This window comes from Solea solea, chromosome 18 (genome assembly GCF_958295425.1).
Source record: "Solea solea chromosome 18, fSolSol10.1, whole genome shotgun sequence".
NCBI classification, from domain to species: domain Eukaryota; kingdom Metazoa; phylum Chordata; class Actinopteri; order Pleuronectiformes; family Soleidae; genus Solea; species Solea solea.
The window spans coordinates 10656163-10800341 of NC_081151.1; the positions used below are offsets into that span (position 1 = coordinate 10656163).

General features: G+C 40.4%; 6 protein-coding genes across 12 annotated transcripts in view; 2 read left to right on the forward strand and 4 right to left on the reverse strand.

The window, feature by feature from the left end:
• Positions 1–1986: 1986 nt before the first annotated feature.
• On the reverse strand, positions 1987–25093 carry gphna (gephyrin a). Of its 2 annotated transcripts, XM_058616227.1 has the most exons (24): positions 24985–25093; positions 20491–20569; positions 20335–20392; positions 19845–19937; positions 19580–19674; positions 19399–19465; positions 17454–17825; positions 16926–17027; positions 14482–14619; positions 14301–14343; positions 12854–12991; positions 12265–12357; positions 11330–11385; positions 8647–8766; positions 7962–8020; positions 7725–7878; positions 7478–7599; positions 5965–6052; positions 5722–5795; positions 5163–5227; positions 3284–3387; positions 2917–3013; positions 2160–2298; positions 1987–2058 (listed from the first exon to the last, which is right to left on the reverse strand). In XM_058616227.1, exons 1-23 carry the CDS (start codon positions 25046–25048, stop codon positions 2165–2167), a joined length of 2415 nt encoding a protein of 804 aa, XP_058472210.1. In that variant the 5' UTR covers positions 25049–25093; the 3' UTR covers positions 1987–2058; positions 2160–2164. The 2 variants fall into 2 exon arrangements, with proteins under 2 accessions (XP_058472210.1, XP_058472211.1); XM_058616228.1 differs by lacking the exon at positions 16926–17027 and having other exon boundaries at positions 1998–2298.
• A 4788-nt stretch (positions 25094–29881) lies between these two features.
• Positions 29882–84427, reverse strand: ppp1r13ba (protein phosphatase 1, regulatory subunit 13Ba). 3 transcript variants are annotated; one of them, XM_058615364.1, is made up of 23 exons: positions 84211–84427; positions 67284–67431; positions 64356–64463; positions 61187–61248; positions 49653–49748; positions 46504–46560; positions 46288–46408; positions 45480–45559; positions 45139–45282; positions 44926–45066; positions 44635–44830; positions 40414–40460; positions 39462–39669; positions 39002–39229; positions 38682–38891; positions 37394–37544; positions 37262–37299; positions 36279–36625; positions 35676–35813; positions 33965–34098; positions 32916–33082; positions 32285–32484; positions 29882–31546 (listed from the first exon to the last, which is right to left on the reverse strand). In XM_058615364.1, the coding sequence occupies exons 1-23, from the start codon at positions 84217–84219 to the stop codon at positions 31505–31507; spliced, it is 3072 nt and encodes a 1023-aa protein (XP_058471347.1). In that variant the 5' UTR covers positions 84220–84427; the 3' UTR covers positions 29882–31504. The 3 variants fall into 3 exon arrangements, with proteins under 3 accessions (XP_058471347.1, XP_058471346.1, XP_058471348.1); XM_058615363.1 differs by lacking the exon at positions 84211–84427 and adding an exon at positions 76239–76475; XM_058615365.1 differs by lacking the exons at positions 61187–61248; positions 64356–64463; positions 67284–67431; positions 84211–84427 and adding an exon at positions 53700–53942.
• Positions 84428–89271: 4844 nt separating this feature from the next.
• Positions 89272–93643, reverse strand: ptp4a2a (protein tyrosine phosphatase 4A2a). Its single transcript, XM_058616155.1, has 8 exons — positions 93518–93643; positions 92134–92278; positions 91925–92048; positions 91142–91772; positions 90956–91048; positions 90636–90766; positions 90356–90430; positions 89272–90270 (listed from the first exon to the last, which is right to left on the reverse strand). Exons 4-8 carry the CDS (start codon positions 91235–91237, stop codon positions 90159–90161), a joined length of 507 nt encoding a protein of 168 aa, XP_058472138.1. The 5' UTR covers positions 91238–91772; positions 91925–92048; positions 92134–92278; positions 93518–93643; the 3' UTR covers positions 89272–90158.
• A 2592-nt stretch (positions 93644–96235) lies between these two features.
• Positions 96236–103226, forward strand: gjb9a (gap junction protein beta 9a). Its single transcript, XM_058616142.1, has 4 exons — positions 96236–96392; positions 100178–100392; positions 101241–101542; positions 101627–103226. The coding sequence occupies exons 2-4, from the start codon at positions 100222–100224 to the stop codon at positions 101964–101966; spliced, it is 813 nt and encodes a 270-aa protein (XP_058472125.1). The 5' UTR covers positions 96236–96392; positions 100178–100221; the 3' UTR covers positions 101967–103226.
• A 17336-nt stretch (positions 103227–120562) lies between these two features.
• Positions 120563–139470, reverse strand: LOC131444921 (uncharacterized). 3 transcript variants are annotated; one of them, XM_058615628.1, is made up of 5 exons: positions 139322–139470; positions 125462–129433; positions 123959–124079; positions 122358–123167; positions 120563–121346 (listed from the first exon to the last, which is right to left on the reverse strand). In XM_058615628.1, exons 2-5 carry the CDS (start codon positions 128796–128798, stop codon positions 120758–120760), a joined length of 4857 nt encoding a protein of 1618 aa, XP_058471611.1. In that variant the 5' UTR covers positions 128799–129433; positions 139322–139470; the 3' UTR covers positions 120563–120757. The 3 variants fall into 3 exon arrangements, with proteins under 3 accessions (XP_058471611.1, XP_058471610.1, XP_058471612.1); XM_058615627.1 differs by lacking the exon at positions 139322–139470 and adding an exon at positions 131107–131293; XM_058615629.1 differs by lacking the exon at positions 139322–139470 and adding an exon at positions 131232–131281.
• Positions 139471–141186: 1716 nt separating this feature from the next.
• Positions 141187–144179, forward strand: part of rin3 (Ras and Rab interactor 3) — a 13457-nt gene continuing 10464 nt past the window's right edge. The window contains exon 1 of one of the 2 annotated variants that reach the window (XM_058615076.1): positions 141187–141405. In XM_058615076.1, coding sequence (XP_058471059.1) covers positions 141371–141405 — 35 coding nt within the window. In that variant the 5' untranslated portion in view covers positions 141187–141370. The remainder of the gene's footprint in view (positions 141406–144179) is intronic. The other variant, XM_058615075.1, reaches the window with a different exon arrangement.

The window sequence follows — 144179 nt, forward strand, 5'->3', positions numbered from 1 at the left end:
CACAACACTGTCCAGCTGTCGTATGTAATTACTGAACCTTTTTTAAAAGTTGGAGCTATTATTTTTTTTAAAGAGCCACTGGGAAAAAAAAAAAAGCCGTTTGAGTGAGTGATGGTCGACGTGTTGGTAGATTTTGTTAAATTTGGACAGAGGCTGACTCGTTACCATCTCACCTCCAAATATTCATTTCAATGGAGGGTGTTGTTGTCGCGTCATATTTCACAGAAAGACACGAGGTGTCAATCTAGCTCACAGCGTTAAAGTAAATGTAAGTGTTCCCCTCCAGTAGGAGCCAGTTGGCTTGGGGTTGAGAGCCACAGACGGAGGAAAATGAGACGGCACAGAGAAAGCAAACATGCTGTTGGTTTTTCAGTGAGGTTTTTATGACCATATGAAAACTGTCAGCCTCATCTTTTAAAAAGGTACAGAAGGCAGGATTTTTTTTTTTTTGTATTAGTGATCAATAATTCCACAACTTTGGAAGTGTAATGTAAAATCTGTAGTGTTATCGGAGGATATGACCAATCACAGGGCAGTTCAGAGGGAGAGACACGGAGAGATTGACCGTTGCATTTGAAACTAATGTCTGACAGCTGGTGTTTTAAAGCTGCAGTGTGTAACTTCGGTTGCCAATATTGATAGTGCTCTCTTCCCCCTCAGAATTATTCCACTCCTCAGGTCAGTCTGCAGAGCTTTCTGAAAGAATGACTCCTGTTCCATTTTCCAACCGTTTCAACAGTCATTTCAGATTCTCACTACCTCACTCAGAGAATCAGTTAATTCCTTAACCTTAAGTTCAATTGTTTCTAAAATGTACTGCCATCCCACTTTAGTGGCATAGCTGGTCCACCCTCCCTCCATCAGTTGTGATAGAAAACACATCACTCTGTGTCTCCACAGACACGAGAAGAAGAAAAAACACCTTCTATACTAAGTTGTGTTGAGCAGGAAAACCCTTTATCGGCATCGTGTGAACTAATTCTACACTGGTTTGTTTAAATTACAGAAAAGTTACACACTACAGCTTTAATGACCTGAGCATCAAACTCAGCCCCGCTTATTGTACCTTTAAGAGTAGTAAAATGCAAAAAAAAAAAACACATTTATCAAGTTTTTTTATTTAGTGTAAAAGTAGTGTATTATATTATCATGATTTTTCAATGCCAGTGTTTAAATTTAAGTCCCGCCTCTCCCACATGACTTTTTAATGGCTTTCAGAGTCATAATGAGATTCAGCCTCTCAGTTATATCTGGACAAATAAAAGGAAATAAAAATGATCCATGTTTCTTCCCCCATTTTTTTTTTTACAAAAAGAGTTTAAATAATTACTGTACTCACACAAACTATATCAGCAGCTTGAATCGAAAGGTTTCATCATAAGCCTTTAGGTTGATATATCGGTATTAATATTAATGTCAGGGTCAGTGTTGTAGTTATACTGCAGGGATTGGGTTATCAGGGAGCTTAAATATCTGGATAGAGGGCGCCAGAGCAGAGACAGAAGTAGAAAAAGAAGAGGGGAGAAGTTGGAAAGGGTGAGAAGGGGGGAAGAAGGGGGTGAGGAAGTTAGGAAGGAAGGAAGGAAGGAAGGAAGGGGGATTCTACATGTTCACATTTACCAGGGAAACATGTCGAACGCACAAAGCAAATGAACAGGAAAGAAGAGGGTATGAATACTACTAAGATGATAATATTCAATCAATAATAAAGAGAATATTAATTAAGAATATTAATAATCATTATCATCAGGATAGTAATAATAATATTACAGAATAAATCTCATATTTTATATATTTCTTTTCACTTTTTCACTGTTTTTTTTGTTTGTTTTTTTCACCATTGAAATACAGTTCCTCAGAGCAGACCAATGAGGATTCAGCCTGCGCTGGCTCCAATTGGCTGTTGCATATGACATCACAGCTAATGGCGACCAGGTAGACATGCATCACTTCCTGCCCCCCCCCCTCCCCCCACCCACCCACCCATCCCACCCATTTCCTGTTCAGACAGGAAGTCCTGGCATTGCCATGGCAATCGGTAGTGAGTGACACTGAAGTCTGCGGATAAAAGCAGTGTGGCAGATTGTTAGTGAGGGCTTTATTTTACCACCGGCCTTTTTATGATAAAGTGAAAAGAAAGAGAGGAGAGAGTGATCAACCTGCATCATAGTCGTCCGATCACCATGACGTCCACCACCTCTCCCTTATGTAGCTCCACATACTGCTCTGTTTTAGGAGGCAACATCAGCAGGCCGTTGGCGCTACGCATCGACATTAGCCTACTGGACACCTGGTTGCCTGGAGGCAAGAATGATGAAATAGTCATTTATACAGTAAATGTGTGGGATTGTATGAGTGTTTGCTCCATGTATTACACACAATGTACGGTATACACAGTCACATTAACAGAAATAGTAACATTTACCTTTGTTCTTTAACCTTTTCTTCAACTCTTTCTTTTTCTTTTTAAATTTTTTATTTACTTATTTGTTTTAAATACTTTGAAGATTTGCCGTTTTAAATAACCCTTGCATTCATTTTATTGTACTTAGTACAAACCCATTTTTCCATGAAGCTTATTTTTTATCTATGTAATTTGTCTTGTAAGTTTAAGTGACAATATGCCTATTGTAGCTGATGTGCAGTTCTTGTCCTTTAGGCTCTTAAACAATCCAAAAAAAAAACCTCCAAAACAACCATGGAGACTTAACACTACACAAACATCAACCATACTACAATGACAATAACGATAAACCGACACTGGCTAACACAACAATGATTAAAACGATGATAAAAACAGTGATGGACAACTGAGGGAAAACTGAAATATTCAGTGTTCACAGGTTTGTCTCTGTTGATACCATAGTTTTGCTTTAGAGTCAAAAGTTTTAAAATAAGTTATAAATGTGAGTGTACCTGTGCTTTGTGCCCAGGGCAGTGGCTCCTGGTGATGCCAGGTGAGAATACAGCGGTGATACTCTGGTCTAGGATCCAGCTTAACATCACAGGAAAGCTGAAACACACACACACACACAGATTGAAACAATTTAAGCTGTAATATCTATTAGTTAAATGAGAAAGCGACATCTGCTGGATACCACAAACAATATTATTAATGTGTGAGTAAATCGCATAGAACAACTTGACTGGTTTTCAAACACCTTTGGGGTTGTAGAGGAAGGTTAAGGTGAAGGACTAGGTAATGCATGATGTAAATGAGTGTCTGGACATTTAAAATGCAAATGTTGAGTGTAGTGTGTATGTGTGTGTGTGTGGGTCTTACCCTAGCTTTAATAATAGTAGGTCTAGGGTCCAGAATGCCTTGCATCTTCCTCAGAGCAGGAATCACAAACAGGTTACATGTCACCACTGCAGACACTGGGTTACCTTCACAACAATAACACTGAGTTAATGAGGCGGGAAAAAATGCAGTATAAATATATAGTAGTAGGTTATACAGTAGGTACAAATATTTTAGTGCATTTACTTTTATAATTCAAAGTGTTTTATAGGATAAAACACAACTAAATAAAACAGTAATACAGTAAACAAAGTTAGGCTAATAAAAAAGGTGAAACTGAGGATGTAAAATGGACTTTAATATAAGAAGAGATAAATGAAGGAAAAACCTTTGATTATTAAAAGACAAACTAAGGGTTTTTGTGACAGAGGCCTCGTCACTGATTGACAGCAAAGCAGGCAATAATCTGTCAAACATACACGTCTACATACATTAGTCCCCTCTGTTGTGCGGAATGCACGCGCCACATGAATTCACTAAATATCTACAGTCACAACAAAACACTCACAGTCAAATGTTATTGTAGTTATTTTGTGTCTATTCACACTCGCACTACAAGCGCTTTACCATGTCGTGTCGTTCTCCATTAAGGTTCTAAGGTTGAAAAGGAGCCAATCATTCGTGTCTCCTTTAGTTAGCAAGTTTCTGAGAGTGGTCATTTTTCAGTTATGTGGTTATTGTCAATTATTGGCATAGAAACACTGATTGTGTGAGATATTAAGACAGTCAAGGGGAGAGTCACCAAGGGATGTGAATTTGGTTGCAAGCTGGCTGTACACAAAGTAATGTGGGAATTAGAAATTATGTTCAGTATATTTGAAGTATAAATATGTGACAAGATTTTGGAGTTATCCTGTACTTGCTGTTTGCACTGATAGTTTTGTTAGGGCTGCAATTGACGATTATTTTCAAAATCGATTTATTGTTGATTAATTGAAAAATGTTGATTATTTTCTTAATTCATTGAGTAATGGTCCTTTTGGTCCATAAAACGTCAGAAGATTGATCAGAGTTTCTCAAACCTGGAAATGATGATGTTCTCAAACGTCTTGTTAAGTCCACAAACAAACAAATATTCAGTTTCAATGATAACTGAGCAAAGAAACCACAAAATATTCACATTTAAGATGCCGGAAAATCTGAAAACGGTTTTAATAATGAAAAAAAACTTCAAACCGTTTAATTGATTACCAAAAGAGTTTAGTAATCAATAAATACTCACGTAATTGCTTCAGCCCTACACTGATTGCTTTATAATATACAAGGGGATTTTACAAATGTAACAAAGCTCATTTTGTAGGTTAACCAAGACAAAAAGGCCGTTTCCTCCACGATCTTGAACATTCCATTGTTTGTTCTAATTTGAGTTCAGTTAAGTGTATGTATTATGTTTTGGTTATATGTAATAAATAGGATATGAACACACTGAGGAGGTTAAGCCAAATAAATGCCGATCAGAGAGGCTCCAGGTGATTAAAGAGATACTTGCTTATTGACAACATAACAACACTGCAGACCTCCTCATACACTGTCTGAACTGCTGCGATTAGACAAAAGCTACAGGAGCATAAAGAACAGAGCCACCAGACTGTGGAAGAGCTTACACTGGTGAACTACTAATCCTGGAAATGCACTTTATTGCACCTTTTATATTTTTACATTTTCACACAGTACATTAACTTTAGGTATGTTTCCGATTCTTTCAATTGCTCTGAATGTTTGTCTTTAAACTCTCCTTGTTTTGCGTCTTTTAGCATTTATTACAGACCCACTCTCTCGGATTTTGTCTGCACTACTGATGTACAAACACCAAAATGACAATAACACTTATTTAAATTGGTTCAAGATATAAATATCGTACCTGGCAGAGCAAAGATGAGTTTCCGTGCTCCATCAATGTCGACTGTGGCAAAGGTAGTTGGAAGACTAAGAAACGGACAAGTGGGATTATTTACCTGTAATAAATACAGTGGTAGCAAACAGCAATAGCATTAATAATAATAATTGCCCCTCTAGCAATAGTATTGGGATTAATAAAAACAGTGGTATTAAAAGCAGTAACAACTGCAAATGGTCAAAAAGATTAAACAATCTACAAACTGATGTAACAGCAGGAGAATGCTTGTGATTAGGAGGAAGTGGTGGAGGAGCAGTGACAGCTATAGAAGTGATGGTGTAATGGACGCACTGTGGTAGAAACTGCACTAGCAGAAATAGTTGAAATACTAAAATAGTAGAACTAGAAACTGTTGTAGTAGTGGCAGCAGATGTAGGAGTAATAGTTAGTAGAATGTCGCAGTAGAATGAGAATGAACAAAAGCAAAGGTAGAAGTGAAATCATCAGTTAATATTGTCAGAAAGAAAATAAAGCTGAAAATAAAATCAAGTTTCCCACATTTTAAAGAATGGTAAACTCTTACCCTGGCTTCATAAAGACACGTCCAAAGTGGATCTGAGCATGAAGGTCAATATCCAGCACCTGCTTTAGGTAATCCTGAAAAACACACACACACACACGGACGACAACAATAATGTTAAACTGACCTTGAATCAGCTGGAATATTAGAACCAATACAACTTTAGCACCAAGGCTACACTTTTTTGGAAAAATGAGAATCACAATTTAGTTTTAATTAAACATTAAACGCTGGTAGTTTAGGTACCTTCTCTCCCATGGACACGCCTCCTGAGGTGATGATGACGTCAGCGCGGCTGATTCCCTCATGCAGAGCTGACAGCAGGTCATCAGGGCTGCAAAAACACGTGTGACACATTTAAACTCAGTGGGCTGATTCTGGAGCAAACAGCCGTTTTAATGTTTACTGTGGCAGTGGATGAGATTTGTTGATATCACAGTCGTCAAGAGCTTAAAACTACACACACACACACACACACACTTGTTTTTATATCTCAGTGAGGACACATCAATGACAAATACAACTGCTGGTGGAACAAACTGGGGTCTTGTAATATAACCTAAAGGGGTTTTGAGTTTCAGCCAAAAAGGTAATTATTACAGAACATTTTGACCGTAATCCTTGAATTTAAGGAAATGTTTGTCCCAAACTGGAAGCTGGAATGCTTAAAAGTAAAGGACGGGATGAACAGATGATAAGACGAGTGGATAGACAGACAGAGGAATGGAGAGACAGTTGAATCATAAAACAGAAAAAGGTTTAACACTTTTATGAGCTGCATGTCCTAAAATATATTAAGTGCACTGTCAAAAGAAAGTAAAGCAGTGTGGTTCCAGAAGCAAAAATGCTGTTCTTTTTCAAGGCAGAGAGTTTGATAATAAAAGCCCATAATAATTTAACCGTCCAAGGTCGACTCACCATGAGGCACAGGCCTGGGAAACAATGTTATACTGTACACTCCTGTAGAAGCCAAACGTCTGTATGATATCAACTCTGTTTTCAGAAAAAAATTGTTTTCCTTTGTTACAATAGACAGGAGAATTCCTCAACCTCACAATCCTTGGGCATAGTATCAACATCTGATTGGTGAAATTCAGCCCACAGCCAAGAGAATTTGTGACTAGAGGGTTGCTGGTTCGAGTCCCTGCCAGGTCAAGGGCTGGGGTTCCTAATCCCCATTGCTCATTGTTAAGTGGACCCTCTACTTTCTCCATTTTTAACAATACTTCATATAGAGCTATAATTATTATTCGATGAATCAATTAGTAGTTGCTAACTAAATTAATCAACTATTTTGATCATCGATTAATCAATTTGAGTGTTTTTTTTCAATAATTAAAACAATTTTTTGGCTTCTTAAATGTGAATATTTTCTTGTTTATTTGCTCCATCTTACAAAGAAATCATTAAAACTGAATAATTTTGGTTTGTGGACAAAATACCGTAAGACATTCGAGAACATCATCATTTCCAGGTTTGAGAAACACTGATCAACATTTTTCAACATTTCATGAACATTTCCTTGATTAATATTTTTAACGGATTAATCGATGATGAAAATAATAGTTGCAGTACTAATTTCATATGAAATGGTTTATGGTCAGGATTCCTCTCGTAGCTCGTTCAGGGCTTAAAACTGTTTCAATGGATTTGTTTTGAAGCGTCACTGGAGAAAACAAATATTTTCTTCTGAAGACAGAGTCAAGATTACGTTCTACATGAAGCTCTGACAACAACTGAGGTAGAGTAACAATCATACTTGTCTCCAACGATGCCCAGGTTGATGGTGGGGTACCCGTGCTCCTGGATAGTGGCCAGAAGAGTGGAGCGGTTAGAGTCTCTGATCTTTCCTGGGTGGAGGTCATCTTCTGGATTCAACAGCTACACACAATCACACACACACAAGTACAGGATTGAATGGGCATCTTGATTCACTGGGGGCAAAAACAGCTGCAAATATCAAAATAAAAGTCATCTTTTTCTTGCTTGTACTGATGTGTATGTACCTCATTCCCAGTGGACATGACAGCCACCACAGGAAACTTGTGCACGCTGACCTCGGTCACTCCCACTGTAGCCAGCAGGCCGATCTCTGACGGGCCCATATGTGTCCCTTTGGCCAACACACACTCTCCTCTCCTGATGTCATGACCTATTGGCCTGTGTGGACACACTCAGACATGTTACAAGCATAAACAACAGACGGTCTTCTAATGCTGACAGCAACTTGCTCCTGCTTTTACCTGATGTCCTGTCCGGGCCGGGCCTGAACCATAATCCTCACCTCCAACTCCTCTGTGCCCTGTAACACACGGATGATTAAAACGATAAATGATTGGACTAACATGTTTCTATACTTTATTTTTCAGATCTTTTAAGTGATGTTCAATGGGATTAAGATCAGGGCTCCTAAAGGATCTTTTCAGAAGAGTGTAATGTTTTCTTTTTTTTAGCCGAGTGTTTTGGGTCATTATCCTGTTGGAAGAGACATGACCAGAGACCGAGACTGAGCTTTCTGACACTGGGCAGTATTTTAGCTCCAGGATGCCTGGATAGTCATGAGATTTAACTTTTGTTCTGCACAGATTCGAGGTAACCCATGCCAGCCGTAGCAAAGCAACCCCAAAACACATGTTTTGTAGCAGGTATGGCGTGAGCTCTCAGACTATCAGGGAGACTAAATCTAAAGATAGTTCCATGCTACAAGGATACCAACAAATTTGTCCACATCTGCACAAACATGTGTAGAGAATGTTTGATGGATGGGCGTTGGAACCAGATCAGTTTTCTGTCAGAGCAGAACCAAATCTAGTGTACTTACAATTTGTTTGTGTCCAACAGTGTGTGGAATCTATGATCTGGCACAGTTGCAGTAAGCAAGCAGAAAAATGAATAGTAGACAGAGAAAACTCTTAATGGAGTATTTACATCCTCAGACTCCCTCAGCAGCTCTGTATCTTCTACTTGGACCACAGCATCAGCTCCACAAGGAATCGGAGCTCCGGTCGTCACCCTCATCACCTGACCTGGCATCACTGTATGGGTGGGCTGCAGAAACACACACACATACATTCATGGTTACTTCAGCAGCCACAGTATAGCGTAATATGTCACATTATTACCAGTGAAGAGGTACTAGTTTATGGTGTCTCTGTATCATAGCAGGAGGAACAATAGTTGTGGCCCCATTTAGACCTGCTATTAACTTGTGTTGTGTAACCACATGTGACTGAATCTCTCTTCCTCACTCTGTATGTAAAACACATGGATGACATGGCTGTTTGTGAGGTCAGATGAGTCTGTTGTTGTCAATGTGTTGGTGTGTATGTGTCAAGGTGTTTGTGCCCACGTGACAGGTAGAGAGAGAAAAAAGGGGGGAAGTTGAGTGAGTCAAAGCTCTACTCACGCTGATGTAGCATGAAAAAGATTCTGCTGATTAGAGAGAGAACAGTGTGGTATAAAATAAGCGTGAAACTACAGCTTGTCAGTGGCTTGGAGGGCTTTAAAGTGTCCTGGGAATGGATTATATATACTGTACGTGCATGCAAGTTAAAGTGTCCCTAAATCACTGCTAAATGTGGATGTTTTGATCACATCTGAGAACGAATTCAGTTGTGTTTTCAGTCTATTCGTGGTCATAACTGCACTTTCTATAGTTAATAAATACTGAACTCACTTTTTCCCCAACCTTTAAATTCACAACGGCGTTCAGTCTTATATGAATGATGTACTGGAGGGAGAAGAGGTGCCAACTCACCAAAGGCAGCACCTTCCATTTATGTTGAAGGGCTGAATAGCTTTAATTTTTTATTTTTTTTTTTAATTGAAACAAAAAATACATTTTCTTATTAGCATCTTTAGTTGCATTAGCAAAAACTGTAAGACATGAAAATTCAGTAGTCCAGTAGACATCCAGTAGACATCATCGACCTCTGTGACTTCATCCTTCAAATATGAAGTAGATCAATGGGGGAAGACACTATTTGAGACCTTAAGCGCATCAGTACAGTCCTGCAGAAATAATGAGAGCTAGTTGGGAATGGAAGATCGAGTTACTATCAAAACCAAGGTGGCCTCGTCTGCTGTTAGAGAAGTTAAACAACACATTACTGAAGCAGAGGAATAACAGCTCAGAGGCTCCGAGGCTGAAATGAATCAACTCCATACTTGTGCCAAGATGAATGTGATGAAGGCAGCGCTGTCAGGAAATGAGTCTATAAATGAAGGTGCAGCTGTTACCCACACCTGTACTGTCTAACAGCTCTCTCTCCTCTCATTCATTAAAACCCCGCAGCCACCTTGAAGGCAGCAGGACAGATATTTGTGATGAATGTGTGGCCCTGCAAGAAGAACTGCAGCCAAGTATAGTGCAATTATATTCAGCAGTCCATCCCTGATGTAATCATGTGCAAATGACAGCAGGCTGCCACAAAGGAAGCACACACTCGGTGAGAGGAACCACGGCGGCCAGATACGACTCAGTGTGCCCACAGTTTCTGTGGCAAAGGTCTGACTAACACTGCAAGTGGGGGGGGGACTTAAATGTATTATTGTATCTATTTAACAATGAGGAATCAATGCAGGAAAATCATTACATGGAAGGTTGAAAAATAAAACACATCATAGCTGTCTGTATCAATATGCCTCTGCTAGCTCACTCTGATGGAATAGTCTCACAGTTAAAGACCAGCTTATTTAAAGGAATGGTCAGAAATGTTTAAATTTTATGAATGATTTTCCCTCAAAATCGGCGTTTGACGTACTGCCGGAAAAGCCGCGTGATGACGCAACTGATAATTATCGACAATTACATTTGTCCACGATGTTACGATGTTATGTTACCATTATTTGCAGTTTCGCTCCTCCTGTGTGTCTGTGTGACTGTCAGTCTCTCAGGTGGATGTCAGCAACCAGGTGGCAAACAGTGAGGGGCTCAATGGAGCCTGGACTTTATACAGTAAACCCTCATTAACCTGCACACTGAGCTTCCTCCTCACCTCTGTCCAAACAAATCCTGTGTCCGTGTTATTGAAATGATGTTGAAAGTAGTATTATTAGTCGTAGTGACTTAAAGGTAAGCTAAGTAGGTGGCGTTTTGTGTTTAAGTTGAGGTTGAAATCCAAGTAGTTTTTTGCTCTTAAAGCCTTTAGTTAAGATAAATAATACTTGTGGTAATGCTGTAGTGCTTGGACAAAATTGATAATATTTAGGTTAAATTTAAAAGATAGCAGTCATTTATTTTCGGTTTATTAAGAGAAGTTTTTGTTAGTTATTTTGGCATTGCTCTTCTCTGAAGTGAATAAAACTGCTACACTTTTGCTAGACTTTGTTTGGAAAGAGGAGTTGGAAGAAACACACACACACACTCACAGCCCTTGTCTAAAATACAGCCCAGAGTATCACTAGTCTTTCATCATGGCATTACTACTCATGAAAGTAGCTTATTTATTTACTCACTGTAGTTCAAAAAGTGGAAGGACAACAACAACTACTGGTAGTGTTTATATTAGTAGAGATGTTGACAGTGCATATACTTGTGTTGTCAATGAGTAGGTAGAAGTTTCCATTCATGATTTCATGTCTACAGGAGTGTTAGTGTGTTAGCGCTGACCTGTTGTCCAGCCTGTGACTCTCCCATGATGAAGCGATCTCCGGGGCCATCAGCAGCTACACGCCAATGAAAATGATGTCGTTAATCACGTTAATTAGGAAAATTAGACCATGGCGATTGAAGTTTATTGATTTTAGGTGGCAGACACGAAGACAGGTTAATATTATGTTAACTTTATTTCAAGAGGTGAAACCTTCATATATTCTACATTCATTGCACTTTTAAGTGAAATATTTCAGAAATGTCTGTAAAGCATCTGATTTATGCACACTCGGCCTCCTTTTGCATGAATTACTACATCACTGTGGTGTGACAAGGAGGTGATGAGGCCGGGGCAATGCTGAGGCCAGGGCCTCCATGGGGGCCTTAAGCAAAATTTAATTTTGGGGGCCTTCATCAATGCCAATATTAAAGCAATAAATTGCTTTTGGGGGAATTCTGCACAGTTGTAGTCGTGTTGCTTCCATCATCCCAATGTCAGCCTGGCATGTTCTTACCCTTATATTAGCTTTAATCTTAAATGGCAGCAATCTCCGAAGAATGATTGTATGTTGATTTTCACTTCATATTCAAAATGGCACAACATTGAGGTGAATATGGTGTCAGCCTAATAAAAGGTAACAAAATAAAGTGCATTCATTGTAATTATGACTTAACTAAATATTTAAGTAAAAATAAAAAAATAACACTACAATGAAATGCAAATAGCACAAAAGAAGGTACTAAATGAAATAAATACTAAATAAAGAGATGGAACTCTAATAAGAGAACAAAATGGTTTAAGAACAAAATTTTTTTTAGCTGTAGGCTATATTTAAAAAAAATGCACCTGTAAAAAAAAAAACAAAAGCTAAGTGGCAGGTGTTAAACGATAATTTCATAGATCACAGTTTGTGTAAAATACGAGATGGTATTATTGGTATTAACGGTCTCACCTCGCACAGCGTAGCCATCTTTAACGGAGGCGGGGAACGGAGGAAGGTTATCTTTGGCATAGATGTCCTGAGCGAGCACTCGACCCAATCCGCCTGCAGAGAGCAGACCCATACACATGCACAGTCTACTAAGCACAATAAAACAATCAACTGACAATAATACAATTACAAGAGACATCGTGTCTGTGTGTGTACAGTTGTGTATCTACTGTCGTTGTTCAAATAAAATCAATGGATCTGATGTTGAAGTCATAAAGACTATTTACATTTCTAAAAATAGACAGAGAAATCAGCAACCCAACCCTACTTAACAGCTTCATAGTGTAAAAGCTCTAAAATGCATCATGATATTGGTATCAGTAGATACTCGAGTTTGTGATTTTGGTATCAGACAGGAAAAAGGGCTATTCCCTAATGTCAGTAAAGGGTTTCTAAGTACTTTTAAAAAAACACAAATTAATGAAATGTAAGACTGATGAAGGAGAGTCCCAGAATTACTTTCTAAATAAAATGACTTAACACCCCCCCCCCACACACACACTTTTGAACCCCCGTTTAAACCAAAATAAAATGTGCTGAGAAGACTCACTTCTGTAGTTAATGACTTCAATTCCCAAAATATGCGTCATCTCTAGAACAGTGATGAAGGCTTTGTCCATTGACGTCAATGGGAACGGGGACATGCGATGACGACGTGCCACTTTACTGATGTCCACTGCACTGTGGCCTACACACACACACACACAGAGAGAGATGGCATTAATCCCAGATATGGTACAGTTAGTAGCTTCTTGTTGACTTGATAATAAAATCACACTTAACTGTCTGATCTGTTTGTTTGTCTTTAATTTGCATATTCATATTCATATTCATATGATGTTAAATGCTAGCTAACACTAGACGAGATGGGCTTGCTGCTAAATAAATGTCAATGCAGCAACGCACAGGAGTAGAATACACATCAGTATTTATTGTTTAGAGGTGAATTTGAATGCAACACACATCCTTGTTTACCTCTTTTAACCACATGACACTTTGGATAAACAGTTGCAAGCTAAACAAACAGCATCAGATAGCACTGTAGTGATGGTAACTGATACTTGTAATTGCCGAGCTACAGTGGTGGGCCGTTGCATTTTCATGGCCTAACAGACACTTTAAGGAAAATGTCAGGACAACAGTACAGGTCTGAAAGCAGCTTTAGACCATTTCCACACGGACATGTTTCCAGTAACCACGGCATCGTTTCAGGAAGTCTCCATCCACACAAAACCCCCAAAAACGACTCAAAATGCTGCATACATATGGCAGGCCTGTAAGGGATGCTGTAACGCTACCACATCAAAAACGGAGAAGACGATGTTATGTAGTACAACAGACTGAAACAAGTCAGGGACCTAAAAGAAAAACGTTTTTCTTTTTTTATTCAGCTTTATAATGGTGCTTTTCCAGTGCTAGCACTACTCGACTCTACTTAACTCGACTCTACTCGGTTTGGTATCAGCCACGTTTTCTATTACTTCATAGTTCCTCAATGTGGGCGAGGTATTCAAAGCACGGTGGTGCAAAAGTGCCGTGATGTTGTTTCATGTGCGACACAAACACACAAACATCTGCACCTTGCCGCCAACGGACCACAGTGTATTTTTTTTGTGGACAGCAGCCAAGTACTCACTCAAACAAGAAACTGTTTGATTCTTGAGTTGGACACTCTCTGCCAACCAGTCTGCTGATGTTACATCTAAACTAAAACAGACTAAAAAAAAAAGCACAAGGTATAATGGAACAGTATAATGGAAAAGTACCAAAAGTTACTTTTCAAACCTCCTTCAAAAAAGTTACTTGCGACAAATCTAGCAACTTTCTGGCATAATCGTAACTACTTTCCCAGAAGGAAATGGTCAGTTCTGCCCATGGTTGTATTATTAAGCAGCAGTTGAATATGTGCAAGGATTTTGTGTCTTCTTGACGGCTGCATTGGGAAATTGACTTTTAAAGGACCGCTGAATAACAAACACACACACGCACAGACTTACTGGCTCTCAGAATGTTCTCATTACTGCCACATCGTGACTGAACCTGCAGAAGAGAGAGACAAACTGGTAAACATCTCTCCCAAATCTCTCCTACATGACGGGACAGATGCGCCGGTGTAGTATAGATACAGTAAATGTAAAAGTAAGATCAGTCAGTTTGTGTGTGTGTGTGCATGCGTACCTTGGGTGTTGGGCACGAGGCAGTTGAAAGGCGGGAGGTTGCCTGTGTTGCCCGCGGGGACTCGGAAGGGGTGGAGCTCAAAGAGGCAGAATCTCGAGGGAGCACCTGAACGCCTCGGGAAATGATCGAGTCCGGGATCTAAACACAAACACAGTAGGATTTTCATTTTAAAAAAAGTGATAATTTTATGCATAAACTTGCCTTGTGAGGGGTAGTCGACTCTGTATGACCATTTATTTATACTTGCATAATATATTCTGACTAATCACTGGTAACCAAATACATGCATCACTGAGCCTTATACTATTAAACTCCAGTTCAAGGCACTGTGACAATCATTTGAGACCATGTTATCACTTAAATATTCATGTATTCTGTTACCTTTTCAGAGGATAGTGGTGTTTACTGTGTCCTGGGACTGAGACCTTCATGTTATTTACTCAATCACATTCACATGAGGTAAACAAAGTGTGTGTCTCTCATATTTATTTTCTTCCTTTCTTTAAAGAAGTAATACAAGGTTAAATGAACTGGAAGTTTAGACACATACATGTACTGGAACCTCTGCAGGTAACAAAAATCACACCATGCCTCCAGGTACCTCTGATTCCTAGTGAACAAGGTTGGAGTATGTTCACTGTGATGGATTACCTACCTGCAGCAAGTTAAAAAAAAAGTCCCTGCAAATAGATTTTTCTCCTCAAACAACAGTGAAGTGACAGGAATATCTTAATGGAAAGTAGGAAAACCTTGGTTAAGCTTTGAAAGAAAAATGTAAGGTGAATATTTCTGTTGGTTTTTTTTTGGAGGAGCAACAGAGCTCAACAACCTCAGCGGTAAATCAATCTGATCAGGTATTGTCACAGAATAAGCAAACTGATCATCAGGACACCACTTTCCAACTGTAAACCAATTCTCTGACCAAAGCCTATATAGAAAATCAGCAATTTTTCATCACAGCACACAGTGAGTTGTTGATCCACTAGCAATTTCATCAGTAAGTTCAAATGTTTGTTTTCTTGTTACTTCTGTGTTTGATATCTTTTGTTTGGAATAACATTTAAGTGACACAAACTTGCCCAAACGAGGCAGAAGCAGACCAGCAGCTCCTGTGTTTCTGTCAGATAAAAATGCTGATTTTCCTCTATAGTTTTTGGCAGAAGAGATCACTTTACAAACCTTCCATTTGGCTGTTTAACAGCAAGATAAAGTGGCAAACACATTCTCAGTATATCACAGACTTAACTGGCATGAATTTTAGTACGTGAGGGATTATAATCTGCCACTGTGTCACTGCCTCGTGATGGCAGTGAGGGCAAGTGTCTCGGGCTGGTTCCTGGCAATGCACGATCAGCGAAGTCAGTGTCAGTACCTCATGCAACAACTTCAAAAAACCTGAACTATATATTTTTTTTTAAACTTTTTTTTAAAATGATAAGTTATGGCATCTTTTTTTGAAGGAATATCAGACAAATACCGACTATTCATGTAGCTCTGTTTTGTTCTCCATTGACTCCTAACAAAATTACGTGGCTTCTTCGCTGCTTGCTACCTGTTGTTGCTGGAAATGAGACTGATGATGAAAAACACTGACAATGTGAAAACAGAACAGTGACAGCTGACGGAAACAGAAAAGTTGGGTTTTAACTGTCTGTGGGTTCATCGCTATACTGTATGTACATGTACTCCTCCTCACTTATCACTCCTATGAGCTGCAAGTGTAGCTTTAAGTGCATTAAACATCATGTATAGTTTAACATATAACAGGTATCTAAAGCTGCAGTACATAACATTTGGTAAATTTTTGTTGTTGATGTTATTATTCTGCTTCTGTTTGGTCTTTATCAACAGAAATGATGTAACATTACATTGTATGTTGCATCTGAACACAGGTTCTGTCAAGCAATACTATCAGACCTGACTGAGGAAGTGTTTGTGTGTATACAATAAGTTATTGTCAATAACAGAGCAGGCGCAGGCGGGGGCAAAAAACAGTATTGCCATCAAACTGCTGAATGTCCGGATCTCACAGTCTCACTTTAAGAGCACAATGTTGCTGTTGCCTCCGTCAGTCTCGACATAAAACAAATCACTTCCTGTGTGCAGCGTGGGAATAAGATCTCAAAAGTGCTATACTGAGAAACAGAGAGAGTCATGTCTGCTAAACCCTTTGTTTATATTTTAAAGTTTTGACTGCAGTTTTAATGATTTTGTAAAAAAAAACAAAAAATAAAATATAGCGGTACTTGTTGTAATAACACCAATCTCATGTGGACTCATATTATAATATAAATTGCTATATTGCCCATGCTCTTGACCAAAGAAAATGGTGCCATGGTTGTTAAATACATTCATGTTGGTGGTAGTTCTTGGGGAAAACCTTTGTTGGCCCAAGAGTGTGTTACACACAGATGACATGATGAGTTTGTGCTCGAGTGTCTCACCTGCTGGTCATGACTACAGGAGCAGGTGTAATGAGTGGGTGGGGCGGGTGAGTTGCCGAGCAGATAGGGACCCCCTTTAGCCATGACTTCAGCATGGCTTGTCTGATGGACACACACAGATGCACATTGGTACAGACAGACAAATGAAATGAAATGAAATGGTGACAGTTTTTAAAATGTGTTGATAGTTTCATGAAACATCAGTGGCTCCCGAAAACTTAGATATATAAACTGGATACTTCTGAAGTAATGATCTACATCATCTAAATGAAATGAATGATACAGGTTTACAAATGGTGTAAAGGCCCCCATAAAATGAAATATACAGTTTCAGTGTAGCTACTGATGACAGCTATTACTGGGAAACTGTGTTTTCCATAACCTGCATCAGCCTATGGAATTTGAGCAGTATATAGATAGTGCTGCTGCTGCAATGACCCAATTTCCCCCCCGGGGTCATTAATGTTTCATCTATCAGGTTTTGAGCAGCAGCACAGAACTTTTTTTTTTGTCTTGACCACTCATTACCTTAGCAGCAATGGCAGCTGCGGTGATGTGGGAGGAGCCATGCTGGGGGTGGTGGTGGTGATGATGGTGGTGGTGGTTGTGGGCATGGTGACCTCTCCTCTGGTCTTCCTCCTCATCGTCCTCCTCCTCACACTGGGTCCCACGCTCCATGGTGTGCATGTTGCTGTGTGTGTTGGCGTGCATGTTGGTGTGTGTGTTGGCGTGCGTGTTGCCGTGTATGCTGCCGTGTATGTTGCTGTGTGTGTTGGCCAGCAGAGGGGAAGGAGAGGGCAGCTGCTCCAAGGCGGCGTGTGTGGATTTGACTCTGACCGTGGCCTCCCGCAGCAGGTCGATGGCGTGGGGCAGAGCGGGCAAGATGAACTGAAAGCACTCCTGCAGAGAACAACAGCATTTATTTAATCTTTTCTCCTGCAATGAAATCACTAACTTCAACATCTTCCGTAAAATTTGAACTACTAGGGCCAGCTAACTTTTCTGATATGACTTGGACTCGTCTCTCACTCTCCCTGTTTTGTCTGTGAGTCTTTGATTCGCTCTCATCCATTACATCTGTTAGTATTCCCCCCCTCGCCTTTTAACTGGACTTTTTGATGTTTTACCAGCTGATCATTCACTGATGTCTTACTTCATGGAACTAGCTGCCTTCCTCTGCCTTTTACCAAGATGTGTCATTCTGATATACTGGAAGAGTCTCCTGTAAAACTAATAAAAAGTTTAACATTCCCTTCATAGTTCCAATTTCGTTGTGATCTTTCTACGTGCTACAGTGAGAGATATAGTCACTGCATTTTGGCTTTTTTTTTTTCTTTCCTGGATCCACAAATTCCAAAAGATATGAAGAAATTTTCTAAAATGAGAACTTATCTATATTGGAATCACTGAACCTTCTTTTACCATTTCATTTAAACTGTTGACAGTGGTCCCTGTGTGCTCAGTTATGGTCCAGTTCCATTCCACTGGTAACTGAAGCAGGTAGGTATAAAAGGTATATATGAAGGGCAGCGTTTATGGGTTTTATGTGATCTGAATGTTGTTGAGGATTATTTAATTTTCTGCTCCACTGCCCTGTGTACACTGACTGAACAGAGAATTATTTACTTAAAATAAATTTCCAGGAGAAGAACCCTCATTTATTTTATCTGATTGTGATATGTTACATTGGCTCTTTAAGAGTGAGATCTATGCCATATTTACAGCTGATTGTCACTCCCAATGCGAGCTGCTGGACGTCCTCCACTGTCGTGTTCGATGACGTCACACCAGTAAGATCTAACACTACACAACCCTGGGCACAGCCCACACGCCGCCTACCAAGTAAAGGTCCCGTTCTCAGTCAAGCCTGACCCGGGGCGTTATTACCTGACTGTAATTCCAGACCCATGATGGAAACACAGCACATATAGCAACCACATAGCAACAGACACAGAGTCACCGGTGGCAGGGAGAAACTGGTTAGTAAAACTAAAAATGAACGACTTAATAACAATTGGGGAACAATCAGAAAAATGCGTTTAGTATGAGATTCACTGGTCCAAGTTTGTTCTCGCTTCTCTACACTCTCTCTCCCTCTCGTTGAGCAGAAGTAGTGTAAATTCGCAGTTTCAGTTACAAACATCTCAAGCACGAGTTTAATTCTCATTAGAATATATTGTTTTCTCTGAAGACACAAGCTGGATCTGTGCAGAGGTGGAGGGGGAGCCTAACAGTAAAATCCCTTGTTGTGATGAGAGAGTCGTGTAGAACTCCTGTGTGGGTGTTTTCATTTCTGCACAATTTTTTCTTGGACATGTTAATACGGTGTAGAGCTGTCTGTAATAAAAGTGCCTGTGTAACATTTGGCAACATGTGGCTTTTTGTCATTACTTAACTGAAAAAAACCACATATATATTAAAATATATACATATATATGTGTGTTTTAAGAATAAGCACAGATGAGGGTCATACCTGAGAGCCCTTCTTGCTCCCTGGCAGGTTGATGATCAAAGTTTTCCCACGAATACCACACACCGGCCTGAATATAAGAGCCACACCACACACATTCATGGGGTTAGAATTATAGAGATGAGTACTGCAGCTTTTACATATGTCAGCTAGTCTCACTGAAAAGTGTGAATGTTGCCTTTACCTGGACAGCATGCCCAGTGGTGTAACATTGAGTGATCCCATCAGCATGGCCAGAGCCATACCTGGAGCCTCTCGCTCGATCACCTCTCTGGTGGCCTACGACATAAAAACAAACATTTACTTCATTCAAACAACTAACACCGTCTGTTATTTCAGAGGAGAAAAACAAGTTGAATCACTATATTTCCAGTTTTTAAATCAGTATTAACTTTTATTCACTCCTTTATTCACTGAACTTCTGCAGGCGTGTTTGCAGTGCAGTTTACCTCCGGTGTAACATCACGTGGTGCAAAGCCAGTTCCTCCAGTAGTGAGAATGAGATTCAGCTCCTGCTCGTCACACCACTCCAAAAGAGTGTCCTGCTCACAGCAAGTGAACACAAAGTTAATAAAAACTAATAATACAAACTAAAGACCATACCATACCAGCTTCTTGTGTTGATTAGGATCAACTAAACCAAGTTTTCAGTGGCTAAGAGAGCAATGAACTAACAAATCACCGTTTCCGGACAGATTATCCACAAACTCTTTGGCTGATAATAGTAAACAATAATAATAAAGATGAACCACATGTGCCATATTTTCATAATAAAAAGACCAACTCAGTTTGGGGAGTGTATGACGTCTCACTCGCAGCAATGAACGCCACACTTTATGAAACACGTCCATACTGGGAGAGGGAAAGCGTGTTCGGACATGAATGATATCACTGAACGACTAGGTTGAGACTGAGAATGCTCAAAGCTAATTTACGCACCTTGATTTCATCGAGCTCATCTGGAACGATCTTGTAGGCTGCTATGACTCCTCCTAGCCTGCAAGGGGCGACAGAGACACGTTAACCGTGACGCAAACGCGCAACTTTTACACGTCAGTTACACCTGCGGGCCATGGGCTTTGAGTGGAGTCTCACAGTGAGGGATCGTGGACAAGGTCTTTCAGGTTGACACCACTTCTGTCCTCAGCCAGGTTCTTGAAACAGCTGTCACTGACTGAAGAGGAGAGAAGTTCAGGTTACACAAGACAACACCTGTGACATACATGATGTTTATCAATTACATATTAAAAGATACCAAGATCTTTGAGTGTTCATCTCTGGATCTTATTGTATTAGCATTTTACACTGATGAATACAACTTTTTTAACATCTGTGTTACATGAGAAGCACATGTGTGACAATGAGCCAGCCTGCACCCTCAGGGCTTCAGACTAACCTTTCCACAAAATGTAGCACAAAATTTATGTGCGCCAACATTTTTCCACATGCCACCTTCAATTTTAAGGGTTGCCTTTATGGCAGTTCCCATACACAAACATTCATACTTGGTACAAGGTGTAGGTAAATGTTTGTCTTCATTAGAAGCACAAACAGCTTGTGTATGCACAAACTCAAACACACACTGAACCTAAAACTGAGGAAGCTAAAAGGAACTTAGCCTTAAATAATATATTTTATTACACCTGTGCATTTTCCTTAATGTGGCCTGTCAACATGTCTGACATTAATTAAAAAAAACTGTGGGGTGGGGGGAAGAAATATTGACAACAGAAAATTAAGGATAAAAAGAAAAATCCTTATTATTCTTTTTTAAAAAAGAGAGTGAGATATTGATTATAGGGCTGAAACAATTACTCGATTCATCGATTTTTTCAGCTTCTTAAATGTGAAAACTTTCAGGTTTCTTTGCTCCACATAACAAAGAAATCATTCAAACGGAATAATTTTGGTTTGACATTAGAGAACATCATCATTTTCAGGTATAAAAAACACTGACTAACATTTTTCAACATTTTATGGACCAAACGATTACTCGATTAAACCAGAAAATAATCGACAGATACATCCATGTTGAAAATAATTGTTGCTTGCAGCCCTAGTTGACTAGTCACCAACTCACTTCAAGTAACTGACTTCAAGATCTGTGCTCTGAAAGACTGACGAACCTAAAAGTAAGCTGTAGAACCTACATAAAATAAAATTTGGGACATAGTTGTCATTTGTTTTTTTATTGTAAAAGGCAAAATTTTGCCCTTTGTCAGCTGGTTTTGGCACTAGCAGCTCCACGACCCTCCTGTGGAGGATAACCCATAAGTGTCATGTTAGGTGAATGGGTATCAGTCAGTATGGTGGAAAAGATTGCAACAGAGCTCTAGACATCACGTGACACGGTTTTTATGAACTGTCATGTTGTCAGCCTCAGATGCAGCAAAAATTAAAAGGACTAGTACTGGATTCAACCTGTCAGAGTTCACTGCGCACTTTAAATCCATGGAGATCAAACGATATATCACAAAACTTGACAAGAGTGAATATATCAGATCCTTATAATGCCCTGGTGTGCTTTTTATGAGTTTAGAAATAGCCGGAGAGGACATTATTCCAGAGCCGCAGTATCCTGATCTTCAACTTCTTGATGAACTTCCCCTCATCTTACTCCAGAGAGTCACTGAAAGTTTACAAGAGTCTGGAGGGAAACAAATGGACGCAATCTGGCTTTGTGACAAACATTCAATGCTGAAGCCTATAGTGTTGTTGTCACTGGACAGGTAAATGTTGCGCTAAAATAACATTAGCATTAGCAACAGAGCAACATTATTAACTGAGAGTTAACTACAAAATTCTTTGCTGGTGTTTGTTCCCATCACTCCGGTCTTCTTCTGCGTGCTGTGAGAGCGTTTCATGGCAGTGATTCACCTCCACCATCCCTCTAGATCTGTGGAGCTCGAAAATAAAATGCTCTCCCATTAGCTTATTAGGCACAACATCTATCCACCGTCTTCATTTCTATGATGAAAACAGTCGGCGAAGAGACAAGTTTTCTGATATATTGCTTGATTTATGTGCCGTCTACTGTATACGTCTATGAGCTTAACCACGTTGTTTCCTACCAGGGGGGCGTGTCTGAGGCGTTACTGTACTAATTACTAAAAAAATGTAGTGCAATGGAATCAGATTCCACGAATAAAAGGATGAGATTTGGAGCTCATGTGACTTAAACATCACTCCAGCCTCCATATTTCACTGCCGTGGACAAATGGCAGACAAGGTGAACATGGAAATGTGTAGACTGATGAAGGGAACCAACATTCCTCTACATAAATACATATGAACATTAGGGGGTTATTGGCAAAAATCAAATATACAACCCATGAACATGACTAAATAAGTTTGTTTGCTTTAAAGTAGAAATTGTTTTCTTTTTGTAACCAAAGTTTAAACCTCCATATGTGCTTGAAGCAAGGGCCTTGCTTTATAGAGGCCACCATCTTGCACCACCATGTCTCAGCAGCAGCCCAAAAGGACAAAGTGTACATTTTGGCTCTTGACACAGAAGCTCGCAACCACAGACTGTATATAGAGATATATGTATTTGGCTGAAAAATTAACACAGAAATTAACAGAATCGCGATTTGGAATGTCAGTTTTTGCATCCACAAGTTGACAAATGTCACCTGCAACAACACACTTATTGAACAAGGCCAGCTATCAATCACACTGGTGACCATGTTGTGTCTATTTTCCTCCAAATGGGAAAATAATGACATCATGTCCTACTGCAAAGCTGAAACTAGCTACTTCTCAAATGAGAAGTAGGCTTTTCCCATAGACTTCCATTCAAATAGAGTTATTTTTAATGCAACTAGTGCAGTCCAACCCCTGGTAGCAAACTGCTTCTTCCACCCTACTTCTTTCGATTTCAAACCAGAAAACTATGGTCATTTTTAAAGCAGAACTATGCAGGATTTTACCCTAATTTCCTGTAACAGCTTCAGAGTCACTGTGACGGTTAAATGTTTGGATGTGAGGATATTGGCGGCTGCCTCCACTCACTCTACTCTCTGTTAGCAGAAAGCCAGCCTTGCAAGATCAGGGCCCTTGACCCAGAGTCCTCAGAGTCATGAAGTCTTACAAGAAACATGAATTGCTTCACGGCACTGCACACACACACACACACTCAAGCCAGGTACCGGCTACAAGATCAATGTTCATCATGGCAGAGCCAGTGAAAAAAAGGGGCAGATAAAACCATTGTTGGAGAAAGCAAGGAAAAAAAAGCAACCAGACTTGCAAAGTTTGGCTTTACACAATTTATGCTCACTACGCAATCAAAGAAGATCAGTAGCCTTTCTGGTATGAGGCCACTCTAGTAGAAGAACTTGCTGAGGAATCCTCCATGTATGACAATCTGAAGTCTCACCATTAGAGGTCACTAATTCTTTAACACTGGCACCTTGAATTGCACAGTAGAATACACAGAAAATGCTGAGATTTTTTTTTTTTTTAAATCAGTATAAAATTTGCAAAATTGTGCTTTTTACCACATCATCGCCAAGTGCCGTAATTAGACATGTCAAACAAGACATAACACGGATTGGGGACGTGTTTAAACGTGACAGGAGTCAGTGGGTGTCAGGTGGATGTGTATCAGACATATTGTAGCTGCTGTGCTAGTGAAACCACGACAGTCTCCTCGGCCAGTTGTTGCTGCTGCTTCTGCTGCTGCTGTAGTTGATGCCTCTCATCCTCTTAGCATTACTCTCACGTCCCCCTCTGCCTGGGAAAGGAGACAGCAGGGATACTGGGGACTGTCACACGGCTCTATACTGGTCCCAGTCCACTGCACGACTCACAAACAGTCCACTACAGCGACAATTACAGAAGCGACTCCACCTGCACAGCAGAATATTTACCACCATCGCTTTATAACTAGCTTTTAATGGGCAACCGAACGCAGGCTACGTTATTTCATACATGTACTCCTCATTTATTTAAATAAAACCGCAGGCACTGCGTCCAAATATAACAGGGCTGTCAACGGAACCATAAGAGAAATGTTAATTAAAACAACGTATCGTATCTGCAACGGCACATGAATAATGCAGCTCATTCGGGCTCCATATGTACACTGCCAGAAAAATAAATGACACCAAGCTAGCAACATACAACACAAGGCAACCACGAAAAATGTTGGTTTGAATTTCAAAATAAAAGCGCAATTTTAAAGCAGTACGGTTCGTGGAGGCGAAACCGAATTTTGAAAGTCTTTGCCGGTTTTTCTTTTACCTTCTTGACGCTACATTACACGTGTCACTGTGGCTGTCGTGAAGCTAAAACACCGAACATGACAGCCACTCATGGCATGAACACGAACACGTTTTACACGCCAGCACACGACCGTAAATAACGCGGATTCAGAGCCGTGTGCACATGTGTGTGACCTGTCAAACGACAGGCAGCCGCCGCTCGAGCGAGGTTAGCGGTCCGGGCAAAACGCTAGCTAGCTCTGCAGCGAAGACTGCACGTATCATGATATCGACGTCCACGGATAATCCACGACAAAAAAAAAAACACACGAGTGCAACATAAAGAGGCGCTTTGACGCATTCACACGAGCTGTCCACCCACCTGTCAAAATCCCCACTCGGGTCTGATGGTCGTGGTTGGTGAGCACCATCCCGTCCGCCGCCATATTTACAACCTCTGTCTGCACTGTGACGGCACGTACATAGAAACTGTGTGTGTGTGTGTGTGCGTATGTGTGTGTGAGAGAGAGAGAAAGAGCGAGAGGTGGGGAAGGAAAGAGAGAGCGAGAGAGCCCATAGAAACAAACAGAGGACCAAAACACGTTTAAACCATAGCAAGCGAAGACATTTTGGATTGTCCACACAACTTTAAATGGCTTTTCGGGGTTAAAACTTGGTTTTAAGGTTAGGGTTAGGCGTTATAGGGGTAATACATAGGGTATAGGGAATACATTATGTTTACGAGGGTCCTCACTAAGGGTGCTGAACAAGAATGTGTGTGTATGTGTGAGAGAGAACCATCAGACATAGCTTCATCTACTTGTGACACTTTGTAAACCACTCACTCTCCTGAACCAAAGTCTACAGCAGGGTTCTCAAACTCTGATGATCTGAGGGCCACATGAACAAGAGGGGGCCGGTCAGTGTTTGATACGGAGCGATATAGTTCAAAAGAGAAGATGCAAATGTCAGGCTGCATAAAACTGTCCCACGGCAAGTTTGAGACCTCAGGTCTACAGGGAAAATAACCATTTTGCATCACGGCACGTACATCGGAAGCAGAAATGAATTGGCTTTGTAACATGAGGGTTGCCGGTTCAAAACCCATGATGGGTCAAGGGCTGGGGTGCATCTGAGCAAGGCCTCAAATATCCCACTGCTCCTGTTCACTACTGGTGTGGAGTAAGGATGGGTTAAATGCACTATCAATAATCAATAATTGGTTTGTGTGTACAAAAATAACTCATTCTTTTTTTCTTTTTACAGGTAGCTGCTCCATTGCAGGTCCAACACACGGAGATGAACAACCATTCACTCTCACACCTATGTGAAATTTAGAATGAGAAATCTGGGGAAAACATGCAAAGTCAATGCAAAAAGACCAGGTTGTGAACCCAAGTCTTTTTTCTGCAAGATAACAGCACTAACCACTTGGTCACCGTGTGGCCCTCAGTAGTTATTATGTGTTATGGGGGGGATAAACCAGTGTTACATGTCTCATAATGAAGGATGACAGAGTCATGAGGTGGAAGTGTGACTGGCAGTAAATCAGTCTGCTGACTGTGATGAACACAGCATACATTCACTCAGCAACACTGTAGAAAATGACCACGAGAAGGAGGTGCTGTTAAGTCTAAAATAGACGTGTAATGTCTGAATCACAAGTTTATTTTAAGGCCAGTTTGACGTTTCAACTGTGCTCAAGAACTTCTGTTACTGGATGAGGCAGATGTACTGTATGTCTTGTTTTGTATGTTCTGTCTTTTTTTTTTCTGACTGTGTTAGATGTCTTTGGTTCTCACTCACTCACACTCACTCACTCATCTTCTACCGCTTTGCTACACGAGGGTCGCTGGTGCCAATCTTAGCTGACATCGCAGGGCCACATATAGAGACAAACAACCATCCACTCTCACACTCATCCCCAAATCTGCATGTTTATTGGACTGTGGGAGGAAACCGGAGTACCTGGAGAACCGGGAGGAAACCCACACAGACACAGGAAACTCCATGCAGAAGGGCCCTTTTTCCAACTGGGCCACAAACCCAGGTCTTCTTGTTGCAAAGGCAAGAGTGCTAACCACTACACCAACCATGTGGCCTGTCTTTGCTGCTATATTTTTAAAATTGAAATCAATGACAGTGTTGTAAGGATACAATATGGTAAATAAACAGGTACAATAGATCTATAAGTCGATCTGACTTCATTTATACAAAGTAATGTAACCCAGAGTGCGTTCCATGACAGTTTCTAACACATACAGCAAATAAAACAAAAGGAACAAAACTAAGGAAACGGCACCATCATTCTCAACAATCCGCAATGAGGACACACCAGAGACTAAAAACACTAATGACTGAACCAAAAAACATCAGGAATAAAAGAAATGATAATGAAATAAATAGATAAATGAAACCAATAACACTAACGGATGTACTGATTTAGTAAAACTAACAAAAATGTAATAGACATACAAAGTAAATAGAAGTTCCATTAAAGAGTCAGACAAACTAAAATAACAATAAAATGTATGATCAGGTAAAAATTATGTTATAAGCAGTCTAAAGAGGTGGCAATAATAAAATAATATATAATTTGATTTGATTTATATTATCTGCTTCTTTACATTGAAAATGAAGTATTATCCAGCTCAGCTGTGCCTTTGTTCTTATCACAGTGTTATTTTAAGGCAGTAACACGTGTGCGTGCATGCGTTTCTATTCATTAGGACAGCCTAAACAAAGTCTTCTCTATAACATTTACCATAATGCCTGACCCTAACTTTAACCTAACCACAATTCAAATCCTAGCCCTAAACCTAACCAATTCCCCAGAAATGAGGTTCTGCCTCATTAGGACCAAGTTTTGGACTCTATGAGGACTAGTGGTGTTAAATAGTTCACACACGCAGGTAATTAAGCAGCAGCTTTGGTCTGTTTGCACATGCAGGCAGTTGTTTAGGGGAGCGCTTGAGTTTGAGGAGAACACATTTGTAACAGACAATCATGTTTGCAAGAAGCCAAAATGTGATCTTGATTAAAAGACGAGAAGAAGAATCCACTTGTAAAACTTTTCATGGCCGCTTCTTGGTGTGTTCAATAACAGAGCAGCTGTATGAAGCTGTCACTTGCTCAGTCGTGAGTATGCGTCACTCTGTGTGCAGTAAGGCTGCAACAATTAATCAATTATTAATTGAATTAATGCTAAAACAAACATCAGCAGTTCTGAAAATCGATTTATCGCTTGAGTTTGAGTTTTTTGTTTGTTTTTTAATAATTAAAACAAGTTCTCTGAGTTTTATGTGTCTGACATAGAATTATTTTTTGGTTTACAATATTTTTTTTATAGTAAAACACACAGCTCATAAAATAAAGTGATTACAAAACGCTTCAATACCCATTCATGTCCTGTCCAAAGAACAGGTGAGCAGGTGCCTGTGTATCTGTGCATCACAGATTAACTTCACCATGTCCTACACTATGAAATGGTGAGTCTTTCGGCAGCAAAATGGAGCCTTGTTATGTGTATCCTGTATAAAACAAGTCATAGAATTCAAGTTTTTCACAGAACTCTAAAATACTTGGCTGCCCCCTGTGACCTCAGGGAATTATTTACTTTACCTGGCCTGTTGCAACATCCCTGGAGGTCAGACAGCGGGTCATTGATCCAGATACTGCTCTACTTTCTGCTCTATGTGAACATGCAAACTGTTTTAAGCTGTTGAATATCATTAAAGATAAGGTGTATATATATATATATATATATATATATATACAGTACATATATATGTATATATGCATATATATGTATATATACATATATACAATTATAATTATACATATGTATATATACATATATATAATTACAGTGGACTTATCTTACTGGAAGTGCTCTGAATCATCAAACCAAAGCTATAATGAACAAAAATGACAAAAATGTTGATACATGTCAGAGCTAAGTGTACAAAAAAGTATATATACGTGTGTTGGGGTTATTGCTTGCACGCACACACACCTGCATTCATGATTCGTGAAGGTTCAAAGGGCAAATACCTGAAACTATTCTTCATGAAGAGTTCAATTAACCACTATTAAATCGCTGTATCGTCATCGTAATCACAGTTATTCTACGTTAAAAGGTCAGACATAGAATGTACACTTAGCAGCGAACACTGCTACGACTTAACTTCATATTTTGCTACGAAGAGGAGTCAACGTCTGCTTTGGCGACACTGCCCCCACGTGGCCAAACTGAGTACAGCACCAACATCGAGTCAAGTGTTGGGAACCAGAATCCAGTCCTTACTACACATCCATGGTGACGAAGAGAAATTATATTATAGACATGTGATTATTAGAACAAGATATTTAAAAAATATAATAATATAATATATTATAATCAAAAAATAAATAAATATCAAATTACTTCAATACAGTGAAGACAAGAGGCAGTATTATTATCCATATTATTCTATATGTCAAAATAAGCAAAAGATAAGTCCTGATATTAGTTACTCACCTGTGTGTGTCAGTGATGTGTCGTAACATCTGGTGTTAGAGGAATTCTTCTTCACACTTTCTCACACCATTGAATCACATGGTACTAACGTGACTGCAGGAATGAATGACTGCTTTGATGCTCAGAACATTTACTAAAGTTCTTTAAAGGTGTTTGAGTCCATGATGAAGTGGCAAACACATTCATGCATCAATGTCTATGAGCTTGAGGAACAAAAAGAGCTACAGTATAGTAGCTGCCAGTTCTGTTTATCAGTTTTTTCTCAACACAGGGTTTTGAAAAGACATTTTTGAGGTTGCATGGTGCAGCTGAATCCTTCCCTTCCAAGTGTGTAAACACTGGCTTCCTGTCCGATTCAGGATTTATTTCAAGATTTTATTGCTTGTTTTTCAGGTTTTAAATGTGCTAGCCCCAACTTATTTATGCGATTTGATACATGTCCACACTCCTGCCAGAGTAACGAGATCCTCCAACCAGTTGCTCCTGGATGTTTCTAGAACAAGGTGCAAAACCAACCAGGTGTTATGGAGTCTTTTCAGTGGCTGCTATCAGTTTACGGAATAGTTTAGACTTTAGAAAAGTCCCCTGTAGTGTATTTTTGGTTTGTTTCACCTGTTCCTGTCGTGTATTTGTTGTGCCTGTGCAGCACTTTGGGGTTGTTTTAAATGTGCTGTATAAATAAAGTTGGTTTATACATTTAAAGTTGCGTATACACAAAGCAATGGCTCACGTCCCTCAGAACAATGACACAACTCTCACATCAAACTTCACTTCAATTTATTGCTTCATATTTTACACTGCATGTGTCAACAGAAAGTGATGCTTTATTTTGTGTCAAAAATGTCAATGTACACTAGGTGGCAGCAGTGAGAGGTGCCAGCTCTAACAGGAAGAAACAAGTGTGTCCTAAAAATAATAATAATAATAATAACATAATAATATAAAAACAATGTATTGCTTGAGATAAAACAAACAGAAAAAAATATAATACATTTAATACAACTTTGGAAACATGGAAATAGGAAAGAAATAAAAAATAAAATCAGGTGACACTTGGAGAGTCTTCATTCACTTTAGGTTAGTTGTGATTTGAACATAGTTAGTCCAGTATAATTCATTTTGATAATTTATTTTTTAAAAGACATTCAGATCTAAGAGAACGCAGAGAAACTGATCTAACAGAGCTTTGATCAGTCATTTTAACAGCAGGCATGACTGGATTCTTAAACATTGAGCTGGCTGTTAGTTTGAAGTGTGAATGTGGTTCTACGTTTCGGTTGAAAATGTATAAATACTGGCAAACGTTATCATACCAAGAGAAAAACTGTCCATTCAACTCCTGAACAATTTGTTTTGTAAAAACAGTTTGGGCTTTCAAACAACATTTGTATTTCCTACACATTCTTCCTTTTCCTTCCTTCCTTCCTTCCCTGTTTTTCCAGCAGCAGCCATTTCACATGTGAACAGATGTTGATATGCCAGCGCTCACCAGTGCTGAGTCAAGACAAATGCAAAATACACAAAGGCTGAGGTCAGCGGTAATGTCTGACAGATGCTTTTTCACATCAGTTTGCAAAAACAGAACTACATCATTTATCTGACATAACCCAAAAAACCCATGCTGTAATATATCATTGTAAACACTGTTTTGGAAGTTGATGTCAATCTCAGCAGCCATTGTTCAGTTGCTTGCCTTGATCAGTCTCATCACCGCATTTTCAACGTCGTTCCTGGCGACTGCTTCTGCCACAGCAGTGACCCTAACCTGACCTGCTTCCACACACATTCACCTGTTCTCTCTCCTCACTTTCACATGACACCTCGCCACACACACTTTCCCCTGCTCCAACTCGTAAAATCACATCCCACGGAATGAATCTTCCATCCCACGTCACATGACGCCCACTGAGAAAATACAACACATCCCCATTTGCTTTGAGAAGCTTGGCTGCATGAAAATCCTAACGTGTGTTTTTGTTGTTGATATTCACAGATCAATGTGTCAGTCGCGTTGGGAGCTAAATGAACTGAAGTGGATGTTAAAGCTACATCTTTGTTTCTCTACTCAGCGTCTGTCATGCGGCTGAACGTGCCAAGCTACTGTTGCTCAAAATAAGATGCGGGCAATTTCTCTAAGTCTGCAGCAACTCAGTCAAAAAAGGCTCCATGCTATGACTCCACCACAACATGGCTGTGTTGTTCCAGCGTCACATCCACAAACACTTTTTTCAGCAAATCTTTGACCTCCCTCTTCTCCCTTGTCACTTCTTCATCCACTGTTCCCTCTTCCTTCTAATGCCTCTGCCCTAATTCTGCGACTGCTCCTCTTCCTCTCTGAGTGCACACGCCTGCTGTGAGGAGCATGTAACCCCTGATCTGGGCCTCATGCCAGTGAGCGTTGTCTGGGTTTGATCCTTGGATACAGCTGAGAGAGAGAGAGAGAGAGAGAGAGAGAGAGAGAGAGAGCAGTGTCACTACACCATGTTGACATTGTCCACAAAGTGTATGAACATCTTAAACATCTTAATCTGCCATAAAGAAACACTGTGCAACATTTAGGAGGGTTTGTTGGGTTTATTTCAATATAAATATGTTTGTTTAAGTGTATAATCACTTTCAAATAAACATCATTTTGGGTTTCATGGCCTTTAAATCATAGATATTATACATATTTAAAGGAAAATAGATGATAAAGTACTGGTTTCAAGTGTGAACGTCCAGTTTCAAAAAACTGACACGGTGCCATTCTATGCTTAGATTAAGTATTTGATTCTGTACGTAAGGCAAGGAACTTGCTTCACAGAGTCTGCCATCGTGTGCCGCCATGTAAACTTACGCTTCAAAGTGGAAGATTACTGTGCAAATATATGCATGACATGATATGATATGATATGATATGTAACCATGTGTGTTTGTCTTGTGTAATTACTCGCAATTCTTATTTATGAATGCATTGATCTGGGGAAGCTCCCATAATCTTGTTGTACACTCGCTGCACAATGACAATAAAGGCTATTTTCTATTCTATTTTACTCTATTCCTGAGCACATGTAGACGTGGAAAATATGATCCAGCCTCTTTGTTACAGACTCATTTTATGGTCCTAATGTTGTAGCTTGTGAAGCTTTTGTGTGGAGCGTTAGGGTGTCGCGTGATCTCTCACCCCCAGCAGGTTCCTGGGTACGTAGCCCTCCTGGTCGTTCAGTCGCGCCCACCACCACTCTGTCTCATTGTCATCATGTCGTCGAAGCACGGTGAGGGCGCTGCCCTCGCTGAAGGAGAGCTCGTCATCCTCCTGAGCTGTGTAGTCCCACAGAGCGTAGACCAGGCCTTTGTTCATCACACCCAACTTTTCCTGGACACCTGAGGCAGATACAGGAAGTCATCAGTAGTAAGTATAATCCTTTTGTTTTGTTTTGTCTTGACATTACAGTTCAGTAACTTCATGGTAATAGTATTGAGGTAACACCATTTTTCCTAATGCAATTTCCAACTTGGTGATATTTTCCATGAAAAAGCCAGGTATTATCTTGATAATGCGACTTACCAGAGGCTTCCGTCAGTGTGATACCTTCCCATTAAATTATTTTTGAATTAAATTGATTGATAATTATGTCATAAAGTTGAAATTCATTTTTCCTTATGTCCCACAAGCATTTAAGCACAAATAAGATACTTTTACAATAATATCACTTATCTATTACAACATGATTTACAATCCTTTCTTATCTTATGTGAATTGTGAGGAAAAACTATTCTAAAACTGATTTCAGTGCCTCTCTGTGTTTACCTACCATAGAGGAACTGAGAACACTGTGTGTATCCGTCCTCCATCTCTTCACATTTGTCCGCTGCCGTCTCCACGTCGCTAATTGTAGTTGCAAAAATGGCCGCCCCGGACTCCACCAGCATCTTGCAGAGATGGACGCTGTTACAGGACGCAGCACAGTGTAGAGGAGTCCTGGGAGGGACGACATTAAAACACAACTTCAAACATTTGGCTGGAATATTTGAATCTAACAGGCTGAACACAGCTGATCATGAAACAGGCTGACAATTGCAACTACTGCTGTATTTGCTGTTCATTTTCTTAGCAATGACGTTGACTGAATTAAAAGTAAAATAAAAAATGAAGGTGATAAAAGCAAAAATAATTTTTAATAACTATTATTAATTACAATAATGAGGGTGAAAGATACTAAGCCATACCAGCTGTAACTGTAAGCTGCACTTGCTACATTAAGTAGACACACACATAAATGTTTTAAATGTAAATATGATACATTCTGAAGTGAAAAATGACATAGTTGATAAAAAATTCAAAAATTATCCTAAGTATTATCCTGTTCTGTGAGATTATTTTCGTTAAAGAAAGAGCATTGGTGATCAGTGCTTGCTTAGTCTGGTCTGACACCATTTATTTAACGTGAGGTGCCGCTCATAACGGTGACAAGTAAACTTAATTACTCAGACGAATTGTGACCCTATTGGCGCGCCATAGATTTGGCTCTTTTCGCCACTTCCCAAAGGGAAGAACTGTGTTCAAAGCAAAAGGAAAGCTGTCGTTGATTGAGTACAGCCTTGCAGCTGGGTACCTGAGTAAGTCACATGCAAAGCGAATTGTTGGACAGTTATGTCATCAAAAGTTTACATAAGAGACGTCCCTTGCAGTTATAGACAGAAATCTCTTCCTACTTTTATGGCAGCTGAGTCAAAAATGAATTCTGAAATGTGATTATATCTGTAAATATCTGAGGTCCAGCGTCACTGCCACAGAGTGTGTTCATGACCCAAGAACCACAGTCACTCCTGTCCTTCAACAGTCATTGTTCAAAGTACTGACCATCCGTCACTGTCAGCTGCATTGACGTTCACTCCGAAGTCCAGCAGGAACTTGACTGTATGGTGATGTCCAGCACAGACAGCATTATGAAGAGGAGTTATGCCTTCATCGTTAGGCATACTGGGATTTTCCACCTTGAAGTCAGATGATGAGGAAATATACACACACTTATTAGAATTGAATCAAATGATGATGCTTAATCTTGGAGTGTTGAGACAGTGTTGAGAAACCCTTGTGGTGAGCATTAAACAGGTGCCTGATTTCACTGTTAACCCCAGGATAGTACTAGTACATTGTTTGGAACAGCTTGTAAATCACTGGGTTTTCGAGTTTTAGTACCTCAGGACATAATATATATGAGAGCAACAGCTAGAGTTTGCATTTCGAAGAGTCAGTTAGCACTTCTGTCCAGCCTCAGAGAAAGAAAGGCGTCAGGGGGAGACGGAGATTCACATCTAAAAAGATTTAGTTCCCCGGGGCTCTGCGCTGCTGTAACACACAGAAACAGTGTGAGTGCGCCCCTCAGCAATATGTCTGCACACCTGACAACAGAGACCACATCTCCCATGACAGTATTGCTGAGGATCAAAGATATGCTGTCCTGACGGTATTGGAAGCTTCAAATCCTTTTGAGGTAACCTGCGTGTCTGTGAGTGAACGATGTTTATGGGCATGTTAAATATTCCTCTGCTGCACAGGGGATATTTTTCCCCCACAACACAACTATTAAAAAATATATCACAGCATTTTAGAAGTGGAAATCATTGAGATTTAGTTCAAAAAGCTGCTGAAGTTTCCAGGTCAATGCAGATTACGGTGATCTACAGAGGGATGAGGGTTGTAGTCATGTGTCTTGCCCTTAATTTTTATCTTCCTTCAACCACATCCTTTAATGTTAATGAAAAAAAAACACTTCCTTGTGTAAAGGGAACATACAGTACAGTAGGTCTATCCTAAGAAAGAGGTCAGTTTGTTATGGTGTCCCTCAAGACACTGCACCGGGTCCATTACTTTTCTTTATGCTAAACCAAGCGATGCTGATATCTAAGTAAATTATCTTTTAATTGCTCAACAATTCTGTCAATCTCTCTTCAGGGATTATAGGCTCAGTAAAAGGGCTGCACAATGACACCTTTAAAAATCAAAATTGCAATTTGAAAGAATGCAACTACTGCATCACAAAGGCTACAATTATTCTATTCATATATTTTCATATTTTACCCAAATTGTTCATCCCTTGTCAGTAATATGACCAAGCTAGTGTGCAAACGCACCTCAAAGCCAAGTAACAAGGTAATCCTAATATGTCTGCTGCTGGCTGACACATGAACCTCACTGACAAACCCTTTTACTGAAGTTTTTATTTCACTGTGCTGTAGATTCTGACAACTACACTATTAAGTTTGATGCCTTTTACAACAATAGCAGTGAGGTGAACCCTTGTGTTCTCAGGTATTGTTCTGACAGGCTTCCTAAAAGAAGCCGTTAGATCCTAGAGTGCTACACGAAAGACAGAAAGTTCGCAAATACTGAAACTATTACCTTATAGTTGTTTGTATAAGATTCATAATATATGTATGTCATATTTGGGAGTTTAGTGAAGTTTATTTCCCTCAACATTTTGTGGTTGACTGTAAGGTTCACATTTTGTGATATGTTTGCACGTACACTATGAAGTCAGTTCAGCCTTCAACATAATGCTATGTCTCACCTCATAGATAATTCTCTGGACCAGATCAAACTCTCCCTCTAACGAAGCATCCAGCAGCAGAGCAAGAGGGTTAAACTTGACTCTGAGGCCGTGGCCTGTTCGCTCCGATGACGGCTTCTTCAGGTTGGTTCGCTTCACCTGCAGCAGAGAGAGAGAAAGTTAAGTACTTACAGATTAATCTGGCACGTTGGCCTTGAGTGACAATACAATGACCTTGTATTTGTTATTATAAGGCTATCAGCAACACATTACAAGGGATATCACCAAGCAGCTGAACATAATATGCTGAGAAACAAGTGAGAGTGTGTTTATCCAGTCTGTTGGGCTTAAAGCTGCAGTGTGATGTTGGTTATTATTCTGTCTCTGAGACAATCTGACATTATTTGTATGCTGCGTCCTGTATCTATCTTCACATGAAATAAATCACTTCCCGTGTGCAGCGTGGGGATGTGACACTGGTTGACACAAGAACTAAGCACCACTCTACTGAGAATCACGGAGAGTCACCTGGAGCCGAGAGGCTTAACTGTGAGAATTTGACAATGTCATTTCAATGTAACGGACATTTGTTTACATCTAAAAGATTCACACTAATCTGTTTACCTTAGGCAGTGAAGGTGCTGCAGCAGGTGATGGAGAGGCGTGACCTGCAGGGTTTAGGGCCGGACTAGATCCTCTCTTGTTATTATTGTTCTGGTCTTCTTGCCTCAATGCAAGACGTGGGCTAGTTTGGGTGGAGGGAGTAGTGCCTGCTGTTGCTTTTGTCTCTTTGGATGTTTCTGTGGCAACAGAAGGAGGTGACAAACGTCTGGAATCTAAGTTCAGGTTCTGGACTTTTCCCTCCACAGCTGCAATACTGATGTCTTTGTCGCCACTTTCTACATTCCCATTGGCTGAGTGGATGTTGTCCATGTCGCCTAAAAGGCAGTCGGGCTGGTAGAAAGTGCTGCCTGCAGAAATGAAACGGACAATTTAAGCATGGTTTAATTGTGGAGTAGCATTTTGATCCTTGGTTAAACACACACTATAATGTTGTTCCCAAACTTTTAAAGTCACTGTCTCACCCGAATAATCCACTGGAGCAGGCAACCCCAAGTACAGTATGTCACAGACACTCCATTATGAAGTATTCCAAAATGTGAGATGTGGGTCAGGCTTCCCAAACCATCTATTTGGGGACCCATTTTTTTAAAAATAGCAAGTATTGTGACCTAAATCGCAATAAAAACATGACAAGAGACAAATGTGTGCATAATAAAGTGACTATTACAGCCATATCTGCAACACTGCAGTGCCTAATACCACTTTTAATTGATAGTCATTTCCAAGAGATTTTGGCCGATTAATTAAAACTTCATTTGATGCATCTGATTTTAAACATATACATGTGAATCTAAAAGGTTGGGAAATTCTGCAAAATTTGACTGGAGACCCAAAAAAACTCAGATTATTTTTGAATATTTCCACAACCATAAGGTGACCCATGGACATGATCTCACAATCCACATTTGGGTTGGGATCCACAGTTTGAATCACCTGCTTCAGTAGGTGAGACCCTTTCTCATCATCACATCACAGTGTCTTACCTGAGCCTACTTCCATGCCTCCTGCCAGTGTGTTGAACCTGCAGAAATGAAAGAATTCTTTCAGTTTAATGCCTATACATCAGTCTTTAAAAACAGTTTTGTCTCTGTGGCGTGATACAGAGCAGCACTCACCTCTGGTACAGAAGTTTTTGGATGTTTGGTCCCTGGGGGCCCTCGGGTTCAGTGATTGAGCTGCGTTTCTTCAGCGGTCGCGGAGCGTTACTGGGGCGTCGGCGCAGAACCTCCAGGTCCACATCACTCTGGTAACGTAGCTGGGAGTGGGCTGTGGAGCAGCATGTGCAAGGTGAGTCTGTGGTGATTATAACTAAGCCTTTTTTTTTCTTGGGTTAAAATGATGGTTCAGGTTTTTTGAAGTGTGGTTGCATGACTTTCTGACACATAGTCAGAGGGGACTGTGCAAAGCTTGCCCCCTGCACAGAGAACCTGCTCATCATCACTTTAAAAATGGATTTGGACTTCTGCACCAAAGTCCAAAAAAGAAAATCAGTGTTTTAAACGGGGACACAAGAGCTAGTGATGCCGTTAGGGCTGCAACTAAGTTCTTGCTTGGTTCGTAAAATGTCCGATAATGTTGAAAAATGTTGATCAGTGGAAATTATGGTTCCTAAATAAATGTCTTGTTTTGTCCACAAGCAAGACACAAAAATGATTCAGTTTTAATCTTTGTTATATGCAGCAAATAAACCAGAAAATATTCACATTTAAGAAGGTCAAAAATCTGAAAACACTCAAACTGAATAATTATCAAAATAGTTGATAATTCATTTAGAAATCAATTAATGATTGATTAATTGAATAATCGCTGCAGCCCTCTAGCTGTCTTGTTTGAAAATGTGTCAAAGACAGATTCCATTGTCGGTGACTTACTCAATCTGAACTATACCTTTATTACTTTATCAATCATCTTGTTCTTCACGTACCAGTTTATCAAGTAATTCTCTGTCATTTTAAATATAATTTCCATTTTTCTAAGGAAACTTGTAAATGACAAACACCATCATTCTCTCGTTGCTTTGCCTCTTCTCCTTCTTTCTGTAAGTTGGCATTCATAATGTTGCATAACGGATCTCAAATGTCGTTAAACTATTACTACTAGTATTACTGTCTTCCTCTGTTCCGTTCCCTTGTCTTCCACTAGCAAATAATTTATTTTACTCTCCTTCTTCTCCTTTGAAAAGAAAGGGGGAAGGGAGAAGGAAAAATGTCTTACTTTGCTTTCCCTTTTCTACATAAAACAGAAATAAAGGGAAAGAGAAGAATGCCAACTGCTATAAAACAACATTCTTTTTGAGGGGATGCTTGGAAGGAGAGAGACTAGGTCAAGAAAAGAGAGGTGACGTTCCCGATGCCAACTGCCATAAAACACCGTGAACTATCAAATAAATCTGATTTATCTTACCAACTGGGGTGAGTTTTGTGGGACTGAGAGGGCGAGGGATGTTATCTACGCTTGGTGGAGGCAGGATTTGCCCATCGCTGCTCTCTCCTCCTTTTCCACCTTCTTTATCTGTTACATCTTCTCCTGCTTTTAATCCTCCTCCTCCTCCGTGGAGGAAAGGGACTGGGGATGGAGAGGCGGAGGACGTGGGGAGGATGGGTTTGCCATAGACTGCAGAGAGAAGGGGAAAGGGACAGAATTTATAATGTAGTGTGTGCAACAGCATCTTAATAATATGCAAAATAACCTCTAATCTTTAATTGAATGTGAAGTTTAAGAACCTGCTTTGACGGTCGTCCTGTTGTTGAGAGAGCCATAGTTTTTAGCCTGAGGCTGCTGGAGGTACATGCTGTAGATGGAGCTGCTGTTCATAGTGGCGGGACCCTTCCTGGGGGACTGGGGTCTGGAGGGATGGTCAGGGACGTACGGACGTACGGCCACTGCTGGAGGGGGATCTGTGCGCTCTGCTTGTGGGGACCGTGGAGAGGACTGAGCGATGCTGGCAGAGCCTGTAACACAGAGAGTGAAAAAACTTAATGTACAATTGAATCAGTCAAACACCAGATAGCACTCTGACACCGGCACGCCTCCGGCACCAAACCATATTTTGAACCAGCCAACCAACCAACCAACCAGGTGAACTGTTACACCATCAGTGGGCATGTAGCTGGGAGGAAGAGGGATACAAATATAAAGGTGCTGTTTGACTCATCAAGTGAAAGACAACTGTGTTTTAATCACCTGGGCTTGATTTAGGAGGGACAGCGATTCGCTGGTGTATTTGCTGTGACGAGGAAGATAATGAAGAGGAGGGTGAAGTGTTGGTGCTGCTGCTGGACCGAGGCCAGCCCAGGGTACCAGGGGCAGAGCGGGGCAGGGAGCTGGTGGCACAGTGATGACCTGCAGCCTGGTGGATGGCACTGGGGTAAGTACCATAACTGGAGGGAAGCTGGTGGCAGAGGGAGACAGAACATTTTCAAATGTGTCTTTTTTTGTTTGTTGTTCTTTTTTTTTGTTTCTCCTGATATACTTTTTTGTGTTGAAAGGTTCACATTTACTTAACTGACCTACAAACCTGTACTTCCAGAAAGCAATAAATGTTTTACTAAATACATTATGTCAATGGATGAATGATATTGATTTTGATAAAGATAATGTTCACATTAATTCCTGCTGCATGTTGTATATTATTATATACATTACTCTATCTTTATAATGTCTAATATTTCATGTTTTTCAACAGTTTTTATACTTCTGGACGTTTATAATGTATGTTTAGTTTGTATTACCTTTACCTTTTTTACTATCTGTACTGCTGTAGCGTTGCAAATGTCTACATTTTCAGACTAAAAAAAAAGGAATGTCTTGTCTTATTACTGCTAATAGTACAATTAGAAATAAAGTTTTTAACATAATCAACCTTCTTCGCAATTTTTGGCGAATTTCACTGATGGTGATCAGAATAAAAACAACACTCATTGATTAATGATAATGAAGTGTTTTCAGCAGCATCATGGTTAAATCAGTAAATAATAGACCATTACTGTTATTTTTATATAAATATTCAATGTGCTTTTTATTTTTACATACGTATATATATTTTTTTTTTCGATTTATCTGTATGTGAATTGAAGTGAAATGTTTGAGTACTTCCTCCACTACTGATTACTAGTAACTAGTGTCGAAACAGTACCTGTTCTGGACTGTTGGTCCTCCAGTCAGACCATGATGCTTCATTGGCTAAATGGAGAGAAAGAGAGAGAGAGAGAGAGAGAGAGAGAGAGAGAGAGAGAGGAGGGATGTTGAGAAAGGGACAAGGTTTACAACAGGAAAAGGCATTTAAGGAGAGGAAGAGCCAAAGACAGATACAAACAGATGTTGACAACAGATGAAAGCTGTGATGGAGTTAAAGGCACAAGCAGAATGGATTTTTAGGCATCAAGTGATCAGGGAGAGAATAAAACCTCTTGTCAAGTCAAAAACTGGGATTATTTTGCCCAGCTGTCCCAACAGTTCTGGCACACACCAGAATAACAGTGATTAACTGCTTTGGCGCCAGTAGCCAGTACAGTAAGTACAGTAAGTACAGTGAGTGACCGCTGCTGCTGCTGCTGTGACCTGCTGACCATAGGAACAGTCATGACAGGAAACAAAGAGTCAGCTCTGGACAAAGTGGAAACAGATTAGATGTAGAGAGACAGTAGGAATAAAAAGTGCAGCAGTGTGACAGTACGTCCTGCTGCAACAGGTTCAACCTTTTATTTAATGTAACGTCTTAAGCTGATGTGATAGTGAAACTTAGTTTTCTGTGTATGTTGGCCCTGTTGTAATTAGCTGGTGACGCCTGATTTGAACCCTGCCTTTCACCCGATGTTAGCTGGGAGAGATGATATGATGATAATAACAGATGGATCTGACTTAAGGCATTTGTTGTGCTTGATTAATCATGTAACTGTGATGTGCAAGTACAGGCTTTGAAGAGACATGAGGATACTTCACATTATAATCTGTTTCTCTTTCTTATATAAGTTTTCTGCATGTCACTTGTCCTGCAGGTTTGAAAAAAAAAATCAGGCAGGTTCAATCAGGAAAGGTGTGCTATGACTAAGTGTTTAAAGTAACCATGGTGATGGATGTTGGGGAATTTAAAAAAAAAATATTCCTGTAGAGGAAAATAATGAAATTAATTACGGTACTGTGCTTCTTCAAAATTAGTTTCACCTTTTGCAGGTTTCAGATTTTGTCATGAGAGTTTTTCAGCTCTATTTTTCAACCCATTTTAGTTTCTCCTCTCATAGTTCCCCACTCTTTGACTTGACACACACATTAATCGCTAATTTTGCAGATAAATTGACTCTGGACTGCGTTTATATAAACATGTATCTATACATCACTATTAACATTTGACAGCTTTAATCTCTCTAACCGCAACAACAGGTGTTGTATAATACTCTTGTTATCACACACACACACACACATAGACTTATTTTCTTTCACTGCTGTGTCTGACTGCACAGTAAACTGTTGACATGATTTACAACAATGTTTTTTCCGCATTATATAAGCAGGGATCGTAAATAGAGCTGTGACTTTTGCTCGGGCATTCAACAACACAATGTTATTTCTAGCATTGCTGGTTCACGTCCACTGACATACACACACAAGTTCAACGAAACGAGAAATGTGGACATGTAAATGTGTGTGTTCATCTGTCAAATATGTCAAACGATTACATGATTTATGAGCGTTTTTAAAGGGAAAACATAGCAGCAGATTTGCAGCGGACATCAGGTGTGAGTGACGCAGCTGATCGCTGACACAACTGTTATTCAGTGTGGTCCATGTGACACAGGCAGTGAGACCACGTGCCTTAAATTTAGACATTGCCTAACACTGTGAATGTGACAGCAGGAGTCAGGGAAATCACTGCCAACTCAATTAAACCTATAATGGATTTTATTACCTTTAGGTCAGAATGTTTTATTATTCTGACTTTGCCGATGTGGCTGAAAATAATAAACGTCTTCACTGTTTTTAACCTTCTGATAGCAGACAGGAAGATTTGAAAGAATAATCAGACATGAAACTCAGTCTACACTGTGGTTTGCACTGTTTATTTTCTATTGGCTGGTCGACCTAACCCTGAGCAGCTGCTGGATATCAGATGTCATGTTTGTGTCCTCAGACACATAACATGACCCTCATTTTCTGCAGCAGACTCAATTATGTCCTCTCTTCTAACCATCTGGTCCCTATATAGTTGCACACTCCACAACCACGCTTCATTTGGAATCACCTTGTGGTGAAATGATGTAGGAATCTACTACAGACAGGCTTGATGTGTGTGTGGGTGGTGCTGCTACTCAATGGCTACATCCACATTACTCATTTTTTGTTTTGAAATGCATTCATTCTGCCGAGGGTGTGCCTGCCGTGCACAGGGGCTTTTCAAAACCCAATTTTTCAACACTGTTAGAAAATCACAGAGGCTGCAGTTCAGTCGTTCTATCTTTCAGATCCCAGAATGCTCTATGTTCTTCAATCAAAACAGCAATAAGTAAATGTTAGAAACTCTGATATTTGCATTAGTTGATGTTTTGATGGTAAGTCATGTGATGATTCTTTTGTTTGAAAATGCTGTTTTCAAATGAAAATGTCGGATTATGCCTGTTACTGGACTTAATGTTAGTTCAGAGGTCTCAAACTCGCGGCCTGTGGGCCCCATGTGGCACCCCCAATTAATTTCATGCGACCCACTACTCGAGTTATAATGAGTTATTCCTGTATGTTTGTTTTATTCACAGACTTTTATTTTGAAATTCAATGAAACTTCCTCACAAAAATCTATATATTTGAGTCTGAGATCCCTGCATTAGTTGGTTTCTTGCAGAGCCTTTTAGAAACTCACTGTTGTTACTGTCGTCCCCCTGAAGAGACACACGTCTCTCCCATGTCTCTGTGGACTCTGACAGAGTGATGTCTAAATCTGACACTTTCCATGTGCTGGGTGGGTTCCTGACGCCACTCGTGCCTTCCTCTGCAGGGTCACACCCACCACAGCCACAACCACCAACAGCAACGTCATCGTCGTGATGTCATAATGATAGTTATGGCAACAGTCAAAACAGCAATCACCAGCACCACCACAACATGAAGTGACAAAAAAAGTCACAAAATTATAGATGGTGTTGAAGATGACATCAAGAACAACAGATAAGTGGGAAGGAAAACAGGGAGCCAACGGACAGGAAGAGGAAAAAGAACAAGAAGTTAGAGAGGGTCAAGTAAAAGACTGCAAATAAATCTGAAGGAATTGACATAGTGGAAACTGCTGGAAAATGTATTACACCTCTGTGTGCTGGATACTTGTCTAGTAGGGTTGGGCGATATGGACCAAAACTGATATCGCGATATATTTTGTTCGAATGGCGATATGTGATATTATAACGATATTTTGAACAAAACGGGTTAGCTCGCTTGCTCACCGGTTGGCCGCTCAGCTGACAGCTGAAACAGCTGATAGCTGAAACCCGGCGTCCGGAGTGTACAACAGAAACCCGGAGACAGGAGACCAGAAACCCGGAGACCAGAGCCTCGGTGTCGGACACGGTAAGCAACGAGTCGCTGATGTGTTTTAAGTCCACTTGGAGCCAAAATCTGTGGCTAACAGCTGGTGCCGCTAAAAACTAGCGAACACAGCTCAACTTTTATTTTGTATTAACGAGTAACGAAGATGGTTAAGTAAAAGTATACATTTTATTTAGGAAAATAACAGCGCCATTTGGCAGCCCTTGGCCAAGTGGAAAGGGAACTTGGCTTGTCGCCGGTTCAAGTCCCCACCAGGTCGAAAGGGCTGGGGTACCCCTGAGCAAGGTACCCAACCCCCATTCCTCCCCGGGCGCTACCAAGTGTGGCAGCCCACTGCTCCTAATTCTAAGATGGTGAATGCAGAGAAATAATTTCCCTAAGGGGATTATTAAAGTGTATATATTCTATTCTATTCTTCTTTTTCTTAGCCACCAACTGCTCACTCTCCATTGTGTCCACCACCTTTTTTTTTCAAATGTCTGTTGTGATGCGTAACGTGGGTGGCAGAACACTACGTAGTACGTACATGTAAGGGTCGTGATTGAGCAGCTGCACTAAGCTTGTAGGCTCAGTGAGAAGCGGTCGGCTTTATTAAATAGCGTTTGCAAGGCAACATAAAAAATAATATATAAATACCGGTAGGGCGATATTGTCTCAACTACATATCTCTTTCAAAAATATACCGGTATACCTCTTACTACCGGTATATCGCCCAGCCCTACTGTCTAGAAAGTAATTAGGTCAAAAATATGCAGTCCTAGTATCTAAACTCCTTAAGATACAAGGGCCTGGATGACTGAGAACCCTCAAATGTTTTTGGACCAACCTGAGAGAGAGCGGGTGTGGCTGAGTGGGGTGGGTTTGGGTGGCGGGTCAGTTGGTAGTGGGTACACTGACTCTTGTCTCTCCTCAGCTGGAACCTGGATGTAGGGGCAGACGGCCGCCACTCGACCCAGAACTCCACCACTAGGGCGGGAGGAGGTTTGAGGGGAGGAGGGACCACCTCCGTTCATATGGTTCAACTAGAGGAGAATCAGAGGAGAAAGAGATTTTTTTAACACATCTCCACTTGCTGGTTGACTACGACTACACCATGGTGAGAAGATAAGTTTCGTACTTCTGCTCTCTTCTTGTGCAGTCGTTCTCTCAGTTCACCAATACGCTGATCCATCATTGTCACCTGGCCATTCCTCTTGTTCAGCAGCTCCTTGTTCTGGGCCAATTTGCTGTTCTGCTCCAGGTTATGGCGATTACGGGCCTGAAATGCAGCCACATGCTTACATGATAGATTCAGTGAAATCCTTTGAACAACGTCTCAATTAAACTTTACCTGCAGCTCCTGGTAGAGTTTCCTCAGCTCCAGAGCTGCAGGGCCAGACAGAGGGGATCCTCTCTGGCCAGAGGTGGGTGCCCCATGAGCTGGTGGAACAGAATGGAGGTGTCCTCTCCTCAAATCCTCCAACTGTTGAGTTAGCTAGTCAAAGAATTTTCAAAACAAAACCACTCACATGATTCCAACTGTAATCAATCAAAGTCATTTTTGGTTGAGATTGGCTCTTGCTCATTCTGCAGCTCTCAAATAAATAGAATGAATGGATTTTTTTTGTTGACCTTTGTTTGACCTTGAACGTGTAACATAAGCTCTGACTCTTTAACAATCCTGTACTTTACCTGGTCGACTCTAAACACTGCAGACTGCAGCTCCGCCTGCTTCTCCTGGAACAGGTTGCTAACATGGTCAATCTCCGCAGCTGGAAATAAACAACAGAACAAGTTCGATGTGAAATCAGAAAACTGTTATTCTCTATTTATGAGAGCATATGTGAATGTGTCTCCATTTAAGGTATAGTCGGGTTTATTTACGTGTTTGTATGAGGTACTAACACATAGTTGGCACTGACTGAGCTGTGCGTGCCCCCTCCATCGAGAACATAAGCCACTGAACAAAGAGGCTGCAATGTCACCATTAGACTGCCTTTTCTGACAGGAAACTCCTGTAATCCCCACCCCCTGCACCAAAGCCCATTAAAAAAATCTAAGATTTTGCACCATGACACACAGGAGTTTCTGATTCACTTCTTCCTCTTTCATTAATAATAACAATTTCAAATGTGTTGTTTTACCTCCTCATTTTTTGAAATTCTTTGTTTGGGTTTATCTTAGCAACACCCACTTACCAAAGAAGGCAAAAAAAAAAATGCTGATTTTCTCTATGGACATTGGTGCGGGAGAGTTTTTAGTGTTCCTGCTGGCAACCATGTTCTCACTGAATGTCTCCAGCTGGATCATGACACAGCGGGCCAGCAGGGGGCACATGCAGCTCAGGCTGCCTTGACTACTGTAATGTGTCGGTGCCTCAGACAACCACGCCTCAGAAAACCTGAATTATGACTTTAAGCTGAATATATTTTAAGGTACATCAGGACAATTGAACAGCAGATAAAATAGTGAGTAGTGGGTAGTGTGGGTTTGGGCTTACAGAGGTTGCCGTTGATCAGTTTACTGTAGTCCACTTGTCCTCTCATGGCTCGGATCTTCTTCAGCTTTGCTTCCTGAGTCTCGACTCGCTCCTTCAGCCGCTGCAGCTTCTCAGCTTCAGACTAAACCAGACAAGGGAACAACACATTTTCTTTTAAATTAAACGAGCATGTGAGTGATGAACTGAAGTACTGATAGACAGACACATGGATCCAACCTGTGTCTGTCCCTGGTTAGTTCTGCCTCCCTGGTGAAGATACCTCAGTCTCTGCTCCTGCAGGAAAAGAAGACAAAGACATGATGTATTTTGAAGCTCTCATTTGTTTCCAGCTACCTTGGCAGAATGATAACACAGTTATGACTTTGGTTAGCTCATTTAAACATTTCTACACCAACTTCCAACTTCTCCATCTGTGGCAGAGTGTGGCTCTCACTTAAAATGTCTTCAGGATTAGGATTAGGATATTCTCCATTCACTTTGTCTCCCAGGTGAACCTAATGACCCTTTTTGACACCTTGACTCAGATGAAATGAACAAGTCATTGGGTGAAAGACCAGCATTGTTTGAGATTGAGAACCTTCACAGATAAACAAAACTGAATATTTTTCAAAGACAAAGTCAGAAAAAACTGCAGTAAAGGCCTGACAAAGCATTTCAAGAGAAGACGTTTGGTAAACTTTAGACATTTATTGATTATAAATGACATTAACCCACATTTTAATTATAATATTAGTTTGTGTGACTTTTGAGTGTCTGAAAATGTGGGGACTGTATTTCTTAAACTGTGAATGCAGAATTTTTTGCGAACCCTCTTGAATTACAAGAGGCACAGTAGTAAATCAAGTGACCTCACAGAGAAAAGACACCACAACTAAATCTATAATATCAAGGGATTGACCAATCACATTACAGTTCAGAGAAAAAGAGAGCCCTCTAACTGGCAGTTCCACTACACCTATTCTGTATAGGGGTCTCTTACTGGTGCTGGAGTGACTACATACCCTGCAAAATAACTTAAAAGGGAAAGAGTCAAAACATCAGACAATAAAAGCAATTAAACCACGTGTCAACATGGCAGCAAATAGAGGTAAAAAAGTTCATAATGTTAGCCTATTTGTGTCTATCTCTGTCATGTGGAGTCACTGCCAATTTATGGAACACTGGCTATATATTGCTCATTTAAGGGCCCCTTTTGGTGTGAGTATACCCAATTCTCCTCATGATTGGTACAAAAATACAAGATACAAGTTTACAGACTCCATTACACAAAACAATGTAGATCTCTGTTGGAGCCATGAAATATCCGGTACATGAGAAAAGGACTAGTTTGAGCCACACAGAATCCACAGTGTGTTGAGCTTAGAGATACATTCAGTGAACCTCGTAAATGTTGTGACTTCTGCAAACACATTCAATTCATTCAATGAACGTTGTACATTTCATCACCTCTGCAAAGACACATGCACTCCACTGGACAAATGCTGCTGCCACTTTGTGGTAATAGATGCACTACTAATTAGGTAGTCATTAGGACACTGGGGAAGTATGGAGATCATTTATTAAAATATTTTTAATATGTAATGAACATTGTTAATGCAGATTTTTAGTTAGTTTTTGACAGTTCTGAAGTTTTTCTACTTGGGTTGTGGGGAGGAGGGGTCTATCGGTCCATTAAACGGCTATGCTTCAGACTATTGTTATTCTATGAGCCTCTATCTCTTTCAGGGTTTCAGGGAAAGTGGTGAATGGTGAATAAAATGAGTATCTGTCCTCACTAATCTGATGAGAGGAGCTCAGAACAGAGAGCTATGATCCCAAAAGGTGAGTATTTTTATTATCTGATGGATTCTGATGGACTCACTTTTCCAGGGATGCTGTCCACTACAGCCTTAAAGCAAAAGGTCTACACTAGTCACGTCCTGATGATTTTTCTTTTTTTATCCACTGTGGAGTTTTTTTTCAATAATAAACTTTATTTGAAACTCTCCAAACATTGACAAAGGCACAAAACCAATGGGGCTAAACAGAGGAGATATTAGAAAGAAGAAAAGCATAAACTAAAGACTCATAAGTAAATACACAAAAAAGAATGAATGAATGCATACATAAATAGGAAGTAAACACAAGATTACTAAAAAGCAAGTCAAGTAAGGACATTGAACATTGTGCAAATATCAACCGTGTTAGCTGCTCTTTTGTTTTGTACAGGGGCAACTGTTGAAATATACAGCTCCAATATCTTGAGCACAAGGAAATGTGGTTTCTTGATTGAGAATTTGCATTAATGAATGTGAAATTCAGTAAGAAGATAGATCAGATTGATGTGAAAAAAGGCATCACCGTCCCTTTTTTCTGTGAACACAACAGCCAGATATAACATTTCAGAAAAAATACCGTCAACTACAAACGTGTTAATGTCTTGTCAAAGTATATGTGTGAATTCACAACACCAAAATAAAGGTGAGACCGTTTCAAGGTGCATAAAAGACCCAAAAAAAAACACCACTGTTGAGGTGGCACACAGGAAAATTATGAAAACGATGTCATTATAAAACAACCTGCAGAGAGAGAGAGGGGGGAGAGAGAAGGAGAGAAGCGGGACCTGCATTTTTGTGATGCTGACTGAGGCGGTTTACACTTCTCTCTCTATCATGCCAGCACAAAGAGTAGAACTGAACTGTGTCTCTCTAAACCACACACACACACTAAAAACACATTACATAACAGTAGCTTGTTTTCATTACAGAGCCACAGGAGTAAACGTCTATGCAATGTTCTGAACTTTTGTTTTTCATGGAAATCCTCAAGTTGTATCCCAGGATAAGGCAACGGAAACTGTGTCCACAGGACTGGAGAGACTTTTCCAGGCAGAGATGAGAATATTTCGTAACCGTTTCATTACAAAGGAAGGAAACAATGATTACACGCCGTTTTAGCAGGGGAACTGCTGCTTTTAAACACTGCCTAACATCAGCGTGCAGCAGCAACAGTTCAAAGCTGGTTGGAATAGCCCATCTCTGTATTGAAATGGGGAAACTCTAAGGATCCCTCTTTCTGGCTTGTAGACTACTTCCTGGAGGTGAATTCTGCTTCCAAGTGTGTTTTCCTCTCCTTACCTCATTTCCTCTTAATTCAAAGGTCATGTGCACACCGGGATGTGTTACCCCGCCTGCCAGGGACTACTGCATTAAAGTTCCTTTTCCTGCCAATACTCAAGACCTGACCTGGATTACATGTTCTTCTTTTTCCAAGGAAGACACACACACACACACATTTGAGGCCTTGGCCCCTGCGTCCGACCTTTTCCGGCAGACGCCAACATAAATAACCTTACAGTTACTGACAGTTAATCCAATTTAATTTACCTTGGCGACCAACATCTGTTGCTGAGTCTCGATTTGTTGTTGTTGTCTTGTGGCCATTTCCTGGAGCTCAGAGAGGGTCAGCTCCACACGGGGAACCTATAGAGAGACAGAGAGGTTGCATACGTTGGTACAGTCTGTCCACAGAATAAAAAAGCCTACGCTTCTCCCTGTGACTTTCCATGACACGTAACGGAGCGTGGGATTTCTGCCCACAAGATGACACACAGCTGCACACGTTAGGTCATGGTGCACCTTCAGTGTGCTACAGAAATGTTATTAGACCGGCAGCTGGTGGCCTTGACAGAGTGACAGAATTATAGTATTGGTTGTGGGGGAAAATCCTATCTGTTCTGTCATTGCAGAGTTTTGACACTGACTTCGACAAGCTGGAAGAAATCAAACCGCACTGATTGTTTGTCCTGTGCTGTGTTATTACAGACGTGTGGACACACTGGAACACACCTTGTAAAGAGGCTGGTTGTACTTGCAGAGGTACAGGACGAGCATTGTTGCTATGACTGTGCTGAATGTTCTGAAATGTGTCGATCACTGTGTGTGTGTGTGTGTTTGGTGGGATGAGTTTTATGGGTGGGGTTGTAGGGGAGAGGAATGCCTTTAGCAGACAACAGCGGAAAGCTTTAGCCCAGCCACATCCTGCTATTGTATATGCTCACTCATGGACACATACAAACACACACACACACACACAAACAGCATCTGCTTTGTTGCATTCATTTCCTGTATACAGTGAGGCTGGACAATGCTATATGTTGTTGGGGGAAAACTATCGAGCTATTTCCTAAACCTGTGCTGACGTAACAGTTACAGCATCCCTGGCGGTGATAATAGATGACCGAATCAGCTGGAAACCACATATTAAACATATACAAAAGTATCAAGAAGCATAGCAGTATTGAACAAAGCTAAGCACAAATCACTCTGCATTGTTAACTGTTTAATACTTCTTCCCTATACAATACACCCACTACTCATTCTGCAAAATAAAGCACCAAGGATGACTTATAAGGCTGGTTACATAGATCACACAGTCTGATTCTTTTTACAGTCAAAGTCACTAAAACTTAAACATCTCATAGAATTACAGACAGCAATGATCTTATTTAAAGCAAAAAAAACAATCTGCTACAGAATTCTACATGGAGGACGTTTGTGGTGTGAAACTGTGTGATGGAGGAGGAGCCCAGGGAATGTTCAAACATAAAACAGTTCAAAAATATTTTCGCAAGATATAGGGAAGAGGGTTCAATGTTGTCTATGCTTTTTTCTTTTTTATTCATTTATCTATAATTTCTTTGCAAGCACAATTCAGAATTTAAGATGAATAATTGTACTTCATCTTTTGGATATGTAAATGATCTCAGGCTGTCCTTCATTAACCACTTTTGTGTTGTTTTTTTGTTTTTGTTTATTTCATTTATATATTATAAATATACTGTTTGCATGCTGAATATTATTAAGTTTGTATGCAGTGGTGACATATAGTAAGCACCGACTTTGCCTTGTGGGCCCCTAGTGTCATGAACCAAATTTCACAAATTCAATGCGAGTATTTTTTGCTCAGGTATGTTTATATAGATGGTGAAAATGAAAGACATTTTTTATCAGATTGCCTAGGTTGTGCTGAAAAAAAATGGATATAAGAAACTCATTCTTATAACCTCTGTATATACTGTATGTTTAAACATAGTAATGTAAAAAAGCACCTGAAATGCTCTGTGTTCTAAGAGTTAAGGCATTTCACATCTTACGTCTGCTTCGGTCTATGATATCGTGTTTGTGAGTCAAAGTGAGGTGTGGTTAGGTTCAAGAGCGAGGAAAAGATCCGTTTTTTCCTCATAGCATTAACATCTCGTGGATGATACTGTGATGTTTGGTCTCGTCCTAATCTCATACTGTGGTCTGCTACCCGCCCACCACCTGTGGTGAGAAGTTTACTGGAAATATTTCGCTCTTCAAAAACGTTGACCCACATGGAACATTTTTTTTTTCATTCACATCTTTTTCTTGTACAGAATGTACAAATGCAACATTTGCAGAAAAGTAAAACAGCAACATTTCTTTCTGGGTGACCTGACTGTAAAATATGCTGATAAATACTAGGACAGAGTTTTGTTAAATATATCTGCACACATCTCATTGGAGACTTTGGTTCCATGACTCAGGGAGAAAGCTGATAAAAAATGAATCTGAACAGAGCCTTTGGGTTTTGGCAATGCTTAGATATGAAAACAGTAAAACTAATTAAACACATCGGCTACTTAATGGCTCAGCATTTGGAAGCTCTATCTTTGGCAGCGTGAGCAGCATATGCTTAATATTAGCATCTGTGATTAATGACTCTGATAACCACACTGTGCTATAGACAGCATCAGGCGCGTTGTGGCCGAACTGTGGAAATTCTCACTGTCATTACGCAAACGCACAGTCTTCCAATGCATCATGTTTTAGATGATGACAGTATGCACATTGGACTGGTTTTCCAGTCAGTGGTGCCTCCTATCATTAAATAACTGCTGATGAATGAGATTCTGCAGATCCTCACTTTGATGTGTATTATGCTAATGCACTCTGGACCAGTGTCAATTTACAGAGACCAGACAGTGCCAAAATAATCCCTATATCTATGTGGATAATTCAAGCAAAGCTACAACTCTCCTGGTAGAAGTCCACTGTAATAACAATGCCTGTTTTGCTGACACTGTCATACATGTGTTCGTTATTTGCTTGCAATGTAATGCGTCCCGTTTTTTTTCTGTTCACGGTGTGTACCCCGCCTTTCGCCTTATGTAAACTGGGATTGGAACCAGCAGCCCCACGACCCTTACGTGAAAGATAAAGTGGTAGACAATGAACGGATAGATGGTCTTCCACATGAAGTAACTCATCCTACAGCTTTGAGAGAAGATCAAATTTGCAGTTACATGCAGAAAAGTGTGTCGTAAACATTGCAAAATTGTGAAAAAAAATTCCCATTGGAATCAGCAGAATATCATGGTCAAAAATAACAAGACCCAGTTAATATAGCGACATTGCAGAAAGTTTAAACTGGGTTAGTAGGTATTTTAACAGCTATTACAGTTTTTCCTAAATCAGTGCATGTTTTATGGGCTTTTGGGGCAATTTAAAGTGGAACTTTGCAGGATTTTGAACCTAATTAACAGCTTTGGAGTCATTGTGAGCTAGGTACCGGCTATTTTAGATGTTCATTGTAGCAGCATTGTAGCATTTTTACGAACGACGTCTGTTGCTGTTGTGTTTGTTGAAAACAAATGTGCATGGCCAGGTGAGGGGAAGGGAGGGGGGGAACGCGTGACAGCGTCTTGCTTTTTAAGTCATTTTTAAAGTTTCCAAAAGTTGCATTTTTAACTATGATTTTTATCTATGATTTAACCCACACATTTCAAAGAAAAACAAATATGATTTCAGTTGTTTTTGTTAGTAATGTTCTCAGTAATATGGGGTGGAGTGGCTCAGTGGTTAAGACTGATTCCATGTGTGCTCTGTGTGCAAAGACTTCATGGTCGCAAGTTCATCTCCACCCCTGGCAGGTTGCACTCAATTCCCTTGTAAGTCGCTTTGGATAAAAGCGTCTGCTAAATGACATGTAATGTAATGTAGTAGTATACAGAAGGTGCCAACTATGATGAAATGAGAAGGTGTTAATCTGCATTATGTCCTTCATGTGAAACTGTATTTAAAAAGGTGAGTCTGCCTTAATTAGTAGCAAATCATGGATTGTTGGAGCTTACTAAACAGCATTTTAAAATCAGCTTGGTCATCAAAATAGAATAAAAACACCGCCTGCACTGTGTTGTACAGCATCTTGCTGACTTTATCTGCAGGACTAAAGACCGCTTGTCAGTCAGTGACTGTGGAATCAAGCATTACACGATTCCCGCAGCTACAGAAAAGTTCGCAGTTCACCTGTCATGTATTCTGCTGCCCGTGCTGTTTCTCCTGCAGACTGCGCTGCCCTGACATTATAACATGCAGCTCCTCATCAGTTTCCCACTGTTCTGTATTTACCTGCAGGCTGTCCCATGTGATCCTGCAGGAGCGCACTTTAATTTTGCTGCATTGTCCTTCAATAGTAAATTCCTGCACCAAATCCACCTCATTCCACTCCATCCTCACAGGACGCTGCTCACAGACACAGAGAGCCTGAAAACGCTTTCAGCGAGGAAAAACGTTGGCTTGAGGGAGGAAAAAAAGCCCGGGAAGAGAGGTGGAAATGAGAGCGATCCTTATCACAACTTTCCCTCTCGTTCTCCTGCTGATGTGCTGTGATTCATAACACACTCTCCCCCTTGCGTCCCCTCTCTCTCTCTCTCTCTCCCTGTTGTTCATCTCACACTCCCTCCCTCCCTCCCTCCCTGTACCAACTCTCCGTTATTGGTGTGCTTACATATGACGTGTGAACAGAGTGGAAAGCCCACTGCATGTGACACAGCATTCAATTACTACAACCAGGCAAACACACAGAAGGGATGACATTCACTTCATCTTTCAATTCATTAATCTTTTTGTGTGTCCCTCCATCCTTTTATTAATCACTTTATCTTTTTTCACTCCTTCTCCCCACACAACTTCACCCTTTCATCTCTCCTTCAGTCCTTGTCATTCCTCTGCAGCTCTTTGCTGCAGCGACATCCCCTTCTCTCTGTCAGACCTCCCCCCCTTCTCCTTCTCCCACGTTCTCTCAAAGGGGAAATCACTGCACCATGGTCTGATGGGGCACGACTGTTAGCTGCTCTCAGTCAACACCTCTCCTGTCAGCATCTGATGTTTTAAATGACGATGATGATAATGATGATGATGATGATAAAGATAGATGAACGGCAAGGACATGAAGCATGTGTGTGTGTGTGTGTGTGTGTGTAGACACAGACTTATGCATGCTGGAGTAACAGCTGAGTTCTGCTGCGTCATATTTTCCTCTGCTCGCTTTCTCGCGCCCTGAAACACACACACATGCAAGTAATGATGAAAGCAGAGTGATTTGTTTTCTGGTCTGGGTGCATGCATCTGTGTGAGAGAGAGTGTGTGTATTTATATTTGTATTTATATCTTAGTGAGGTCCAAAAAACATAAAAACCTATCTTTGCGGGGACATTGTCTGGGCCCAACAACTTCAAATAGCTTTTTCAGGGTTTAGACCTGGTTTTAGAGTTTGGGTTAGAGTTGAGTTTAGGTTAGGGTAAGCGTTACGGTTAGGCACTTAGTTGTGATGGTTAAGGTTAGGGTAAGGGGCTAGGGAATGCATTGTGTCTATGAGGTGTCCTCACTATGATATAAAAACAAGGTCTAATGATGTCATGTATTTTTAAAATCAAATAGCTGTTTTTTTTTTAACATTATTGATCAATGATTTCTAAATCAAGTGATCTGAGGGATAAGGACACATCTGCACCTCCTCTTGGCTCTGTTTCAGTCTCACAGCCAGTGTGTTAAGTGGGGAAAAAGTAAGATATCCATGTACGTCTGTCAGTATTACTAAACCCTTTAACACTAAATTGTGAAAATCTTCGGTAAATGAAAGACACCTGTTCACAGACATCTAATTATTTCGACTACATTAAAATAAAGTAAAAACTGGATTGATGTATTATGCTGCCCACAAGGACAGAAATGTGGCAAGAAGTCAGTGGCATAACTAAACATTAGTGAAACATTTTAAACAGTTCCTTTTTCCGGCCTTTTTCCTGATAGATATTGCTCTTTTTTTAAGAACAAAAATAAAACCTCTAGACACTAGAAACTAATTGCTCCCTGAGAAATTATTATTCTGGACCATAATAATGAATTGGACAGAAAAAATAAACTGAGTGCTGGCATCTCGTGAGTGCCGGTATGCAAATAAAAGTGCCAATACTCAAAATAAAAATTAAGAAGTGCCGGTACTGTCGGTCCACTTCACTTGGCTGTTCAGACTATACCTGCAGCAATGACACTAACTTCCTATGCTGCAAAGAAACCTAACAAAGTAAACATCAGCTGGTGGAGATGGAGACATTGCCTCAGGTCATCTGTATGACATGAGTTCCTCTGTCTGTGCTCATATGATGACAGACAGCTACAAACAGGGAAACTTTAATCACCTGCTGATGAAACGCAACAATCAACAGTGGAGCGTTAATACTAAGTTGTTATTAATGCCCGAAACTTGAAGACGTGAAGACTTTTGTATTCATTCTTATATAAAATATAGGATTACATTATTGTGAGATTAATTATTTACGTTAGCAGCTCTTCAGAAAGGGGAAAATGTTGATAGCATAAATAATTGGCTCCATGTTGAGTGAGTGTGAGTCTGGACCATTTAAACCAACGAAAACCAAACATTTAGCTTTAGCTGAACAGTGTCATCTGTTTGGAGTCAGTTTGGCCAGTTTCAGCATATATATACCTGCTTTTATTTGACTGGAAAGATTAGAAATGATTCTTGGCTCCTTGTGATACTAAAGCTACAATATTCCAGGGGGTGGTTTTCACTGGCAGAGGGTTTTTAGGCTATAATCAGGTGAATCAGCATTTTCAGCCTGCACTCTTATTACACTGCTCTGCCACGACTTCAGGGAGAAGAAGTAGCTTATGACTGGTAAACACATAACTGTATTCCTCTGAATCACAACACCATCTCTGTGTTTTGACCTTCACCAACATCTTCAAACTGTCTGTCCTGAGGCAGTGATGTGGTTTAAGTTTAAGCTCCTGAACCAAACAAGTTCTCCTATCTTGGTATTTGGTATTCTAACTGCTATTTATTTTTTATTCAGGAAAACGTCGGAGCACCAGCTCATCATCACTACATGCTGGCTCCATTTTTCAATGCCATGATTCATTTTTGCAGAGCTTTATAATGTATTTACTTAATCGTGACAACCTTAATGTGAATAGCAAGGGTGCATCAAAATCCCTGACACGTATTCACGTTGCTGTTGCTGTGCCTTTGGTAAGAGAACATGCGAGAACTAAAAAAAAAGCACCACATGAATCTAAAGTCCATTATCCAACACAAAAATGCACAGTAGAAGGTGACTGCTGGTGATCAATCATTAAAGTCCTCATGACATGGTTCTCCTAGCATTATAAGAGTCCACATATTTACGTATTTCACGTTAAAATGAGCTGTGAGGGAGGGTGTTGTCCAATAGCACTGAAGCTACAACACAGCATGATGACATAATACTGTTGCTAAAGTTTCTGAAGACTGAAGTTTCTGAGGGAGAGGACGATGATGAGGACATTTCTGGAGCGAGGCCATAAGGTGTTTGAACCAATACGTGATGTCGGGGGGAAAGAAAATGCAGACTCATCCCCCATGATGCACTTGATACATATCTGAATGGTGTATCGTGTTGGGGCTGGACATTGAAATAATCATACAGCGCTCAACTGGAAGGAAATTAGCATACCCCCCATGAGTACATGCTGAGTCGTCAAAAAATCGAAGTGCCCTCAAAGTGGATTTGAGGGCAACGCAACCTCTAAAATCCAATAGGAATATTGTATAAAATTCTTATCCATCCATCCATTTTCTCCCGCATTGTCCAGTGTCATCACAGAGGGTCACACAGAGACAAACAACAATAGATATTATATTAAAACCTTTGTTTAACAAGGAATAAATACTCATTGAGATTAAAAATCTCTTTTGCAAGTGTGTCCTGGTGTACATAAAGGGCAAAGATACAACCACTCAGGTAAACAACTTATGGGTAAGCACATTATTCAATTAAATAAATAAAGTGCATTTAGGCCAAATATCTATTTCTTTTCCTCCATTTCATTTTTTCCTAATTCAGTACAGACCCTTGCAACTGACAATAGGAATAATTCCTGTGATCGAAGACACTAGCTGCCTGTTCTGATGAATGTAGGCGTGATAGAAATGTGATATTTTAATATCACATGGTTGTATATGGGCATGTCTGTGACATTTCAAGCAACATATTCATGATTAAGGCCCGAAAATGTTGATTTTTTTTTTGTTGACTTTAAGGGGAATTTTCTTTGAAACATTATGAAAGTGGCAAATATCATCTTGCGACTGTTCTCTGGCAAATATTATAATCTCAGCTATAATCTGAAGCACATGGGAATAGTTTACCTTCTCAATTTATGAGTATTATGTTTCCCAACAGTGTATATGTTCTCTCTTACGCACACACACACACACACACACACACACACACACACACACCTTGTTCTGATTATAGGTTACTCAATGAAACCCATCCCCTTCCCATCTGCTGTACGCCTCCAGTAAAAATATTCCTCCTAATCTACAATAATAGCCCACAGACATTCCTGCAGCCCCAGCTGGGCTGAAGGGGAACACTCTGTTATCAGAACCACCCCAGCGAAGAACTTTCACACAGCAGGGTGGCCCGTCCTTTAAGTGAGAGGTCACGTCTTCAAAACACAGACCAACCAAAACACAACTTGTCCTTACATGTGTCCAGAATTCAGTCAAGAAGAAAGCAGGAATAAAAACAGGGGTGAACAGACAGATTTGGGGGAATACTCCATCACCAGAACACATGATGTCTGCTGATGTCCCTGGAGCCTGACTATAATACTATATAACATATGGAGGCTTTTCCAGTGAAGACATATTCATCTTAATCACAGCACCATCTCTGACATGAGTCCTTTACATGATCCTCTGTCAGGAACACACAAACACACAGCTGACCTGACCTGGCATCTTCATTTATCCCTCAGCAGCGCTCTCTCACCCACACACACACACATGGGTTAGAGTTACACACGGTTGGATCAACAAAATTAATCATGAGCGTGTGTTAACTCAAAATGTGTGACCGTAACCATGTGATCGTTGAGAGGTCAAAAGGCAAGGTTTGTCAGAGGACATGCCCACACGGTCTCATGTCCAAGTCTGCACGGAGAATACTGTAACGCTCTTACCTGAACACAACAAGTGACCACCTCACATTGTTTCATTTCAAACAATCACAGGGAATTCTACTCAGAATCATGTTAAACAGGAAGTCATAAACAATGCAAGATGTTAACGCTTCTGTTCTGCGTGATTCATGGGTATTCATGTCCCCCTCAAACCCGTCACCACATACTAGCTCTCAATGAAAAAGTCAAAAACGTGTTTTTCCTTGTGTCTCCACTGGGAGCCATAGCTTCATTGAAAAACCTAAGACAAACTGATTCAAATAATTATTTAGGAGTGGTACACTGCACAGAGCCGAAGAAGCAGATGTGAATTTTTTTTAACGCATTTGCTCATTTAGTGCACGTTTGTATGTCTGCTCTTAGTTTAAAAAAAAAACTCCCAAAGTCATTAATTTAATTTCAAGTTATTGTATCTTGTAAATAAACGAATGATGGCTGAGTTCCATATGGCTTCCTCAGCTTCAGGATGCATGTTGGCTGCCTGTCACACTGTCCTGACTTACATGGACTGAACAGAGCCATAGTTAATGTGATCTGGAACACCTGTGCATTTCCCACTAAAATGTGTCAACATTGCTGCTGTGAGGAAAAAATGGCCAGTGAGCCACATACACTTTTCATGCAGCAGTCTCCTCTTCTTACACTTCTGCTCTCCTGCTGTTTCTTAAATTGCTTTCACTAACTCCCAGCTGCGTCCTACAAGCTGAAAATGACACAGTTGATGTTATTTAACTCTTACTTTCTTTCTTACAGCCCTTCTACAGTAGTCTGCATGCTAATATGTGTCAGGGCAAGATACTTAACCCAAAGGTCCCTCTACTGGTTGTGCGACCACTGTGAATGTGTGTATGAATGGATGTGAATGGGTAAATGTTGAAGTGTAAAGTTAAAGTGAGTAGTCATCCAGAAAAACACTCTTTATAGATAATTGACCATTTATTGTAGACACATCTTTGCCCTGCAGCTTGTCATAAATGACAAACCTTGATATGTGAAGGAGCACACACACACACACGACAAAAACACATTCTCAGAACTCACCCCGTGGCTCTTTTCTTGACTCTTTGTTGGTGCTCTTTTAAACCAAATGTGGAGGACGAAAGACAAGACAGGGAGACAGAGACTTGAAGACGAGTGTGAAGACGTGCGGGAGGTGAGAGGACGAGGACGAGACGGAAGGGGAGGAGAAGCTGTTTGGCTACCTGACAATCCTCTTAGCCTGATTATGTCATGGGACCAAGCTAATCCTAGCTTCACTCACTGACCACCACACACACACACACAGTGGTTAACTAGCAGACTAAACAACACCAAAACACAAACATGGCTGGTGACTGGCTAACCAAGGCCTCACCAACATGTACAAACAGAATGTCTCATAATGTTAAATATAATGGCCGACATGGTCCAAAATAGCATTTAGCATTTAGCAACATGAGGTCATCTACTTTTTTTAACCCTATGAGTCATTACTTTGTGAAGAAGATAAAAGCTGGCAGAACAAAAAAACAGTTAGCTAATGCTAATTAGTCATAAGATAATTCCCATCTTCTCTGGAAGTTCGGTGTGTGTGTTTATGTGTGTGCTCACATGGTTGTTGCTGGTGGAGAGGTATAATCATCACTATCACTGATAAATGCAATAGGTGACACAAACACACACACACACACAAACACATACATAACCAAAACAATATTTTTAATTCACAGAAGTGAATAAACATGCAACAGTGCTTTTGTGACACATTTTTACCATTGAAGTCTGCTAAAGAGCACAACCAGCTAATTAAAATTATATCAAGGAATGTGTGCTCCTTGTGTATCTGGGATGGGTTCAATACCTGAATGCGTCTTGTGTTTAAATGTGTACATTTTGCACATTTTAATAATGAATAGTACAGTATATACAATAAATTGTGACATGGATTGTAAAGACCTTTTCCACAGACAAAAAGTGACACACAGTGAATGTTGCCTTAATTCGCATGCATGACAACATGGCTGCCAGTGGGGACACAAGGAAAAAACAATTTTAACAACTGAACATAAAATATAGCCACTTAACTGTTAAGAATATGTTTATTGCTTTTTATCACAGTTAGATGGTCTTTGCCTGGAGAAAAGTAAGTAAGTTCCATAGACGAAAGCTATGATTTTATATCATTACACACAGTGTTTGATCCACTGTTCAAATGTGTCATTTTGTGAAATACTTTGTTTGGATTTACCCAAGCAAAGCAAATTTACCAAAAAAAGGCAGCAGTACCAGAAGCCCCTGTGTCCCTATAAGTTGAAGACTTACAGATTTTCTCTCTGGGCTTTGGTGTGGGAAAGTGAGTGGTTTACAAACCTCAGTTTCACGTCAGAATTGGAGGTTGAAAGGCCGGTTTCTGGGCCTGGCAGCGAGCTGGGTGCATGCAAAGCAACGTAGTGCCAACTACGTGTCAGTAAAACCACACGTCAAAAAAACCCTCACTTTCAAGCTAATCTGAGATGCATTACATATGTCGTGCCCTGCAGCTCAGCCCAGCTCAAGCCTCTCTCTTTCTCCCTCTCTGTGTGAGAGTGTGTGTGTCCACGTACCATGTCATTAGCGATCTCTGTTGATCCTAAAGTCCAGCTTTCATCCAAAGGCTGCTGACTTCCTGCAAATAAATAAACAATGAAAAGAAAGCTGAGTCGCGATACTGAAACATCACATTAAATTGGACTCTATTGAAGTTGAACCTGGTACGATGGACAGATTTTGAGGGAGGAAAAGAAAATATGTGCATAAATGTGCTTTCCTCATCATTTGCACAACAGATATAGTAAATCTACAAGGGGCTCTAGTTTCAGTATTCCCCAATGTATAGTGGTGTTGAAAGTGAAAGCTGTTATGTTTGTGTCCTTGTTGGCACTGTCTTCCTACTACTAAGGAAGTAGATGATTTTCTGGGCAGATTGCCTGCCGCCACTGCACAGAAACACAGAGGACACAGTGTTGCCTTACAGTAACGTTGAGTGAACACATGCAACAAATAACAAATTAATTTAGGTGAGGCACAGGTGTTCTATAAATATTCTAAATGCAAAGATAAAGCTGGAATTCCTCCTTTCCTAGTAGCTCCGTCCTCCTCTAACAGTGTGTAAACTATAAATAGTGGCATTTGTTCTAATGCCACTAAGACCAGACAGTTTCAATCTGGGCTAATCCCAGGCAGCTCACTACTGTTTCACTTCCAGTCAATAGAGCACTTGACAGTATTTCCACAACAGTGGTTGCAAATGTATCCAATAACCAACACAGTGCTTGGAGCCATGTTTACATTCGACTGACTCCAGCAGAACAGTTAAAACAGTATATTGCTTCACTCGAGACCTTTGTTCCATCCCAAAATGTCAACAATCTGCTCTCCATGACTGGCAGGGCAGGTCCAAGCCTTTATGTGGTCCGAAGCGGAGCTTGATTGTAGGGGCTCCCTCCCACTATCTTTGAGTAGCCGGTGCTTGACTATTATTGACAATGCATTTTAACCATAGATGGCAGTAAAATCACAAAAGTGTCCTAGTGTTAATTTGCACTTTTGTATTCAAAATGAAACACTAAGTATGGTCATGCTGATCTTGAATTAATCAAGTGAAACAGTTGATAATGATTTTGGGTTTTAAAACTTAGAACTAGGGCTGTCAAAGATCTGAGATTAATATAGCCGAGATTAATACTGCATGAAATTAAAATCATTTCATCTGTTTACTTCTGGTGTGCACTGACCTCTGACATGAACGCCAGGAATTATCCGTGTTAAACAGTCACTTGCCTGCAGTCAGTCAGATAGGAGCAAACTTTTGATTGTGATTAATGTAGATTAACGTTTTTTTTTAAATCTATTGACAGCCCTATATATAGCTAAAGATATCTTAAAATGTTTGTTTTTTTTGTTCACTTGTGGCTCTGGGCCGGCTCTGATGACTGGAATCATACTTGGTGACGGAGAGAGGCAAATAAATCTGACAAACATGATGTCCTTGTGTGGGAGTTGCAAACTCACCAAATGACACCTTCAATGAGCCACAGAGGGCATATGATGCTAAATTAGCCTTGAAAGAGGTGATGCTTTGGGGTAATGTGTTGCCCTGCGCCTCAGAGGACACTATAAGGAGTCAGGTTTATTACATCAGGTGAAGGAGCTGCAGAAAAGTTCGCTGGAAGCACAGTTTGGCTGCTGCCAGAGGGAAACAACCAGCCAGTCCAAAAACAGTGAGTCATTCACATCAAAGCCACATATGGTTTACATACTGCTGCTGCAAGCAGTAAAGGAGAAACGGACTCTTTTATCTCGGCAGCAGGTGGCCAAATGAACTGCTGCCCTTTATTTCTTTTTTTTTTTAACTTACTTTTCATACTCACCCAGTAACAGAGGGGCTGAGATGACAAGCTATGACTACATGAACTACAACAGACCTAAGCTTCAAAGCTGTTCATTGAAAATAAGTCATTTTAAATCACAGCACACAGGCGCTGCCCGTCAATCGATTGAATGCGACACACCATTTAATATCATGTTATAATGAAAACATGGCCTGTGACCTCCTCTTCCTCTAAACACATAGAACACAGACACAATATAATACACAGACACAATATAATACTATAATACGAGGAAATCTTTTTAAATGGTAATAATAAGACATCCGGTTGTAATTATCACAGTATTAAATGTATTACACTCAACATTAAATTACACATATATAAGCTTGTTTGGCGTTTCGATTACAGTTGTTCACATTATTATTTACTTAATTTGTTTCTGATCTGTTTTTACATCATTCCATATCAAAACAAGTACTTTTACTTTGAAATTCTGTGAAATATCATCATGAATATCTTGAAATGGAATATTGTGTCATAATTTTAAGCTCATATTGCCCACCCACTACGGAATAATTGTTTTTTTCCCCCCACTTTTTTTTCTCTAGACTGGCTCCCTCTTGACCAAACTAGACGCTCTTTGGCCCCCAGGTCGTTTGAGTTTGTCATTGCTGCTTTTATCTTGCTTTGATGCTGCCTTTTCAGTCTGGAAACAATGAATTCAGTGATATGAATCCATTGTTCCGACTTGCCTATAACTAACATAAACTTACCAAATGAGGCAGCAGTAGACCAACAGTGCATGTGTCCTTTGAACAAAAAATGTCTACTTCTTAAATGGACTTTGGTGCAGGGAGTCAGCGATTTTCAAAGCATGTTTTTCACTGTGCTGAAGCTCACTTCTCAGCACAGGGAGCACACAGAGCACAGTCAGCTGTATGAAACATGCTAACTGTGTGTAGTACTATCCTTTTAATTATGAAACCTTAATGAATGATGATGTTTTTGATGAATGAGGGGTAAAAAGAAGCACACATCAGCAGGTGGTGAGGTTGACTTCTCCCCGGTGGGAGCATCTGTGCACATGCTTTACTGTACGAACACACAAATACAGTGTGACAGAATAATTCATTTAATACCGAGTCAGCAGCGATGTGATTTTCACCAGCGTAACCACTGATGCACTTAGTTATTCACAGACTTTCATCTCATGTTTCAGCGGCAAACCAAACATCTTTGTGTCCTCGTCTCAGTCCCCTGTCTTCCGTCCATGTTATGTAACAGTAATCATCTTATCTGGCCAATTACTGACCAAACCCATGACCTCTAAACCGCACACACACACAAACAAAACGCCTGTCCTTACTGTAAATAGAGTTAGTGTGCGTTTGTTTTGCTGTACCTTGTGCCCAGGGGGGGCAGTGTCTGAGGTAGAAGCTGACCTCATTCCTCCTGGTCCCCCACTGCTGAAGGAGATCCAGCATCAATATGTCCAGAGGAAGAACTCGCTCTGAGGAGAAACAGAGGGTGAGAAGATGAATAAAACCTTTACCATGACACCAACTAAGCATCTTTAAAACAATAAATAGAAGTAGAAATAAATAGGGGCGTCATGCATGCAACTAATCCTAATTTCTGGAGGATTAAATCCAGATGAAGGCAGTAACACAACATTAGGGACGCCAACCACTGACCAACCATGACTTTTTGAGCAATTGAATGCTGTGAGCTGGGACAATGTATGAGACACCTCATTTTGTCCTCTCGCACGTTGTATCCTGTCACACAGATGGTAAAAGAATGCAGTGGTTTTGCTATTGTCATACTACACTGTACTATGAAATATGAAATGTCCCTGAACGTCCCCCAATTTATACATTTTAAAGTAATAGTTTTGGTTTTCTGAAGTGTTGTTGGATAAAGGTGCTGACACACAGTCAGAGACATGGGCGCTCACCATTACTGAAAACATGGCCACCGGCAGGGACACGGCGGAAGGAAGTATAAATAACTGGACCTGAAATGAACTTCCCCTGTTTCACGGTCCAGCAACCGCCACTGATAAAATCCCAGAAACAGTCAGAGAATGAAGAAAGCCAGGGCGACGAAGGAAGGAAGATAAAAGTTTTCATAAAACGAATAAACCAAACAATCTCCAAACACAAGAGGATGACAATGACGATGAAGATAGCGACGGTGAATGCCAGAGAGGTGGGACTATGACGTCAATGTTTTCCCAGAGTAGTGTTTTGGTTTGTCTGCATGGGTGGAATTTTGAGATTTTCCCACTCTGTGACCTGTTATCAAAGAAAATAGCATTTCAGGGCTCCCGGAAACCCTGTTTCTGTGTGGATAAAATACAATAATACAATTTAAAAACTCAAGCTGGTTCCCTGCTCAGTGTGTCAGTGTCGTACACAACTACACTTCAAAACACCTGATCTATCACTTTACAGTGCAGGATAATTAAGAATAAAACATAACCTCTTTGGTAGAGGTAATAAAAGTGGCCTGTATGTATGCATATAGAATATATTAAAAATGTGTACAAATTCATACCTAAACAGGTTGGTGTGCTTTGTTGTGCAATAAAAGCCTTTTCATGATAAATAGATAGAAAGCAGGAAGATATTATTTACACATGAAGTATAACATTTTCATGATATTACAGTATTATTGGGGTATTAAGTGGCTGACCATATGAAAATGTGTATTTCTATCATTAAACTCGCACATGTATATGTTTAAAGTGAACGGGAACAAAGAAGTGAAGAGAGTGAAGTCATGTTTTCAAAGGCCAACACAACACAACACAACAATATCCTCACAGACCACAAACACATCAATCCATCACCGCATAGAATACACACATTTAATACACACAATGGCTTTGTGGCCTCACTCTCACATCATCTCTGTAAGGCTGCTGGACGCCTGAAGGCAAAGCTTCTCTTTACACAACAACACACTTTACACCGCCATTTATTATGAGCTCCTTCACGGTGTCACCCTCGTCTAAGCATCAGTGGCCTGGAGTATCAGAGCCATTTATAGCCCGGCTGACCGCTCACTCACACCTCACTGCTACACAAACACACACACACACACACACACATAACACACTGCGTTGTTTTGTGAATCACGGCTACAACAGCTATGATTGAATGAATGTAGGCCACACTGTGTTATTGGACACAGGGTATGTGTGTGATGGACGGGTCTATTCAAGTTTTTACAATGACATATAACACACAGGAGGCACTTAACTTAGCACTCCTTAAATGATTTCACAGGCTGTAGCTGTGATGTAGGTCTGACTTCACAACTAACAACCTACTGCTGGATTAGAATCATGGGAATACTGTCAATAGTAATCAATACCACCGTCTTATAACAGGAAATGACATAGGTTACATTAGACTGGCCACAAATTTGGTTAGAAAAGGACTCTGAAGTGCTGTATTTTATGTTTTTATTTGTCATTCCCAGTGTTGTGATGTAACAATTTTCAACTTAACCCTCAAACACCTATTTTTGCTGATTTTTAATCATAAAAGAGCCAGCAAAAATGTCTTGTGAGTAAGTGCTTTTGTCCATTTTTCCAGAATAACTTTCAATATCTGGCAGTTATTTACAATTTACTGTATGTCAAAATAGTGCATTAACAACTTAAAATGCAGGAAAACTGTTTTATTTCGAAAAAGGACCGTAGTTGCACATGAACACCAGATTGTGTGTGTTCAATTTGAAATTTGAAAACACACAAATAAGATGAGTAAAAACAGGTAAAAAAAAAACTATGTACAGACAGGCGGTTTTTTCCTCTGGTGACAAAGATGCTGATTCGCCAGCTTCCTGCAACAGGAAGTGACGTGCAACTTCTCAGCTTTCAGAAACCATTGGAATTTTTCCGATAGCACAAGCCGCCGTGCGATGTTGCCTGAGATACGCTTGGTGTTAAAAAGCTAAGTACAAATACTTCTTTACTGTACTTAAAATTCACGTATCTGTACTTTACTTTGTGATTTATATATTTTTTTGCAAATGACTTACCTTTACTCCACTAAACTATCTTCATTACTCGTTACAAGGGTTAGGTTAGTAAATGTAAATGTAGTAAATGCACCAATGAATATTATAACTTTATTATACAGTATTACATTACTGCACGTATCGTTTTATGTTGTGTGGCCAGAGAAAAACATACACTCGTCTGCTTGACGTGTAAAATAGCAAGTAGACAGTAGGTGTCTGTTTGCTGATATGTTCAGATAACATGTTTCCATGACAACCTTATATCATCCATTTACTCAGCTGATTCAGCACTCACCATGTCCATTCCATTTTTCAGCTAAGTGGCATTCCCCCTCGCCAGGCTCTTTGCAGTATTCAACCACGTCTCTCACTCTGGTTGCTGGAGTCACTGGGACCTCAGTTAACATCTGCTGGGTGTCATTGAGGTAAATTGTCAGGATCACCTGAAACCACAGAGGGAAAAAAAAAAAAAGAGCAGACAATGTCAAAAAAGCAGATTCTCCTCTTCACACAAACCCAAAATAATATAATATAAAGTGAAACATCTTTCATTCAAAGTGTTAATACACAACATATACTCTATGCTTTGTTTAATATGATCATTGTATAATTGTGTATACCTCATACAGTATGCTTTGTCATTACTAACTTGCTGTTTACAGAAAAGTAGTGTGTATGACTCAAAGATTCGATGTGAAAAAAAGAGGATGATGATGATGATCCGCTGTGAAATCGCTCCGTTATTAATTCCTCTCAATTCTGCAGCCAGAGGTTAGAATAGCAATCCAGTTACTAGCAGTGATGTCACTGGTGAAGTCACGGTAGATGGTCAGTCAGCAGAGGAGAGATAAATTTAGGGTAATCTGGGATAGGGACACACACCGCAGCACACACAGATACAGAGATGTGTGTGTCTCTCTCTCTCTCTCTCTCCCTCACACACACACACAAGCACAAAATACAGTGCAAACTAATCCACAGCACTGTATACACCTGATCATGTGAAGTAATCTCGTGTTGCATGCAGACTGAGCAAGGACACATTCTGTAAAGCTTGGATTAGACACACACACACACACACACGGGACATTGCAGTGACTTCCATTGGACAGCCGAAACAAGGTGTTATCCCTCATCTTAACCATAACCAATTATTGTTTCACCCTTTAACCACAGTTCAAATCTTAGCCCTAAACTTAACCAGTTCCTCAGAAATTGGGTTCTGCCTCATTAGGACCAGGTTTTTAGTTTCCATGAGGACTACTGGTCTTGACAAGGTCAGTGTTTATGTCAGAAAAGGCCTTAAAGACACATCACACACAGCTAAAACCTTCCATGGTAAAAAAGTTAAATAATCACTGGCTGTTACGTTTCTATGTCATCATTTGTTGTTTCACTAGACGAGTGATGCCAGTGATGAAGACGCTTTACATCATCAAATAATTCAGAGTGGTTTCCTCCTTTCAACCGGATAACACACAAATTATTAATAACTCTCTGAAAACACCCACCACTTTTTTTATTCTGTTTTCTATCTGCCCTAATCTCTTTGAGCTCATGCACAGAACATGACCACTTGATGAAGCATGTAGTGACTGTGCAGCTGCACTGACTCGGAGTGTGATGAAGATTCAGCAGCAGCTGATGTGACTGCGCAGTATTTTTTCCATTAACGATGTGAATGTTGAGACTTTTAATTTGAAATTTCTCTGAAACAGTATAAAGTCTGACGTTCAGTATTGGTCATAGATGTCCTGAACACAACCGAGTCAGTCCTGGTCAGAACTAGAAAGTGTCTGTTGTTATTGCAGTTGAGAATGTTTTCAATTAAAAAGTGTGAATGTGGGGGGGGCGCAAGGGAGCAGCGACATGTGAGGACGTGACTTTGTGAGCTCTGCTTAGAATGGACATTTATTTAATATTTCTCCTCCCTTCCTTGTTTTTTTCCATTATTACCGTGTCTCTAAAGTGCTAAGTTCTTCATTTCAACCGGGTTTTGCAGTCTGAAATGCCTAAATCTCAAAAATCGAGGCCAGGGCCGGGAGCCTCGGACTCGCCTGGTCTTGACCCGGCTGTGGAGGCGGGATCAGGTCCCGATCTCGACTCGATCATGGCTGCCATAAAGCGGTCGGAGCAGAGTGTGCTAACTAAGATCGACTCGTCTGTGATGACGGCTGTAGGTGAACTGCACGGGAAAATAGATAACTTGGCGAGTGATTTAAGGTCGGAAATCCTGAGTGTGCGCGCTGAGTTTAAGAAGTCAACTGAAGAAGTACGGAGGGAAAACGCCACAATTGCAACTCGCATCGGTGATCTCGAAGAGGAAGCTAACGGCCATGCTAACCGGGTTGTAGCGCTCGAAGCTAAAGTTAACACATTATCTACCCAAGTATCCCGGTTGACAGATAAGACTGAAGATTTGGAGTCCCGACAGCGACGAGATAACTGCAGGCTAATCGGCGTGGAAGAGGGATTTGGGAACATACGACCAGAGAAAGCTGTGGCTGAGTTGCTGAAGGAAGCGCTTGCACTAGACTACACGCCGACGCTTGACCGGGCGCACAGGAGCCTGCAGCCGAGGTCGAAGGATGGGGTCGCCCCGAGGCCAATAATCGTCAAGTTCCACTACTTCCAGGAGAAGGTGGATGTTCTTCGCAAGGCCATGGTTGCAGGTACCATCACCCACAATGGCAGGCGTTTTTCCATCTACCCGGATTACTCGGCCGCAGTTAGGAAAAAAAGAGCGATCTTCACCGAGGTGAGAGGTTTGCTTCGCCGATGTCCGGGCGTGAAATACGGCCTTCTATACCCAGCCACGCTGAAGATCACAACCCCAGCCGGTGATCAGGTATCTTTTGAAGACCCGACCAAGGCGAAGCACTACATCGAGACCAATCTGTGTCCACGGGAGACGGGGGAGAGTGTCAGTTAATTCACTGGGTCAAAACAGGTGCCATAATGCTGCATGTTATTATTGTTTTAGTTTGTGCAGGCTGACGTACGAGGTGACTGATAACAGATACCACACTGCAGTTGGATGCTCTTTATGTTTGAACCATGTATAGGGGTGCATAATCTGCAGCAATACTAGTGATGGGGGATGAGTCGTCACTGTTTTAAAAGCACCCTTATTACTGTTTTTATTGCTAATTTATTTGATATTACTCTTTAGTTGTGACATCTTCCAACTCTGTGTGGTCCTTTTCATTTTTTTTATTTTTTATTTTTTTTTTCGTTTCAGCCTGTGATCAAATAAGGTCCAGTACACATGCAGCAGAAGCGATGTTTTGAGGAAAGCCCTATTATTATATTCTGTTCTGCCTTTGCAGAGTTTGAGTTAGTGTTGATGTGTTATATGCTTAGGAGTGAGAGGAGAGTTTGTAGAGCAGTCTCAGGTGTAAGGAAGACCAGCTCAGGGGTCCAGGATGGTAAGGGGTTCATGTATGTTTATATGTTTTTTGTTTGCCCATTTTTGGGATTGTTTGTGGTTTATGGTTTGACTCAAACATGCGCACGCATACTTGGATGTAGCCAACTTGCAGGACTGGTTCATTACATATTACTATGTTGTGATTCTGGATAGTGTAAATAAGCAACAAGGAGAAATTTCGTTCATTAGCTGGAACGTCAAGGGACTGAATAATATGATTAAAAGGAGCAAAATATTCAGTCATTTGAAATCATTAAAGCCGGATGTGATAATGCTGCAGGAAACGCATTTAAATATTAATTCCCAAAAAAGGCTAAGTTGCAAGTGGATTGGACAAATGTATCATTCTCGCTTTAACTGTAAAGCCAGGGGAACGGCTATTCTAATTAGGAAGGGGATTCCATTTGAACACTTTGAGGTAATATCAGACCCTAACGGTAGATATATTGTTGTAGTGGGTAAACTATTTAATACACCATTGATATTGGCTAATATTTATGGACCAAATTGGGACAATGCACAGTTCTTTGTTGATTTCTTTTCGTCTCTCCCGGACCTTAACTCCTACAAACTGATACTAGGGGGAGATTTTAATTGTGTCCTTCATGCCCAGCTTGATAGGTCACGACTCAGGCTTAATAACACTCTCTCATCAGCTGCAGTGGCCATTAACTCCTTCCTTCATTCTTATGGTTTATCAGACCCCTGGCGGATAAAAAACCCAGATGTGAAACAATTTTCTTTCTTTTCTCCTGTTCATCATAGCTACTCCAGGATTGATTACTTTATTGTAGACAATCAGCTACTTCCCTTAATTTCCAAAAGTAATTATCATAGTATAGTGCTATCAGATCATAGCCCGGTCCAGATGGACATAATTTTTCCAGCTAATGTAGCACCCCAGCGAACTTGGCGTCTAGATCCTCAATTACTTTTATGTGAACGTTTTAGAACATTTATCAATAATCAGATTGATTTTTTTTTGGAAATTAATGACACACAAGATGTGTCAAGGGGGATCTTGTGGGAGTCTATGAAGGCCTACATTAGGGGACAAGTAATCTCTTATGTGGCACATAGGAATAAGGAGCGCTCCAAACAGCTTAAGGTGTTGGCTGGCAAAATTGCCGATATTGACGGACGCTATGCTCTCTTACCTACGCCAGATCTGTTTAAGGAGAAATTACTGTTACAAGCCGAATTTGATACTCTTATGACATACAAAGCGGAAAAAAACATTTTTAAATCCAGACAGTTGTATTATGAACATGGAGATAAGGCGGGGAGGCTTCTTGCGCTTCAACTTAAACAGCAGTCAGCTGAACAAATGATCCCAGGAATTGATACAGGTGCTGACACCATATCTCACTGCCCCCGAGTCATTAACGACAGATTTAAACAATACTATTCTTCTTTGTATCAGTCGGAGGTAGATACTAGCTCACCTGAGATTCATTCGTTTCTTGATTCCCTGGATACCCCAAGACTCTCTCCAGAAGCTCAGTCATCTCTAGAACAGCCATTATCACGTGAGGAAATTGCAAATGCTATCAGGTCATCTCAAACAGGAAGGGCGCCGGGACCGGATGGATTTCCCATAGAGTTTTATAAGCAATTTTCTTCTAAGCTTGTACCCACTCTACAGTCAGTCTATGATGAATCATTGGCTAAAGGACAATTACCCCAAACACTCACCCAGGCCACGATTTCGGTTCTTTTAAAAAAGGATAAGGATCCTGTGAAGTGTGGTTCATACAGGCCTATAAGTCTCCTGTGCTGCGATTATAAAATTCTAACCAAAACCCTTGCACAACGATTAGACCCTATTATTTACACTATCATTAATGAGGACCAAACAGGCTTCATTCCCGGGCGGCAATCTTTTTTTAATGTGAGACGGTTATTTAATGTGTTATTTTCCCCCCATTCAACAGCGCAACCTGAAGTCATTTTAAGCCTTGACGCCGAAAAGGCGTTTGATAGAATTGAATGGACTTATCTTTTTGCAGCTCTAGGAAAATTTGGGATGGGGCCCATTTTCTGCAGTTGGATCAAGGTGCTATATTCAACACCTATGGCTGCGGTCAGGACAAATGGTCTGATTTCAGAATATTTTCAGCTCAACAGGGGTACAAGACAGGGTTGCTGTCTGTCGCCCTTCCTGTTCGATATTGCTATCGAGCCGCTGGCAATTGCCATTAGGTCAGAGAGCAGGATTAAGTGTATATCCAGGGGAGATACAAAACATAAAACTTTGCTTTATGCTGATGATCTGCTCTTGCAAATATCAGACCCAATCGAGAGTATGCCCTATCTTCTCATCTTGCTGCAAAAATTTAGTAGCATATCAGGATATAAAGTTAATTTGTCAAAATCTTTGTTATTCCCATTGAATGATCTGGCAAGACAGATCGCTTATGAAAATCTGCCTTTTAAAATAGAAAATAATAAATTCACTTATTTAGGGATAGAGATAGCAGGTTCAATTAAGGATATCTTTCGATATAACTACAGGTCTATTCTGGACCGTACCAAAACTGATTTAGATAGATGGTCAAAACTCCCATTCTCTTTGGCAGGAAGGATAAATGCTGTGAAGATGACTGTATTGCCCAGGTTTCTCTATTTATTTCAAATGGTTCCCATCTTTCTTCCAAAATCTTATTTTGCCCAGCTGGATCGCTTTATTTCTTCGTTCATATGGAATAATAAACCTGCGCGTATAAAGAAGGCAAGCCTGGAGAGAGTTAAGTCCGATGGTGGTTTGGGTTTACCTAACTTCCTATTTTACTATTGGGCAGCTAACATTGTCAAGCTCACATACTGGATAACCATGTTTGCGGATAGGGAGGGTCCGGTGTGGACGGATATGGAATTAAGAGCTACACTCTCTGTTTCCCCAATTTCAATCTTGACTGCCCCTCTCCCCCAGGATACCAAATCATTTGATCTGAACTCAAATTTGGTGGTCCAAAATTCGATTAAGATTTGGCGTCAGTTCAGAAAGCATTTTAATATGACAAATATGTGTAGCCTCTCTCCAATAATGTCTAATCATCTTTTTGCACCATCTCAAATGGACCAGGCATTTGCAGTTTGGCATAGAAGAGGCTTGGTCTACTTTCAAGATCTCTTCACTGATGATGGCTTCGCATCATTTAAATTTTTATGTGAAGATCATAATCTACCAGAACAGCATTTCTTCAGGTACCTTCAGGCTCGTAGTTTTGCTTCTAAATATTTCCCAGGGTATCCGTCTTTACCTCCGAAAGATCTAATGTATTCTGTCCTTAATGTAAATCCATTTAATAAAGGAGCAATATCTAGGATTTATGCATTGGTTCTGAATAGTTGCCCTCAAATGTGGGACAAAGTTAAGGCGGCCTGGGAAGGAGATGTTGGAGAAACAATACCGGAGGGCATGTGGAAAAAGGCTATACAGCGCATACACACATCTTCTCTCTGTGTTAGACATGGCCTGATTCAATTTAAGGTTGTTCACAGGTTGCATTATTCTAATGACAGACTGGCTAAGTTGTATCCGAATGTTGCGCCTAACTGTCCAAGATGTCAGTATTCTCCTGTTTCTTTGGGACACATGTTTTGGTCATGTCCATCATTGTACGTTTTTTGGTCATCAGTTTTTCAGTCACTCTCAGCAATACCTGGCAAGATACTGCAACCTGACCCGCTGTTAGCTATCTTCGGTGTAGTCAGTGATGAGCTAATGTTGTCACATCTCCACAAAACTGCACTCGCCTATGCATCGTTACATGCCCGCCGTCTGATACTGCTGAATTGGAAGGGAAAGAATCCCCCTTCCTATGTTCATTGGATCAGAGAGGTGATGCTGGGATTAGCTCTAGAAAAAATTAGGTATACAGTAAAGGGGTTGGAGGGTAAATATGACAAAACTTGGTCACAATTCATGACCCATGTCAGGAACTTGCCTTTTACGTGACCTCTTGTTTTTATTCATTTATTTTTATTTTATTTTGCTTGGGTAGTGGCCCTGGTCTTCTTGATACCCAGATTCTGATGTTGCACTATTTTTTACTCTTTATTTTTTATTTTTATTCCTGTACCAGAAGTCCGAATTGTTGGTGTTACGACCATACTCGTCGCTATAGATCGTTTGAGTCATTTTTGTTGGTGTGTGTTTTTGTATTTGTTTATATTTATTTGTTTTTGTGTTTTCCTTTTCCATGTTGTGTTACCGGGTTAGTAGTTTGTACAGTGTGAATATATTTGTGGGGATGCCACCTGGATGGGGGGTGGGGGGTGGGGGGCAGGGTTGACAACTTGTGTAATAAATGCTTGTATAAATACTTTTGCTATGGAAAAATTATAAATAAAGTTGGAAAAAAAAAAAAAAAGTGTGAATGTGGGACTTTTAATTTGAAATTTCTCTCAAACTGTACAGTAAAAATGTCTGATTTCCAGTATGCCAGTAGATATCAATGTGCTGATCACAGCTTTATCAGTCTTGTTCAGAATTCTCTTTTTTCAGTTGCTCAAATTGCAGTTATTGGGTCTCATTCTTTTTCCCATTCAAGGATTAAAATTCAGCATTTGACCACAGAGAAACGGGTGTCAGATAGTTTGACCGCAATGTTTTGAGTCTTTCGAGATTAGTCATTTGACCATAATCGTGCATGATCATTTTCTGAAACTGGAAAATCAAAGACACCCATGCTCGTAGTGGACGACATCAGCTGTCAATCACACTGGTGTCCATTCATGTCTGCCGTGCTTTAAAGTAAATGCTATTTACAGTAAATAGTATCCGTATTTATATCGCTATACACATTTACACAGCGTATTTGTCCATCACAAATCGTTCATACCCAATCACTAGTAGCCGAGACAGCCAATCAGCAGCAACATGGCGTTAAGTGTCTCGAACAAGGACATATCGACTAGCACAGCCAGGAATCAGACCCACAACCTTGTAGGTGAAAGCACCATCACTGAGCTACACCGTCACCCCCTTTTATTGTCTATTTCCCTCTAAATGGGAACATGATTTACAAACGTGACACCATGTTCTATTGAAGAAGAGCTAAATCCAGTGACGGAGATCATTAAGTCCTCGGTAAAGTGTTAACAGACGTCATAAATCAAGTGAGACGTAGAAGCTCATTTTCCCATAGACTTCACAAACCCAAACAAACTCTGTAGACACTACAATTTCCTCCAGTGATTTTTCTGCTCCTCATAATTTATTTGCTTAATTGAATAATGAGGATGTGTCAAAATCCTTCTGTCAGTCATGACAACACAACACACACACACATACAGAGAGAGAGAGAGAGATTGGGTTGTGGTTCCTAAAATGCCTCTGGTGCTGAATGGAGTGACTCTGGCTATTTTAAGCCTTACAGAAAGAGATAGACAGAGTGGAGTGTAAGACAGTGAGCAGGCCAGAGTGACAAACAACACACTGCAAGTCCCACTGCTGCAATAAACACATCAGTGCTCCTTTTATTAGTTAGACACTCTGGGGCGTTCCTACAGGCAGAGTGGAACAGTGGTTGGTGCACATCCTCCGATATGAGACTCTGTCTGGTTCACTCCAGACAACCAGTCTGATTAAGTACAGTAGTAAACTCCCCCAGACTCTCCTCCTTACACACTACTTTAACTGATTTGACCGTAAAACACTGAGGAACGTAACATTTTCTTAGTGAAAAACACTCATTTCATGCCATTGGACTTACTTTATTCTGACTCAGAGCTCAGCTGCAACAACCCTGACTGAGTGTCTATGGGTTTCAAAATTAAAAAAAAAAAAGTGGAGGAGTTCTGCTAATCACTCACCACTGGTTTGGTTCCCCTGCTCGCGGGCTTCTTCCTCGCTTTGCTGCATTTACTCACTTTGAGGTTTTTAGACAGAAACAGCAGCTGCTCCAGCAAGCGGCCAAAGAAACGCCTCATTGGGAAACCATTGAGCAGAGAGCGCACACATCAGGACGTGCGCGTGTGTGTGTGTGTGTGTGTGTGAGAGAGACAGATGATTGGAGAAAGTGGTGTCTACAGTAGGTAGGAATGTGTGTGTAAGTGTGTGTGTGACAGGGCAGGAAATACAGATATAAGTGAGTGTGTGTCAGGGAGGGAGGGGGGAAGGACATCAGGTTTCAGTAAATATGAGGGGTGGGGGGATGGGGGTGTGGACACTTTGAGACTGAGCTGAATCTGTGAATGAATATGTGTTTTTTTAAATGTTTGAATGATAAACCTGTTTCAGGATGTGTTTTTTTTCATCATTTTGGAAATAAATCCTCATTGTGAAGCTTTTGAAATGGCTGGTTATAGTTCGGCAGCAAATGCATCAGCACAAATATAAAAAGATAAAAAAAAAAGAGAGACTGTATCAGATTTTGTGATATTGGTATCAGATGGGGAAAAAAGATGGATGGTATCTCCCAGTAAACTGGCTCTGTGAATAAGGCTCCGGCCAAGAAAACCCTCTCTCTGTAGCAGCATCTGTAACCACTAAGTTAAAAAAAAAGATTTACTTTTAAATGTAATCTTTAAATGCTTTAAAAATGTAGTGAAAACATGTTATAATTGGTAATTCAACATAAATGAGGAACTATGTAGATTTACAATATGTATCACCTGGGACAAGAAGGTATAAATAAAGCCTAATTTATACTCTTTTAAAAGTGTCATACAACTAAGTAAAAAATATCGACAATACTGCAAAGTCTGATCTGTTCACTGAAAAAATGATTTCTCCCAAATTCTTAAATATTCGGTCATCATTTGACAGGATAATCGACCATAGACTAAGTTTAGTGACACTTCTTTAAAAAAAAAGTCCCAGACGTTGTGATGCCAACCCTTTTTTTTTTTAGCCTTGAGTCCAGCAGAGCTGGAGCCGGCCAGGTCACTCAGGGTCAAGAACCGACACCTCGGCTGACAAAATCATCAATGCTTCATGATTAAAATACATGACGGTATTTGTGTGACTTTAATTTTAGCACTGCCTGTGAATGACTGACAGGCCATGACAGGACCAAGACAACTATTCTGAATGATACACCTCCAACATGGACACAAAATAAAACATGACTAATATCTTTATGTGCTAAACGTCATTACAAATGTAACGTGCAGACAGATAGTTTGTCGAATCGTGTTATGGGAAGAAGCTGGCAGCGGCGGTAGCACCGCAGGACAGAGATTAGGGAGGTGACAGAGATATAATGCAGCATGACCGGAGAACACTGGCAAAGATCTCTCAAGCTCTCTAAATACACACACACACATATACATAATCCATTTGGTATCCGCTTACTCTAACCTTAACTATCACAACTAAAAGCCTAATCCTAACCTAAACCCAATTATAACCCTCACCCAAAAACCAAGTCTTAAAAAAGAACTATGCAGGATTTTTACTCTAATTAAAAATGAGGGTAAAACCCCCTCAACCCCCCACAGAAAACCAGCCTTGCAAGATCAGGACTACCGACCCAGAGTCTCCAGAATCAGGAGGTCTCGCGAAGTCTCGGGTCTCGCTAGAAACTCATATTGCTTTACGGCACCTAGAGATGTTCCGATACCATTGTTTCCCTCCCGATACCGATTCCGATACTTGTGCTGTGGGTATCGGCCGATACAGAGTACCGATACCGATACCAGTGTGTTATAAAAAACAATATATCATACTACGCCTGCATGACTGTGATATGATTAGCATTGGTGGTAAGGTTTGGCTCAGGTTAAACCCTCTGTAAAACATGAACGAATACAGCAAATGGACACCATTTATTTTTACCAGTGATATGTTATCTTGTTTTTCAGCTTGTACGTTGGCAGAGCTTCATGTTTCCATGACGACTGACTGGGAAAGGACGCGTGTGACATCATTTTTACATGACACCAGATAAAATGAGTCTCTGAAGTAACGCTAAACTTTAAAAACAGAGGCATACATACGCAGGACACAGGTACGCCGGTTAGTTGTAGCGCTGCTCTTTTCGTTTAATAAATGGGCCGCTCCAGTTTCACTGTAGGCGCGCTAACGCAGCTAACAACGCTAACGGAGCTAACTGGTAAATACTGCCAAACCGCCGACATGATGAGCTAACGTTAGCTCCTTGTCTACAGGTGTCGGGTGATCAGTTCTTCTTCACATCTCTAAAACAGCACAGCGCAACTGTTTCAAGAGTGGCGAAGAAGAACCGCGTCAGAGCTAACGGAGCTCTAATACATCATGTGGTATCGGATCGGTGCATGGACTCCAGTACTCGCCGATACCGATGCCAACATTTTCAGCAGTATCGGAGGCATTTCTGATACTGGTATCGGAATCGGAACAACTCTAACGGCACCACATACACGAGCCAGGTGCTATAAGATCAAGGCAGCGATAGAGTGAGACGTTCTTAGACGTTCACCACGGCAGAGCCGGCGAAGAAGAAGCAGAGAAAACCAGCGTCGTATTTCAAAGCCAATACCCCCCATTAAATGTTACACACTGGACCTTTAAGGCTGTGTTGGCTTTGTCATAAGCTTTTGGATGATGATGGATTGTGTATATTATTATTATTATTATCATATCTGCTCACACCCTTCAAGGTGAGCGGGTTCTCATGGGGTTTTCAGTCCGTGCCATCTGTCAAACTGGTGTTATCGCTGACCACTGTGTTTTTTTTAATCAGCCTTTTTACATTGACAGTCACTCTGACCAGGAAACCTGGGGGATGATTTCACGGCAGCAGGTTGAATCCCACACAGATTTCATTTGAATTTCTGAGACATGTGAATGGTATGTTCTCTGGTCAGTGATGGGGAGAGGGGAGGGTGTGACCGGGAAGCCACTGCTGTTTAAATACTACACATGAAGACATCTGTTTTAAATAGAAGGTACAGTACATGGTCTAGAACTAGGAAAGTGTTACACACGGTGGGAGAATAGCTCTGTGGTAGCCACACCCACTTTCCAATGTATCACCTCGCTTAATCATGGAGTCAGATAAATACTAATCTTATAGCATATTATATTTAGAGTTGAGGATGAGGCGTAATGCATTTGTTCAAGCAACTTTAATGACTAAACCAGGGGATGAGCTTTAATCATGAGTGGTAGTTGAGTTTTTTTAAAGCTCTAGTATGTAAGAATCAATGACGAATGGTGATACTGCTGAATTTAAAAGATGATTCCTCTGCTCACTCCTACGTTGGATGTCAGTGTAGTTAGCTTCCTCTTCAAAAGCTGAAGTGGAACACTAGTTTGTCCATTAAGGGCTTCTGTAGAAACATGGTGGCACAAGATGGTGGCCTACGTAAAACAAGGCCCTTGCCTTTTCCCCACTTAGTCAAAGGGAGAATAAATTTAAAATCATTACGATGCTGCTGTTTGTTTAATTAACATACAGAGTAATGGGATTAAAATGGACCAGTTTTTGTTATTTATTCATTGGATTTTTTTCCCGGTCTTTTACTCATAAAACGTGACAGAAACACAGTAAAGTGTAGTGTAGGGCTTTTATTTTCTTTAAAGGAAGTGACTTTGATGTCGACTTTTTGCCAATTTTATTAATTTTTTTACAATTTGTATCGCACATCCACTGTCTGATGATTGAATAACACATTTATCTCCGGATTAGTAAAAAGTGAAGTGGCCCTTTAAGTACATATTAAAGGCCTTTTTATTAAAACTTTATTTCAACGTGATTATATATTTATACAAATGTATGGATAGTAGGTTAAGTCAGCCAGTAAACCCTTCCTGATGTTAAATGCGGGACCATTAAAGTTGCAGTGTGTGACTTTTAGTGATCTTCATTGCTGCGGATGTTACTATTCTGCCTCTGTTTCAGAAACAAATACAAAGATCTCAGCAATAACTGCTCAGCTGACTGTTCTTGGTGCCGTCTGTGTGTGTGTGTGTGTGTGTGTGTGTGTGTGTGAACACAGTGGGCCACAGTGACAGCTGACAGTGACGAGTGTCCTGACCAACCCCCACCTCGCTCTGCCCCGAACACAAAGTCACAAATCAGTCTGTGCGACACTGAAACATAAGCTCCAGCTCTGTGAGACAGAAACAGTCTGTACTACTTTAAACTGTCGTATCCTGATAAACAGTCACAGTTTAAAAGGTTTCTACATATTATCTGTTCAAAACCTCACAGAGAACAAATCAGCGACCAATAACACGCCACAGTGTTTTGCATTTTTCAGCTAATTTACTCACGCATAATTAATATTTACTCAATATTGTAAATATTGTGTTATTTATTTACACAACGAAACAGTCTGAATGCATGTCGTTACAAATATTCAGTTAGGCAAATACACACAGCCTCCGTTGCAAAACATAATCTACCTATGTAAATTTAAAAATAAAAATGAACTGATCACTCCCCTCCTTTGCTGAGGAAATTCATGCATTCATCTCTTCCAAAATCGACTACTGCAACAGCATCCTCTTACATTTCACCAGCAAAACTCCTCAGTAAACTTCAACATGTCCAGAACTCACTCACTCACTCCCACTGCAGAGATCACCCCCTCTCCTCCAGAACTAATCTTTTAATGTAAAGTGACTTGAGTTTATAAAAAGTGCTATATAAAAAAAAGTATTATTTTTATTATTATCATTATTAAAAATAACAATGATAATAATAACAAACAGCACCCTCCTCAAATCTTCAAACTGTCTGACTAACAAAAAATGTAGGTATAAACAGGTGTTTCTAACACCTAACCCTTAATTCTCAACTTATTTTAATAATAAAAGGAGCAGAAAATGACCTGTAACTAATTGCTTGTGCCCAGTTTTCCTATTTGCCGATTTTCCTATATTTAAAGTAACATTTGTTACCAAAACTGGAAACTATGTACAGATGTTTTTCCAACTCTCTCCTCTCTGGTGAGAAGACGCTGATTCGCCGGCTTCCTGCAGCAGTGAAAGTGAAATTACCGTAATAACCACTTAAGCTTTCAGAAACCATTGACGATTTTCCAATAGCACAAACTGTCGCATAATTACAGTAATACAAAATGTACGGTGTGAAAGGGTTAAATGATCACCAGCTCATCGTCACTAGATGCATTTCTTCTCCTGACACAATTTTTCAGGTCTTCACAATTAATTAAAGTCGTTACATGGATTCATGTAAAAAGAGTCCACAGTCTTGATTTTACGACATTTCATTTTGATGTTTTTTTCTTTTGCCAGCCCATGATTATTTAATTATAGATTCTATTTTATTTCTGTCAGTTTTTGTTATTTACAGATTCATTTGGCGTCATAAAAGTTTTATGTATTGTGAACTAGATACGGTTCCCTAACAAAACAAACACATTTATTTTGAGATGCTGCAACATATCATCATGAAGAGTGTTATTGCAATATCATGACGGAAAAACTGCAAGCGCCAGAGCCCTGGATTACAGTTTGTCCTGAGGGGAACATAACAATCTGTGACAAAAGGTGTTCTGCGATTCATCAGTGTCCGCGTAGAGAATGTAAATACTGTATGGCAGCAATGTTGCCTCTCTCTTGCTCTTTATCCAGACAATAACATTGTGTTGGCCGCTCAGGGAAATTACAGTCATGAAGCTGCGAACACTGGGACAAAGACACAAGCTGAAATAAAAACTCCCTCAAAACTTTGGATCAAACAGTGAAGAAAAGAAAAGGCCTGAACCTCCCTCTTTCCCTCTCTCTCTCTCTCTCTCTCTTTCTGTCCCAGGAGTAAACACATCTCTATATCTTCAGTGTATTGTGTCGAGCTGACAGCAGCGTAACTCAGTCACAAAGAGCTGTAGTGTGTTCTCCCTCTCGCTCTGTATGTGTGTAAGAAAAAGGAAGGAAGGAAGGAGGGAAGGAAGGAAAGGATGGAAACAGGAATTCTCATGCTTTAACTGATTTCATTGTTGGCAGGTTGAGACCACTATTCCAGTCGTGACTCCGGCTAAGTGGTGACTACATTACGACATGAGAGGGTTTTCTTGTTACAAAAACGATACAATATTCATTTCATCCAGTTTCTGCACAAACGACAGACTGCGTTTATACTGTATATGCTCCTAACGCTGCACTCACTGTACACTTACATACACCAGATCAACGTCAGAAGGAAAATAGGCAACAAGAATATTTGTCCTAAATAATAATAATAATAATCATTTGGCTAAACTAAAAGGTTAATAGCAATTATAGCAAATATATTGCTACAAGGAATACAAATAGCCATTATAATCAAATCCAGACAGCAGCCAGTCCACTTTACAAGCGGGACAGACGACAACATGACAACAACATTTTGTTCTTGTCAACAATCATTTGACGCCACTTGACTGTGTTGAAATGATGATAATAGTACCTGGAAGTTATAAAAGAAAAAGGTTTCTGGATGCAAGGTTTGCAAAATGTCCCTACTTATATTAGAGACAGGGCAAAGTACACGTGTGGGGCAATGCTGTGAGAGAAGAGCGAGTGAATGCATCACAGCCGAGCAGAAATATAATAATATAATAATATAATATTATAGTAAATAATATGAGTTTTTAGGGTCACACCGAAAGTGTCCTCCCAGTCTTGTAACCAAACGTACGCCCTTGTCTGGACGTTCCACCCCCGCTCCTCCCTGCCCTCGGGAAAACTGGCATGATTTGACTTTTGCCTCTTTAAGTTAAGTTAATGCACTCTTTTAGCACAGAAATGCAGTCTTTGCACATTAAACACCCCGGTTTAGTGCTTTCACTTGCTGGTAAAGTAAGTCTTTTTGCTCTGGAACTGACGAACGACATCCCGGTGCACTGTGTCAGTCCAGTTCCGGTCACGTGAGCGTCTCTGACCTGTCCCGCCACGACAAGCGGTGTGGTAACACGACACACACGTGTACCCATATCACATGAGAGCCGTTGAGACGCAGTCTTATCATAAAGTCAGCTTCATTTACAGTGAGTTCACGGACCGTAGGGAAATTAAAAAGGGCCGTGTATCTGGCCGGTGGGCCACTGGTTGAATAGGCCTGCACTAGATCATACTTTGGATATTGCAGAGCTGAACACAATGTTGAGAGTGAAATATGAAAGAGTTTAAAGATAGTTACAGTCTATAGATGACAAACAAACACGCGTGCACTGAGGCACACACGCATACTAATCAAGTCTCCAGTGCACAAGTACAAAATAACTGAAATTCAGACTGATTTACAGCAGAGGTTCTCAATTTACTTCTCAGCCAAAGACACAGTGTCACAGTGGTTCTGAGAGGCTGGTTCTCAGCACAGGGGGCCAGCAGGGGGCGAGCTCAGCAGAGCCATCTACAACTACACTACAAAAAAAAACACCTCAACTACCACTTTAAAGAAGCAAGTTCAGTCACATTAAATAAATAAATAATAGTTATGTACATTATACATTTTTTATTATTATATAATAGGGCTGCAAAGATGGTATAATAATCAAACTTGTTTTGATTATTGAATAGACACTCATACTGACTAATCGATTATGATTATATTGATGATTAATTTAGTCGTTGCAGCCCTATTATATAATAATACATGCATTGTCATTTAAACACATAAAGTGGCAGATGTGCTCAGTTTGATCTCAGTCTGTCTGTTCACACAGTTCATCATCATCACCATCATCATCATCATCAGCAGCAGCAGCAGCAGAGTCAGAGTGAAAATCTGTCAAACATCAGCAGCAGCAGATCTTTAACACTCTGTGTGTGAGACAACAGAAGCTCTGCCTCTCACTGAGAACAAACCCATTCATCCAGCGGTTACAACACAAGCTGCTTTGAATTAGAACTCACCGGCAACATTCCTGCTACTGACTGACACACACACACACACACACACACACACTCCTGTCCCGTTAGATGAACTTCTCCTCTTCCTCCTCTGCGTGCTTCTCTTTGTTTCTCTCTCTTCTTTGAATGTTTAGTCCAGACTCGTCCTCTTCTTTCTTACATCCAAACTCTTTTTCTTCTGTGTGAAAGCAGTCACACACATCCAGATGTGAGGGGTGAGAAAAAAAAACTCCAGCTCCTTACTTTCTTCTTTTCAATCCCTCCTTCTTCCTTCTGCCGCCCCTCCTTCTCCTTCCTCTCTCTCTCTCTCTGTGTGTGTGTGTGTGTGCCTCCCTCTCTCTCTCTCTCTCTCTCTCTCCTGTGTCAAACCTGGAAACATCTGAACATCCGTTTGCAGTTGTTTGTCCATTAAAAATAGTGATCATACAAAAACAAAATCAATGTTTGTCATCCTTTAATCACCAGCGTGAAGTGAGTCATCATCATCATCATCAGCCTTCCTCTCCTCTTCCTACTCCTTTATTTAAATTAAATTAAATTAAATTAAATTAAATATAGAAAAGCTACAGGCGGTGGAGCGATCAACCAACATCACGATCAGTGTTATTTTCCGGACAGTTTATTTAATGTTGCTGAGTGGCGTGAGAGCGCCCTCTGTTGGATCAATTCGTTTCTCTGACTTCAGAGCCAGGGGCTGTCCAAGGGAGTTTCGGGGCCGAAGGCAAAATGGGGGGGGAGAGAGAGGGAGAGTGGGGTTGGTGGTTTTGATTGACAGCAATGTAGAAATATACACAATACTCTAAATAACAGTCCATTGTGTGTTATTTGGTATTTGCGACATAGCCCATTTCTCACTCACTCATTTCTGTCTTTCACATTATAAAAACTGCAAATTAAAACACTATTATAACATTTCCTTTTTCACTTTGAATATGAAAGTTAATACTAGGTCATTTGTGTGATATTTCCCGCTAAGGATAAAAAAACAAAACAAAACTTAACTATGTTGGTGTAAATAACTAAAGGTAATGCAATTAAAGTGTTACATTTAATCAAGCACTGGCTACTCCTAATCAAATTCAGCTTAGGGCCCCTAAAGGCTTTGGCCAGCCCTGGTTCCCATCAGCCTGTTTTAATTTGGACATTTCTCCTCTATTGTCACAAGAATGGAAACACAGACAATTTGGATGAAGTCTTGGAATATAGCACTGAAATGTTTTGTGCTTGAAGGAGGTTTGTGTGTTGATAAAAGGGGCTAGCATTTTGCTGTACTGGAAAAATAGAAGACACAGTTGATAATATTAAAACGAAGGAGCAGTGAAAGATCACCATGTACCAACAGCTACTGATTGCACCTTGTTATTCTTCTGTGTTGACATGGACTTTTGTGCCACCTAGTGCTTCCCTTGCTGAACTGACTCTCTGTATTCACTCACTAGTTAATGGAAACACAAATGTGCCGTTCTTTTAATCAAATTCTTACATTTTACAAAACATATTAATGTAAATCGGAGTACTGACTGATAATAGAAATTTCTTAACTTTACCCTCACTATGTAATTGTCTAAATATTCAGTTGCTCCGTCTAAAATAGATTTGTTTACCTTTATTATTTAAAGCCCAGAATTACTCATGCGCAGAAAATGATATACAGCATTGTTCTGCAACGTATGGGTGAATATTTGACATTCTAAACAAACTATGACACAAGTGTTGTGTAGTTTTTACTTGTATACGTATGTCCTGTTCTGACTTCAGCACTGTGTCCACACACTTGTGTGTTTGTGTGCCGTATGAACCTGCACAGCTCTTTATTGTTGCTGTATAGGACTTTGTGGAACTAACACACATAATGTGGCAGCTGCTACTAAAAAAGCATAATCTTCACAATGATCCCCAGCTTTTTTTTTATCCTCTCATCTGTAAAGTGTCCATCACGTTATTACAAGGTCGTGTCAAACCAACAGAAAATGAATCGATTAACCAGTGGAATGTTGTGACGACGGACGATTTGCTGTATCTTTTTCCACCGTGGCTCTTTTGTTCACGGTCACTTCCTGTCAGGTCAGTCGATAAAAGCAGTCGGCCGTGACTGCACTGGCTCCATGTGATACTGTAATTCCACACTGATAGTCATATTCACACAGCATCCCCACAGCCACTGGCCCCCACCTCTCTCTCTCTCTCTCACACACACACAAACACACACAGCGAGGTGGGGGGGGGGGGCTAAGCCTCATACTGGGCAGCTGCCATGTTAGAGCCACACACTGTCCAATCACTGTGACCTGGAACTAGCAGACATGCTGTTAGCCACACATCCATATAATATTATGTATTCATAAACACACATTCACTGATGTCAAATAGTACTGTAATACTACTTTGCTGCTGTATTCAAGTATCTTTGGTGAGCATTTGTACTTGTTTTTACATCTCCGACAATGTTCACTTTTATTCCACTAGATTTCCTAAATAAATTGCATAATTTTACCCCACGTATCCATGTCACAACGATTAATTTAAACATTGGCAATCATACGATAGCTAAAACAATGTTGGGGGATAACTCAGGTTTGGGGAAGTAAGTCATTGGTTAACAGTGGAAAAAGTGAGGCAAGTCAGATGTTAGTGACCACAAGGATTTCTGGTACAATACCACATAATAATGAAGGACACAAGGGTGGCAGCAACTGTTCAAGAGGAAAAGGTCTCAAACTTGTAGCCCACATGCAGAACACAACTTAATATCAATGAATTATGTCTGTTATTAATGCTTTTAGTTTGAAATTCTGTGTAATATTGTTATGGTTCTATCATGATGGACAACCATCATATCACCTAACCTACTGAACAGTTGCAGCTGATGGAGAAAAGAAGGGGAAAAAAGAGGATTTGTCTTTTAAATCCTTACGTCTGTTGAGACCTTTTTTATGTTTCACACACATTTTTAAAATTCTCTCATTCATTTGTACCTTTCCTGTGAAAATTGAAGTACATTTATTAGGTTACTTTTCAAGTATGGTCAATTTAAGATATTTTGAGACCTATACACCAGTTGGATGGATGATTTAAGCACATGATTCCAGGTGATCACATTGTTATGAAGCAGTCTGTATTCAAAAATACTTAAAGTTAATGAGATCCTAGAAATTAGATTAATTCCAAATGATTGCACATCAAACTAAAGTACTCGTTATTTAAGCTCACAACAGAGACAGACACACAAAACGGATTCAATGATTGAAAAAAAGGAAAAAGAAAACACAAGTTACATTACTAAACACTTTAATTTTCCAAGACTAATTAATAGTTGTTGTTTTTTTTTCCCAGCAGATGGACATTTCACAAAGAAACACAGCGGAGTCAACAAATAAATAACAAGTACAAATAGATACAAGGGAAGGAAATAAATAACAGCATCACAAAGACCAGCAGCATCTTACAAACACAGTAGCTGACAGAGGCAGACACAGACAACGGCCATTTGACCTTCAGGGGCGGCCATGTTGGCTCGTTCCATCCTTACTGTACCAGGAAAACACAAAGCTTTTGGAAGATTGTTGTATTAGTTACCTGTTCAATGAATGTGTGACACCTACAGTTTCACTTACTGAAAGCTCATTAGTCCTTCACTGCCTTTAACGGCAAATCTCAAGTGTTTACATTGGACTTGTTGACCGAACACGACCGAAAAAGGATGTTGTGATGACGGATGCAAAAACTGCAGCCAGCACGCGCTTGTCTATTCCTGGTAAGAGTCTGTCCAAGATCAGTTTGGAACACCAATAAAACAGTTCCAACAAGATGTGAGTACACGGTGGAACAGCACCTATTAAATGCTGGAAAGACTCTTTGCGCAAAAGTGAAACTTGGCTGCGACATTCACTTCACACCATTGAGTCTTAATGGAGAACATTCTCTCTCTTCATATGGTTTCCAGCCAAGTCTTTCCTGATTTTCAGTTTCGGCCAACAATTTTCATTTCGGTGCATCCCTAATAAATACTGATAATCTACCAAAAGCTTTGCGTCCCCCTTTGTAAAAAACATTTACCTGACTGATTTTTAAAGTGATAGTTCAGGTTTTTTTTTTTAAAAAGTGAGGTTGTGTAGGGTACTGACACAGTGTACCGTCAGTGCCGAGAACAACCAGAGACATAGACGCCCGTCCATACTGAACAAACATGGCTGCCAAAAGGGACGCAAAGAAAAGACAGATTTTAGGCTCACTTCATATAATCTACTGCATCAGTGGTTCTGAAACTTTTTAGAAGTCAACTACAGACTTTTCACATTAGGCAAACATTTATTCCCAATAAGATAATTTGCTCTCTCATCATTATCCTCTTCTACACATATACTTCACACACTGGTATAGTGTAATTAGATTAAGATGGAGCATGAAATAAGGTGATTCTAATTATTAATATTAAATTTATTATATAGTTTGATTTTCTACTCAAACTATATGAGCACATATCCTGGTATATACAGTAGAACAGTATTTCTGATTTTCCTCTAAGTACCACCAAAGGAAGCTTGCGTACCACTGGTGGTACACATACCACAATTTGAGAACCATGGTAGGTATGTTCAGCACTGCAAGCTCCACCCTGAAGGTTCCTGAAATTTTCAGTACTACACTCTGTCTTTCTGGGGCAACAAAATCCACCCAGTACTGTGGAGGAAACCCACATGATTCTAAGTTATGGTCCCAGTCAAGTCCCTAGTTCCTGGGACTAGTTCTAGTTCCTATGGTGGGAATGTGATTTTGAATTAGGTGAGCCATTTTCCAAGTGTCTTTAAATCTGTTTTCCCAGTGTGTCTCTGCTGACAGCCATGTTTTCTGTGATAGCATGTCATGTAATGTAATAGCGTAAATTCCTGGGGCCCACATACAATCACTTAAACAAACCTGAACTATCCCTTTAACATGCTGACCCTGTGCCATGGTGACATTTTAAAAGCCGGTGCCAACGACATGAGTTTGAGACTGTGTTCCTGTCATTCTTGATGTGAATTTCTGGCGTGTTTGTTTCTTAAATTAGTTATTTTTAGGGGTAAACATTGTGATTGACAGCTGAGACTGAGTAGCCAGTGATTGATCGAGCGAGTGTAATGGCGAGACGTCAACACCAGGGCTCCACTCTCACTACTCACGCACAGACTTCAATGACCAGCACAAGATGGCAGCTCCTGTATCCAGGTTAATTTGGCTTCACATTTGTACAGTGGGAAGAAGAAGTAAAGACGAGTGATTCAACCTTCTACACGGTCTAGGAGCACACAGTACAGAGGTACATTGTAGCATTATTGAATACAGCATAATTCCTATTTGCATCAAAGCCTGAATCTTTTTCTTACTTTTCTGAAATCGTTGTCAACTATGCCACATCCTGACTGCAGGACAGTGATTTGGTTCGATAAGAAAAGACAGGAATAAAGCAGCCTCAGCAAGCCTAACCCATGTGAACATACGAACAACTATTTATACAAGGTTCAGTGTCAACGCTTAGACGAAATAAAGCTTGATTAAGTCTGACCTTAATGTGACCAAAAAGAATTCATTATAGTGAGTGACCTTTGTGATAAAGGTTTTAATGCCACACAATTTCAATGTGACGGTTTAAATTCAAACGGTTTGCTTTCTTCTCTTCTTCTATGGGATTAAATGGCAGATCGCATCCATGATGTTGCAATACTGCCACCTTCTGGAATTAAAGACTCACTAAATCTTTGTGCAGCTTTGCTACATGTGAGGTTACAGACCAAGGAATGGAAAATAACAACTTTCAATATCTCTACAGTTTCAGGGCTGCATCTCAAAAGTGCTTTGAATAAATTACAAAAAAAAAGAAAAGAAAAAAATCAGGTGAACTTCCCATTTAAAATCAAATGATGAGAATTTCCAATGAAGTTGCAGTGAGGCTGTGTCGGGGTTGTCGATTCCTACTGTATACAGCAGTTCTGGCCCACAGTGTCTTTGCAGCGCAGACACAGTTTAGGTTTGTAGTTTTCGAGGTAAAGCAGCTGCTTGGAGTTCAACGCCCCACGACGCTTCCTAATTACAGACATAATGCTCAAAAAAATGTATGTACAGACATAGATGTCAACTCTGGAGTAGAAGCAGAGCACTATATACTCACATTCTTATGAACTGCACTGCATCTTCATATTCCAAACCACACTCAATTAGAGCCAAGGCCACCAACACGGGAGCTCTGAGGACAAAGAACGGATATCATTTCATTTTGTTTTTAGATTTGTTTACTAAATGCACTTTATCTTCATGACATTTCTACCATTTACTGAATGTATTTCAATGTTTGATACAAATAAAATGTATTAAAATAAAATGTCACAGAAACCGAAAATTCTAATGTCTATACTGTTATACTGTGAATCTTTAGTTTCCTTCATTCTTACCGTCCTAATCCAGCAACACAGTGCACAGCCACACAGCAACCAGGCTCATCTCTGAGCTTTGTCTGCAGCAGGTTCAGCCAGTCCTCCACCACTTGGTCTGGTGGAGCCGAACCATCATCAAAAGGCCAGTCCTGGAAAGAAATTCAAGTATTTACTTTGTCTGCTGTTTTTTTTTTGCTGCCAACATTTATGGTCTCTCATTACGTGCCAACTTCTCAACTGACCATTAGAACTTTACCATCAAAGGTCTTAGCTGAGTGAGTTATTCATGCATTTATTACATCAGAGAAAAAGATGCTTCAAAAGAATTCAACACTTACCAGAACCTGTATGCCTTCTTGTTCCACTGGTGCCTTATCATACGTGGCAGCACACACTCTCACCAAAGTGTTAACGCCATATGCCTTCAGATCCTATAAAACATATTTCACACACCATGTCACTTTTGTTTCATCTATAAAAGAAGATAAACAATAATTTTAAAAAAGATTTGAAAAATACACTACCTCTATAAACCTTCCCAGTTGTGCATTGGTGGGGTTGTGAGTGATGAGGAATCTCAGAGAGCCAAAAGAGATTTCCACTGGAGCTGGTCGGTTCATTTTTAGACAGATAAAAGGTTTTTCAACGAAGAATTAAAAGTAAGAGAGGTACAGTGCTTTCAAAAAAAAGGAGTAAAAGATAGATTGTCAAAGAAATAAAAGCAAAACTCCTATTTCTTCTCAAAAGTAGCAAATAAAAAATACACTTAACTAAATGTAAATATGTAAATATTGTATTGATTTGGCAAAAAAAATTTAGTCTAACAAAAAAAATTCTTTGGAAAAAATAAAAAATGTAACTATTCTTGGCAAAGAAAAAATAAAATTGGGATTACAACACGATTGGATGAAAAAGACCTAAATTCCAGGGGAAAATGAGGATAGAAAAAGGATCTATCCTTCAATCCTTCAAATTTCTTAGCCCATTCAATGAAGACTTGTACGAGTCAGAGGTGAAGAGGGAAGGAAAAGCAGGAAAGGAGTAGAACAGACAAGAAAGTCCTGGGCTAAAATCAACTCCACCCCTTCTCCCCAGGACAGGTGACAAACTGAAGGTTGGCTTTTCTTCATATGGGTTCAACGAGGCAAGAAGGACCTGTGGGACAGACACATATTCATTGATTAGCTCTATAACGACATATTTATGTTGTATCACAACTTCAGTGTTAACTCTCCTTGCCAGCATCTATGGACTGTAATCTGGTAAACACAAAATGTATGTAAACCAGCCTTCATGCTACTACATACCTGTGTGAGTGAATGGCAGTGTTTAGCTTACTGCTGTCTCCTGTTCACTTGTCCACAATACGCATTAGGTGCTGGGCTTGGCAAAACTCCCCTCCAAGACACGCAAACGCCATACATGTGCAGCCTGGAAAGAAACAAAGGCAAACAGGTTAAGGAACGTGGAGACCCGTAGTGCAAACAGGAAGGACAGCACTGCTGTAAACACTCACCGCGATGAGAGCTGAGCAGACTCAGGTTCATTGAGCGGACACAGGAGAATGTGACGGCTCTAGGATGTAGACACACCATTGATGAGGATGATGATGCTGTTTTTCTGTGTCTAGGCTGACAACGACCCGTGAGCTTGTTGCTTTCCTGCTTGGTAGAAGAAAATGTGTTGTTCAATATCACTTATTCCATTCAGTTTAGATAAAGCATCATCAAAGGCACGCAAGCGTTTGATAACCGTTTCAATATTTTGAGCTGACATAGGGCGATAGGTGGGGTACACCCTGGACAGTTTACCAGTCCATCACAGGGCCACATATATAGACAAACAACCACCCACTCTCACTTTTCAATATTTCTGAAATATTTCTTTTTATTGTGTATACGAGGTAGGAGAATGTACCAGTTTGGGGTAAAGAGATTTTGGGCCTGCAACTAACAATTATTTTCACTATCGATTCATTTGTCGATTACTTTCTCGATTAATCGAGTACTTGTTCGGTCTGTAAAATGTTGATCAGTGTTTCTCAAATCTGGAAATTATGTTCTCAAATGTCTTGTTTTGTTTTAATGATTTCTTTGTTATATGGAGCAAAGAATCCAGAAAAGATTCACATTTAAGAAGCTGAGAAATCATAAAGCTGGTTTAAATTATTTAAAAATCAACAACAAACTCAAATCGTCAAAAATATATTTTTTGTAAACCGAATAATGATTGCAGCCCTAGAAAACTTAAACTGAACGCAGAGTTTAATTACAACCATAATATATGTATATTAAAATATAATAGTTTTAAGGTTTAGGTTTATTTATTGTGCACAACAAAACATAGAGAAGTGAAACAACAACAAAAACCTAATCTGTCTGATACGACATGGGTCCTGTTCATAAAACACTTATGAACTATAAACTTAAACTTCTCAAATCTGGACTCAATTATTACAGAGCTCGGTGTATATCTGGGTGATTGTTTAATGTCCCTGCAGCTGAAACTATGTTCACAAACAGCCACATTAGCCCACGTTAGCTACGTAGACATGACGTTAGATTACGAAGCAGCTAGCTTATCGTCACTGCTAGCAGCTTTTCAAAGGGACATGCATCATACACACAATTCTAAAGACAAGTCAAACTAAGTACAAATGCTAGTGTAAGATTTGATAAACTATTCAACACCGCATTCAGACAGTAGATGTTCCGCTAACCAGGTCATGTAGAACCAGGTCAACGACCGTGTTCCCGAGTACACAGCGGGCTAACATCCCCAAGCTAAAGCAGCTACCAGTTAAAACAACAGCCGAATGACAGCAAATGCAGTGGGTAATTTAACAATGGTAGCAATATCATTTTCGACGTCAACCAATCACATTAAACTCAAATACTTACAAAACGTAGAGAGTCGGCGAAATATCCAGACGCTTCTAGTGACAGATAACGGTCTGAAAGGAAGACATGTTGAACTGAAATGGTAGAGTCAACCACAAGCGTTACACTTTCCGGTAGAACGTTTTTAAAAATAAAACAAGGAACTATTAACGTGCCAAGCCAAGTGTAAAATGGTTTTATTGTAGAGGGTAATTCTGGTAACTTCCGGTAAAATGTAGCATGTTTCTCGTAGGTTTTACATTAAAAGGATAAGAGAAGACCCTTACCTGTGAAAATGAAGACGTCGAAAACACGCTGGTGTAGGTTTAACGTCAATGAAAATAATAATCCGGCCAGAGTATCCGTTCTGAGGAGATTGTAATGTTTATAAGCAAGGTGTACATCCACAGCACGAAACCGTGTGATTGTAAATGCACGTAGGTCCGGTTAGGAGGGTTAAGGTTAAATAAAAAAAAAAATCTTCAAAGCCATTCATCGCATGAAGTTCTGAGGTCATGTGTCCACACTTTACTTAGACATTACTCACTGAAATCCTATTCAAACTGATCATAATGACAATTATCCTCAAAGTTTCACATAATTTTATGCATACATGAAAATAATACGTTACACAACGAGGATGCGAGGATCATTGAAAGCAAGGCTGGTCATTAGCGCCATCTACTGTCCAGTCCATCCAAAATCCATCACGGTATGGTCAAACCATCTGAGGCTGAATTTTAGCGCCCTCCTTACAAAGGCTTTACGGTAAAAAACGCACGCGATCTAATGCACCAAGCTGATTTGTAAGGACATCGATTTCCGGTTTTCAAAATAAAACACTGACAGCACAGGATCTCAGAGTGCACGTTTGAAAGCACATCGTTAAATAGAAAAAAATATATATGTTTTAGAGACTTAATAAATTGTAAATAATGTCACATTGTTTCTGTTCATGAAGTCCAAACAGTGACAGAATAATAACACTGCAATAACCAAAAAGTTACACTGGAGATTGAGTTGAGGCTTAAACAATTCAGTACATTTATTTGGTGAATCCCAAAAATCTTTCCATTGATTTCCAGTCTGTGGGAATTACTTCTCCATTGAATTCAAAGGTTGCATTCACAGACAGATTTAATACCGATCCAGATTTGACCGTTCACATATCTACATCTGTTCATGTGAACATAACTCTTCTCCTTCATTGGCTGTGCCGTGCTAGTGGTGCAGGTCGATGACGACGACAACGCTCACGCATGTAGGTAAAAAACTAAATGGATATATGGATATATTAGATATACACTCATCTACTGCTTGACAAATGGCACTGCTGTGTTCTTCAGCTGCTGTATTGCATCTACTTCCACATGTGGTTAGAGATGATCTTCAAACCATGGTTGTAATGATGTTTTTTTGAGTTATTGTTGCCTTTCTTTCATTTCATTTTGCACATGTCTGGTCATTCTCCTCTGACATCATCAACAAGGTGTTTTTGCAGCTCACTGGATATGTTTCCCTATTTGTGGACCATTCTCTGTAAACTCTACAGATCACTTTTCCTCTTAATTAGATATTTGCTTTAACAAGCACTTGACGAGGTGTTTCTAATAAAATGGCCATGGAGTGTTTCTCTGCACTAGGACCACATTTTGAAGTGACACACGTCTGATTTGAAAATCATAATAGACAATCCCATTTCTGTGCCCAGGCAACCAGAATCAGGTCCAAGTCATACCACTGTAAAACATTGTATATGAGTCATTTCAGCCTGGTGATGTGGACGTATTCACGGAGCTGTGCTCACAGCCTGTGAAACACTTTTGTTCATTCTGTGCTCATTCCCTCACACCAACATTGTGTTTTAATTGAAGTTGGGTTGACATTTAACAGCTTTCACATCATCGTATTTTATACAGTTATACATTGTCAAATAAACTAAGCTACAGAAACTGGTGGACAGACTATTTATTTAAAGGTAAATCTGTTCGCTGTTCTGCCGTTTGTACTAATTGCCCACTGTAAACAAACACACATTGTATTACTCCCCACAGGCTCCTCAGACCTGTGTAACAACATGGAGGGTGTGGCCTTTTTCTCTCTCACTCCCTCACCCTCCCTCACACACACACACACGTTTGCACAGCTATTCTTCTTAGAACCCTGAAATTACTCCCATTTATCTGTCAACCATAACCAGTTAACCCTGACTTTAACCTAACCACAATTTAAACCTTAGCCCTAAACTTCAACCAGTCCCTCAGAAATGTATGCCTCATTAATTAAGGGACTTTATTCCCTTGCCCCTAACCTTAACCTTCACAACTAAATGCTTAACACTAAACCTTGACCCAAATCTAACCTAAACCTAATTCTAACCTGACACAATGCCCTCACTCCCTATGGTCTATCTGTTTTTTGGTCCTGACAAATATACACATGTACAAGGACACACACACACACACACACACAAAGGTATGCAGGTTGGCAGGGATGGACGTCCTGTGTCCTCGGTCATATGAGTCTGTTTCTTTACCTATTCATAAGGTGTTTGGTTCCACCGCTCGCAGGGCGTGGAGTTTTCCATTTCCTTTAAACTGACAAGACAGGACATGTGAAGTGGCTGTGTGTGTAAGTGTGAGTGCATGTGTTGTGCGTGTAATGACGTAGCAGCTGCTGAATCTGGTTTGGCAGGATTTCTGAAGAGAGGGCGAGAGAGCAAAGGCAGACCCACAGAGAGAGAGAGAGAGAGAGAGAGAGAGAAAGGAGCTCAACACAGGGAGAGCCACACTTTCCTTCACTACATTTAACTTCTCTGTTGTAGCTTTTGTTACTTTCTCCTGCTGCTTGTCCTCATCTTTTTTTGGGAGGTTCTGAAGCAAGGTTTCGGCACTAGGTAAGTTTTTAATTTCCTTACATTTGACAGTATCGCATGGCTGAAGGGTCAAACAAATGGCTGGTGTGTGAATGGTACACAAACTGAGTGACAGACAATCTTTTAGTCTTGTTTAGCCTTAAAGGGGACATATTATACCTTATTTAAGATGGATCCTAGCTGTAAGTTGTGCCCACAAAGAGCATATGCACGGAGTTAAACCTGGTGGAAAAAAGACGCAGTGAGAGAAACTTGTGCTTTTGTTATGACTAAGACACAAAACATCTCAAGAGAGGGAGGAGGTTGAGCAACCACTATGAAAGAAATAGCTTCAAAACCCAGAAAGTGGTGTTTATACAGTATTAACTCAACACACAGAGGCGTGGTTGACTCAAACTTCCTAACACTCAATTTTTCCACATTCCCCTCATTATATATAAAGAATCCTATTGGTTCCCTGCGCTTCACTGATTGTTGTTCAGATTAGTAGATGTGGGTTACATAATGAAAACACAACGTTTTATTTCCTTATGTCCATTTAAGAGGTCCTTTTACACCAATATTTGATTTTTGGGATTCACATTACAGTCTGATAGATATAAAACCACAACACAGTCCTCCCTGAGGTTCAAAACCATGTTGAAAGAGGAACACTAATCTGCATTGGAGTTCAACGTTTTAGCGTTGAAAAGTCTTCGGGAACAGAACCACTCATGTTTTCTCAAATCTAAATATTTGAGTCCTGAGTTCTAAACAGCGAGTGATCCGACCCTCAGGATGGCGTTAAAGATCCCATAGGGATTTCATATGTCGTCTTTTCCAGTAACAAAGTAGGAAATAATCACAGTTATGTCTTCTGTATTAAAAAAAAAGCATACGTCTTAAGGTTCGATAGAAACCGCACACTCACATAACTTCCATCACGTAATTACTAACTGCTGTTGACTGTAAAAGCAGTGGTTTGGCAATTAACTGCAGCAAATAGGAACATAGAAACATGAGTACAATGTCTGAAATGGAGTACAGACAGAATTTCTATGTCTGTTATTGTTTAGAGCTAAAGAATAATCAAAAGTTAAAAGGTGGAAGGTATTCTTTACGATGCCAGCTATACATGCCTGTTGTAATCCAGAATTCAAAAGAAACCTGACCGATTGTGTACCCTGGATTTTCTTTGCCGTACATTTGTAAAACCACACTTGGAGACCAGTATCTAGGCAACATAAACTCAGAAACCACACATTCATGGTTCCAGCAGGGGCACTTCAAGAAACTTTGGGGGCCCTGAGTAAAGTGGACCAGGGGGCCATACATCCAACCAAATTTAAGCCGTCTCGTGGCACTGAGCAAAGTCAGATGGGATGTTTGTGGTTGTATGGTTGTACATTGTCGATGGTGATATTTCTTGGGGGGGGGGGCCTTCTCAGCTCGGGCCCCAAAGCAATTGCCTGCCTTGTTTTACATAGAAGAAGAAGAGACATATCACTATAGGTCACATGTAGTCTGCCAAACAAAAAGGATCACCACTAAGTGAAATTATTTTAATTTAGCCGATACTGAAGATTAAATAATTAATTACACTTTTTATATAATTGCATGAATTGTTGTTCTTCATTACCCCAGAATGAGGCTTTTATATCGGGCGCTAGGTTACCTCTATGGAGGCCACAGTGGACAAACTAAACATATTTAGTGTTTTGATGCTATAAGTGAAGGCTACATAGATTCTCTAATATATTTGGAAGGGAAGAGTGAGGTGAGGGATATTCAGCTGCAACATTTGACTTCTAAATTTTACACACTGTACCTTTAGGGACAATCAGCAGATGAAAGGCACATGACAAACTAAAAATGCTGGGTCCTGTCTAAATGTTAACATTTGACTATGATCATAATATAGGTTTGTTTTACAGATGAGTCCTTTGACTGTCTCATTTACAGTTTATTCATTTAAGTATTAGTTAGCTCCAATTTAGAGGCGAATCCTGGAGCCTGGGGTTTGTCCCGCACCCAGATGGGTTTGATTTTATAGTTCAAACCTGAATAAGTTGCAACACACCTGGTGTCATGTGACTTAAACCAGACTGACCTTTTCATTACCATCAAACAGCCATGTTTCTTTCACTGAGTTAATTCAGCAGCAGCAGACGAGCAGAGCAACACAAAGAGAAAAGTGCTGTCAGATGACACACACACACACACACACACACACACACACACACACACACACACAGCAGCTGTGTGTACAGAACTAACAGCAGTACGGGGAACACTGATCAGCCACAACATCAAGTCCAGCATTATTAAATGTTTAATGGAACATAATACATATCTTTTAAAAAGGTTATTTCAATCAAAAGAAAAAAAACAAACAGAATGTAGCTTTGGAACTTAAAAATAATGAACTTAAAAACTTTACTGAGGCAGAAAGCTGGATTGATACTGTTTATTTTATTGATTTCATTAAATTAAATTTGTTCCAAGGGCCTATTATCAAAGGTATTAGAGTTGTCCATATGGGATTTCATTGCTGTGTTTGTAATTACTGATTTTGTCTGTTATTTTTTGCTCACACAAAAAATGTATTCTACAACCGGCAGCTTTTATGCAAAGCTTCGTTATAGCATGAAGGTGTACAAAAAAGGCATTTAAAATTGGCCTTACCTTTGTACAGGGGCGGTACAACAGGGCAGGCAAAGCAGGCTCGCTCTCGCCCCTGAGAGCACCTGAATAACATAGAAATGTAATTCCGTCATTCATTTATGGACTTTTTAATTGGATGGATTCATGTTCCCTGATCATTTATAATTGTCCATTTTAATATAAAATACTTTACTCAAGTAATTTGTAGTTTCTTTTCCTTATGGATCAGTCAACCAATGTATTGAAAAATACCTTTATTAATAAAGTTTAGTCATAATTCACAAATCACAGAACTATTACAGCTTTTAGACTTAACATGGTCCTGTGTTGTAGTACTCAAGATCTGACTGAAGACCACTTTTTGAAGATCTCAAATTTGGGAAAACTGTAATGAAAAACTTTGATCTTCAAATGCAACTAATAACATAAGAAGTGAGACTGTTTTTTCTGTGATAACAGCTGCTTCTCCTCCATGACCTCCTTCACATGGAGTAGAGTTAGACGCTTTCTGCCTTCCTGATCAACAAAGTATTCACATATAGAGCTGAGAGTGGAGATTGAGTAATACTCCTCCATTTCTATAAAAGAAAATGTATAGCCTGTCAAATAGGCCGCTTGCTTTGGTACAAACAAACAAAACCTCACTTTACTATTGCTAACTTTAAATCGTTAAATAGTTACATATCGAACTGTACCAGTTCACCAATGTTACATAGAGAAGTGTAAAAATGATTATGTACCGGCCTACTGTTGCTATAAATGTAGTGAGAGATGATACATTGAACCATCAGCTGCTGCGGAAGTAAAGAATAGTTTTTATCTTTTGTGTGAGTGTGAGCCTTCACAACCTGAGAGATGGCGGAGAACTGTGTTTATAAAGGTGGATTTCTCGCCCGAGAGATTTGCAATCACACCGGTATGAATCAGACATGCCTGCGCATGCTGTGTTTCGGGTGCAGCTGGTGTATCTGGTATTACCGTTCATGTCACATCCTGTAACGCGTTGGATGCAGCAAGGTGTGGCTACTGCCTCACATAGCAACTCCAAATATCTCTAAAAAAAAAAAAAGTCCAGAAAAAGAAAACAAAGAAACACAGGAAACACTTGTATCTTGTCACGTGAGGATGGGACAATGACAAATATCTCTTCTTTTCTTGTACAGGGTGCACTTGTACATCTGTCAGCCGGGCCAGTACAGCCGCAGTGATGAACTGGTCAGGACTGGAGAGTCTGCTGAGTGGAGTTAACAAATACTCCACTGCGTTTGGGAGGATCTGGCTGTCCATGGTGTTTGTGCTGCGCGTGCTGGTGTTCGTGGTCGCAGCTCAGAGGGTTTGGGGAGACGAGAGCAAAGACTTTGTGTGCAACACCCGGCAGGTAACATGGAGGAGCAACACTTTTTACACTTTTATAGGATTCATTACTTCACGACTGAATGGTATCATGAACATCATGCCACACATTCACGTTCAGTTGGCTTAAACCTTTATTTTACAAAGCTCCAACAAGAATACAGCAGCTATAGTAGTTTGGAAACACTTCATGTCCGGATAGCCATCAATAAATAAAAACAAAACTAACATTTGTGGCCCCGTACAACACTGATATCAACATTATTTCCTGAGGACCAGATGGATTGATTTCCCGCCTTACAGTCGCTCACTGACCCGTGTGGTTCATTATGATAACGTTTAGTGTGTTCTTACATGATGGAGTCAGTATGAACGACACACAAGCCCTCGCAGCGCTCTCTCGCCTCCACTTGGCATCCAGCAGTTGTCAGGCAGTGAGTCATCGTGTGTTTTTTTAAAGGCAGGGCATTGACGAGAGAGCAGATGTGAGGGGGTGGGATGTACTGTATCGTTTGCACTGTAGCGTGTCATTGCAACTTCTTGCAGTCTCCTACTGCAAAAAGTCCCCCCCCCCACACACACACACATACCCAAGGAACTTCATTTATTGATGACTAACTGGTTGTGTAACAAAAATAATAGACTCAAAAGCTTTAAGGGGGAAAAAGGCTCTTTGCACTCAAGGTCAAGGTTACACAGTTTGGGGCCTGCCACAGAAAAGGCTCTGTCCCCAATCTGTGGTGTAAATAATCAAATGATGGCCGAGTTTAATGATGAAACTGGAACCCTTAAATTGTATGCACAGTATCATCTAATGGCAGATTCATTACTTTTAAGTGACTAAATGATTCTTTTGTCCTTCCCTCTCTCCAGCCTGGCTGTACCAATATCTGCTATGACCACATCTTCCCCATCTCGCACATCCGTCTGTGGGCGCTGCAGCTGATCTTTGTCACCTGCCCGTCCCTGATGGTGACAGCTCATGTCAAATTCCGTGAGGTAAAGGACAGGAAATATGTGGAGCTTCACCAGGGCTCTCATCTGTACGCCAACCCAGGCAAGAAGAGAGGCGGGCTGTGGTGGACATATTTGCTGAGTTTGGTCTTCAAAGCCACATTCGACACAGCGTTCCTCTATCTTTTGTACAGAATATACCACGGATATGACCTGCCCAGGTGAACGTGGCATCTTGATCCTTTCAAGTTAAAAAAATGGGGTTGTATATACTTAAGCTTTAACTTGACTTTGTTTTCTCTCAGACTCTCCAAGTGTTCACTGGAACCATGTCCCAACACCGTCGACTGCTTCATTAGTCGTCCGACAGAGAAGAAGATCTTCATGCTGTTCATGGTGATATCCAGCGCTCTGTGCATCTTCATGTGCATCTGTGAGATGGTTTATCTCGTCGGCAAACGCTTCAGCAAACTGTTCAGAGTCCGACACGAGAACCAGAGACGCTTATTTGCCGATCAACACGAGCTCACTGAACTAGCTCCACCGAGGTCCCAGTATCGGAGGACTGATCCGACGCTAGAGAGTCAGCTGAGTTTGAATAGGAAGGAGAAGGTGCGAGAAGGCACCACGACGACAACACTGTAGGACACGATGACCTCTAATCTGTGGATGTCCTTCTGATGGGTGACCACGCAACAGGAAAACTACCAAACCAAAAGGATTAAATGACCGATCCTGAACATTGTGATTCTGGAATCATCAGAAAATGAAACACACACATGACTCTCTCTGAGAAGGATCGCTGACACTGGGTGCATGTTGCAGTACACAGAGATACAAGATGACTACTTTTGTGATACTGGAATATCACAGTGTCCTCATTTCGCTGGCTGACAACATGCAGAAAGACATTCCGGGAGGTTTACAGGTTTACAGCGCCAGTGGAGTCATCGTTAGATTCCTTGTTGATCTGTGATCAACAGCAATGTGTATAAAATTGTACATTCCAGCACTTGGTGACGTCAGCATTGTGGTTAGCTTTGTTGAGAGCCTGACTGAGGAAACGGCCCCCTTTACACCTGGCATTAAAATGCATTTTTTTGTGATTGGATTGCAATCAGATAGCACCTGACCACTTGTAAGTACGGGTGTAAATACACCCGAGACTTCAGGAGGTGGTTGGAGACACATGCACATCGGTTTTCTTCCCCTACTTTGAAAAGCAAAGACGAGACTATACAATAAGTGCCACTTCACGTGTGGCTAACATTGTTGTTGTTGATATGGCAGCGCATAGGGTGTGACGCTGTAGTTTGTTGTTGGATCTTTGAGGGGGAATGACAATCTGATCTTGAGATGGACACATGTTAATACCAGGTGTAAATGCATGTGAAGGTGAAGTGCTATCCGATTCTAATGCCAGGTGTAAAGGGAGCCATTGAGCAGTCAAATAGATGTTCTATGTCAGGGGAAACTAGGAATATCCTGAGCAGAGGTGATAACTCCTCTGTTTACTTCCAAGATCCAAATCTAAACGCTAATTTAGGAAGTTAAGGAGGCTAACAGGAAGTAATTAGCCCAAAGACAACATTGCTGGCAGAAGCTGTGGGTTACTGCTGATTATTTAATGTGTCCATTTAATGGCTGTTGGTTTAAATGTTACATTGTTGTAAAATATTATTACATTTTTACTATTTAATATCAGGGGACATGGTGGACTCGAAACTGTAGGACCATAGACTTTATATAAAAATGAATGTAATCTTCCGGGTTTTAAAACAAACTCGAATATGGAAGCTTTGAGATTGCATGATTCGACAGGCGCCATGACAGGAGGTTCACAGATGTCACTGGCAACTAAGCTGTTGGAGGAGACCAGCTGTCAATCACACTGTTGTTGTGTCTCATCATCTATTTTCCTCTCTAAGGGAACAGAATTTACAAAGTTGTTCATCATATGCTCCCAAAGACGACGTGAAACAAGCGATTGAAACCATGAACTTCTCAGGAAAATGTTCACAAATGTTGTTAATCAAGAGAAAAGTAGGTTCATTTTCCCAATCCATTCAAATTGAGCTCTTATTGCATTTACCATTTCTATACACAGTCTATGGACAGGTCTTAAGCTAAGCTTAAAGGATCAGGTTTAAGGAGCTCTGTGTGTTTTTACTGGTAAATCCAATGTTAGCATCACTTGCTCAGAGTTTCAGCCATTACTGTGTTTACAAGATAGGAGGTTATGATATGTATAGAAAAATATCTTTAAACCAGAAAAACCGGACAATGACTTGGAACACTATGACACAGATCACCTGTTCAACTCAAAGCAAGTTGTTTCCACACAGAGCCGGCCCAAGGCATTAGCAAACTAAGCAGCTGTTTGGGGCCCCCTGGTGGTAAGGGGGACAATTCTATGCTATTCTGTTCTAAATCTTTTATTTTTATATGATATTTAGATATCTAAAGAACGTTGAGATTAAATTATTTGGTTTATTTTGTAGTTGACGATTGCTCACTAAGTTTTAAAAATCAAATTAGATTTCATTAAACTGGTTTACTTGTTTAATTCAAATTCAGTGTTGCCACACTTAGTGCTTCACTTTTAATATTAAGTGCATTTAATACTAATGTGATATTACAATTTATAGTGTTACATTTTTATCAATAATAGTCAATCACAGGTTATTCTGAGGTGGTGGCAAATTCAGCTTAGGGCTCCATAAACTCTTGGGCCAGCCCTGTTTCCACCACTGGAAACAGCCCTAGCAAGTAAAGAGTGTGTTAAAGAAGAGTGAACTGTCTCTTAAATCCCTCGTCATTGTCTACCCTCACTGATGTGTGATGTTTATTATTCTTCATCAACTTGCTGCTTTGTTCCCTTGTCTGGTGAGGAAACAGTTGTTCAGGCCAAGTAGCTTCATGAAAGAAAAATATAATATCTTCATTCTTTTTTTGGTTCCATCCCCACATTGAGCTACTTCTCTTCCGACTAAACTGGAATGTCCTTATAGTTTCTTTTATAGACACTCTTGTTTTTTTCTTTTTTTACTATAACAATGACAGAATTGATTGCTTTTAAAATAAAAATGCTGATCAAGCTCTGTGTCCACACCGTCTTTCATAGTGTTTTCTCCACCGACAGGATTTGCATAACGAACATTGTGATCCTGCTCATTGACGAGAGGGAATGCACGTTCAGCCAGTTTAGGTTAGACTTGTTGAGTTGGGTGGAGGGAGGTGCAGTGCAGGACCTGCCCTGTGTTGACTTTACAAAATCAACAGTAAAACAGTTAAAAATGAAGTCAACTTGTCTGATCATCTTAAATCTTGGTGGATAGTTTAGTTTAGTTTGGTTAATTTGCACAATATAAGACAATTGAGGGGCTGCTGCCTCATGTGGAGGATAAAGCAACAGACTACGGGAGGATGGAAGACAACTGAAAGGAATATAAGGGAAGATGAGAAAGCAAAGAACTCTCTTCAACATTAAACATCACTATCTTCCATCAGGCCAAATTAGGCCGAACAAAGCGTTTCAGGCCGACCCAAAGGGAGCACTGCACCATGAATAATAAATACGTAGATCAAAATCTCATGAAATTAGTATGGCATGCTCAAGGGCTAAAATCTGAAGTGTCATACTGAGTGGTACGAGTGGATGTGGGCTATCATATCACGTCAAGATGTCGGAGTTATGAAATATTTACAGCTGAACTGTACTCCAGAGTGGCGGCAGTCATGCACCAAAAGCTGAGCGCCTACAACACAAGTGTCGGTATGTGGCAATTGAACCACCAGAGGGCGCCACCCTTCAAGAGACACAATCTTGGTTTTACCTGCAGCTGGTGTTTTACTCAGCAGGACAAGTCAGAGAATCTCGGCTTCTCTCACAGCAGATATTTTGTCACATTTTAGCAGGACAAACACAGGTGTCGCTGATAACCTTCACAATGACTCTGTTCAGTCCCTGTAAGTCAGGACACTGACAGTGAGGAAGCTAAATGGAACTCGGCTATTGTTCATTTGATAATTTACACCTGTGCTTCTCCTACTGTGACCTGCCAAAAGGACTGAGATGGAGAAATCACAATGTGTGTGTGTGAGTGTGTGTGAGAGAGAGTAAATAAAGGGAGTAAATAAAAAGGCGAAATGTGGATATATGATTTGAGGCTGCACTCCTGCTGGTTTTATAGATATATACAGAAATGTGTATGAAAAGCAAACATAAACCAGATCATTAACCTTACATAGGTGACTCACAGACTCACCTACAGACTGGATTCTTTACCATAAAGCACGAATGACGTATGTTATAGTTCCTACGCATGACATTTAATTATTATTTCTTCAGCTTCCATTTAAGGTAAAGCACTCTAAGTGCTGGGGAATTCATTTGAAACGCTGCCCCATTCACTTTGAGCGTGGCTTCTTGTGTTGCTCGCACTGTGAGCGGCGGAGGATGTCAGGTGTTCAATTTTCCAAGCAGCGGCCAATCAAATCGCGTCTGTGTGCTCCAACACCCTTACCCTTCATTTATTTAAATATTTACACCAGTGTTATCCTATTTATCCTGTCAAAATGTCTTCTATGAAGAAGGTCCAGTCCAATCCTCAGCTTATGATGTAGTGTCAGCTTCACTGTGGGCTCAGCTCTTGAAATGCAATATCAAAGAAACCACCAAGAGCTAATTGAGTCACTGTCTCAAATACGGTTGACGGTCGGGAACATAAAGGAAAAATTCGGGACTGCATATTTTCCACATCTGTCGTGGACACATTTTAAGGTAATCCGATCCAGCAGGCCAGCAGCCTCTGTGCTCAGCATTGGTAATTCTTTTAGCACAGTATTTCCTTCACAGAATATTAAATGAAAGACATGAAGTTAAAGCTTTACACTGACACTATTAAAAGCATGGCTGCCAGCAGGGACACGTGAAGGACAAAACGAATTCAGAGACTCATAATAACACCTAACCCCATTTCAGTCTACAATAACTTACAAATACATGAACTGATTTATTGTGTCAATAGGAAAGTGACATTTGAGAGTCACTTAGTCTTTTCCACCAAAGTCCAGAGACACAATCAGTTTGTGTCATTTAGGTAAATGCCAAATAAGGACTTCAAACACCAATGTCACAAAATTAAACATTTGAACTTAATGATGGAAGCAGCAGTGGATTTAAAACTGCTGTGTGCTGTGATGTGAGACAGTGACAATAGCAGTCAGTGCCTCATACGAGCTTAAAAAGCCTGAACTATAACTGATAACAGGTAGGCGGCCAACAATGCAGGGTTAAAACACTGTGGGATTTTATCACCATGATACAATTAAACCCACCAAATCACACCACTTGTCAATGTCACAACACCCGAGGATCACGCGTGACATGTGTTCACAATCTCGTCTCGGTGTTACACACCGCCACCCTCCCCTCCTGCATGAGAGCTTTGTCACTTTAGGAATTTGAATGTGTCAAGTGTGAAACGATTTGCCAAAACATTACATTCAAATGATGCAGGTTCTCGCAAATGTCAGCTGTTTGTAAGATGCAGACTATAGGCTCTGGTATACTTCCATGCACATGCCACGCGTGCCACATATATCGCGTTCCATATCGTGGACCCTGGTATACTCGCGGGTCAGGGTCCAGGGTACAAGTCTACAAGTCTGCATTCCTACCAAAGAAGAAGAGAACAATGCTACAGCTCCATCGGACACTTCTGGTTTGAGCGGCTCAAAGCTGGGCAGGGTGTCGGGGTGTCAGCAGGGTGTCGGGGTGTCAGCCGGATGACTATCTTTGACGACTACTTCTTTTGTTGTCTTTGTTGGCTTAAAGGTGACATCGAATGCTTGTATCGCACATATATGTTAGTTATGGAGGTCTACTTACATATATTATCTTGTTTTCATGGTCAAAAACCTCCTAGTCGTTGCAAACGAGCCGATCAAAATATCTCCTCACTGACGCTCTCGTCAGCTGCGCTGTTTCAGACCAAAATCACACCCCCAGAACATGGACTGTGTTGTGATTGGCCAGCCAACGAGAGCTTTCCCACTGTCCTGTGATTGGCCAGGTACCTGGAAGTGACGTAATTGGTAGGCCAGCTCTCAGATACACAGCTCCCCCTCTGGCACGGTGGACGCTCTGCATCTCAGCAGCTACAACGAGAGTAGTTCTTCTTCTTCTGCGGTTGAATGTACGCAACCGGATGTGTGGACTAGTGCCCGCACCAGGAGGCGCTACAGTGGTGAGAGGAGTGGTGAGGGATTCTGATGACATCATCAGCATAGGGAAGTGCCGATCTGCTTCGCAGAGCCCAGGAAAACAATAAAACCCTATTTTCTCAGCAGTGGCTGAACTGTTTGTTCTGAAACTTTAGGGTTTCATAAACGAGGTAATGACGCAGATACACACACAAACGCAGCGTTAATTGGAGCTTCCGGTCTATGTCGCCTTTAAGCATATCCAGATTGTATCTAGCTTGATTTTTTGGCAGTCTGGACAACTAAACAAAACACATGAGATCTGATTTTTCCAAAGCTGATTCAAACCACGTACGGATGTGTTGTCAAATGTGATTCTGACTGGATTTTTACAGATCTGTTTCAGCCTGGCAACATTCAGCTTAGGGCCCCAAAAACTCTGGGGACGGCCCTGTAAACAGCTCAGCAAGTAAAAACATGTGTATTATTCTTCATTAACTTGCTGCTTTTTTTCTCGACTGGTGAGGAAAGCCAAGTTTACAAGTAGGATCCAGAGAGACGGAAGTTAATTGTGGGCGCGTTAAAAGACTGACACAGTGGAAGACAATAGTTTAAAAAATGGGATAAAAGCATGGAAGACAACAGACCGTGGGAGGACGAGACTCCACATAATCATTAGGGACAGATTTCTGTCGTCCTTTGTGTTTATCTTTTTAACTGGTTTAGAAATCCATGTTGAAGACTAGACTATGTCAATAAGACTTGCAATGTATAACGTGATGAGTTGGTCAGGACTCTTGTATTTGCAGCAAGAAGACCCGGAGTGCATGGAGTTGCATGTTCTCCCTGTGTGTGCGTGGGTTTTCTCTGGGTTCTCCCACTTCCTCCCATAGTCTAAAAACATGCAATATGAGGATTAGGTAAAATGGACACTCTAAAGCGCCAATCTCAGCTGATGAATAGTTGGTCAGGAAGATCAGATTCTAATCGGATATGCTTATAAATCAGTCTAAACAAGGCCTATGTGTCAGTACCTCATAAGCACATTTTCTAAAACCCTGAACTCCAACTTTAACAGTAAATATGACACTGACAACAGAACAAAGGACACAATAAATCGTCCATGGTCCTCTGGCCTCCACATGTGAGCAGAACAGCAACCGTCGCTAGTGTTTGTAATTATGCAAATCATCTTCACTTAATGACAACACACCTCTGCTCCACTTCAGCTGCATGGACACATCCAGAAACAACACACTGCACTGTGGTACTTTACATGAAACGGCTACCAACTCACAACTGGTGCTTCTCGGCAAATGCACTCCATGATAATCATGATGATGAGGTAAATAAGTGTAAGTCATCATCATCCAAACTATTTATGAGCAGCCTCTTGAGAGGAGCACGGAGGAAAAACAGTGCATGATCCATCCCATTACCTTCACTCTGAGAATGAGCTTTTACCATCTGGCAGAAGACGCAGAGAAACAAAAATATAAAGTAAATCCTTTTTGCCTTTTTACGTCAGCATCTTAAAAGAAGAAGCGATATGCCGTTCATTTACAGTATGTGCAATACTGCCTCGAGTGCATGGGAGAGTCCGCAATATCGAGATAAGTGTGCAAAAATGTTGGCATGTTAATGTGTTTATGACTTGATTTTATTCCCTCTTCAAATTCAACTTGATTTCATTATTAACTATGATACAGCTTTTATTTATGTAGAGCACCACTGAGCACAACATTAATTTCACCGGGGGGAACAATAAAGTGTATTAAATGTTCTAACTTTAAAAAAAGTATGTATTATTTTTAATTACACAGGGTCTTGGCAGTTCAGGCAGAATGTGTTCAGCACTGCACACTTCCTGCACAAAACCCCCGACGACAACAATGAGAAGTATTTTGGAATGATTTGACTCCGAGATAAATTTGGAGGTGCTTCACTGTGATAAAAGCCTCAGTCAGCATTATGTAATGTCTTTAAAGCCCCAGTCTGTTATATGCCAGGTTTCCACAGGGTGGAGAATGCTCTACACTCTACACACACACACACACACACACACAGGGTTTGCTGTGATGGCCAACTTATCAACCCACACTGCTTCTTTGAGCTGCATGAGCTCTTGCCCAAGCAGGTTTAAAATAGCTCTGCTCTGTCTCTCTCTCTCTCTCAGGTCTTTACCATGATATTTGTGAGGGTCTTGTATAACCTCCTGATCTTCTCTTGCCATTCTATATCTGTTTATCTCTCTTTTAAAGCAAGCTTTTGTTCCTCGACCGAAATGAAGATACTTATTTACATGTGGATTTTAATGAACATATTAAAGAAATCTAGATATCTTTAGTTCAATTCAAGTTCAGCCTTAAGGTTAAAAAACAACAGTGACACTGGTCTGTTGTAAATAACACAACTATAATGAATGCAATTTAAAGAGTTACATTTGTATTAATAATCGGCGAGCATGCAGGAGGGGGCCCCAAATTCCTTTTCAGCTGAGGGTCACATAAGGTCTTCAGGCGTATTAACGTGGTCGTGTTGTAATCATTTGTGATGCTTTGGGCTAAACTGAGGGCGAAGCTCTCCTGGAGCTTTAACCCTTCTGGTTCCTTTTCTAGAAATGCAAAGTAGTCTGTGTGTCTCTGTGTGTCTCTGTGTGGACAGCAGCGTGACTCTCCCCGGTGATCTCGCCCACAGAAGGAGGAAACCACAAGAAGACCTGTCTTCATTCTGACTGCATGTCAAAGTGCACCTAGACTTACTAGGTGAGGGCTACTGTTCCCTTATGTATTTAGTTTTTCCCTTTTCGTTGAATAGGCTTGTTGATTCTCTTCAGATCATTTAGCTCTTCTCCTTGAGTCGCTGAACATCACCCACTGCAAAGTTTTCCCTTGGTTAAGCCACCATTTAATTTTGCAATCCACACCATTTCACTTCTTTGTCTAATTCATTCTAGTTTAACCAATAACCATCTTCCCTTTCCCCTTACGAGCTGGGTGGTAACAGCGATGATACCCATTTCCTGTGATATGAATGTGGTTACGTTTAAGCACAAAAAGCATCTGGTTGAAGCAAAGAAGAGATGTTTTGTTTTTTTCTCAAACTGTATCCTTTATCCAATGTCCTTTCCATAAATAGAAACAATGTTGCAGGGTAAAAAAGAAACACACACAAACCCAGCAGGATGATGTCATCATATAACACACTGCAACATCTTGATTCGGAGCTGGTCTTGGTGTTTCACTTCACCACCAGCTCCTCCCATCTCCATGTACACGAGAGCGACGTCACTTGTGTGAAACCATTTACTAAATCTTTATATTCAAACAGGTTTTCCCTTGTAAAGGATGTACTACTTCTTTTTTCCAGCTTCTCCCTTGTGGTGGTCACCACAGAGAATCATCTGCCTCCATCGTGTCCTCTCCCAGTGTCCTCATGTCCTCCTTCACAACATCCTTGAACCTTCTCTGTGGTCTTCCTCGCTTCCATCTTCAACATCCATCCAATATAATCACTAGCCCTCCTCTTCACGTGACCCAACCATCTCAAACCTTGACTCTCTTCACTCACAACAGAAATCTCAGGACCTCCAGCTCTGCCTTCTGTCTTTTAGACAGCGTCACTGTCTCCAAGTCATACATCATCATCATAGCAGGTCTCACGACTGTCTTGTGGAGCTTCCTCTTTACTTTTGGGACCCCACAATCTTCTTTAAAACAGAAATCGAGATTATTCATATTATTAAGTTATTTGGTTTTATTGTGTGGTAGAAGATTTGAAGTTCTAAGTTTTAAAAACCAGTGTCATTAAACGGGTCAACTCAAGTTCTGCATCACCGCACTTAGTGCCTTCTAAAGGGGCAATTTATAGTGTTACATTTGAATCAGTACTGGTCAAGCACTGGCTACTGGTGGGAGGGGGCCCCAAAAACTTATTCTGCTTAGGGCCCCATAAAGGCTGACTTTCATATTATTTCAGCAAAATTCAATGTCTGCGTTTCCATGGTTACTCCATTAAACAAATGCAATATTTCTGTGGAAGCCACGCCTCCAAATAAGTAAATTTGAACACAACAGTCAAATCCTGTAAACTTTTTCCCTCTTCACATCATTATTGCCCATCAAATGGATGTTACATACGTGCTATTATCATAATTAGAATAATTATTATTATTGCTTTGCCCTATTTTCAGCAAGGCAAATGTGGGACATCGCTCTGTACAGATATGATTAAATAAATAAGGTTGATTTGCTAATTTGCTGTAGCCGCAGACAGAGATAACAGCATATTATCTTACAGTGTGCAGCTGTACAGCCTTAGATACAACCTTGAATCTTAATGCTTTCCACTCTATATTCTTACGTGTGTGTGTGTGTGTGTGTGTGCGCGTGCTGATATTCCACAGCTCGTTCCGTCCTCCTCTCTTCACACATGCAGTGCATACAAACAGCTAGCACCCACACAGAACAGCACACACACAATAAAAAAAGCTATCAAGCACCCACCCACATGCACACACACACACACAGTGAAAAACACACACAAAAACAAGAAGAAAGACACCTAACTGAGACAGTGGCACAGAGAGAGAGAGACAGTGAGGGACAGAGTTATATAATTCTGTTTATTCTGCTCGAGACTCCATCTGTTCACGTTGACGTCTCTAAAGACGGAGACAGTATTGTCCAAAGAGACAACACTGGGCCAAACGCACTTATTTGTCCAGTTTGTATCAGTGGGTGAGTTCAACAGTGAGTTCATGGTCACTGCAGACACACAAAGACGTCACCATGTCCTCAGTGTTTATGTCTGTAGTTCCAAGAGACTACCCACCGTGATGTCCACCATTGGTTTGTAAATTCCCATTGTGAAGCCATTGCATCTCCATGAGAAAAAAAGGACCTACTCAACGTGGGCGGAGTCATGACTGTGCACACACAAACGAGTGACTAGTGACTTTACTGAATCATTAGAATCAGTCAATTAAAAATATTCGTTCAGCACTTCCTCCATTTGACACTAAATGGGACGAGAACTGTCTTCCAATCAGCTCCACTTCCTTTTTTTTTACACGTGTTTTATTGGACCTGTCATCGTCTTCAAAATTACAGCCCGGTTTATTTCTCTCAGCAACATTCACTGCAGCCCATTTAACGCAATCATAGAACTGAGCAGCACAATGATTGGACTGGAACAGGAATCATCAATCACCATCTACAGCAGGAGAACCACAATTCAGAGTCGACGCACACACTTCATTTGTCTTAAAAAGACTGAAAGAGTCACGTCAGCATCCATCACACTCATTAATGGTTGATATAGTACATCCAGGCTATTTATCGTTGGTTTTTATCTTTTTATAGTTTTATTGTATGACTTTTTCATTTGTGTTTTTATTAATACTTTCTACAGTATTTTATTGTTCATTGTCTAGGCCTATGATGTCATTTTTGTATATTTTATTTATCTTACTTATCTGTGTTGTACAGCACTTTGTTTCAGCTGTTTTTTAAAGTGCTTCATAAATAAAGTTGGTAGGATTTAAACATTTTAACAGACGATACACTGCATGTACTCACTGGATTGTGTGTTGTGTACGTCATACGCTGTGGTGATGATATGTTGACATGATGTGGATGACACGCAATGATGCTTTTTACACAAATATGATTCCTAATTGGAAAAAAACAACAACAATGTATTAAAAAAAACATCTTGAGGTCAGTATTCCATTAAATACATGGATTTTTTTAAAAATGTTGTTTGTGTATTATGATTATCATTGAAATGATTAGTAGTACTGTCATTATTTTCTTATCCTTAATGACTGAATTATTCAAGTGTCTATTATTAATGTATATTTTTGACTTGTGGTTTTAATATAATCCCCCCGCTAATTCTGCTTAAGTCAATTTTCTTATTCTTGTTGCCAAAATCCAATGCTATACACAGAATTATTATTATCTTGATCAAAAACAGTGTCCCTGGATTATGGATTATCAGCAGTGAGGCCACAGCTCAGAGCAGGAGCACCTGTTCCACACGTGCTCTCACTCAGTTATCAAATGCAAATCAGAGAAGAGGTTAATTAACACACTGATAGATTCATTTGAGTCGGGTTTTCTTAAAAAAACTGATAGTGTGCACAGCTGCTGTTAGTAGTTAAGGAGGCAGTGAGTGTTTTACAGGGGTCAGTGTGTTTTGTTTTGCCTTGATTATTACATACATGATGAAGATTACGTTCAATCAAATCATTTAAATGTACACCGAAGACGGTAAAACATAGTGTTCTGTATATTCTGTGAGGTCGTATAAAGTCTAGGGGATTTATTACCATTGTTTTTAGTTGGTGCATCACAAACAGAGGGTCTACATATTTCCATTTCTGTTCTGCTCTCTTTATTATGGATATTGTGGGAAGCAGAGTGGCAAGTTTATCTCTGAAGTTTGCTCTGTTGTCATGGAGATAGTTCAAGAGACGGCACAGTTGCCATGATTTGACCAACATGGAATCGCTACACCACCTCTTTTATGACTAAAGGAATGAGGAGGTGCTTGGTTTTCGCATCCCACTTACATCTTTGGTCATGTGACAGGTTTTTAACATCATATATTGGTCCAAAATACTCAAAAACAGGAAGTGACGGTCAATGTAACAGAAACAGAAAAATTGCAAATACCTGAAGAACATGAGGAGCAGAGACAGGAAACCAGACTGAGGAGACTGTGGAGCACATGGGATAACGGATCACAGGTGAAACACATCAGCAAACAATTACAGAGGAGGGGAAACCAGATGACAGGAAGTAGCTCTCGAGAAACCACAAAATAAAACAGGAAACTCATAAGACACGGGGAAATAAACAACAGAGACAATGGCACGGTCTGAACATTTAATTCATCATGTCCACCATCGTTTCAGAGGAGTGAACAGTCTGCAGCCTCAAAGGTAGATGTCACTGATCCTCACACTTTAAGGGAATAAACCACTTTTATTCCTAAAGGTCACGGTGACTATATGATACTGTAATCATAAATGAGGAAAACGAGTATAAAAGTTCCTCGAGATGATGCAATCGTTGCAGTAATTCTGTGATGTAACAAGGCACTTAAAAAGTGACATAGGGAGACACAAATGGTCAGACTACATCAATTCAAAATAATTATAAGGGCATATAAAGTACAGTACTTTTGGATTACTAGAAAAAAAGAGCGTTTCAGAGATCAAGAAAAATAAAAAATGTGGTGTAATATTTTTACAGTGTGTAGCAAACAGACTGTGTCATCTGGGCCAGTAAATCACCACAGTCCCTGCGGTGGTTGTGGAACTGGCACATAGATTAACTATTCATAATGCCAGCCCCTCTCTCCCTCTCTCCCTCTCTCTCTCTCTCTCTCTCTCTTTGGCCTGATTCAAAGTGCTCTAATTAATCAGCCTTAAATAGATGGACAGACCTACATTAGTGACACACGTCCTGATCCACCATGTGCTGTTTAATGCAAAGATGACACAGTTTTGTTTGTTCGCACGCGTGTGAATTACAGCATATCTGCGATTCCAGAATTCTCATCATACACTAGAACATATTCTAGAATTATAAAATATAACATTACAGGAGCCTAAAATTCCTGACCAGCTTTGTAACGATCTGAAAATGTTATATGTATAACATAAATGCAACTCAGTGTTGTGGAACTGTGGCATAAGATTCTGGACTCGTGTCGTTAATCGGTCCAGGATTCCGGAAATGTGAAATCTATGTTATAACACTGGAGAATTCGAACCTAATGTGACAGAACGTTGCAGAATTGCGATGCATCTCTCGTCGTCTCAGTGTACGTGATACAGATTTCCCATCCATACATGTCACACTGTCTGTATCTGTAACCTTCTAGGATTCTAACCAACATGTACGTCACATGACTCAATGTTGTGGAACTGTGATTTAACTCAGCCAGCATGTCCATGTGGGCCCCATCAGGGTATACAGGCTGACTATATGTGTCCCTGTATGCTTACCATTACCCATAAGGGATTTGCTTTACCCTTATGGGGTCCAGATACTTTGAGATGTAATAAAAGTACTTTTCTACGCACCAGAGCAAACTACTGCCAAATTAAAACACTGATCATAAAAACTGCGGGGTTACAGGAGGATAACCTCTTAATAAAGGTCTTTTAATAAAGTAACAATGAAGTAGTCCCCGAGGCTGGTCGTAGAGCTACTCGACAGCAAACGGTCCCACAGACCCATGCTGATGTTTTCTCTCCTGCTGGTGTTTTGAGATATGTGTGTGTTTTGGGTTTTGCATCGTTTTCTCTTTTGCAGCATGTTTCTGTCCATGTGTTTTGGCTTTCGGCAGATCATTGTTCTTTTTATTGCATTTGTTTTTTGTTTTTGTTTGTGCTTTTGAATCTGCATTTGCATTTGATTGTGCGTTTGCCCCTGTGGGCCACCGTACAATCTACCTGAACGTGACCCAAATTGTCTTCCGTGGCGCAACATTCCCGACTGTAAAAGTCTAGAATCTAATCTGACGGTCACAACATTTCGGAACTGTGATCTATCGTTATTCTAGTGACCGTGACTCAAATTTGCTCACGGTCAAACTGTGTGTGACCCATTGCTCAGTAACTGTGACGCAACACTCTATTCATTCTAGTCGCCGTTCATAGGGAATCCCAGCTGACGTAGGGCGACAGGTCACCAGTCAATGACAAGATATTTTGGAACCGTGATGTAGCACATACTAGCACAACATCCTGTTTTTTACTCTAATGTATGTATAAAAATGGAAATATGACATATATGGAACAATTTGCCAAAACATAACTTCCAACCATTTTCCTGTATAGTCCGTACAAATGTTTCCCATTGACTAAAATATTTAAAAAAAAAATTTTGCTGCTGTCAGTCTGTTAGACAGATTGTAAAAAGCCAACGAATTAACCAGATAATAACACAAAGGTGTTAAATCTGGCACTCCGGCGTACAGGATTGTATTCTTTTCTTGTATTCATTCATTTTGGTGAGCCAATATTAGAGCATATAAGCATCATCTCTGTAAGCACTGATGTAAGAACATGCAAAGTGTGGGAAAGAGTTAACAGAGACAAAAAAAAAGAAGAGGCTAGAATGAGGTCACGTGCCACCATTGAGTCAAATTTTTATTTGCAACTTAATGCGTTTCAGCAAGGCTTAGGAATACAGCACACAATAAGATTTCACATAAATCATCTTTTTCCACTACAAACGTCTCTCAGGTCTTGGTTCCTAATCACCACTAAGCTTAAACAGTGACCAGCGTTAACATGAACAGCAAAATATTCAATATTATGCATATGGCCTTTTACAAAAGCCAGTGTAAGATGTATAATGTCATTTATTCTAATATATCACAGTGAAACTAGATGTTTTGCCACAGTTTAATGCCAGCGAAAATCAAATATTACATTATTGGGGGGGAGGGAAAAAAATAGTACACATAACTACAATCCTCTTAAATTGCCATGAGGTTTGTGAGCTTTAAAGTGGACTTAATGGTCCAAGCATCCCTTCCAGCAGACGTGTAAAGCAGCAGGCTTAGAAAATATACTATTCAAATAGAAAACAGGTTTTCAAGTGCCACTTGGAAATCTCCGACAGGGTGACTGTTAAGAAACAACCCTTTACAAATGACACATAGGAGCACAAAACGTCCGGCGGTGTGAAAACACACACGCACAGTTTGTTCAGGCAGTTTTGTCGTCGGTCCAATTTATACATGAGTATAACCGCCCTCTTCAAATAAACAGCACGGCTCTCCATGCACGAGCGCGTTAGGAGTCACGGAGATCGACTGCGGCGGGAAACTGGCTCATATAGAGTCAAAAAAAGGAAGAAGAAGAAATCACGAGGTGTCTGTAAAAAAAAAAATGTAGACTCTAATAACAAAAACACCCTCTCCATTTATATTTATATTTATATTGCTTGTACATATATACATTAAATGTAAGAGGAAGTGAATTATATGTCCAAGCTAAGAGGAACTAAGACTGCAGACTGTGTTTACTGCCTCTTTAAGGCAAACAGTGACATCTCCTTGTCTCCTTAAGGATTTTGAAAATTAGTATTTTTATAATTAGGTGTATGATAATCTATCTAATCTATGCCTCGATGTGAATGTACCATGGACTGTTAATAGCAACCCTGGCTGTTGTGGTGTGTGTATAGATTGTGATGATTTTTATGTAATATAACAAAAACTGTTGTTTTTTTTTAATTGTTATTACATATAACATTTTTGTTAGGCAATAGTATGATTATCCTTTGCTGTGTTTAGTGATAAAGAGACTGGTGTGGGACTTGGAGGTTAGAGGTGTGCGGAGGCTGAGGCGGAAGCTTATACCAGAAATACGACAAATTCTTCCACATTCACGTGTTGTATATTCTGAGCAGGTTCCCATATATTAGCCAGGAAATACAACTACATTCAGAAAACTGCTTAAGGCTCCAGTGTGTAACTTCTGTCGCTAAAACAATGCTAGTGTCGTTACGTTAAGATTTAACTGTAGAGTTGGAGGGAGTTTGAACTGCACCATTTTTGGTTTTTATGTAGAACTGTTTGCAGGTACTAAGGCTTGTGTGTGTGTGTGAGTGAGGTGACATTCACCGTGTTGTGAGTTGATGCACCATCAATATAAATTGAAATCCTACACCTACACTGTGTCACTTTAAACTGAACAATTCCAATTTGATTGTGGTTTGAACCGATGATCTGGCCAAATGATCCTGTAGTGGGAGGGTTTGACATTTTAACGTCATCGGATGCATCAACAATCTTCCCGGTTTCAAAACACAAGTATTAAACAGGTTTGATATTTACGACCAATGAGAGCGAGCTGACCAGGAAACGGATGTTGCATACTTTTGTTTAAAATAAACCAAAAAACATGGCGGCCCACAGTGCGACGAGGATGAATGTGAAGACCGTCTCCTAAGCTCGGTGGACGGTAGAGAAAGAGGACAAACTTGTTGATTTATGGCAAGACGTATCGCAACTGAACGGAGTACTAACTGACGACGGTTTACATTCTCAAGTCACGTTAAGTTACGCGACTTTACCTCAAATCGTTTGATTAAACGCAGAGCGTGTGGTCCCGCGTCTAGTCTGTGCTTTCTCGGGACTAAAACGTTGAAAATCGGTTACAAAGGTTGTTGTGTCTGTGGTCTCCCACGTTTTTTTAAATGACAGTCTGATTTGAAAATCCTCTAGTGTGGGACAGGCTTTAGAAACAGAAGGCCAACCTCACTGAAATGAGAGTGTGTGTTGTTGCCGTTTAATAATACACACTGACATGGTTAGGAAAAATCACCGGCAGCCAGACGCTGTGGTCATTTTAAACCTACATTGGTCATTTGATCAGCTATGAATAGCACTGACCTCGAAAGACACAAGGACAGGCCCCCAAAAAAACTGCACCTGCACCTTTAAAATGGTGGATATGCTCATGAAGCACTTAATTCCTCCCAGGACGTGCAAGTACATCAGCGCCAGAAATAAACCCATCACTGAACCTGCCAGGCGATTCAGGGATCTACCAAATCCTGCTGGTTTACACAAAGCATTGTCATCGTGTGTAAGGACAGGTGGAGAGTTTAAAGTCGCACAGACTGCAAGAAAAATAACACCCATCAATCTCCGATTCAAGTGGAAATTCAACGGGAACAGGAATTATTGTAATTGTAATTATTATTGCATGAATGACAAGACTCTGTAAACCTTCCACCTCTCCTTTACCAGTGTGATTCATCATTTGTAACATCAGGTCATGATTAACATTAGTGAGACATTAGTATTTATAATAACCTAACATCAGGACCACTGCTGCGATGACGGACAGCTCTACCACTCCGCAGACGCCAAACCTTTTACATTGTGCGCCACCCACTTGCATTTGAACGGACATCTTCCACTTTACTTTCAGCACAAACGAGGCTCAAGCTGTCAGATGTTCTTTCAGTGACAATTGGAGAGAAATAATTAAAAAAAAACAAAAAAAAAACACCCAAAACAAACATGTTTGTCCTCCAAAGATGAGCCAAATATGACACAGCAGTGAGGAGAGACCAGGCTGTGAGCGGTGAGTCATCTCAGCAACGGCCTCATTGTTAATAGCAAACATATCAACCTGCCTCACGACACGTCGAAAACATTGCACATGGAGCCTTTAAACAAGTGTACGGCCGCAATGACTGCACACCTGGTATTTAAAACTGTACAAATAAAAATAATCTTAAACACTACTATTCGCACCAAACAGTCCGTAAGCATATTGCTTCATCTTTACATTCACAATTTCACATGTAATTGATAAATAAAGGATTTAAATAAAATGTGACCACCGAAAACCCTTCAGTTATTTGTTCATGTTTGCACATTCAGTGTTCAAAATATATTATCAATGCACTATTAAAACCTCTGGTTATAAAATACATTATTCACAGTCAAGTCAGTTTTTTAAATTACATACATGAAGCGGTAAGACCAGGTATTAAAGTCATCATAGAGTATAATATGGGAGGGGTGTTGATCAAATGTCAGAATTTCATCCTTCAGCTTTAATCATAACACATTCACTCAGTCTTACTGAGTCTGAATTATGTATTTAAACGCAAGTGAATAAAACTTATCAGTTTAAAGGACTTTTCTTTATATTTGTGTATATCCTGTACAGTACATTTACTATATCTATAAAAAAAATCCCACAGAACTCTTAATATATATATTATTTAGATAGAATATGTGTTTGTAACTCATAAATTGACCCTGTTTCAAACATTCACTGTTGACAAACCTCATTAGTGCATATTTCACCTTCCTTTTCTCTCAGCGTTTGTATTTGAACATAAACTCCACCTGTTTAGCCTAAGTCACACTGTCCCAAAGTAAAACTGGTTATATACTTTATATTTAGGCTAATCTACAAAATAAATGCCACAATTAGCAAGTCTTTTTATATATATATATATATATATATATATATATATATATATATATATATATATATATATATATAAGAAGGCAAAGGCAGCAGCTAAATTCAAAATTCACAGGCAAAAAACAACAAGGAAAAAGCTGTAAGTGTTGAAGCAGTTTCTACAAAACAAAACCTTTCAGCGACACAATCAGCTTCAGGCAACGAAAGCTTTTCCCAAATGTTACAACAACGCAAGGTCCTTCACGTGTCAACCTGAGGACGACGATGACGGTGAAGATGATGATGACGATGAAGATGAAGGGGGAGGTCTACGCGTCTCACCTCCGTCCATTTCCGTAAACCTTACAAATGACGTTGATGATGTCACATCCTTCTCTTTCTCCTTCCTGCTTCCTGTGCAGACGGACCTCTGGGTGGGTTTGAACTGCCACGTCACTTTCTTCGTCGTGGACGACTGCTCTATTGTTGTTGAGGGATTCACTGGTGGAGTGACAGGCTGAGTTGCCATGGGGATGCCTGGAGTCCCTTGCATGCAGGTGGTTACCCCGGTAACTGTTCTTGCTCTGCCATTGTTGTTTCTGTCCTGCTCTGTGAAGAGCTCAGTCAGCACTTCAGGCTCAGTCGCTTCTCCGAACAAGTCCCAGTCGGGTTCGGTCGACAGCCGCTTGGGTCGTGACACTCCGGCAGATTTGTTTCCGGCAGCGCAGTTTCTGGAGGAGCGACTGGGATCTGAGTCAGACAGGTCAGAGTCCCAGTCACTGTCTCCTGCCACTGAATCACAACCCAGTACCGATACATCAACAGGGCCAGAACCTGAACTCTCTGAGTCCGAATCCCTGGAAAAAAACATGCCAGACAGAATCAGTCAAATGAACTGAAGTGAGGGAAAAATCACTAGCATGTATTTATTTAAAACAATCCTACGGCATCTGCGTCATCCTGTGCACTGACATGGCTGCACAAGCAAGCTATAATCTTCCCCGTGTCTGTGTGTGTGTGTGTACTTCTATGCAGGGCTGGCCCAAATCTTTATGGACTGGCTCTGCTTGTATGTATATCTTTATGAGGACCAAAAGACATGTATCACAGGAAGTGAGGACATTTTAGAAAGGTTCTCACATTCTGCAACTAAAAATAAAAGGGCTGGTTTTAGGCTTAGAATGAGGTTTATGTTAGTGTTAGGTTAAGAGTTAGGTTCAAATGCAATGTATCATTGATTCTGGCCTTAGCTTCTTGGTTGTATATACTGAGGTGTGTAAATGTACCTGGGTGGGTAAATGTGATTGGGTTTTTTAATGTAAAGCACTTGGTGTTGCATTTTATATTTATTTAAAGTGCTACACAACATTTAATATATAAAAAAAAAAAAAAAAAAAAGAGGGTTTGAATGATTGACTGTTTGACGTTAAGCCATAATTGCATGAATTTTGGCATGACTGTCCTCACTTAGAATAACGTACAAGAATGTGTATGTATGTGTGTTTTCTTGTATGGTATCTTTAAAAAGACTTTCTGAGTTTGGTTTTAGGATTAAGGTTAGAATTGGGATTAAGTTATTAAGTTTTGAGGTTAGAGTGAGTCTCCAGGAAATGAATGTAAGTCAATGCGATGTCCTCTGGAGTCATGGAAACCAGACTGTATATGTGTACTTATATTTGATCTCTCTTTAGGACCTTTTCTGGCATAAACACTGACCTTGTCAGGACCAGTAGTCCTCATGGAGACCAGAACCTGGTCCTAATGACTAAAAATGAATAAATGGAATACTATCTATAATAAACAAAACTGCATCACAAACAATACAACGCACTAGAGATATTGAAAACAAACATGTACAATGTACATACCTGCCACTGTAAGCTGTGGATCCTGGAGGCCCCAGCAGGAGACAGGCTGGAGCAGCCAGATAGACAAAGCTGTCCGTGCACAGAAAATCACCTTCCTCTGGCTTTTGTGGGCCAAGGTGAGTCAGCTTGGCAGCCTGTTCTGGATTTGACCAGTCCAAGTGTGTTGTCATGCTGCCGAAATGTGGCATCATATTGTCAAGTCTTTTTTGTATCAAATCTTGTTTTGTATCAAGGGTGGTAACTTCTGTCAATGCGGTGACTTCACCTTGGGAGGCGCGTCTTGCAGAAACAGCGAGGTAAACAAAGCTGTCCGATTGGACAAAGGGATCTATGTCACCACAGTCCAGTCCAGAGCTTCTGATTGGTTTCTGATTAGGATCTAAAAAGCGTCGGACTGCTTGTTTGGAGGGAGACAGAGCAAGAGGGGACTCAATCCCCCTTAGGGTCACTTTTTTCCTGTGTGGTATTTCTTCCCTCTGTCTCTCACTTTCTCTCATGCTCTGTTCATCGCCCTCTCCACAGTGTGTTTGCTCTGTTTTACTAAATCCCGAGTCGTCATGTGACGTCTCGAGGAGTGACGGGTAGCACCACTGTAGCTCTGCACTCTCCTCCCTTCCCCATTCCTTTAAGCCTCCTTCTTCTGCGTCTTTCTCCAGTGACGTGCTGCTGCCTAAGTCCGAGCCACTGACTGGCTGGTCGCTGTCGGAGCCTCCGTCCTCCTGACTCTGATTGGATAAGGAGAGAAAGACACCACTGGAGTCGGACTCCAGTGTTATATTGGAGTCTGGAGAGCTGTCCTCCTTAGTCGAGCTAGAAAAAAGACAAGGCAGTCACATGACAGTTACATTCCCAAATGTGTCCAATTAATTTTCTGTGACTTTGACATCTAATGCTATATCTACCATTAATTACCACATCCTGCCATCAACTTTTTCATAACCTACTGAATTTGATCAACGCAATCAGTTTGTGTGTTTTTTTTAGAGCTCGAATTTGAATGCTTCCATTGACATCTTGGTGACAGAAACACAATTATAAAAGTATGTGCTAGCTCTCTAATTTTCCAGGAAAACATTACCTACAAAGTATTTTTGTACTAAGACAAATTCAAAACCAAAAAGTCCTTTATTTTCTTAGTGTTATCACACATCTTTAAGATGTGGAAACAAACAGACAAACACAACGAGGAGGTCGAGTTTCAAACAAGGATAAAATCAAAGTACTTCTACAGTACAATCTGCTGCGCAACAACAAAATACAGTATAATTCACATTTATATAGCATAGGTTTTAAGAGACACTAATAAAATATGTAATGAGTATTTCTTCTACATTCAGTCTTGTTCATACAATATTTTGAGCCATATATTTTTGTAAGGTTATTGCAGCTGACTTGGAGAAATCCTCAGTAACTGGTTAAATGTGTCATGTTCCATTTCAATGTAATGACGCGGGCAACCACAAAATAAATAAAAAAAAACCCAAAGAAAAATTGTCAAAAATGGGCCATGTATAATGCCTTGGCTTGAATTGATTTTGGTCATAACTTTAGTTAATTTGGGCAGAGAAAGAGAGTCAGCCTTCATATGCTCATGGTCTTACCTTGTGCCAGCAGTGGACGTCCCAGTGCCTTGGCTTGTCCAGTCAACAGGTCTGTCTGTGTCTGAGGCTGGTGAGGCCATAGATGTGAGCTCCAGAATGACCTGAGATCGACTCCCCACTCCTGAAAAATTAAACAAAAGACTCAGGAAATATCATCAACACATTTCAACTATTTATTCCGAACTTATTTAGTCAAACTTGCGACCATGATGTCTTTCGCACACAGGGTACCGGTCTTAACCACTGAGCCACTCCACCCCCTAGGTTTGTATTTCCTCGCATAGGTTATATTCATCGATACAGACTGACACAGAAAGAAAATATGACAAAGGTCAGAGACAGAAATTTGTAGACACTGGGGGAAACGGTGCAACGGCGCGATGGAACACCATGGACACATGTACATACACACATGGAGTCTGAGTTGACTGTCTAGAGCTAGACTATATCTCTGAGTGCTACCGGATGCTGAAACATGTTTTCTTTGTCAAAATGTCATTAAAAAAAAAAAAAAAAAAAAAAGCAAAAAAAAAGGAAATGAAATGTATGATGATAATGGGGCGGGACTAGTTAAGCTTTGCTTCTCCCGCTTTCCCTTTCGGTTATGTATATTGTGTGAACTGCAATGTTATGTGATGAGTGATCTAAATGTCATGACCGAAATAAATAAATAAATAAATAAATAAATAAATATTGCAGCACCGTCCTAATATTAATGAGGACAAAATAGTAACTATGGTTACGATTATTAAATCTTACACTTTGCTGACCCTATACTTTTGCTGGCAGTAATTATTTTGTTCTCTGTATTAATGAAACAATTTACTGTCAACATCCCAGCCAAGAATTCACACACAACAAAACAATTAAGAGCATCCGCTGAAAACAGGAAGCTATTCAGTGTGTTTCAAATGGTTACATAATGTAACAAACATAATTAGAGTCAATTAATCCATTTTTCTGAACAATGTTACGTCATTCAAATAGGCAACAAACAACTTATGTGTGTCCCTAGTGATTCCAGGTTGTATTAATGTTTGCTCATTGCCCTGGTTTGGGCTAAAATGTAATAAAATAAAAAGATAATTAACATTTATGCATGTTTCCAAGCAAAGATACGCAGTACAAAATCTGGGCCACTACAGAGGAATTTAATTTTAATTTTCAGGGTTTTTTTCTTTTTAGAGCAAATCAGCACCCATTTGAAGATAAGAGAGAAGAGGAAGTAAATATGTTCTAGAGGTAAACTGAAGGTTTTACAAAATTGTAAAATGCTCAAAACAACAAAAAACTATTGTAACAATATGCACTGCACAGTTATAACTAATAATGCCATTATTGCTTTGCATGAACAAATAAACACAATGAGGGTTGATGTATTAAATGTGAATTATTTGTGTTTAGTGTGAACGTAGGATAAACGGAGGCTTTTCAATTAGAAAAAAAACTGTATATTATTGTTATTATTGTATTAGATTCTTTAAAAAAAAAAAAAAAACCTACCTGTCAACAATGGAACCTTCTCTCTCTGAGGCCCAGGATGTGTTTGATACATGTCAGCTCGCTGCCTCTGTGGCTCCAGCAGTGTGTTGTTTAAATCACGTTTGCCTCTCTGGGGCTGAGATAGGTCTAAGTGCTCCAGGTCAGAGTCCAGCTCCCTTGCTCTCCTTTCTAATTCTGTAAGGCTGAGCTCTGAGGCAGCTGAGGAGGGCGGGTGGGATCCTCCAAAGCCAACTGGTGGCCGAAGAAGAGGCCAACGCTGCAGAGAGCCAGAGAAGGAATCTGTATCACCTTCTCCTCCTTTGCCCCCTTTCTCCCAGCCATCATCCCACAATGTGTTAACCATGTCAAGGACAGCATCCCAACTCTCTGGGCCCCGTTGATCTCCTAGTGTCTCTCCATCTCCTCCCTCCACTTCACCTTCTTCCTTTTGTAATTTAACCACCTCCAGCTCTTGTCCATGTCGCTCTTTTATCCCATCTTTTATACCCTCCAACTTGTCAGATATTGTTTCAGCATCATTCTCCACTTTTGTAGATTTGTTTGCATTAGCTTGGACTTCATGTTCATCCAGTCTCATTTCTTGCTTGGTTTCCTCTACAAGTCCCTCAAAGACAGTAACCTTCTCTTTCTCCTCACCCACTTTGGTCCTTTTGTCTCTCTTGTCTCTCTCCTCCTCTCTATTCTCTTCCGTACCAGTCCTCTCCTCCCTTTTCATCTTCTTACTGCTCTCTGCATCTTTCTCCTTGCTTCCCAATGTCCTGTGCTCATCCAACTCTCTGCAGACCCTCCAGTGCTCCAAGTTCTGCTCCTTCAAGGAGGCCCTGCCCACCAAACTGGCCACCTGTGCTGATTCTAAATTGGATGGTTCTTTAAGTGAGCATCGCCCCACAAAATTTATTATGCTTGTTGGAAGGTTCTCTGAACGCAGTTGCAGAAGGGCTTGTGGTCTTCTTTTCTCTAAAGCTGAGAGGACAGAAGGGAGTGGGGGGAGAATAGGGAGGTTGTGGAGTGCCCCACCTTGCCTTACAGTCCTCTTTCTAACAATGATACGGCGAGGCCAAGTGGATTCGATGCCGTCAGAGGGGGCTGGTGACTCAAGGTCTCCAAGCCCTCTGCTTATGTGTGGGCTGACCATGCCTGGTCGCAGCCCTGTGGCTGTGCCAGGTCGTGTCCTGGAACTAGACTTGGAAGATTTGGACTTCTGCGACCTGGAGCCTTTCTTTTTATGGCTAGTTTCACTTTTTTCAATGTCCAAGGGCTTTTTATCAGACTGATAGGTTGGGGCAGTTTCATTCTTGTGTCCAGTAACAGCTTTATCTGTAGTCTCAGTGCTGTCCTGAACTTCACTGACAATTGCAGACTCAACATTATTGGACCCTGTCTCATCTAAAACCACTGCCTCTTGCACTGTGTCAGGCTCGGCTGTCATCCTAACTTCTTTGTTAAGTTTGGCATCTACTCTGTACTCTACAGCTGAATAAACTTCATTGTTAACTTTAGGACCGATTCCAGCTTCTTTTACAATCACATTCTCCACCTGTTTTGAACTAACTTTAGCCCCAATGCCTGCCTGAAACTCTGGCTTTATTTCTTGATCAGATTCAGCTCCAATCTCAGGTTCATTTCTTGGCCCATCCCTGTTCTCGGTATCACTTAGAATTGAAGGTGTAGCCTCAGCACTATATTCTGATTTAGCCAAAACCCTTCCATTTTTTTCTCCAGTTGTTGCTCCCCTGTGTCCCTCCTTTACAGATAGAGCCATATTTTCTATTGCTACCCCAGACTGCACCTTGCCTTCAAAATCCCGTCCTCCTGGTCTTGTTTTCACCTGGGGACCCATTCTTATTTCAGAACCATTTTTAATGCTAGGCCTTGATCCTTTATCATATTTGTCTCTGCTTTCACACCTGTGATGATGGATCCCAGCATCAACCTCACTTACTAACCTTGGCCCACATCCAGATTTGCTGTCAACTAACACCAAACCAATACTCCCATTATCAAACTTGGAAACCATCCCACCACCTACATTTTCAAGGCCAACCTTTGACCCAGCTCTATTCCTACCCACAACACTGGTGCCCATTCTGGGTGCAGCACTGGGGGATGGTGAAGGTGAGGGCTGGGGAAGCAACAGGGGTGTTGTGTCTAAACCATGTTCATGATCTAAAAACACAGAATCCCTCTCTGAATTCAGAGGAACTGGCCGACCATACCCAAATGTCCCAAAAAATGATGTTTCCCTCCTTTCTCTTTCTCTTGCTCTCTCCCTCTCCAGTCTCCCCCTCTCCCTCTCTCTTTCCCACTCTCGCTGGGCCCACCCTCGCTCCATCTCCCTTTCCCTCTCCCTCTCCCATTCCCTTTCTCGCTCACTGCGGTTCCACCCTCCTCCACGATCCCTCAGGTCCTGCTCAAGGTCATGAGCGGACAGCTGAACAAGTGGAGATCGATAGGGTGAACGTTTAAGCTCTTGGGGTGGTGACAGCCGTAGACTCTGGGTTTGGGAGTAGTGCCTTGGTTGAACGACATGGGGAGGGGAACAACGCAAACTCTGAGATTGACTGGGACGAGGTTTGGCAGGTGAGAAAAAAACTGGAGTATGGTAGCCTGAAGAAAGTGGAGAGCCAGAGAAGGGGGAAATAAGGGGAGAGGTAAGAGAGGAGGACTGACCTCCTTGAGGAGGATAATGCCCAGGATTTAAATATCCCCCTCCTCTGTCCATCATTTCATTTGTTCTAAGCTCCACACACTCTAGGTGTTGTGGAGGTGTCAAGACTTTCCAGGAATGTCGTCCATCTCTGCTCTTTGTGCTGTCTCCATGGTGATGGTGATGGTGGTGGTGATGTTTCTTAGACGAGGAGGAAACTCCTGGTGCTGAGAATGAGGATACAGAGGGAGAAACTGATCGGGTAAAATGTTCTGGGGAGTGGCAGCCACCACCATTGACATCCTGACCCCCAAGCTTCAAAGAATCATAAATGGCTCTTTCATCCAATCGCCGAACAAATGAGGGATTTGGAGTTAAAGAGCGGGGCTGTGGGTCAAACATATCGGCTGGGGATCTGCAAACCCTGAGGGAGCCACTTGCAGAGTAGCTAAAATTTCCCTCAAGCCCCCCCTCTCGCCGTATGGACCCTCCAGGGTGGTGGTGATGGCTGTCAATCTGTTGATTGATACACATGGTGTCATAGATGGAACGCTGGGGTATGTAGCCATCTCCATATCCCCCTTCCACTCCCCCATCTCGCCCTCCCACTCTCCCATCTCCAGCTCCATGTTTCTCCAGGCAGCAGGAGCTCTTCCTGAAACACCCAGGACGGCTAAGAGGCTTGCCCATGCTTGGATGGATAGCTGATGGTGGGAGGGGTCGGTGGGAGGCACGTGTGAAGTTTGAAGTGTGAATTGTGAAGTTGTTGATTTCACAAAATCTGAAAAGAATTGCTTGAAACTGGCCTTTCAGAATGTGCAAGACACATGGCAGCTGGCTTTCCGAGGGCCATGAAAAACTGAAAGAACTGAAGCAACGTTACATTCACTTTAATATACTGAACCATATATCTTCTGTTATGATGAGATGTCAGGACAATCTTGTGTCGAAAAGAAAATTCTTCTTCTCAAAGTCTCCATGTACTGTAAACACCTACATCTACATTATCCTTGGAGATGTATTTCTACATTCCACACTGATTTTAGAGAAACATAAGAAAAGATCAGACGAATATGTCCAGTTTTTATGTCCACAGTGTTACTGATCTTGGCTCATCTTCAGTCCCACAATTTTCCAGCATGACTGCATTTCTTTGCAGTTGTTTATTGACTACCTTTTCAGAGCCATTTAAGTGTTTATCAGGCAGCGTATTAGTCAATCAGACACAGAGGAACAGAAAGAAGGAGAGCAGTGGGTGGAGAACTGAATCCAATTAAATCTTCTTGGCTCAATCTGACAGTATTTGTTGATCTCCATCATTTTCCCTGTGGAAAAGAAACCAATAGATAGAAAGAAAGAAAATAGATTTGTCATATCAGTGAGTGGTTGTTAGCATAGTCAATGTTGAGATGGTATTGAACACTTTTTAAAGTCCACTAATCTTAAACATGTTTTCCTGATGTCTCAAGGAACCACTAAACCAGTGAAACCAGTTGTACAAACATACATACATACAGAAATCAGTCTGTCAAAGATATTGTGGTTCATCTTATGAAATGAAGATGCAATGTTGAAACTGTTGAAATGCCTCTAATTTCAAACCAGCAGTATCCACTGAATACTTTACTTTACAATGAAAGTAAAAGTAGCCAAAAACCTATCTGAAAACAATCACTCCAAATCAAACCATTGACTTCCACCCATCAGTGACTTGCAGCCCTGTCTGCGAGAATCACATGAAAACCAAATTGCTTTTAAGTGTTTCCTGAGACTGTTGCCCAAAAAGTACAACATTTTATTTACTGGTAGTTAGTTTATTGATCATTTACTCCAAGGCCTGGTTAAACAGTGAGGTCCACACTGCAGCCCTGGCCAAATGTATTTATAAACCTTGAATCTTACACTATATAATTAACCAACAGTCCTCAGAACTGCATCACAGGCTAGACCAAAAGAAGATATAAACAAAATGTACAACTCTACAGTGGAAAAATGGTACACTGTATATGCTATGTCTTTCTTGGAAGGCCAGACTAACACTTAAATATTGAAGCTCTAGTTGCATAACTCTATCAATACATCTTACAGGCATTACTGTACTTATTAACTTATTTTTCTAGAAGGACGTTAGTTAATAGAACATGCCAACACTCAGCAAAATGTTGATGCCTTACACGGCTAAACCTGTTGGTTAGTTTCATAGATGTTATTGGAGAACTGAAAAAACAAACCTCAAAGACAGGTCAACAAATCATAAACTCTTTAAGTGAAGTTAACATGACCATTTTTAGTATTCAGCATTAAAGCTCAATGCAAACGTGGTGCTAAAAATAAACCAATATTCCCTCAAAGCCACCTCCATCAATAAGAGAAATCTGATGCTGAATTATCCAACATGTCAAAAACATAAGGGCAAAAATGTTGGTTTGCTAGAGACGTTCCTAAACCGAAGGTATTGAAGGGTATAGCAACTTGCTTAACTCCGGCTTTCTGCAGCAAAACATGATTTAATATGCTGATTAGCTCTAAATGTGACATAAAGTAAAAAATAGAGTGATAGAGTGATCTGGCAAACTCAACGGAGCAGTGACTCATTTCCCCACAGAACAACTAATGAATTAAGTCAAACAACATTTTTTCAAAACTACATTCAGGGAACGTCATTTGCCACATGAAAAAGAAAGAAAAGAATGGCATCTGTCAGTTTCCCACAAAATTATCAACACTTATATTCTTCACCCAATGTCATATAAAGGAGTCAGATGTTTGTATTAGTGATGCCTTTCCCACAAATGAGTTATCCTCCATCAAATGAGTCTATTGATAGCTGAGAACCATCCCGAGCCTCTATCTCTTCCTCTATCTTTTCAGCATGCCAGCATTCTAGAGCAGCCTTCCTCCAAATACACACACACATGCACATACACACACACCCTCTCTTTCATCACTGCTGCTGCCACCTGCTCTATTTTACCCTGATCCATAGAAAAGCCAGAACCTTATCAACACGCTCGCAGTCATTAAAAGGCTTCATCAGCTAATCCAGTCCATCCAACTCAGCTCCATCGTGGTCAGGTGTTGTCATCCTGTCTCAAACCTGCATCCTCATTTGTTTTTTCTCACCGGTATCCCTGCCACTGTCGTTCCTCTCTGTCTCCCTCGCTTTATCTCTGCTGCTTTTCTATTTTTCTGTCACTTGTCTCCCTCCCTCCCTCCCTCTCGTTCTCTCTCTCCCTCTCTCTCTCCTGTGAATCATGCCTTCTGTCAGAGGAAGGCTTTTTTTGACAAGCGCTCTCTCTGCCAACCAACACACCAACGCAAACCCTCCTCCTCCTCTCCTTTTCGCTCTCTCCCTCGCCTCGCTTTTCTTCTCATCAACATAGCCTCTCGCTCTTTCGTTCTCTTCCTCTCTCTCTCTCTTTCTCTCTCTTTCTCCCCTTCTATTACACTCCACAGAGCTTTAGGGATTTAAGAGCTTTGGAGCAGCAAAGAGACCAACTTCTCCTCTCCATCTGCCTCTCTTTTCTTTCTCCATTAGCACATCTCTCATTCTTATCTGTCACTTATCATCTCTCTGTGTTGCATTTTTTTTTTTATCTTTCTCTCCACCTTCTCTCAATCCCTTCTAGATTTAGTTTGACCTGAGTGGGTTGCCCTTAGGAGATCATCACAAGCAGACTATTTAGAAATAGGGTACCATAGGAGATGTAGTATAAAGATCTATCTATCGATCTATCTATCCATCTATCTATCCATCTATCTATCAATGCATCCATCCATCCATCTTTCAGGCTCCCACACACAAAACACTATCTCTCTGTTCCTCTCCTTCTCTCTTTTAGCCCTCTCAGTTTGCCCTCTACCTCCCACTCTTCACCTCAGCGTTAATGCAACGCGCATCATGTGGAGGCGGCAGGGAGAGTGAGAGAGAGACGGAGAGGCAACAATGGATATTCACTGTATCCTATACAGTGCAGTATAACATCGTCATCATCAGCACCATCATTTGACCATGTACTGCTATAAGGAGGAAAAACAGAAACAGGGTCTATTATTATCGTTAGTAAATCAATGACCAGTAGCAACGCGTTTTTGCCTTCTTCGTGAATGATTTAACAGTGGACATGCATGTTAGAAAATATGAAATTCAAAAACAGCAATGAGCTGCATGAAGCCCGTTATACTGGATTTGAGGACAGCAACATCACATTTGAGTTTTAAAAAATGTCAGACACATTTTTCCTTTTTCATAACAACTAAAACAAACATAGTTTTAAGACAAGGGTCCTTTTAGTTTGGATATTAAACACTTTTGTTTTGACTGACATTGTTTTCTTTCCATTGGTTCCATTGGTGAACACCTATATTTCTGTTTCATTTAAGAAGGTAAGCCACAGAAGGTCAGCGCTGAAAGTCCTGGATGTTAGCTGAGTGTTGTATCATTGGAGAGTAGACTGGGAGGGAAAATGTGGTAGGGCTAGGTTTAGCCTTGACAAGATGTTCAACTGAAGGGGATTCAAGACGTTAGCAGAGCTTCACAAAGGGGTGGACTAAGGCTGCAGTCAGTGCATCAACAGTCACCATGCACACGCAGATGTCTTCAGGAAACTGGCTACAACTGTACATTCCTGGTATCAAGCCAAGCTAAGGAGCCAAAGAACTAATCGATTGCTTCATTGTCCAAAGTCTTCCTTAAAAAAGAAAGTTCAGCATTTCTTCTGGAAATCAAAGTTTCAGAGTCTGGAGGAAAAGTGATGAGTGGCTTCAAGTCCAGTGTGAAGTTTTCACAGTTGGTGATGATTTGGTGTGCCATGTCATCTGCTGGTGTAGCTCCACTGTGTTTTCTCAAGTCAACACAGCCATCTATAAGGAGAATTTAGATTTGATCCGATGCGATGATAGCTCAGTGGTTGAAGGTTGTGGGTTTGATTCCTGGCTCCGCTAGTCTATACGTCGATGTGTTAAGACACTTAACCCTACGATGCTCCTGATAGCTGCGTTGGCAGCGTGTGAACGGGTATGAAAGATGAGTGATAGAAATGTGATGAGTGATGCATATAGATGCGCTGTATGTGAGTGAAAGGGTGTGAATGGGTGAATGGCAAAACTGTCAAGCAGTTTTGAGTGCTCATCAAGACTAGAAAAGCGCTATATAAATAAAACGATTTAAATAAGTGCATACCACCTGCCCTCAGTAACCTACTTCTAAGGCCGTGTTCCCATCATGGTACAGTTCAGTTTGGTACAGCACAGTATGGTTTGGAATGGTAAAGTCGTGGGTCAGGTTTGCATTTCAACTGAGAACAGTACCTTTACTTGGTAGGCGGGGTGTAGACTGTGTCTGATAGCCGTGCCAGCAAGATACGTACCACAACGTCGTGTCAGTGCGACAACAACAAATGTCGACATCGAATACAACACAACAGACAACAATGGAGGACATCCAAGGATGGTTATTTTGGTACCATTCCTAATGAAAACGCAAAAAAATATGTAATATGTAATCAAACCGAACCGTACCACTCAGTGGAAATATGGCTTAACTGGTTTGCTGACCATGATATTACTTTACTCTTGACTGGTCAGACAACTTGCTTGAGTTAAAGCACCATAGAGGTTTTTTGTCTTTGGGGTATTGTCAAGAGAAAGATGAGAAACACATGACCCAACAATACAGGCTGAACACCACCATCAAGGCAACCTGGGCTTCAGTGCCACAGGCAGATGGATGGCCTACATACTAAAACACATCACTTCGTTGTGAAGTCTAAACAAGATGGGGCATATACAGATGCAGTGACTCACAGCTCTTCACTTGTGGTGCTGTATCTGTGCTTTCTGTTCTATCAATACAGTAATTGATGCTGAAGGAGCTCTGGTCAAGTGAAGTACTGAGTGAGTGTACAGATGAACATACTTTCAGAGAATGGGCATTTCTGCATTGAAAATCCCTTCAAATTCATCTTAGGAAATATTATAATACTTTGAGGAACATATTTACATTTTTTGAACTGTAGGCCATAATTAAAAAAAAATTTGATACAGTATAGTTCACGTGCAATGACTAGCATAATGTGACATTTTACATTTTCTTCCATTTTATTAAATCACTGGTGTGAAATACAGCATTTAACCATTTCTTGCTCGTAAGCCAACAATTGGTTATATAATTGCTTCACTATAAGACACGCATTTTTAACATTCCATAAAATGAGGGACTTGCATAAAAACACAAGACTGTTCACCACAGTCTTGCTAAAACTGGGCCAGTCATCTTCATGTTTTGTGTGACTGACAAGCAAAGAATAAAACTGACTCTCCCTCCCTCTTTGTTTCCAACGCAAGTGTGTGTGTGTGTGTGCATGTGTGAGAGACAGACAGGAGACAGAGAGGCAAGCAGAGATGAGGAGAAAAATCTCAGTCAACAGTAAAACTGTAAGCTGTCTTAAAAAGTGAAGAATAATTCCGCCTATATATCTGTGGCTGTGTTTGGTTTTCAATCTGTTCAGTCTGGTGTGTCCACACAAGACAGATGAACATGTTGGCTTTGATAAGACCAGCAGCTGTGACAGCAGGGAGCCTCGCAGTAATTAAGTCTAAACTGTCACGGTACTGTATATGAACGGTAAAGATTTGACCTTAATCTAAGGTCATGAGCTCTGGGTTGTGTTCCAGTATAAAAGCATTGGACATGAAGTTAACTACAGGTTAGTTAGTTAAAAGCAATTTACAATATAAAGCAGTCAATATATAGACCATAAAAACAATACATCATTTTAACACATAAACAGAATTTTGAAAATGTAATTTAGAGTAATAAATACCTGGATACAGCAAGTGAACAAACAGTACAGACTATAATCAGGCACATTAAAGGGCAATATCCATTCCAATTTGAATTTCAATTTACTAACTGCTTTTCCTTTCACCATTAGCTTTTCAATTTGCTAAGTCACTAAGCTTCTCCGCCTTTCCATTAGCTTTTTGTGCTGGTAAAATTACTTAAAATGATGGAAATTAGCCAATTTGGAGAAAACTCCCTAATAGAGTATGAGGCAGTTTTGACTCTAACAAATGTGGCTTCTTCTTATTATTTTTCATTCTATCAGTACCAGGCCCAAAGTATCTTGGGGAGACAGCCCAGTTGCCAGGATCACATGTAAACTAACTACAGATACATGTGAGCTCACATTTCTGAAGCAAAATCACATTCAATTTTCACATTTCTACAGACATACACATCAATGTGATATTGCCCTAAATGCTTATAATGGTTTTAGGGGAATTTGGGACATGAGTAAAGCTAAAAACACACCAGGATGACACCAAGAACGTTGATGTTGACCTGGTCTTAGTCTATAATCTGCTGCTTAGTATTAGTACAAGCCACCACAGTCCTTTTCACCACTGTGTGAGAATTGTGCCTCAAACATCGAAGAACTAAGAACTAAATTTATGAAGGTTGCCATGAAGTATGATTGAAAAATGATTGGAGGCCAAGGTGAAGTAGGGCTAAAAGAACAAGCTAAATGACCAAGCTAATAGAGATTAGATTAAAGATTAGCGTCAGGGAAAAGAAAATTGCCATTTTAAATATCTTCTGTATTCTGAATTACATTTTTTATTTTTCAATAAATATCTGCAATCAAAACTATTAATTTGTACAATTATTTATTAATTACTGTATGTGACACCTATAGCATGCTAATAAAATGAACTACATCGGTTAACACCATGGTTAACCGATGTAGTGGTATGTGAGCTTCCTGTGGCAGTACTTCAGAAATACTGTTCTACTGTATGTACCAGGGTATGTGATCGGAGTGGAGCTGAGGATTTTGATCAGGGTGCATAAAAAAATGTAATTAGTCACTTTATCTCTCACTCTATCTTAATCTAATTTCACCATACCAGTGTCTGAAGTATATGTGAGGAAGAGGATGATGAGGAGAGAGCAAATTATCTTATTGGTAATAAATCTGCCTACTGTGAAAAGTCTGTATTTGACTTTGCTCGGTCTATTTCTTACACCATTGTATTTTAACATTGGTGATAATAGTGTTACTATGAGAGTCAATATTTTCTCAGGTGCTACTTGGTATAAAACATTTGAGAACCACTGGATTAACATGATAAACATTAGCTAAACATTAGCTAAACAGCAACTTAAGATTGTTATTGTGAGCAGGTCAGCATGAGGATATGAGAGCCTCTTTCACACTGAAATGAGTGGGTATACCCAGGATATGTGAGTCCCTGGCTGACACTATTTCCACAGTCAGTGGTTGGTTTCCCTTGTGGTATGTTTTTTTTTTTTTTTCATCCCTGCATCACCCGTGTGTAGTGATTGCTAATATTTTGTATAATTTACTTGGGTCACTCTTTTAATCAATCATCGTCCAAAGTTGGGAAACTATTTCACTGCAAACATTCATGCCAAAAGGCATAAATGAAACCAGGGTGTGCAGGAATTTGCACTGCTGCTGAAAATGAAGAAGAGGATGAAGAAGAAATTGAGGTGTTTACCAGAGTCTGACATTCCCACCAATGCTGATATAAAGCCGATAAACGCCTTTGGGCATTGCAGTCATTTGACCCAAGAGTGAATGCTAATTAAATGCATTCTCACCAGTCAAAAACCCATTTAAATACAGCTTTTGTGACTCAGAGAGCTTCACACAAAAAGAAAAACTGTGACTCAAATCAATGACTTTCTTGCTGTGGGCAGTCATTTTATATCTAGATTGATTCCGTGTCTCTGAACAGTTTCTCAAGTGTACTCCACTGCAGTCTTATGTTAGTTGGGGATGTGTCTGGGTTATTATGGAAGTGTTACACATTCGATTCATCAAGTGTTGGATTTTTTTGAAAGATGCCTGCTAGCAGTAATTACAGCACACTGCACTTATGTGTAAGACCTGAGCACCTGTAAAATGTTTTACTCTAAAATGTTAATGGTGAAGGATGAGAGGAAAGAAGGGCAACTTTTTTTCTCTATTCTTTTGTTTGAGACTATTTTTCTCTTGTTCCTCAAATGACTTTGTAGCCCCTGAGGCCTGTTTGTGAAAGTCAAACAGATAGCAGAAGAGCATAAATGAGTGGCTTAATGAGTCACAGAGAAACAAACCTCAGGCATTAAGTACGACTGCTCACACCTGACGTTAAAATGTGTCCTGGATACATTTGATAAAACCACATGGGATCAGATCTGGCTTCCCTTTACACTCTGATGTTATGTCTGCTGTGAGAACAAAATTATGTTTTTAACAAGTTTGACTGTACAAACGTGTCTGTTTGCCTCTGCATGAGTGAGAGGTACAGAGAGAAAAAAAATCAGGAGGAGCTAAATGAGTCATGACCCTACTTATGCTACTGTAACATGAAACATGACCGGGTGCTAATAAACGTAAAAAAAAAAGAAGAAAGAACCTGCAGCGAGCAGCTTTAGCTGTGGAGGCGGTTGCTAATGTGTCCTGAGGACATATTGCGTTCAAACATGTTCAGGAATGGGATTTGACTCAAACGTTTTTTCACACATTCACCAAACCTCATTTACAGGAGGAAATGTTCTGCAGATTGTGCAGCCAGGTCTTGGTAAATAAATGGATCACCTTAGCAACCGTGTCCTCAGTGGTTTTTTTCAGCTAAAACAGAAAAGAGTGTCTGCTCGTACAGCAGATAAAAGACAAAAGTACTGGTAAGAAATCAATTTGAAAGCACCACAGTAGGTCTCTGGTGTAGCATATGGTGGCCTGAAACTGACACAAATACCACAAAATCCTATTCTCACAGTTGCCAGGCAGAGAAACAACAAAACATGTAGTAAATTATTTAACAATATACATGCAGTATACTACAGTTAACAACGGCTCTTTAAGGAACCATAAGACATTTTTTATTCAAGATTTCTGAATCTCTTTATTTGTTATTTTGCGTTGATTGGTAGATTACAATATGCTCATGTCCCAAGAGTTGGAGGTACATTAATCAATATCTTTATATGGTCAATAACAGCTGCCACACTTTATGTTTAATGTGTACAGGTTTACTCATAAGCTGATTCTTATGTTATGAATGTGGGAGAATGTCTGGGTCAGATTCGATCACACCGCCAGGAGAATCTCTGGAGGATTCATTGCGAGGAGTGATCTGAGCCTGCAGAAGACAGGACACTCGCTGTGAATTATATAGACTTCCTCCTGCTGTGCTCAGCTCACTCAAACATTATCCAGAGCTCTGACTAGGAAGCAGACAGGAGAAGCTCTGGAGATTATCTGGAGAAATTTATGTGGACATTTGTGCTCCGACATCTGACTACAGACAATCTGGAACATGCTGAAGTGATGACAGGTTCCTCTCATCTCCACGGAGCTTTTTGGTGTCTGGTGTTTAGCTGTGTTTGTTACTGTACTGTACTGTTTGGTACAGTACAGTACTTATTTTTCTTTTGCATTTCCTAGAAATGTACCAAAATAACTGACCCAAACCATTCCATTCTTTGACACTCTTCCCTTGGGGTACCAGAGAGAAATAGTACAGTACGGTCCAGGTGGATCTAGACTGGCTCTACCCACAACAGTCAGCTGATTAGACAAACGTCAGTGCCTTACCACCGGTGTCTCTTCAATGCTCACAATCTATTCTTATACAAAGCTTGATGTCTTGTTGAGACAAAGAGTCACAAACCGAGCAGGAAAAAAAGACCTACTGGATGTCCTCCATTGTTGTCTGTTGTGTCACATTTGTTACATCAGTACGATGTCACGTACATACATCACAGACATGGTGATGGGGCAAAGCCCACAGCCCACAGCCCACACCTCACCTACCAAGTAAAGGTACTGTTCTCAATCTAAACACAAGCCTGGCCCTGGGATTTTGCTTTCCAAACCATACCATACCGTACCAGACTGAACTGTACCATGATATAAACGTGGCATTGGACTTGAGAATTGGGAACATGTTTATTTAAAAGTAATCTGTTTGCTGCCTGTCCAGCACCATAGAGGATATAAAGATGGTGAACCTAGTGGAGCTTTAGCAGGATTATTGTGGAGTCCATAAGTTAGTTAAAAGGAGATTGAATCTTGAACAGGAACATAAAACACTCTCCAAACTCTTTTATAAAAATGCCAGGTGTCCCTGTGGCCACAAGATGTGAAAATAGCCACAACTATTCAACTTATCTTATTTGTAAGAAGATAAACACTTACTGAAGCACTTTATAAGAAAGGGTAGGCCCTTCATCTCAGTTCTGCTTTGTTGCTCCATGTTGACCAGACCGCATCATTTCTGCTGGTCATCATCTGCAGACATGCTGCCAATTTCCTCTTCTATCACATCAGAAAAGTTCTACTCTAATACACTGGGGAGGTCATTGAACTGTGGATATAAAGAAAGGTATGAACATGGTCAGCAACAACACTAGAATAAGGGCATTTCAAACACAATTTATTGATATTTAAGCTGAAAGTGCTTCACTGACACATGACTGGCTTCACTGATTCATGCAGTCAGTGCTAAATTGTGAGGAGCCTGCTGCTACTGTCCAATGCTGGTGAATCTGTTTCCACTGCAGCCTCAGATTTCTGTGGCAAGACTGGAATCTGATGTGATCTTCTGCTGTCTCTATCTTTTTCTCTTTCCACTATTTGTAAATTTGATGTTTTGTGTTCAAAAAAAGATTTGATGAGCACATTTGTGCTTAGTGATGTTATTTTGATGATGCAGTCAGCGATTAAACATGGTCACATCTCATTGTGTGTCACAGTGTGTAGTCCTGTATTCTGGGCACTGCTCTCATCTCAGTGCATGATGCTCCGTACCACAGCTCCCTCCAGTGGGGTTTTAATTTTCAGTGCTGTTGACAACCTCACACACAGTCGTCACGCTCTGCTGGTCTAGTCAAACACGTATGACAGCCAAGGTTTGTACAGGAAGTGGCTGCACAGTCACCTCACTTGACTGCATGGGTGTACATGTGTGTCTCTGATCACTCACTTTTATTGTGTGGTGTTTTTTTATGAGCTTAGAATTTGTATTTATTATTATATCCTATTGTCTTCATGTATCTTCATGTTTTGGCTAAATTTTAAGATTTGTATTTTACTACTTCTCCATGTGACTCTGTTTTGAGGGGTGCTATATAAATAGAAACATTTATTGTCAATATTATTGATTGTTTTTTTATTATTACAATAATCCATGTGCAATACATGTCTGCTGCTAGGTAAATAATTGTGTCCTTACAATATAATTACAGTATAACAATGCGGAGAAATTGGAGGCTTTACATTACATTAAAATAATTCTGAAGGAGCAAATGTAAAGCACCCAATTTCCCTGCAGGGATTAATAAATGATTCAGATTCAGATTCTGATATCTGCTGGAAAGGCTCTACATTTGGCCTAATCTCTGTCTGTGGGCAAGACATTTTCTGGGGGAAAAAGGTTAAATCATTAGATTTTGGTTGTGATAATGATTCTTTTTCTGCTTTCTGTAATTGTTGGGTGTTGTTTTAATAATTGTCACAAATAATTGACGGTGGAAAACTGCTGAAATTGGAGTCAAAATATTCCTGACATTATTTTCTGCAAAAGTAGAAAAAGAAAAAGAAAAAAAGTATTCCATCTGACAATGGAGAAAAGGGACTATGACAGAGAGAAGAAATGAGCCAAGTGGGGACAATGGGTGGGGAAGACAAAAAAACTTAAGTAGTCAGGAAGTGGATAGAGAGAGGCTAGCAGGAAACATGAAGCCGTGAAGCTGTGCATTCCACAGTTTGAATGCTGTGGAATGGCTGAGCATCTGGAAAGCTTTAAAGTGGCGGGGGATGACACAGAGGAGGAGGCTAAATGAGCATTTGCTAAAAATTAGACCATTTCAGCAGTGTGACATCTCCATGACAGACAAATTAGATAAAATGGTGTGGGCAAACTTGTGTGAAAATGAAGCAAATAAGGCTGAACTTCTCCTTTAGCAATAGTTGATGATTAAGAAAAGACATGATGTCATAGACAAGAGAGTAGGGGGAAGTCTGAGCAGAGTGCTCTGTGCCTTCCTGCACACCCAGCTCAGGAAGTTGAGGCAGAAACAGAGGGAGGGCTGACACAGAGAAACACATTTTCCCTTTGCGTCTGACTTTTTCCTTATTCAGTCCTGCTCCGACCAACGGTACAGAGAAGGAAGGGGGAGCAGAGAGAAGGCGGGGTTTCTGATGGAGCGCAGAGAATTGACGGTTGAACACTGAATCTGTGGAAATATGATGGAAGCCAGCGTTATTTCCCAGGACACTGGGTGAGTTTGAGGGATGTGTGGCGTTGTAGTAACTGAAAATAAAGTGCAGGAACTGTTTGTTTCTGCTGAGGTGAGAGAATGTTGTAGCTGTAGCAGAGAAGAGGGTGAGTCGGGGGGTTGAAAGTCAGAAAGACAGCCCAGAACAGGAAAAACAGATGTGATGACTCAACGACTAAGATATAGGTCACTGGCTTGTCAAAGTTTATGGAATATCGTGTTTTCATGTTGTCTAAACAAATCAGATTTCTTACATATAGACTGAAGAGAAGATACACTGATCTGTTTTCAGTTGTTGGAGAAATGATTGAGCCTTTTTGAGTTGAAGAATGCAAGAGGTTAAAAGTTGACGCTAACCACTGGAAAAAGGCAAATCAGACTGTTGGATGGCGTGTAGTGGGATTTGAATGTTCATAGTCATGAGTGTATATTAGAATATTTCAGTTTTTTTAGGTTAAACCTCTTAGACTTAGATGCTAAGACAATATGTAGTTTATGTTTCTCTTTGTTGCAGCCGCCCTTACTTGTTGGACTTAGTGCTAATAACTAACAATATGTGTGACAGCCTTTCGTGTTTTTAAGTTTAATTGTACAAACCCCAAACTAAACCAAATTATTGTGATGACATTTTAATGCCTTGGTCAAGTAAAGTCAGTGGTAAAAGTTGCAAATCTTGTACTGAGCCTCGATAAAAGTGCTTAACTATTATCATCAAAATGCAATTAAAAAGACGAAGGTGATGCAGAAATATGTGAAAAATGTTGTACTTATTTAGTAGGATTAGTATGATCAATTAGGATACAAGTAGAATTTCTGCCATCGCCTCTTGAGACAGAGCTAATTTGAGCTATTTAAAAGATAGTTTGGTTATTAAATATCTGTATGTATTGAGCTGTAACGTATAAAATTAAGTTAAGTACATCATCCTCAATTTTTGTACTTGTAAAATATATAGTTTCTTTCCACTTTTTGCTGCAGCAGAGCATGCTGTTCACTATGGAACATTATGAATATTTTATTTTGGCTTCTCTCCAACTATAATCATAATATGTACATGATAAATACTGTATGATTCCCTGGTGTTAGAAAACAGATCAGTTTACAGTGACTGAAATAAAGTACCACTTTATCAGCATCGGGATGTCCGTCCAGAAATGTTTTCCTGACAACTGCAGTTTCTTTTGCTGACCAGTCAGCAATATTCTCCCTTTGAACATCTGTGACTGACTCTAGACTCTCTGTTAGTTGAGTTAGTCATCCATTAGAATGTGACCTCATCTGAACTTAAAAAGTAAACAAACGGACTTCTATATACAGTCATTTTTTTACTGCTTTATCCCCCATTTTGAGGGTCGCAGGGAGAGCTGGAGCCAATCCCAGTTGACATGGGGCAAACAAAAACAATGAAGGTGAATTAAATTCCTTTGTGCTGTTCAAGGCAGTGACAACTGACGCTCTTTTAATAAGCAGCCTCTCTGTTACTCTGAAGAGTAATAGTATTCTGAATACACTCTGGGTTCACTGCAGCAGAAAGTAGTTCTAATAAAAACTGTAAAGTCTGTGGAATTGTCATTTAGCTGGGGTCAGGTAATAGGAGAAAGACTGGGGCAATAAAATCAAAATCTCATTGGCCAGCTTACACTTAAGATATGTAGGGGTTCTGTTTTGCTGAATCACTCAATGGTGATACATGTAAACGGATATTATTATTTTTTTTAAAGTATTTTTATTTAATCCAACTATTTTTTTGAGGCGTGGTTGTATGGGGTACTGAAAAGAATACAATATCAATACAGCAATAGGATACCTTTCTTGGACTGGAAACTGAAGTTTGATTCACACAGTAAACTGCTAACTCCCCTCACCAAATTCCATAGAGAAAATAGGCTATTTAACATCACCGCATATGGGACTTGTAGATCCACTGCTGTCTCCATCAGTGAGTTCAAATGTGTTATTTTGTGACCAAAGTTTTTAAAATCCATCATTCAGATTTACCCAAGTGACACAATCTTACCAAACAACACAGCAGCAGTCCAACAGCTCCTGTTTCCCCCTCAAGCTAAGAGTGTAGTTTTCTCGATGGACTTTGGTGTGGGGGATTAAGCAGTTAAAAAAACTTCAATTACCTGCTAGAAAACAGCAAGATGAAGCAGCAAACTGATTCTTAAGATAAACTGCACTGACAACTGATCACTTTCAGGTATTCAAGCCAGTATTTGCAGGCACTAGCTGCTGGCTATGCGGACCTAACGAGGATCATGAGATCGACTGTGTTGGTTTCTCACAATAAAGGAGTATTTGTCTTTATTCTCTGTTCTCGCAAAAACACACATAGTTTAGTTGCACAGATAAAGCAGAAGCTTTAGGAACACACATACGTTCTGATTGTGATGCAAGACAAAGTTGCAAAAGGCCCCACATTAAACTGTCAAGTTAAAATTCAGTTTGATGTAAGAGGACGTAGCATCCTGCACAGTTTGTTTAATTGAGGGTGATGGGTCGGGTTGTGGAACATATGTTCATGGATCAGTCTGGATTTGACTTGGAGGTAAATGTGGGTAATGGGTCGGGTCCAGTACAGAGTTTTGGGGCCACGGGCTGGTGCTAGATACATGCAGGAATCTGAATGTGAACTTAATTGTTGCTAATGTGAAATGTGTCATTTAGAGTGATAAACCCACAGACAATACCGACACCTTTTAGATCATTGTTTACCCACCACTTTCATCAGTGTCACATGCAGCAGCAGAAGCAGCAGCAGCTGATGGTTGTTG

Excerpts from the sequence above, each read along its gene's own strand:
- gphna (XM_058616227.1), bottom strand. The coding sequence starts at position 25,048 with ATGGCGGCGGACGGGATGGTGCTCACCAACCACGACCATCAGACCCGA. Across the intron at positions 20,393-20,490 it reads CTTGTCCACGATCCCTCACT|GCTAGGAGGAGTCATAGCAG; the intron begins GTGAGACTCCAC and ends CGCCCCTTGCAG. Across the intron at positions 12,992-14,300 it reads TGAGAACATTCTGAGAGCCA|GCCACAGTGCAGTGGACATC; the intron begins GTAAGTCTGTGC and ends GTGTGTGTGTAG.
- ppp1r13ba (XM_058615363.1), bottom strand. The coding sequence starts at position 76,355 with ATGAGGCGTTTCTTTGGCCGCTTGCTGGAGCAGCTGCTGTTTCTGTCT. Across the intron at positions 38,892-39,001 it reads CAGGACGACCGTCAAAGCAG|TCTATGGCAAACCCATCCTC; the intron begins GTTCTTAAACTT and ends TTCTCTCTGCAG. Across the intron at positions 32,485-32,915 it reads GTGTTCTCAGTTCCTCTATG|GTGTCCAGGAAAAGTTGGGT; the intron begins GTAGGTAAACAC and ends TATCTGCCTCAG.
- ptp4a2a (XM_058616155.1), bottom strand. The coding sequence starts at position 91,237 with ATGAACCGACCAGCTCCAGTGGAAATCTCTTTTGGCTCTCTGAGATTC. Across the intron at positions 90,767-90,955 it reads AAGAAGGCATACAGGTTCTG|GACTGGCCTTTTGATGATGG; the intron begins GTAAGTGTTGAA and ends ATTTCTTTCCAG. Across the intron at positions 90,271-90,355 it reads GCAGTGCAGTTCATAAGAAT|GAAGCGTCGTGGGGCGTTGA; the intron begins GTGAGTATATAG and ends GTCTGTAATTAG.
- gjb9a (XM_058616142.1), top strand. The coding sequence starts at position 100,222 with ATGAACTGGTCAGGACTGGAGAGTCTGCTGAGTGGAGTTAACAAATAC. Across the intron at positions 100,393-101,240 it reads TTGTGTGCAACACCCGGCAG|CCTGGCTGTACCAATATCTG; the intron begins GTAACATGGAGG and ends CCCTCTCTCCAG. Across the intron at positions 101,543-101,626 it reads CACGGATATGACCTGCCCAG|ACTCTCCAAGTGTTCACTGG; the intron begins GTGAACGTGGCA and ends GTTTTCTCTCAG.
- LOC131444921 (XM_058615628.1), bottom strand. The coding sequence starts at position 128,798 with ATGGGCAAGCCTCTTAGCCGTCCTGGGTGTTTCAGGAAGAGCTCCTGC. Across the intron at positions 124,080-125,461 it reads GAAGGTTCCATTGTTGACAG|GAGTGGGGAGTCGATCTCAG; the intron begins GTAGGTTTTTTT and ends TTAATTTTTCAG. Across the intron at positions 121,347-122,357 it reads TCCACAGCTTACAGTGGCAG|GGATTCGGACTCAGAGAGTT; the intron begins GTATGTACATTG and ends GTTTTTTTCCAG.